Source organism: Cupressus sempervirens, chromosome 10 (assembly GCF_028749045.1).
Source record: "Cupressus sempervirens isolate cs-2001-9-10 chromosome 10, ASM2874904v1, whole genome shotgun sequence".
NCBI lineage: Eukaryota > Viridiplantae > Streptophyta > Pinopsida > Cupressales > Cupressaceae > Cupressus > Cupressus sempervirens.
This window is the reverse complement of record NC_143127.1, coordinates 444979607-445123785: the sequence shown is the minus strand read 5'-3', so window position 1 is coordinate 445123785 and position 144179 is coordinate 444979607. Positions and strand designations below refer to the sequence as shown.

Genomic DNA, 144179 nt, shown 5'->3' with positions numbered 1-144179 from the left:
CGTCCACCAAACAGCAAGTTTGATCTTATTACAATCCAGTGATTACAACTTGATTACAATCTGTAATTCGTTACAGCTCAATACCGTCGCAAGAACCAATTTCGCATCACAACATCATGAAAAAATACCCAACCCTAAACCCTTTTATACAAGTATTAAACCACTTTAGGGTTATAACATGTCGGCCATATGCCGGCCATAATATGTCAGCTACCATGTCGGCCATGGCCCAAAAAAATTTTCCAGGGCGATGCCCCGAACCCCACTATTTATGAAGTATGTATAGTACTTTCCTGATCAGTCACCATAATCTAACAACTTTGTTGCTATAGTAGTGGAGATTTGTGGGTGTCATCCCCACCCCTATTTTACCTTCTCATCGGAGGCTTTCTATGTAACCAAATATCTTGTGTCATACATGTGTTGAATGTTATTTGCTTTCATGCTAGGGATGAATATGTTTACCTAGCTATTTTAGTTTAGATGCAAATTGTGAGATGAATGTGTGGTGAATTAATTTATGGTTAAAATTTTTAATGACTGATTCACCCCCACCCCCCCCCCCCCACAACCCCCCTCGGAGTTCACTTTCCCTACTACATTTCCAACACTTTAGCATGTACTTCATCCACATGATCTAATTAAAATTGTTTGTTGTTACTACATACTTTTCTTTTGCTATGATTTGTCAAATATAATCCACTTTCTCATGTAGCCAAGAAACCAATATTCCTCCAAGGAAAAATACTTCACCATTAGTGCTCTTTCTATCATCCATACTGCCTACCCAATCTACATCAATACATGCACATAAAGTGAAAATAACTTGATCTTAATACCATTATCCATAATCAAGTGTACCCTTTAGATATATGAATATCCTCTTTATTGTTGTATGTGAGATTCCCTAGGACCATCTTGAAATCATATGCATTTTCTATATCTAATCTAGTGCGAGTCAAATATAACAAACCTTGGATCATAGAACTATACTTCTTCTACTCAAATGTAGGTGTCTTATCTTTTCTAGATAACTTGTGACCATTTATCATAGTATTGGCCAAACAAATTGGTATTGACTGGGCAAGGTGATAGTGATCAATTCATTGAATGAAAAAAAGCATGAACACAACTTGTGAAGGTCAAGATAGTTGGTATGCAGTTACATGAGCATAAAAAGATTAATTACAAACCTAAATGAATAGATTAAAGGTATATATATTGAATATTGGTATTCATTTTTAAAAAAAATTTACCAAGAAATTTTCAATGCATAAGTGATTAAGGTGATTTCAATGATATAGCAAGTGAATCATAGGATGTCATTGGAAAAACTAGAAGATCATAGTAAGTAAAGCTTTTAGTGCCAAGCTCAATTATTTTCATTACATTGTTGAAGTATATTTGCTCAAAACCCTAGTTTGGAAATGACACCATTTGCATGTGCTAAGGAAATGTTGCAGAAGAGAAATGCATAAATTGTGAGGAATGACCACTGTCCTCCATTGAATTTAAAGGAATATTCTAATATTGCATTGACTAGTGATGAATTTAGAACCCTGTCATTATTTCCACCAAGGTTATTGATGATTCATGATGTATGATTGTGTTATATGTGTAAAATGGGAGAAATTAAAGATTATGAACTTTGTGTAGCATATGAAAAATAGTATGATAATGGATTATTGAAGGATGAGTACAAAATTATTATCGAGAAAGGGATAACCCATGCCCTATCCTTTCAAAAGGTTTTTAAGGTTGAGTGGATAAATATTATGTTGCGATGAGTACATGACATGAAGATATGGTTAGAGGGTGGACCAATCAAGATTAACAAGGCTATCAAACACTGAGTTACTGATTATCCTACTTTGGAAAACCCAAAGATGAGAATTGCTATGAGGGATGTTGTCAAGAAATAAATGAAGGAAAAGTGGAACAATTATGGAATGTCAATTAATGGGATTGAAGACCCATTCATTGAATTTGTAGTACATGTGACTGTACAAAAACTCTATTAGTTGAGCTGACTAAATAGTGTAACTTGCATTCTAGTAGACCTTAGATACAAAATTGTGAAGAAAGATCATAGTTATGATCTTTTTGACCTGCAACTACAACAACTATCAAAGTATCTTGGAGTAATAAGGAAAGATAAGAATACTTCATGAAAGTTTAGTTCCTTAATTGTGTGTATATTTTTCTATATACATAATTCATTCCCTACTATCAACACCATAGCATGGGATAGAAGTAGATAATAAATTGAATAGATAAGTCATTTGATCAGACAATTGATAGAAAAATTTGAAGCTATAATGCATAACTACTTTGAAGAATTCAAGAAAAATATGATGACTAGAATGATTATACCCAAGTCAGTTGTAGATGAGTAGTTTGATGATAGATTCTTTATGGTAGATATAGATTTTATCCATGCATAGGCAATATTATGGAGGGTTACATGTATAAGGATGATGTAATATGAAGTAAATATTGATGAAGTTACAAAAAAAGTAATTACAATATTTATGAAGAGATTGACATGAATTTCAATCCATTCAGTACTTATGACACAACCAAGATCAAAATGATGATGGAAACAAAAGTGCCCAAGATAGATAGGAAAAGAAAGAAAATGATTAAAGATCTTAAGGTAAAACTTGGTGAAGGTCAACTTTAGTTAACTAAAGATAAAGGAGAGGAAGAGGAACCCAATGAGGAAGTTGAAGCTAAATCATCAAAGGGTAGAGAGCTAGTTATTACCAAGCCTAGGGCAACAAAACAAAACAAAATAGTTTTTGTTGATCCAAAAGTGAAAGAGGATCTAAAGAAAGGTGTAAAGAAGGTTTTTACACCACCTAAGCCAAAGTTGAAGTGAACAATTATTACAAGATCAAAGGTAGCTCAATCCCCACCTACAAAAGAGAAAGAAATCCCAAAAGATGAAGACACCAAAAATACCAAACAAAAATATACCTAAGAGACCAAGGAGAAAACTGGTCATGACACATGAGGAGGAGGAAGAAGATGAATAAATAGAGTCTAACAATTTGAGAAAACCTTATATTTTACCCAGACTACCTCTAATGACAATGGACCATGTAAATAGATTATATATTCAACAATTTTTGTAGGATTTAAGAATATTAATTTTGATTCTTCAAATAAAGATGATCAAGAGAGGATTGAAAAAGCTATGATAGATATGATGATAAAGTTTAGGTATACACTTATAGACTTAAGTGAAGGCTTTCTTGAGAATTTATATAATAAATTTGATGCTAAGTGGAAGTGGGTATTATCTATTGAAAGACAAATCAAGGAGATCTCATTAGCACAAACAATACTAGATTTGGGGAAGACACATATGTCTATAGCCCTAAAATATTTTGTAAAGAAATTATTACCTAAGGAGAGGGCTTATAAAATTTTGAAGAATAAAGCTCATGAAGTATAAAAAATAAAGAATTCTTATATGGAAGGAAGTGTTTGGTTGCATGTTGCATCAACTAAAGAAGAAGAAGAAAAGGATGGAGGTAGAGATACCATAGAATTAGAAGAGCAGGATGATGAGGAAGAAGATGTTAAGTTACAATTTAAGAGATAAGGAAATTGGTAGAAGGGAGTGACCAACAAGATATTGTCACTTAGAGGACATTACTGATTCATCTCTACAATATTAGAATGTATTAACTAAGGAAGATATGAAAATTGTGACATCAGACACCTCTCTACTAAGCACCAATCTAGTTTTGTTAAAAATATAGGATTATCGAAGGATTTAGAGTGCAAAAGCTGATGATTTTCATGTCACATCATTAATAGTGGTTTCTTACATGAGTTCCAAGCAACATTGAAAGGCAATAATCATGTTTCCACAATTTACCCATGTCACAAATGATAAAATAGATGAGAGAAAGGCAAAAGAAGAGAAAGAGATGAAAAAGACAGAGAAACCCAAAGAATAATAGGCTTTTCAATCTCTTATACAACTGTTGAGTTCCATACCAATAAAAACCTTAACTGTTACACCTATCCAATAGGTTAAATCAACCCAACAAGAGAAGACACCTAGATCAAGTGCAAAGGGAAAATAATTGCATGTGGCTATGTACAAGATTATGGTCAACCAAACTATGCCCTTAAGTGGCAACAAAAAATCAACAAATCAGGGTTATGTCAACTTAACATCCAATTTTCAACTTGTTATGAACTTTCTATCAAATAGTTGAGAGAAAAGAATCTCTATGAAATTGAATTTAGTTTTTAAACTAGTGCACCTTATTTGAAAATTAATTAATTAATTGGTCAAAAAAAATTAATTTTAATGCAAGAGTACAAAAATTTCAAGACAAAAATAAGAAGTAGATGTATGTCTAACTACCTTAATCAAAATCAAATGAATATATTTTAATAAGATTCAAGATATAATAATTAGACTCATGCCCATATGTGACACATATTTTTGGGTTATTTTATTATAAATAAATAATTAATTATGAGTTGTATACTCTTGTATTTTTGGAATAAAAAAAATCTCATGTCTGACCACCTTAACTAATTTAAAACTTGCAATTTTTTTCTCTTATATTAGAAGAAGTATAGAATGTGATGCATCTTTTGGATTTCAAAAATGTGGTATCATTTAAAAGTTATCATTATTTTTCAATCAGTGTGTTAATCATCATTATATATGTAACTCCATTAGAAAATAATTAATTAATTACTTAGTGAACCGTAATTTGACAAAAAATACATTCATGGAAAGCTAAGAATGTTCTTAACAAAACCTTTTTGTTTCATCAAATTTGGGTGAAAAAAAGTTGTTAGATACATGTTTGAAGTAAAAGCCACACAAGAATAGGCCAAAAACATGTTTTCAAGACATTTTTTAAGTTGACCATGTAGGGTCGGTATCCAATGATATACTAGGCCTTATAAAGGTATTAATTTTTTGGTTTGGTATTAGAACGGGTTGGAAAAAAATTGGAATAGATTTTGAAATGCTTTGAGGTATTTCAAAACTACATATTTTTTAGATCGCCACTTTTTGGCACACCATGATCTTGCACATATCTAGGTATCACTATGTAGTGATAACACCCCTTGATCACGGATGGTGACACATAAAGATGATACAAAAGAGGAGATAGTGAACTTAAATAAGGTAATTGTATTTCCTATGTATGACTTGAACAACATGACATTGGAACAAATGCATTAATTGCAAACCTTGCTAAGTTGCAAGAAAAAGAAAGAACAATTAAGAAGAGAACACAAAAAGAAAAGAGTATTTTAGAATATAAAGTATAATTTGTTTGATGTATTTGAGATTTTTGATGTTAATGAGAAATGCAAAATTTTGGATCAGTTAGTGTATATAGTTTATAACATTCAGTTTGAATATATTGAGATGAGTGATACATTTATGTGATGGTTTAAAAAGAAATTTGAGCACAAAGTTTTGTAGAAAGTCTCAATAGAACTTCAATCAAGCTAATTGAGATTTCTAACCTTACCAGTTAGCTAGAAGTAATTTTGAAAGTCTTTATATATGAAACTTTGTGATGTTGAGTTCTTCACATTGGAGAATCAATTCTCTTCACATTGGAGAATCAATGCTCTATTGATTTGATACAAGCAAATATGAAGGCATGTACAATTTCATTGAGCAAGAATGCAAGTTCACTTAGCTCACCTTCATATAATAAGTTGACATTTGATTACAAAATATTAGCCAAGTTAATGGATAGAGATAGTGACATAAGGAATAAACTAATTTCTATTCAATTCATGCTACTACCCCATTTGGAGATAATTTAGAGGGAATTATCTATGGCTCAAAATTTAACAAGAAAAGATCCACATCTTTCAATAGAAGAGAGCCTAATTTATCTAGCTTCTTAGTTAGAGATTCACATCCAAGTCATGAAATCAACAAGTGAGAGATGGAATAAATGACTTGAATAAATTTTGGCTAGTCATCTTTTTTTTGGATAAATACAAGCTAACCCCTACAAACCCCAAAGTATAAGTGACAAAAACAAGGGGGAAATATTTTCATGATATACATTAAAAGGGGAAATAATTTAACAAGGGGGAAATCCAATCGTGCTAGACACAAAGGGGGAGACAAAAATTAGAAACAACAATATCAAATCAATTAGCATCAAAGTCTATAGATATGTATATACAGTATAGAAGAGATTAAATTTTGAAGACTGAGTTATAGTCTTAGGGGGAGCATTATTTTTGCATGAATAGCTTAGTCATGACAAAAAAAATTTGCCACTATTGTCAAAGGGCAAGATTGTTGATCTCTAAGTCTAAGTTGTCTATTAGTGTCTAACACTTAGTTATTTGCAAGGTAGCATTGTATATTCATCACTACAACCAAGCCATCAAGAGAATGTAGAGTTACATAGAGCTTATTTATATTTCTTCATATGCCAAGAAATTCAAAGGTTGCCAAGAATCCCAGTAGAGAACGAGCCAGCATACATGTCGAGTAAAATAGAAGAGACCAAGAATATGTAAAGTTATTTAATGCTGAGAGAATCAATATATGTTGAGCATATAGAAGTCAAGTGACAACATGAATATTAGTTATGACTAAGTGTCAAAACATTTAAGTGTTGCTCACAAACTAGTTTTGGAATATGACTTTGTAATTGTACAAACATTTATGTAAATCATTTTAGCTGACTTGTACATGATATTTAAAGATTGTAGAGATAGTTACAGAGAAGATTATGCATTTTGGTAGATGAAATTAATCCCAAGGAAAGAAAATTAATGAATTAGAAAATTAGAAGGGTAAAACAACAAAAGGATAAATTATGGATTGTTGATTAAGATCTAGAACTTTCTATGATTATTTATTCAAGGAAGGGTTCTAACCCTAAATCCTAATGTATGATGTATGGTAAAGCAAAGGAGTGAAAAATAAGAGAACAAAGAAAGGAAGGATAAGTCTGAAAGGATGTTAGACAGAGCAACCTAGTAGTAAAGGAAACAATAGAGCATATCAGATAAGGAAATCAGTTTGAGATAATGAAGAGAGAAGATTTGTAAACAACTTTCAGAGAAAATTGAAAGATTAGGTACTGAATCAATTTTGACAAATTGAATCAGGGAAAATCTCTTAACAAAGTTATTTTAATAGAGCTTATTTAAATATCCTAATAAAGTCCTTACTTTATTTTAAGTGTAAAATCCTTTAAGGTAAGATATAACAATATTAAAATCTTTAAAAAGAGAAGACCCCTCATAGGGTAGATCCAGAAGTGATCAAATTGTAGCCCTAACTAGAAAACTTTATTGTTGCAACAGTAAAGATTTGTGGGTTTCATTGCCACCCTAGTTTTACCTTCATCCTGAAGTATTTCCAAGTTACCAAAAAAATGTATTATGATTTTATGTTTTCATGGATGTTATTCTTAGATAGATTTCATTTAAGCATTACAATTTTATGTTTATATATGGTACGAGATCTGAGATATGAGATGAATTAGGTGTGAATAAAGTTAATTCTTTTCATAGCAAAAATTTTTATAGATACTAATTCACTCCCCCCCCCCCATCTCAATATCTTTTTTCCCATTGAGACTTCCAATGGAAGTGGTGGATTGAAAAAAAAATGATCTCTAGAGCTCTTGAAACTATAAAAAATGAGGAATTAGATAGAATATTTGACATAGCTTCTCTAGATAGATCTATCCTCAAAAAAATTTCCATATCTCAAGTGAATGTAAATCCCACTCCAAGATTTATATTCATATAACTCTTACTCTATACATATAATTGATCCAAAAAGTATTGTGCGTATTTAGTTCTTAAAAATTAGTGTTTTGTGAGTGCCACTTATACCCATTGAAACTTCTCCTTAAATAAGAGAGTGGATTCCATTACACCAATATTTCTATATGTATGTATGTATTTATATACATGTGTGTGTGTGTGTGTGTGTGTGTGTGTGTGTGTGTGTGTGTGTGTGTGTGTGTGTGTGTGTGTGTGTGTGTGTGTGTGTGTGTGTGTGTGTGTGTGTGTGTGTGTGTGTGTGTGTGTGTGTGTGTGTGTAACATACACACACGCATGCACACACACACATACACACATATCTAGATCTTATTTATCCATATAATAACATAATGAGACACAATTTGAAAATATTTTTTATTGTTAAAGTTTAGAGATATAAACATTATTGCTGAACACACACATATTAAGAATGCATTGTCCTTTTTTTATTGCACATATATTCTCTATATTACTCATACATACTCTCTCTTATTCATAGATACCATGTCATTCAGAAAGAATAAATCCCCCCCACATACATCCATACACATGTATACTTCTAGTTTCAAAATTTGGTGTATATATTTTTTAATCAAAGTTTTAATAAGAGGTTACAAATGGGGAACTCATTCACAACATCAACACTCAACAATAATATTTAAATAAATATATAGAGTCCAATAACAATAATTATAATACAATGTTTTAATTAAAACATTATATAATTACAAACATTCCCTCCACAAACATTATCACTAGAATAATAATCAATTCAGAAAGATTGATCTCTAAGATCAATACAAATCTATTTATTTTTACACAAAAACTAATCCAAAAAGGATATAGTGTGTATTTCTTTCATAATATTGTATAATAAGTTTCACTTTATACTCATTAACAGTCCACTTAAAATCATAGAGAAAAGTCCATATATATTCATCCAATTCTAATTCTTATTTATGCACAAATGTATCTATATAGTATTATATTGAGAAGCAAACTAAAAAGATGTAGTGTCAAAGTTAAAAGATATAAATATGATTTTTAAGCCCATCTTATTTAGAATTTACTACTTGTCATCTATATCACACATATACTCTATATATTTAGAGAGCTAATCCATTCAAAAAGACAACTCATATATATACATAATTTTTTTAATAAAGTGTTCATAAAATTTGGGGCAAATGACTTTAATTAGAGCTATAAATGAATGAAGTAGCAAATAATAACCTCATATCTAATATGAATATTCAACAATCATATTATTTCAATAGCAAGAATGATAAAACTATGATTTAACCATTACACTATCGTTATAGATATTATATTCACACAATTTATCATTAAAATAATGATCATTTTTTTCAAAGTACTTCTAAGATTGATAGACAAAATCACACCCATTAACCTCTATCGTAAATTAGAAACAATTTAGAATTATTTATTGTTAAACACTGAGAATATAAACATAAATTATTGAAAGCTATCTTATTCAAAATGCATTTTCCATATACATATATCATTCTTGTTTTGTTGATAATGATTTTTGAAATTTGGGGTAAATTTTTCAATGGGAGTTGTGAACTAGCAAAGTGATGGATGGAAGCCTCATCTACAACATGAACAATTAGTAATAATATTTTAGAAAAAATATGTACACATTGTTTATGTAGTGTATGAAATATATCGTTGGTTTGATGTTAATTATGGTGTTACTTATATTCCACATTAGAATCTTGGAAAATGGTTTGAAATTTATTTTAGGTGGATAAGTTATTTTCATAGTAGGATAATCCACATAAATAGGTGCCAAGGGTTAAAAATCCCTTGAGGCCATAAAAAGGATTTCTAATTAGTGTTGTGAATTTTTTTTTTGGTCAATAGTTCTTTTATAGTTATTTTTAATAAAAGAGATATGTTTGTCACGTGTAAGACATACTTTAGTTATACATTCTGAGGAAAAGTAGTGTTACAGAAAATTTTGTTGATATCATCTAGATGAAATATTTTGTTTTTGATAGGCGCTCAATGCTAAAATTCCTACAATAGTTTAGTTCCCTCAAGTTAAGCACACCCTAGGAGATAGAGCTAGGTAGGTTAGGCAGTATAGGTGTGTCAGTAGAAAGAACTAATTGATTGATCGCTTCCCACCATAACATAGGGCATTCATTCAACCCTTCCTAATGCCTAGCGATGACTGAGCGGGGGGCTCTAAGCACGGTGTAGAATATAAACTCCTACATAATTTGGTTTATAATAGCAAAGATGATAAACAAACAAAATAAACAAGCCTTCAATAATGAAGAAATAGAGTACACTCTATTTTTAGCAGAATCAAGCAAAAAAATTTATTATTATACTGAACACCTTCTAATACAGCATACTAACTCATATATCAGATTACATTGATTTTAAAAAGTATTGCTAACACATGCTTGCCCTAAAACCTAACGTGAATAGACATGGAGTTAAAAAAATATTAACATAAAGAATGACAACCTAAACTATAGGGAACAATAGTTCTTATTTAATGAAAAAAAAATTCTGAGTTGCATGATCACATGGCATAACAAAGACTAGAGACTATAATATCCTACCATAAATCATGCACGTCAACATCTATTTCCCTATTCAAAGCAAATAAAAAATAAAACTGAAAAAATCTATCAACTGTGATAAGAGACAGTGGAATCCAGGAGCTAGTTGTTTAAACAACGAATCTGGAGCAAATCTTGGCATCAATCTTCACACTTCCCCTTGATACTAAGAGGACTCACAATCTGGTCTCTGAGTGTGAGAAATTGATCCTTTGCAACTGCCTTTGTGAAGATGTCCACAATTTGCTCCTTTGTGTTGATGTACTTCAACACAACTGGTTTATTTTGTACCAAATCTCTAATGAAATGTTGTTTCAGATCAAAGTGTTTGGTCTTGCTATGATGAACCAAATTCTTGGCCAATTTAATGGCACTTATGTTGTCACAAAAAATTATAGTAGGGTGAACCTGTATCTCTCCAATTTCTTCAACAAGCTTTCTAAGCCATAAAGCTTGTGTGCCAACTGAAGTGACCGAAACATATTCCGCTTCTGTAGAAGAGAGAGCAACCATACTTTGCTTCTTTGAACTCCATGTGATTAAACCAGAACCCAAAAAAAAAAATTACCAGATGTAGATTTCTGGTCATCCAAACTACCTCCCCAATCTAAATCACTGAAGCCAACAAGCTCAAACTTATTAGAAGAATAGTGAACGCCAAAATCTACTGTGCTTTTCACATACGTCAAAATTCTCTTGGCTACCTTCATATGTTCCTATGATGGATTTGTCATATACCTTGAAACCAATGAAATTGAATAAACAATACCAGGCCTTGTGTGAGTTAAAAACATCAAACTCCCCACAATGCTCCTATATAATGTCTCATCAACAATTTCAGCACCATCATCTCTACATAATGTAACTCCATGAGCAATTGGAGTGGAGAGAGGTTTACAATCAGCCATATCAAATTTTTTCAACATATCTTTTGCATACTTTTCTTGACAAATAAAAATTTCATCTTTACCTTGATAAACCTCCATGCCAAGAAAATACTTCATGAGACCTAAATCTTTCATCTCAAACTCATTCATCATAGAAACTTTAAATTCATCTTTCATCTTTGAACTACTACCCATATATAACAAATCATCAACATACAAACTCACAATGAGAATATCATTACCTTCTTGTTTGTAGTAAAGGGTAGGTTCACTCTTACTTCTTTGAAAGCCATTCTATTGAAAATATCCATCAATTCTTGCATACCATGCACGTGGTGCTTGCTTGAGGCCATACAAAGCCTTCTTCAACTTGTAGACATGATCTTCTTTGCCTTGAATCTCAAAACCTTTTAGCTGTCCCACATATACCTCTTCTTCTAAGTATCCATTCAAGAGGGCACTTTTCACATCCATGTGATGAATACTCCATTTCTTTTGAGCTGCAAGAGAGATTAGCATCCTAATAGTTTCTTGTCTTGCTACTAATGCAAAAGTTTCTTCATAATCAATGTCATACCTTTGATTGAAACCTTTAGCAACCAATCTTGCCTTGTGTCTTTCAACACTCCCATCACTATTATACTTGGTCTTATAGACCCATTTTGTACCAATCTTCTTCTTCTCATGTGGAAGATCTACGAGCTCCCATGTCTCATTCCTATGAATGGAATCCACCTCTTCATTCATTGCTTGCATCCAAACCTCATTAGCACACGCGTCTTCAAAACATGATGGCTCAAAATCAACTTTAGCAAGTAATGCAAAATTTATTGTCTCACCTATTGGATCTTCTTCATGTGCTTGATTTTGACACCTCTCATAGATATCACTCAATCTTCTTACCTTTCTTGGAGGACTTGCTCTTGGGATTGGTGAGGTGTTTCTTGGTGGGCTTGGTGATCTTGAAATAGAACCATTAGTTAGCTGCTCATTATCATTATCAGTAATATCATCATCATCCAAAACTGATTTTGACTTTTCAACATGTTGTTTTTGATGACCATAAACTCCCCCTTCATCAAAAATCACATCTCTTGAAACAACAATCTTATTAGTAATAGGATTGAATAATCTATAAGCTTTTCTTTCCTCACTATAGCCCACAAAAGTACATGATTCACTTTTAGCATCTAGCTTTTGCCTATTCTGATCAGGGATGCGAACATAAGCCAAACAATCAAAAACTTTAAAATGATTTACATTAGGCTTTTTCTCATACCATGCTTCATATGGAGTCATCTTGTCTAGGGCACTCGTAGGACTTTTGTTGAGAATATATACAGTTGTAGCAACTGAATCAGCCTAATAAGAATTGTTCAAACCCTTGGTTTGTAACATGTTCCTTGCCATTTCTACCATAGTACAATTCTTCCTTTCAGCCACTCCATTCTATTGGGGTATGTATGCAATTGTGATTTTTTTTTTGATGCCATTCATCTCACAAAAATTCTGAAAATCTTTTGAGCAAAACTCTCCTCCTCGATCTGTTCTCAAACATTTGAGTGTGTTCCCTTTCTAATTCTCTACACGAGCTTTAAACCTCTTGAATGTATCAAAGGCTTCATCCTTAGTCTTCAAAAAATATAACCAACACATGTATGAGTAATCATCAATAAAAGTAATGAAATATGATGACTTGCCCAGGCTTTGTGTTTGCATTGGACCACAAATATCTGACTGAATAAGCTGAAGTGGGTATTGGGCCCTCCATGCACTGCCTTTTGAAAATGATTCCCTTGCATGTTTCCCTTTTGCACACCCTTCACAAATCTGTTTATGCTCTTCAACCTTAAGCAATCCAAGAACCAATGCATTTGATGTTAGATTCTTCAAACTATTGAAATTCAAATGGCCATACCTGAGATGCCACAACCAACTTTTATCCTCATAAGCCATATTGACAAGCTGATTGTCATTTTGACCAAACTTCAAAGGAAACATCCTATTATTTGTCATAGGAACAACTATAATCACTTTATTTTTCTGATTCTTATCATAGATAGTACATTGCATGTTCTCAAATACCACTCTATAATTCTTCTCACATAGGTGCCCAACACTCAATAAATTATGCTTCAACTTGGGAGTATAATAAATATCTTGAACATTTTTCATACCTTCCTTTGTCTGAACATCCATGGCTCCTTTGGCTGCAACATCCACTGTATTGTTATTACCAAGGGTAATATTGGATCTATAACTATCGTCAAGCTTTGAAAATATTTTTTTGTTACTAGACATATGGTTAGAGCATCTAGAATCCAAATACCAAACATCATTCACATTACTCTCACCTTTCCCATAACACAAAAATAAATTACTTAAGGAAGGATCCTCATTTTGTTGGGCATAATTTGCATTATTGTTGCCTGATTTCAGTCTACACTCTCTCTCAAAATGTCCATACTTATTGCAATGATTCCATTGGATGTTCCTTTTATCAAATCTACCTCTACCTCTTCCTCCTTGAGCACCTCCTCATCCTCTAGATCCTCTTGAAAAATTCTGATTTTGACCCTGTCTTGAGCCTTTGTTGTTGTTACTGTTGCTGCTAGCACTATCATTCTTTGAAATTTGTAATTGGGAAGCAAAAGCCTTCTCATTAACACTAGTAGATGTGTCCCTTATTCTATCCTCATGTGATATGAGAGATCCAACCAATTCATCATACTCCATGGGAGCTAAATTTTTTGCTTTCTTCCATGATAATTGCTATAGTATTCCATCTTGGGGTTAGAGATCTTAATACCTTCTGTATTACATGCTCTTGAGACATAGATTCACCCAAAGTGGCCATTTTATGAGTCACATCTTTCACTCTCACACAGAAATCGCCCACACTCTCTGTCTCCTTCATCTTCAAGTTTTTGTATTCTCTTTTCAAGGTTTGTAGCTTCACAACCTTGATCTGATCATTGCCATGGTAAGTGTATATAGAGTCTTCTAGGCCTCTTTTGTTTTCTTTGCATCAGCAATTCGAGGAAACAAGCTCTTATCAAGAGCCATCTGAATGTGAAACAATGTCATTGCATTCTTCTTCTCAGCTTCTTTCTTCAATCTCCTATCATTAGGTTGGAGAGTATTTTAGTCTGTAAGCTCTTCATATCCAGATTCAACGATCTCCCAAAAATCTTTCCCAATCAAATATGTCTTCATCTTGATTGACCAATATTGGTAATCAGCTCCATCAAACTTTGGGATTTGCAAGTTGTTTGCCATATTGTTGTCTTCCAAACACCTTCAACTCTAATACCAAATGTAGAATATAAACTCCTCCATAATTTGATCTATAAAATCAAAGATGATAAACAAACAAAATAAACAAGCCTTCAATAATGAAAAAATAGAGTACGCTCTATTTTTAGCAAAATCAAGCAAAAAAATTTATTATTATACTGAGCACTTTCTAATACAGCATACTAACTCATATATCAAATTACATTGATTTTAAAAAGTATTGCTAACACCTACTTGCCCTAAAACCTAATGTGAATAAACATGGAGTTAAGAAATATTAACCTAAAGAATGACAACCTAAACTATAGGGAACAACAGTTCTTATTAAATGAAAACAAATACTAAGCTGCATGATTGCATGGCATAATAAAGACTAGAGACTATAATATCCTACCATAAATCATGCACCTCAACATCTATTTCCCTATTCAAGCAAATAAAACCTAAAACTGGAAAAATCTATCCACTGTGATAAGAGACGGTGGAATCCAGGAGCTGGTTGTTTAAACAGTGAGTCTGGAGCAAATCTCGACATCAATATTCAAACGGTTCATTGATTGGCCTGGCTAGGCGAGCAGAGTGCCCTTTCCTTCGTATTTCACCATTGTCCAGGATTATTTGTGAAGCGAGAACGCTTATATATGGGTTTATGATAGGGTGTGCAAGAAGAGACGTCAGGCCACTATTAAATAATTTTACTTCCCAAAGATAAAGGCTTATCCATGGAATATTTAATTGATGAGTGTGTGGATTAGAGGGTTAACTTTAGATTATGATGTATAATTTTGAAAAAATTGCACTATTTTTATTTTTTTAGAAACTTGTTTGTGTGGAAACTGCAATAATATATTTATTGAGACTTTTTCTAAACCTTGATCATTTTTATTTTTATCGAAATGTACATTATCAAAAAAATTATTAAGGAATAAAGGAAATGAAAACCTTTTAAAATGAGATTTTTTTTGGCTCCCTTAAATATAACAATACAAGCTTCATTGAGAAAAGAAGAGCCCATAAAAACTATAGGACGCATCTACATGACAGTCTATGATGAGAAATTTTTTTTTTGTCTTTGAGTTGATTCCTTTTTCTTAACAAAGAATATCACTTTGCCTAAATACCCTTTCTCTAAAGCCTTGTTTTCAACATTCATGTTGTCTATCTATCCATTGGATTTTTGAACACTTATTTTATCTATCTATACATTTACTCTCATTAAAACCTCTAATGAATTTATTTTTTACAATCATTTGTTTATATTACATGTGTGTCTGATTTTTATTTCCTTAATACTTCTTTTCTCTTATTGAACACATTATCAATTTCTTTCCCTCAAGAAATATATAGTGGCATTTCAATGATCCAATGATCTCTTTGGAAGGGAAAACATGATCCTTTTATCCACAAATATACCCTTCCCTAAAACTATTCATATTCTTCAATATACTCAAGTTATTCTTACAAATCTATCAATATATGAGTGGTTGTCACAACTAAACTTTGTACCAAACATGGATACCTACTTTACACCTACCTTTGAAATTATATTGTGATAGAAAATTCTATGATACATTTGAGGCAACAACTCAAAGAAAATTAATTATGAATCCATATGTATGGATGAGAGGTGAAGAAGAAAAAACATATTAAAAATATTTTAGTGCTAGGTCATTATCTCCATGAGAAAACACCTATTAAGTACCAAGTTTATTAGTGGGATTAATGAGAAAAGCCAAATTTTCTTGACTTGTTGCCTCGAAGGTACCATGCAATGTTTTTTAACCATTAGAGAATGTAACTCCAAGATAGTATCAAACTCCTTAGATCAAAATATTCAACCATTAAAGACTTAGTGGAAAAATATCATGTCAAACTACTCCCCGATAAACCACTAATTACATATATTATATTAACTATTGATGAAGAATTCTCTTATAAGTCCACTATGTAACCATCTCATCAATGCCTTGTTACAACAATATTTTGAAGTCTTAAAAGAAATAAAATAATTATATAAGTCCTCACACTCACATGGGAATCTTTTTTCCTCAATAGGTGAATGTTGAAGATGCATACATTACTAACCTTTTTTATGAATAATTTAGTTACATTTGAAACTTCTTAGCTCCTTTTAGTCTCCATTTTATCTAAATCATACAAGTGACCCCTTCATATCCTTCCAATCCTTTGGTGCTCTTGCATTATAGAGAAGCAAGTTGTCTATGTTTTTCAATTTGATGTCACTATGGGCCTAACAACCATTTTTTCCATTAGTCTTTAATTTGTATAGAAGTAATGCAAGAAATATTTTTTCCATTACATCAATTCAAGTAATATGGCTTTTGTTTCTATCAAATTAGAGTGACTGTAGTATTTTTGTTTGCCATATTATACTAAAACATCATTTCATAACTAATATCTCAACTTTAATATAACTAGTCTAAGAAAACTCCTATACTTGCGAAATCATTTTATGTAGTTTATGAAGGTTATAAACTGAAGTTTCTATAGCCCAATTTTGTTTCTTGTGAAGACAAACCATGTTAGATAATATCAGCAAAGAATAAAATAAGAAGACAATTTCTAGATTGTGGTCTAACTTGAAAAGAATTGGTGATGATCAATGTTACTATCCTTGTGAAAATTGTAAGGGCTCAAAGACTAGAAGAATTCTAATCAAAATAACTAAGAAATGTTGTATAGAGCATTGAAACATTAAAGGGGGGCATGTTTATCATCCATTTGTATGTTGTTTGTTATATCATTTTAACAATTTATATACATATTAAATGACTTGATGATAAGATCATGATCATGGTTTATTCATGTTGATCATTTTTGAATAGGTCAAGCAACCTATGTAACATGATGTGGACCATCACAACCTAGAGAATGTGGTTTTCAAAGCCAATAAATATGGAGGTGTGAATATTGAAGTTGAGTGTACAGATCCCATGAAAGATGATTATACACCAAAAACATGATTAAAGATAATAATACAAATATATTAATATATGACATATTTATTACTAACATAGTTGACTATGATAATCAAGATGACCCTAATGTTATTCATGATATACCTTTACTTGAAAAGGCATAGGAGGCCCTATTTAAAGGATCCCAAACAATTGTTCTCTCCATTATAATTTTGTTGGTGAAACTAAAGGTTATAAATGGTTTATCCAACATTATAATGTCATTTATGTTTTAGATCAAGGTAAAAATAGATTTTACAAGGACCCAAAACCCAAAAAGTATCAATGTACAAAATGCATGTAGCTATGTCCAAAAGGACTATCTGAGAAATATAAAATAAACTTGCATGAAATTCAATAAAAAAAGAACTAGCACAAAAAGAACAAAAAAACAAAAAACACGAAGTAGAAAGAAGATAGAGAAACCCAAACCTAAGGCAAATTTTAAGAACTTTAGCACCCTAAATCTCCCTTATGTCTAGATCATCTTTAGGATTCTTTGGAGCCATAATCATTATCTTTCTATTGATTCCACCGATCGATCATTTCCCTAGGCCTTCTAAAACATTCTATTTGTCTTTGTGTTTTCTAAATATGTAAACTTTGAGCTCAATGCCCTCTATATCATTTTCCCTTTACTATTCATAATTTTCATTCGAAGACTAGATCCTATTATGATTTTATTTTGAGTTTTTTTTTCCTAAAACTCTACCCTCCATATCCTTCAATTGATCCATGATTCCATTACATATTCATTTTAGCCTTTTCCTTACCTCCACTTCAATCTGCAAACGTTTTTCCAAGGCATCCACCTTCTCTCTAAGGAAATTGACTCCTTTATAAATCTAGCTATCAAAGACCTAAGATAACTCAACTTTATCCTTAGTTGTGCTGAGAAAATCCAAGGAATTTGAATTATTTTTAGCGTCATGATCATATAAAATCTTCACATCTTTCAAAAATTGGACATCCTTTGAGTAAGAAACAACATAAATGGCTAAATCCTCCCTCTTGTTATCATTTTTATTACATTTATATCCTTTTTTTTTTCCTTTTTATGAAATTTTCGTGGATGGAGAGGTCTTCTACAACTTAGGATTAGAAGACTCATCATATCCCTCCTCGGTTTCTATTTTATCCACATTTCCCTCCCAAGGATATGTTGAGTCCTTATCATCTTGGGTATCAATTGACATGGTAACCTCTTTATCCCATGTATTCATCCTAGTGTATTGACTATCCACTTTTTTAATATTTTATGGACTAAGGGTTTTTCCTCTTACTCCCAAAACCCCCCCTCATGTTTAATTTTCAGACTAGATTCAAGAATTCTAGCCTTGTGGTACTACACAAAGAGGAGAATAAGCTCTTTATGGATAATTGGTCAAGATGATTTTTTCTTGTGTTTGACCACACTAGAATTTAGAGATTTCAAAATATAATAAAGGAAAGAGATTTTATGTCCATACTAAAAATGACTAGAAAAAATGAAATTAAAGCAATAGACCCTTTTCTTCCTGCCATATAAAGTGAAATAATCCCTAACAAAATTTAACACATGCCTCCAAATGGGCTTATTATGATTAATTTTTAGAGAATTAGTTACCCACCTTGACCAATGCCTTCCTTTCTTCAACATCCTTTGGAAATTTCTCTAATGCCTTATTTGTGACTTTTATTTCCTTGAAGATGTTTAGAGCTTCACAGGCAACCCAACAATTTCTCTATTAAGAGGAAAGGAGACCCCACTCATTGAAACATTGAACTCCATCCATCATTTAGAGAACTCCTTTGTAGATTCTAAATCAAATCCAAGAAGCCTTTCAAGGTATTTGGTCACTCTTCTATACTCAAGTTGTTTCAAAACCTTTGACATGTTTCTCCATTCCTTTCAAGAACTTGGCTCTTGTTTTCTTGGTTTGTCTCCCACGTTCTTTCACTTAGTAAATAATCCTTTCACATCTAATGTGAAAACAAAAAACTAAATGTTATAAAATAAAATGCATAAGAGGGCCACAATCATTCAGAAGCTATGCCACTCGTTAATGGTTTTGATGTCATCACCCCTCTACACCATCTTGTAATGATCATAGTACTTTATTGATATAATCATCATATTTGTTTGTGTTTCCAACATGGAAATGCATCCTATCCTCATTTATTATCTCTTTTAAATATATTTTTTGCAATATTTTCTTGCTAAGTCATGATCTTCTCTGATCTCATGCCTAGGTTGGCAATATAGTTACTAAATGAGTTCACCTCTCAATAAATATGGGAGCTTTTTCAAAGTATTCAAAAATTTCTTGCCTCATTTATAATAGTTCCCACTATCCACATTAGTGGAACTTTCTTGTTTAAATAATTGATGAGTCTTTTTGAATCCACATCCACCCAAAAATATTTGAAATTGATAGTTTTAGCTAACTTAATATAAAGGAGGGAACACTATCTTCAACATAATGGCTAGTTTAGATGCCAAGTGGTGAATCCACTGTGTTGATATAATTAGTGTTCATATCCCTAATTATGCCACCACACCTAGTATTCCCTAGTCTAAATTTGGTCACCCCATTCCAAGTTGGCCTTGATCCAATCATCAAGAAGACAAAGAAAAATTGCTTCTCCTATGTATTTGTGTGTAACATTCTTTATATTGATGTCATAGAAAATGGAAGCCTCTTGGGAGAAGTCATCATTGCCAAGACTGGTATTTTTCTTGATAATAAGAAAGTTTTCCTTAATGTCTTTTATATTTTTACTAGTAGTCACCCAATCCAGAGTCTCTTCATCCCTAAAGACTTGATGATTTGTTTGTTTCTAGATATTCTTACATAAATGAGGAGGGGTGATGTTAGACATAGTCTTAACATTATCACTCACTATCAAGCATATACATTGTGTAACAAAGTCTTCAACATTTCTAGAGAATATCCTATTAAGGTTCCAACGAAAAAGGAATGAGAAACCTTAGGGATTATTATTTCATTATATACTAATAACTCTTTGGTGTTTCAAAATAAGTTTTATATTTAAAATTAAATATATTTCTAAAAATGTATTTATTTAGTTCTTTAAGCTCTTATAAACCAAACATCACCATTTGAAAAAAAACTCAATGTAATTTATATATCTCTAAAAAACTTTTAAAAATACATTTTGTAATTTTCAAGCATTGCTTCCAAGAAATGTATAAAGAAAAACATTATAAGAAATATCTTCGTGTATGAAGACATATCCATGGGTCTAAAACAAGTACAGCAAGGGTGAGGATATAAGCTCCAAACTAATTCTACTTGAGTTTCTATAATCAAATAAAAAAACTAATTTTTATTGCATAATGACGAGTCTCATTCATCTCAATATGGGGAGAGCCTTTAATGAGAGGAAGAGAACTAAAAACGATCCCTAAAATTATAGAAAATTAATCCACTTTTAAAATTATTTTTCATTCCCAACAATAAACTTGATGAGGATTATTTTCATAAAATTACTCGTTAAACTAGAAGTACTTATAATATGTTAGTGTGACTAAATACTTAGCTTGCTAAAATATGAAAATTTATAAAAATGGCATCTATTTAAATTTGAATGAAACTACATCTCAACAATGTACCTAAATAATGAGATTGTAAAAAGCAAAGTAATGAAATCACCAAGGAGGATGGTATCTAAGCAAATGTATTAATCATATTATCTAAACCAAACAAGGAATAAAATTTATATGATGATGATGTGCAAAATCTTTGGAATATTAAGAGAAGAGCCTCGAGAACATAATAGTTTTTATAAGTATAAAGGAATATATTGATTTTATTCATTTGAATTCTTTTTAGAAAATGGTACACCTTTCTTATTGATGGTTAGATATTAATGTATTTATTTCAATTTTAAAATTGAAGTATAAGGTCACTATTTTTTTTTACAATGAGGGAATCTATTAGGATCAAAACCAAAATTGAAGTATAATTAATAGATTTGAAAAAAGGATTCAGTTTAAAAAGAGAAAAAAAGACACCCAAACATAGGAATTCTAAAAGTAATCTACAACATTGAATTTTTATCATCCCTTATCTTTGTGCATATAAAAAAGGTTGCAATAGAGGCTCCAAATAAATTATAAAACTCTTTCAAGGGAGACTAAGAAATTATTTGTATGCTAATAAAGAATTTCCTAAATATGTCTACAATTCTTTCAAGATTGACTAATAAAATCATGCATAAATTGACGACAAACTTCTTCCGTAATAAGAAAAGTGTGCATCAATGGTTATTACAATCCATCCCCACTTCCAACTGTCTCTTTCATTTTCCTCTATACTTAACAAACTATCTACAATTTGATTTGATATTTTATTTTCCATTTAGGAAATTATAAGAAATATTTAAAAAGTTAATCTTGTCTTTCTTTTTCCTACAAACCTGATCTATTGAAACCTAAATATCCATAAAATATTTGGAATATTGAAAGTCTACAATCTTTGTCTTCCTCAACAATTCACTTTACGGAGAAAGTTGAATTAGAACCTTTGACTCGACCATCCTTATTCATAAAACACATCTTATTGGGCTAGTTAATATAATATTTACTATGCAAAGATAAGGGGAAGGTCCACTCACCTATACAATTTCTAGGTCCCCATGAACCATGTTTACTTTCAAGTTAAAAGATTCTTAGCCCACTTATAGGAAATGCAAGAAACAAAAATGCATTTCCATGGGAAATCTAGTATTTTGTGTCCCAATTTGATTATGATGGAAGCTCTTCAAAGCTTACAAAAGAGTCTATGAACTCTTAAGAACAAAATATTTATTGTAAAGAATATAGATTTGAAATTATTAGTCATAACATAAGCTCTCAAAATCTGCTTTAAAAGCATCTTACCCCTTATCAAATCTAACAAACTCCTAGTTTTTCAATCAAATGCCTAGGCAAAACAAAATTTCCCATAATCAAATGGGAGATGATAAAGATGATCACACAGTGAAACCTCGTAATGATAGTTGTCGCATGATTTTATGTGTGTGTGTGTGTACACATACATACATACATATATATATATATATATATATATATATATATATATATATATATATATATATATATATATATATATATATATATATATATATATATATATATATATATATATATATATATATACATACATACATACGTATACATATATGAATATGTATATATATATATATGTACATATATACATATACATATATGTATATGTATATGTATATGTATATGTATATGTATATGTATATATATCTACATACATGTATATATACATATATGTACATATACATATACATATATGTACATGTATATATGTACATATATATATATATATGTATGTATATTACATATATATATGTATATATATACATATATATATATATATATATATATATGTATATACATATATACATATGTGTATATATAAATATATATACATATATATGTGTGTATATATACATATATATTCACATATATATGTATATACATATATGTATATATATACATATATTACATATATATGTATATATACATATATGTGTAATATATACATATATATACATATATGTGTATATGTATACATATATTACATATGTATGTATATACATATATATACATATATGTGTATATGTATACATATATTACATATGTATGTATATACACATATATGTGTAATATATACATATATGTGTATATATATACATATGTGTGTGTGTGTGTGTATAAAATAGTTTTCTACCTACTCAAAACGAATCCCAGCCTACTAGAAAAACAATGGTTTCTTGGTGTTCCTTGCATCTTGTTAATATAAAAAATAGGCCTCGTTGTATCACCCAAATTCAAAATCATCAACAATATGAAACTGAACAAACTTCATCTATCCAAATTTAAAAATAAAGGCACCAAAATTTCCTTCCATACTTTCTTCATACATTGAACAAAATCATTAGCAATTTTTTTCAGTGAATACATCTACAAAAGAGCTTATTTAGTTATATTCTTTGTAATTACATCTATGTGTACATCATATTGTTGAATGTCTAGAACCTCATTTGAAAAATAGATGCAATATCCCCCAAGGATAAGAAAACCAAGTTTTGTTCGACCACTTTAAAAGGATTTAAGTTCTCTAAACCTTAAATCCTAGAAGTTTTATCCTTAAAAAATCAATCTTGTTGATTGCCCATGCTTAGATTCAAACCAAGTTAGTGGAAGAATTAACTTTCACTCAAACAAGGAAGACATCTTGGAGCATTAAGGATTTGTTGTTTATAATATCATCACATAGAATAATCATTCAAAAGAATTTCGGTGTCACAAAAAAATTTGGGCATCAATCAGAAATTTCCTCTTACACATTCTACAGATGACATTTGAGGAAGCCAAAAACCCAATGTACTTGGTAGATGGCATAGCAATAGACTTGAAGCCTCCTCTATCACTAGAAATAGTTGACAGAACCTACCTCTATATCTTCATCTCTTGTTGTTGCTTTGCTTTGTGGCCTAGCCCGTCATCATTTCTATTTGTGTTGAATGTGAAGTCTAATTGTTTATTTCATCTTCCTCGACTATTTGTTTCATCTTTCTTTTGTTTGTCTTTGTCATATTTTGAAGAAAAATCTATATATATGAAGGAATGATATTTTGTATGTAAGTTGTAATGTGTAATAAAGATTCAAGCCCTAGTGGATGTAGCCAAATTGGAGAACCACATCAAAACTTGTGTTTCTATGTGTATTCTTGTATCCTTTTTTTTTTTGAGAATTGGCATTAGAGTCCAACCTGGAATTTTATATGCTACACTAGGTAGAATCTATGATCATTGGGATTCTATCAAAAGTTAGGTTAAGCAACATTCACACAAAGTAGTGGGGAAGCATTTTTAAAAAAATGGACATGGAGATGGGGAGCCTCCAAATTGGCATGTTCTCACCAAAATCGATATGTTATTGGTAACTAACTCCACAATCACTTTTTTTGAGAAAAATGATGTTAACAATGTAGCAGCGGCTTAGATGGCATGTCTTGTGAATAATCTTTGGTATGTGGAAGATAATTCTTTCCAAAGCTCTCATTAGATGGTCTAGGGTTGTTCGTATGACCTCCAGTACAATAGAGTATGGTGTGTTCCATTATTGCTAACATGGAGTGGGAGTTTTCAACAATTATATTGAGTACATCGATCTTTGGGTTAAAGTTGTAAAATTGTGCATTGTTGTTTTTGAAACTCAACATGGATTGATAATAATAGTTTGGGTAAGATTGGAGTTCTCTTGGGACAAGCAAACATTTGTTGATGGTTTATGTTGTTTTTGCAGAGAACCACTGATTTGGTGTATTCTAGAGGAGTGTGTTCATTCCCCGCTATATGTTTACTCGGTAGATTTATCTTCTAGTAGGAGATGTTGATTGCATTGGATCCTTGTAGATTTATGTTGTTTTTGCAGAGAACCACTGACTTGGTGTATTGTAGAGGAGTGTGTTCATTCCCCGCTATATGTTTACTCAGTAGATTTATCTTCTAGTAGGAGATGTTGATTGCATTGGATCCTTGTTTTAGAACATTTGGAGTTTGAACTTCCTTGGTGAGAGAGGCCTACATCCATGTTGGTTGGGTGTTGTTCATTTGGGAAGTAAAGGAGATCATACTTGGTAACTTAGCATTTGGTGATGTCAGAGGATGTGATATTTTTGCATGAGTCCCTTAATCTTCAATGAAGTTTGTGATTATTGTTACATACTATATTGTTTTTTACTAAGGAAAATAGGTTTTGAAGGGGGCCTAAAACCCTTTACAAATCAAATAATTTTCAATGAAGCCCAAACAAAAATTACAATAATCTAAAGGTGAAACAAGTTGCCCACCAAAAAACAAGGTGACTAGAGTGACCTCACAGATAACACAGTGAATTACTACCACCTTAACAGGTTTTGAACAAGATCCTGTAACCCCAAGGTTCCAAGTCCTAAACCCTAACAAACTACTAAAAAACAAGTAGCCAAAAAGGCTAGGAGAGCAAAACAAAAAGGAACAACCTCAAACAGATCAGGTGAACAACATTCAAGATTTATATTTATGTCTCGTCTTTTGAGAGCGTAAATACATATCAAACGATGGGTTGGAGGGCTTGACTTTTTTTCTTATAATTGTTGCCCATCCATCCTCCACCAAACTAGCGGCCTTCTGCCACACAAAGCCATCCACACCACAAACCGCCCCCAAAACCCTCGCTACAGGAGAAGAAATTCCACCACTACTCAAAATCTGAACCACAGCAAAAGAAGGGACAACTCCGACCTGAGACAATACCATAATCAGGGCAACAAACGAATCAACAATTGCAACATCCAAGGGAGGGACAATTGTATTGTTCCTCGTCGTAGGGGTAACATTTAAATCATCAAAAGCAGCAATAGAATCCTCCACCAAAGAAACCCGAGAAGAATCACCCAACCCCTCCCCATCAAAGGGAGCTTTCTGAATAGTGTAGTGATCATCTGAAACCCTGTCCTCCAAGTAGGTGACTTTTTCAATCTAATCTTTCCAAAGGAGCAGCACATAGCGAGGTGGCCTATCTCATGGCATTTCCTACATCTGAAGGGGATTCCCTCATAATCAAGAAGCTGAAAAGAGCCATTTGGAGAGGCCAGCACAATCATTTCTAGGAGCCCCTTGGAGACATCGATCTCCACAAGGATACGAGCATATGTCGTCTGAAACGCATTGGAAGTGTTGGACCAACCGCCAAACTTCCCCTTCGGGATTCATGACATGGTTTAACCACCTTTTATGTTCATAAGTCTAGTGGTTGTATCAGGCATTAATAAGTCGATCTTTTAGTGCAACAGCAACTCTAGCTTGTAACAAATGGTATCAGAGCTTGGTCACAGGTTTGAATCTCCTCAAGTAACACTGAGGGGGGAATTGTTGGACTAACCGCTAGCCTTCCCCTTCGAGATTCATGACATGGTTTAACCACCTCCTATGTTCTATAAGTCTAATGGTTGTATCGAGCATTAATGAGTCGATCTTTTGGTGCAACGGCAACCTCTAGCTCGTAATAGGAAGACACGATACCGACCAGCAAATGATCCCCAAGGGCCTCCAAGACAAAATCCAGCCATAAGTGAAAGGTAAGATTAGGCAACCTTACCCACAAAGGAATCTTGTTAAAGGATTTAATCGACGGATCAAAATCCATATACCAAGGTTTGGCCATCAACGGGAACCTCTCCTCCCAAGAGAAACCATGCCTAAGGATGGCATTTTGATCATCATTAGTAGCAAATTTGATAATGAAAAAGCCCCTTGCCACAGGGAAAATCTGAACTAAAAATGAAATGATATGCTCCCAAAAAATTTAAAATCCAAGCATGCACATCCGAATAGAAGGCCAAAAACCCCTAAAACAACAAATGGTAGTTGTAGAGGAGAAGTCCTTCACATAAGTAGAGATCTCATCAACAATATCAAACTCTAGATTGATCACAATGGGGTTACTTACAACAACAGGCACAGCACCATGGGCCCCCAGACACATAGACTAACCACCATGCCCAGCCTCATAGGCTACCACATCAGCATAAGAAATGGCAAAACCAACCACAACGCTTAGGGAACGGATAGCCTCACCAATAGGACCGACTGAAGAAGCCCCAGCCGCTGCAGAGGGGCTGCCCCCCTCGCCCCGCCCCCGCCAAAGGCACAAGGCAAAAACCTACCCCAAAGAAATGAAGTATTTGATCATTTAATGAGGATTTGGAAGAAATGAAGTGAGATCAAATGTGAAATGATTGAATAGCGTGCTAATTGCAATTTGTATATCCTTACAATTTCATTATTAGCACACCTTTTATATAAGTGTTGATTGGTAGACTAGAGTTGTTTCCATTGTCTTCACTCATGTAATATGTATGATTGTCCATTAGGCTACAAGGGTCTTCAATATTTTCGCACATCATTTTTTTGACATTTTTATTATCTTAGAAGGTGTTTTTTAGCAGGTCACTGGATTAGCATAGTTGGTACCAAAGTTTTATGTGTTGGATATATTGGCATGAATTTGCTAATGGACAATAAAAGTGAATAGCAACTAACTTATTTTAATTATGTTGATTGATTTGACATATGTATTACTATGAGAGTGTTTGAGACAAAGGCCATGGAAAGCAAAATGTGTTTTTATGGGATTGTGATTGTGTGATTGCATAAGGTTATTCATTTGTAAGTTGCAACATGATATTGAATTCAAGTGGTTGATTGTTGCATGTGAAACCCGACTACTTATTTCAACTTCCTTGGTTGTTTGTTTTTATCCTCCTCTTTTTGTCTCTTCAATCTCCCTTTCAAAACTCTTGTATATGTACATAATAAGTTTCTATATGTGAGCTACAATGTGTAATAAAGAATATTGGTGAACCAACTTAAATCTTGTGTATCCTTGTGTATTCCTGGAGTTCTCATTTTGCTCTTCTTTGTCTAACACTTTTCACAATTCAAATTCAAATCTTTTAGGTTTGTTTATTTGAATTTACATTGTTTCTTGTGTGCAAACTTTATTTATAGATGAAATATATATTTTCAAAAATAGCAATTAGAATTTACTCTAGTAACAAAATACCCATCCATTTTGAATGAAACCTTGGAAATATTTTTTTTAAGGTAGAGAACCAACATTAACTTTTGGTTTTCAAAATATAGGGCATCAATCAACCGTTAGCGGTTGCAAACATTTAAAAGGACTATCAATAGCGCAGTTTTTTCTATGATACTTGTTTCCCGCACCCTTTACACACAATGAAATATCCAATTGAGGACCAGCACTAACTATTTGCTAGTTACCAATTTACCTCTTATATCATTGCTAACGCTTGGAAGGATGGTGCCATAATATCAATTCAACTAAGGAAGTTACGTGTATATATGTTGAAACTTATCACTCTAATGATTGTTTTGCAAGCATTTCATTACAGGAAAATAAAAAGCACATTCCATGACAATCACTTCGACTTTAGGAATGACCAATGCCAGCGATGGAATATAGGTAAAACACCATATCCAGCATTTCCAAAACTAGTAATATTAAATTTGAAAAACAATAATGTAGTGTGTAATTTGTTTAGTTGTAATTGGAAACATTCTTTGTGCTTCCCCAAATATCGTATCGAACTGTACAATTGTAAATCCTGTTCAACTCCGCTCCCTAACATTTCTGACAAACATCCAAGGTCAAACAAAGAAGAACCAGAAAGCTTAAAGCTTTCAGCTGAAGTTACTTTCAAAGTCCCCAGATAGAAGCACGTTAATTCATCATATTTTTGTACTTTGATGGAAGGCTCTTCAGTTTGTAAGTTTCATACACATTTCCTCAGCCATCTATCCTCTTCCCTTGTGCAAATTCCATCGGCTTGCAATTGCAGATTTTCAACAGTACTGCTATGCTCCATGACAATTATAATAATGAAATATCAATCAATTATAATAATGAAATATCAATCTTTTGACATCAGAGTCGTATTATGTTCTAACATTACCATATTTGCAAATCAAAAAGGAAATCAATCTAATTCCATTGATGTTTTAGTTTCCATGCTTTCTATATCTTCTTGTGTTAACAACGTCTTTTTCACTCCACTGCCTGCCTTGTCATATGGTTGAGCCATCTTCCGCAAAAACTGATTTTGTTTCATCAAAAGAAACTCGTGTTAGATTATACTTGTAAACCGATTTGCAAAATTAAAATATCATTTACTGTACCCACACTGAAATATCATAATTAGTAAAAGAATCATTCACAACTGCGTAATTTGTTTGACCACCAAATTATCCCTTTTGAAGGAATTTTGGGGATAAAGGACATGTTTCCAGTACGGATTCAGTTCAGAGCCAACTTTTAGGGGAGGACAAGGGACAGTTATTGAAAAATATAGGGGAATTTATAAATTCAGAGAGAATTCAAATATGAATATCATAACATTGATAAACCATTTAACATAGACATTTTAGAAGCTCAATACATAGCAAATTAGCGAATTAACAAATATTCAAATACTTTCTTTGTAAAAATATGACATAGATATAGCAAAAATGCCAAAAGGCTCCAAGTTTCATACATCATGATGAAATGACAAAGATAAGTCCACCTAAACACTATACAGTAAACAATAACATAGAAATTCAACTCCATAATCAGATGTCCATAATAATCAAAATCAATGAAGTATCTCTTAAAATAAATATGCAAAACATATGACTGTCCTCAATGAATCTAAATTTAAATCAGAGTCATCATCTGAGTCACTGGTAGCGATAGGAAGAGGGTCCTCCAGATTACCCCTCTTAAGTCAAACTTCAGATCAGCTCTCTCACAAGAACCAAACTAGCCAAGTGAAGAAGAGCTTCAAAGTTTTGTTCATGGCACCACTACCAGGTGATTGCAAGAAATTACTAATACTGGTACAAGGGGCAGGGACATGCACCAGTATGCCATTCCCGAAACATTGATGTGACAGAATCAAGATGGCAAAAAGAAAAAGAAAATAAGGAAAAAGACTTGTATTCAATTCCAATTTGGAGGGGAAAAATGATAGTGTATTGTATCTTTAAAGAATGTATGAAACTAAAATGTTTATAACATTTACATCAATTCTTTATAATAAAATAAAATTTTAAACAATAATCAGCTGGAAATGGGAGATATGCTGAAAGGGAAATGTCCAAATTTTAAAAAATTATAATATGGTGCCCATAGAAGGCTTGAATTTTTAATAATCCTTGTATGCTTATAGCCTTATCATTTACTCTCTCTATACTACACCTCCATGTTTATTATTATTTTTCATTATAAAAAACAAAACATTCTGCTGAAAACATGTAATTTTTAAATTTTAAAGTGAAAAATAGAATATTACACATCTATTAGTCTCCTTATTTATTTATTTTAGCTTTTAATGACCACATATGTTCACTCTAGGAAAAGCCAATGTGATTTATATGACATATCCGAGATATCTCTAATTTTTAAATAAACGCTTCTAGAAGATGTATAGAGAGATAAAGAAATTTCATTTAACATTAAAACATTAAGATATTTTAGGGGATGTTTGTCTACTCGTCCATTATGATGGACCATCCTTCACTCAACCATGTTTGTCTCATATCCCCCATCAAAATGCTCACTTTTGAATACTATTTATCAAGAACAGTGATGCATAGTTTTGTCTTTCCATGTGGTACAAATGAGGGACCAGCAGCATATAGATATCTTTGCAAAGTTTTTTATAGTATGAGGAACGTGACACCTAGAATGGAAGACCATGAGCAAAAAGTAACCTGCCAATAGAAACTTCAATTTTCATTTTTGCTGGCAAATTAAATATATCAACATTGGTTTCTCTTTTACTCTTCTACACTATGAGAAAGTTCTTTCCCCTTCCATTGTAGGTGGAAGTAGGTGCGGCACTTTTTTCCCTGGTGAAGGTTGACTCAAAGCTTGCAAACTAGCTTACACATTATCTATTCAAGTCCCAGATTTTAATTTCTCCCCCACTATGTGTACTCTAGTTGACTCAAGTTTTTCTACTTGTGTTTTACCTTTGCAACCTTTGACCCATTGACCAACTATCCACAAAAGATGGCAATAAACTCTAGTATAGCTCCCAAAATAATGTTTATTGCACAAATGGCAGTCCCATTCTCTACTACCCCCAAAACAAAACAAAAAATCTCATCTTTGCCTTCTATTGTGGCAAATTGGAGAGGTTTCTTTGGGTTGAATGGTCTTTTGCATACTTTTTGAGGGCTCCAAAGGGCAATCAAATGCGGTAGGGCCCTGCTACATTCACACTAGCTGAAGACCCCCCCATGGCTTCCCTAGTACTATGCGTTTTTTTCTTTTAGGTTGAGTTTGTTGAATTTCTCTATCAATGCTATCACTATTACCACCTTCCTCACTCTCACTGCTGTTGTTCATTATTATGAAATATATAGCACTGCTGAAAGTAAAATAAATGAAAATAAATGGCCATAAACAAATGGAAGATGAAAAACATACCTGGAATGAAAAGGATTTTATGTCAAACCATCAAACCATCTTGCAACTCAAAAATGAAAACTTTCTTGCCCCTCGTCTTTCTTTTTCTTCTTGCCAAGAATGATTGAAAAACTCTTCTTGTCACTTTTCAAAAAACAGTGGATGTTTTTCATGGCTGAGAAAAAGGAGAGAGCCTTATGTATCAAGGATGGTCAGAGGACGACTACACTGTCCCCAAGTTTCCTAACTCACCGAAAACAGCATTTCTAGAACGTATCTTTTTTTCGCAAAAGAGAAAACGGGTTTGGAGATGGGTATTGTCCTCTGTAGGAGAGTGGGGGAAATTCCTTAGGGGCCATGTGCCCGTGAAAAACAACATATGGATCTTTGAGATGGTGACATATTTTTAATACAAGAGACAAGAATACTCACAATGAACTCTGCAAACATGATTAGGGCTTGGACTTGAACTTAGTGAAAACAAATGGTAAAAGCTTAGTAAGTGAAAAGCCCCAGAAATTCAAACATGTGGAAAGATGTGGTAAGGATTTAAAATTTGTTTCACACACCCACCCTTTATTAAATAAACTTTACAAGCACAATATCATCATCATATAGAAGCTAATTTGATCACATACACCAGTATGCATCGATCACATAAGTATAAATGCAAATTGTAGCTAAAGGAAATAGCACACATACATATAAATATTGTCAAATGCATACAAAATTCAGGGAATATGAAATCCATGAATCAAAAAGTTCCAAACAGAAAATCAAAACAACAACTAGAAGTCCATGGCTGAAAGAGGGTCTACATCCTTCCTATGAAGGCATCTAAGGTAGTCCTAGATGATGGAGCGGCCATAATATTATTTAACAATGAATATGCAAAGATTTCCCACAAGGTAAATGTAGTATGTATATTTGTACGATCATGGTTTAATGTTGGCCTACCGCTTGTTTATAGTTTTGTGGAGGTTTGTGGACAGCACTAGAACAGATCCTACCTTCGCATGTTGATCATACCAAACACTACATTTATGACAAAATGTGGAGTATAATTTAGATTCTCATAGAAAAGGTCATAATATGCAGATTCTATTACTTACAAAAACTGCAGATCCACAAACCTAGAACATTTCTTACCTTCAAGGCCAAGCATTTGTCATCAAGAAAGTGAAAGAAGAGTTCTCAATAGATTGAGAAAAGTTTAAGGCCGCTTAACAAGAGTGGTTGAACTCTCTTGCACTTTGAGCTCAACTAAACCAGCAAGGGTATGCCTAGAAGTATCTTTAACAGATTATTGTACCAATTGAAATGTAACATAATTGTTGTAATCAACAATAATACCTAAATGTACATTTGGCCCTATATTTGTAATTCAATCCATACAAAGTAGCTGCAAGAAACTTCTACTATAGCTGATTACACCTCGCATATGCACCAGTTAGTCGAAAGAGTACTTTGATCCCTTGAGATAAAAAATATATATAACTGCATATAGGGAAGCAAGGTGCAGATATACTATACATGATTCATTAGTGATTTAACAGTCGGGTTGCTTAATATTTGTTCCCTGATTTATAAAATTGAGTCACAAACAGCATGTATTTTTTTATCTACTCCTGCTAACAGGGAAGAAGGTGATTTAAATGAAGAATTGGTTGACCTTTGCCGATGTGGACTAGCATTTCCTCCATTGTGCAACTAATTCATGAACAACAAAGAGTAAAGAGATGCTATCAAGTGAAGAATTAACAGAGTAAGATTTAATTTATATGCAAATCAACTATGTCATTTCATGTAGACATCCTTCACAATCTATCTTTGAACTACAATAACCCATATCTAAGAGAGAACTCAGAAAACCATTACAAAGCATTTATGATACATTAAAAGCTATCACCCTTCACCTAATCAGTCTTCCAATAACTGCAGCAAATTTGATAACAAAATATGCATAGCTAAAACCATACATTCTTAGAGATATAATAGTACATGTGATTGTGCATCTGCAGGCCCTTCCTACTTTAGTAAACTGCATTCTTTCATTTGCAACTCAAACTGGCACAATTTGACAGCCTTCAATCAACTGCAAAGTTTTCCTGCCTAGAGAGTCGCCTCAAAGACCAACCCTTTTAATGTAAAATGAAATGGTATTTACAGTTTCTTTTCTTAAATTCAGGAATTTAATTGCATGTGAGGACTGTGGGAAATTCAATGGAACCTCCGAAATGAGCAGAAGAATCGACTCAGGTCTAATTGGGTGATTGGATCTTCAATAACCACAATGATGGCAGTACGGTCAGGCATGCATTATCCAGTTTGATCTTTACATGGAATTAAGTCATTAGTTTTAACAATGAGACTTCAGGAGATATTCGCGGCCTAATGGTTGCAAGGAAAAGTTCTCTGTTAATGGAATGATCGGCAAGCTGTGGATGTACGTGGCAAAGGGTTATTGAGGGGTTTCTAGGTGTGAAACAGGCAAACAATAAGTTTAAAGGTCTATGAGGGATTCTAGAACAAGGTCTAAGAGTACAGGCAATGCAGACTAATCTGATGGAAGAAACAAGAACTGACAAGAGCTTAAAAGAAAAAGGGTACTGGGACCAGAACTAAGCATGGAGGTGCAAATTTCATCTAAAGGCTCAAGGTCCAAAAATAAAGAAGAAGGGTCAAGCAAGGATTGAATCGCAGGCACATATGAGAAATGCAGACCAAGATTGGGAGGAAAAAAAAATGAGACTGAGAAGATTGACAAAAAACTGAAGTGGGAATCAAATTTCAAGAAGAAAGAGGATCATCGAACAATGACAAGCCAAGGCAAATTTGTAAGATGGGACATAAACTTGAGGCTATGTACCACACTTTCAGGTCTGAATGGACATTACAACCAAATGGAATGACTATCGTAGAAGGGGCAAGACAAAAATCGAGAAAGAAAACAAAACAAAAAATGAGAATTGATTAAGGACAAGGGTGCAAGGGAAGCCGGGAACTTGGAACTATACATTCCAAGGTCTTATTTCCTTCCACAGGTTCACACCTAATGGAGAAAACACATAGGAAGCTAGTGTAATATCCCCTACCAAGATATTTTAATCAAACTTGCAACTGTAATGACCTGATCCAATTTATGAATATAAAATACCCTAACTTCCACAAACATTACATTGACATTTGGTCAAATGGTTTATATGTAATCCATATGAAGAATTTATGCCTGCAATTGTTCATGACAATTTATCTAATTGATTTGGATCATTTATTTACATTACTAATTCAAGTTCGACATTCATACAAAGTTCAAGGCATTATATCATATGATTATTGTTCATTTCAAAAATTCAATGTGACTGAAAATAACAATGCCACGCATTACATCTTGCTGCTCCAAAATATAGAGATGTAGATATTTATTAATTTGTTTCCTGTGTTTGGAAAAGAATTGGTAGTAGTCTTTGTTAAGATTATTAACCAGATAACCTACAGGTCTGATAGTACAGACCGTACTTGCTCGTCTTATTATATATATATCTCTAAACTGGCATTATATTAAATATAACTCTTCCTATAGGAGCCGGCGACTTCTCATGAAGCAACATTATAATGCTTATTTAAACTAATACATAGCTAAGTGTTATTATATTTGTTTTTCCCAGATCGCCGACTTAAGGGGAGTTTAGTTAGTGCTAGTTTAGGAAGGGATATGTCCCTTTGAGGGACATACCCTTTAGTAAGGATATATAGGAGGGTTACTGGTGCAGTTAGTGAACACACAGAAACAATTAAGTCTGCTCTTCTAAGCACCAATACCCTGCAATCAAAGTTCAGAAGATACTCTCAGTCACAAGGTTAATTATTACTTATTATATCAGCATAAGAGAAGTTCGGTGTTCCCCATATATTACACCATTAAGGTTATTTTCTCAGCAACAAATTACACTGATCTATTTGCAGATATATAATTCTCAGATCAGAATTATAAGTGTAAACTTCATCATATTCAGAATGTAGAAGATCATTGTCAGCAATCAAAGAAGGAAATAAAAGTCTGATTCAAAGAATTTTCAGAATCTTTACATGGTATCAGAGCTCTGGCAGTCGAACCTAGGCTCTGCAAAATTCAATTATCAGACTCTATATATATATATATATCTAGCAACTGTCTTCTATCTTCAATGGCATAAACAATCAGACCCGAGGACAGGTTTGATAGGAAAGAGCACTTTGTTGCCTAGAAATTCAGAATTATGATGATTCTTGAAGAGAACAATGTAAAACAATTCGTTGATGGAGCATTCAAACAACCCCCAGTTGAACCTCACAAATCTATTTGAAGCACAGGAAATAGAAAAGCTATTCAAATCATCTTGGATGGAGTAAAAATGATATCGTACCTATGCTTACAAAACATCAAACTGCCTTTGATATGATAAATGCATTATGAAATGCATATGAAGTAAATAATGCAACTAGGGTTCTTGCACTAAAAAGTCAACTGAATCACATTCAAATAAAAAAAGGAGAATCGATAAATTCTTACTTCCTAAGAGTTGCTGGCATTAGAGATGAATTATCAAGTAGAGGAACCACCATTAGTGACACATAATTAACACTTATGGCTATAGATGGATTGTCAGATTCATGGGAGAAATTTGCACAAGGAATAAATGCCAAAGATAATCTTTCGGACTTTAACAGACTCAAAAACGATTATTCCTTCAAGAGGAATCCAAAAAACTAAAAAAAGGAGGGAAACCGAAAGTAGAAGATGAAGAACTTCACCTTCTTAATACAAACTCCTATAAGGGCAAGAAGAAGCATTTCAAGAAGAAAAAGGGAAATCAAAGGAATGGAAAACCCAAGAAAGACCTATCTAAAATAAAGTGTTTCAAATGTGAAAAATTTGGACACTACAAATCTAATTGTCCTAAAAATTCCAAACAACAAGCAAACTGTACAAATGTTATTAGAGAAGAAGATACTTATGATCTTGAAAACCGTGTTTTGTATTCCTCTCTATCAAATGAAATTTCAAATAAAGCATGGGTAATTGATAGTGGATCTTCTAGACATATAACGGGACACAAAGAAACTCTAGACTCTTTATCAAAGAAGGTTAGCGGTGAAGTTACAATTGGTGATAATTCAGCGAGGAATTGGAAATCGTACTTTGAAACTAAAATCAAGAAATACTCTTCTTCTTAAAGGTGTACTCTATGTACCAGGAATTAAAAGAAACCTAATATCAATTACAGCACTTGAAGATGATGGGCACAATGTTGCATTCTTGGATGGCAAAGTATTAACTTGGGCAAAGAACTCCTCCATCAAGAAAGCAAAGTTAATTGGTCAATTAAAAGGATATTTGTATGAATTGAATACAGAATCTAGTCAATCTATTCAAGCCCTAGTTCATGAAGCTGTAGATATAAATGAAATATGGCACAGAAGATTAGGGCATCTAAACTTTAAAACTTTATCAACTATGGAGAAGATGGCTAATGGATTACCTAAACTAAATAAAGACCACCCAAGTATTTGCAAAGGGTGTGCTCTGGGTAAGAACACCAGAAGTCCCTTTCATGATAGTATTAGGAAAACAAATAATGTACAAAAAATAATTCATTCAGAGTTATGTGGACCTATGTTTGTTCCTTCTCTTGGAGGATTTTGGTATTACATCTTGTTCATAGATGACTTCTCTAGGAAAACATGGATTTACCTTTTAAAATGCAAGGAATCAAAAAAAATCCTACAAAGATTTAAAGAATTCAAAGCATTAACTGAAAATTTTTCAGGACATAAAATTAAAACCCTTAGAACTGATAACGGAGGAGAATATACCTCAGACTTGTTTAAAAAAATTTGTAAAGAATCAAGGATTAAAATGGAGTACACTGTTCCTTATAATCCAAAACAAAATGGGGTAGCAGAAAGAAAAAATAGGACAATTATAGGAGCTGCTAGAGCTATGATCTTTGACCAAAATCTAGAATATTATCTTTGGGCAGAAGCCTCTTGTATTGATGTATATATTCAAAAAAAAAGCCCTCACTCCTGTCTTAAAGATTAAACCCCTGAAGAAGTATTTACTAAAGTAAAACCCAATATAAGTCATCTTAAAAAATTTGGGTGTCCTGTATATATCCATGTTCCAAAAGAAAAGAGAACCAAGTTAGAACCCTTTGGAAGAAAAGGTGTTTTTGTAGGGTATAGTGAAACATCTAAGGTATATAGGATTTTCATACCTGCACAGAAAAGCATTGAACTTAGTAGGGATGTAATCTTTGAAGAAGATCTTGCATTCAAAAGAGCCATAAGTTCTGATGAACCTTCTCCTTTATCTAATTCTGAAAGAAATAGTGAATCTAGGTCCCAGAGGGAGAACTTAGAAGAAATCGAAGATGAAATTCATAATATGAACCTTGAAGAAAAGACCACTTTGGGCTATTAAAACAGTTGAAGCAGCTCAAGACTTTGCTGCACCTTCCGGAACAATTAGAGAAAGCAAAAGACCTAAAGAATTCTCTGGTTATACACCAAACATGAGTGATTTATCCAAAACAGAACCAACCAATCCTTCTAATGCTATTAAACATACAGCTTGGAAAGAAGCTATGACAGAAGAATACCAATCTATCATGAAAAATGATGTTTGGGAAATTGTTCCAAGACCTAAAGGAAAATCTGTTGTTTCTTCCAAGTGGATATTTAAAATAAAGCATGTTGTTGACAATAGTATTGAGAAGTATAAAGCTAGATTTGTAGCCAGAGGATTTTCTCAGAAAGAAGGGATTGATTATGAAGAAACCTTTGCTCCTATTTCTAGATATACCTTCGTAAGAGCAGTCTTAGCAATTGCCGCATCAAAGGGATGGAAGGTATATCAGATGGATGTAAAAACAGTATTCCTAAATGGAAAGATTTCAGAAGAAGTATATCTGGAGCAACCTGAAGGATTTGAAACTCATGATCCTAACGCTTTTGTTTGCAGGCTCAAGAAAGCTCTCTATGGGCTTAAACAGGCTCCCAGGGCCTAGTATGAAAGAATTAAGTATCTCACCAGCTTAGGATTCTCCAAGAATGAAGTTGATCCAAATTTATATTACAAAAGAGATAAAGATGATATGGTAATTTTGATACTGTATGTCGATGATTTACTAATAACAAGTGATAATCATCTAATAGATCAGTGCAAGAAAGATCTAACTAAAAAAATTGAAATGAAAGATTTCGGACTCCCTTCATTACTTCCTAGGACTGGAAGTACGGCAGAATTTTGACAGTATCATACTTAATCAAGGAAAGTATACATTAGATATTTTGAAGAGATTTAGAATGTGGAATTGCAAACCTATGTCATCTCCAATGGAGTCTAATCTACATAAACTTAAGAGAGCAGCAACAGAATCACCTTTCATAGATTCTACTCTCTACAGAGAGATGATTGGGTCCCTTATGTACTTAGTAAATACAAGACCAAGTATTTGCTATGCAATTAATGCCTTAAGTCAGTTTATGTGTGAACCAAAGGAAATTCACCTAGTTGCAATTAAACACATTATGAGATACAAGGCACTCTTAATTTTAGACTCAAATGCGAAAAAGTTGCTTTAGAGTTACATGGATTCACTGATTCAAATTGGGGAAGAAGTGTTAAAGATAGGAAAAATACTTCAGGATGTTGTTTCAGTTTAGGATCAGCAATGATATCTTGGATATGCAAAAAGCAATCTTCAGTAGCATAGAGTTCCACAGAAGCCGAATCATTGCAGCAGCAATGGCCTCTCGAGAAGCACTCTAGTTGAGGAAGTTACCTGTGGGATTATTTGGACAAGCTATGAATCCCACAATTATTCATTGTGATAATCAGAGTTCCATCAAGCTCTCAGTGAATCCAGTTTTCCATGAAAGGTCCAAACATATTGAAATTTCTTACCATTATGTAAGAGGTATGGTAGACAGAAATTCTATAAAATTGTAATAAATTTGCATTGCAGATCAGACAGCAGACATACTCACCAAACCTCTATCTAGAGTGAAGATAGAACATTTCAGGAGGAGACTTGGTATGGTTGAGTTGTAATCCATTTGTACTCTTTTGATTATTAATAAAATAATTTTGTTTTGTCAAGCTATTGACTGTTATGGGCTCCACCATGTGTATTCATTATTTAAAGAGGTGACGATCACTAAAATATTGAAAACTTGTATAAAAGACATTATGAGAGGTACCGATCTCTTAGATAATGAACTAAACAATAGATGTTACTATAAGATCTAGATAATTTTTAGATCATATTGTGATGTTGACATTGCTATGTTCATAAATCACAAATTGGATAAAGGAAGAATCTTAGTATTCTCTAGGTTTATCCTGTATTCTGGTAGATCTTAAACTCAAGATCTTGTTGTGATATAGAAATACCAGTCTCTATGAAATCATAACTTGGATAAATGAAGGGATTACTCTTCAGATTTATCCTGTATAATATCACTAGTAGCAATGATTTGTCATATCTCAGGTGTAGTAATATGACTTTCTATCATGTGTTCTATGATACCACATACTAAGAAGAATCAAATAGATATAAAGTATTAATTCTTGCTTATTCATCTGTATTGGTGTTGCTAGATATAATATCTCTCTGTAAGATTATTAAGTTAAGAGGGAGTGTTAAGAATATTAACCAGATAATCTACAGGTCCGATAGTACAGACCATACTTCCTCTTCTTATTAGATATATATCTCTAAACTGGCATTATATTAAATATAACTCTTCCTATAGGAGCCGGCAACTTCTCATGAAGCAACATTATAATGCTTAAACTAATACATAGTTAGTTAAGTGTTATTATATTTGTTTTTCCCAAATCGCCAACTTAAGGGGAGTTTAGTTAGTGCTAGTTTAGGAAGGGATATGTCCCTTTGAGGGAGATACCCTTTAGTAAGGATATATAGGAGGGTTATTGGTGTAGTTAGAGAACACACAGAAACAATTAAGTCTGCTCTTCTAAGCACCAATACCCTGCAATCAAAGTTCAGAAGATACTCTCAGTCACAAGGTTAATTATTACTTATTATGTCAGCATAAGAGAAGTTCGGTGTTCCCCATATATTACACCATTAAGGTTATTTTCTCAGCAATAAATTACACTGATCTATTTGCAGATATATAATTCTCAGATCAGAATTATAAGTGTAAACTTCATCATATTCACAACGTAGAAGATCATTGTCGGCAATCAAAGAAGGAAATAAAAGTCCAATTCAAAGAATTTTCAGAATCTTTACAGTCTTATGTCATTAAGGAATGATAAAACATTTTATAAGCATTTACAAAGATTAAGTCTCTAAAATAAACTATTGACTGCTGAAGTTCGGAATAAAAACTTCCCAACTAAACTAAACTGCTATGTTTTTAAAAGAAACTATCAACTACTGAAGTTCAGAACAGAAACTTCCCAACTAAACTAAACTACCAAAATCTAAAGTAATAGTGACCATAAGATATGCAGATATTATTCTAACACTCTCACTCAATGGTCAATCTGTCAACTACTTCAAGTTGCCCACTGAATTTTACAAACTTATCCAGGCTCAGAGACTTGGTGAGAATGTCTCATCATCCAACTGATGTATAGAAGATTAAGTTCCATGTCTCGAACATAGTATACATGGAGAAATATTAAATTACTCCCTCCAGAGTGAATCTGCAGCTCTCATCTTCCAAAGATCAATAAAGTAGAAAATGGTTCACATTTTGTGAACCCATCCTTTTTATGAGCAAAATGCCACAAAGCCTCTGAAGCTATTACCAAGCAAAGGATTTCACCAGATCTGTACTCCTTTTAAGTTTTGGCCATAAAGGCATAGAAAGCAGATTCTTTCTCATTAGAGAGCACAACAGCATTTGCTTTGGGTTGAGACCCTCCCTACTTCTTTGGCTCAAAAACTAACCGAAGCTGACAGATGACCCTACTTGCTTCTTTTGCTCAAAAGCTAACCAAAGCTAACAGTCGACCTTCATGAGCCTTCCCTTTGTTCTTAGCAGAAGATTTTGCAGAGAATGCTTTATTTATGGAGGCTGAACTAATACTACTCACAAACTGTTGTCTCCGACAATCCTGCTGTAATACCAGTTCAGACTCCATAGAACAAGCATTTACAGAGAACACTTGCTCTATGGACAAATTATTATTTTTTGCCCTAGCCAGAGCTTGAGGTAGCAGAGAAAAACCAGTAACTGGAAAAACATAGGAATCACAAAAGAAAGAGGTTGCAATCTGTAAAAAAACAGTTGCCAAACACAAAGAAGAACAATCATGGATTATGTAATGTCCATCCTCCATGTTCACGACCAATAAACGAACTGAGAACATTAGGAGAAAGACAAATGTTAAGCAGACTCTCGTCACGTGCACTATTCACATGGAAAAAAATAGATTGAAAATGTAGGTGTTGAAGGTTGTAAAAACCAACCCAAAAATTGACGAATTTTTTTGTTGAATGCAGAAAATGACTCCAAAATGCAGAGGCAAGCCTTCCAAATGCAGAAGAAACTAGAGAGGCAGCAACAATGGCCCACAAACAAGAGGAAAGAATCACAAACCCTTGATCGCAGTCCCAGAGAAAAAAACATGCAAGTTCTAAAACAAGCTTCATAAATCCTGGTTTGAAACAAGAATCGCGAATTTCTCCAAGAGAGCAAACAGACATGATTCAAAATGAGAAATCAGTTCCTGCAATTTTCCAAACCCTAAAAATTTGAAAAATATTTAGAGGGGATCAAATATTTTCCTACTCTAATACCATGATCGACAAGTACTGGTAGTTGCATTATATTATTAAGTGATAAACATTTTATAAGCAATTACAATGATTGAGTTTCTAAAAGAAACTATTGACTACTAGAGTGAAGAATAGAAACTTCCTAACTAAATTGAGCCACTAGAATCTAAATTAGGATTGAACATCTTTTGCACTCATCTTGAACTTTCCTAGCAATCTATCGGCCTCTTCCAACACTATATCCTCAAAATGTGTTGCCTCTTCTTTGGCTTCGACCCGTTCCATGTGCTTGCCACTGCTACTCTATATTTCTTTCTTTCCTGTAGGTTGTAGCACCAATGCAATAGGTTGAGCCATTCCGATTCCCTCGGGAGTGTTGAGCCTGATAGTGTGTGGGGCATTCTTATGCAGCCGAAGATCTACTACCTTAGTCTTATGCAATCATTCTAGTAGAACCAAATTTGCCACAGCTAGATTTGCCACTACTAGAAATGAAATCCTTTTAGCTCCCCATTCTGGAATTGTTTTTTCTGTCTCTGCCACATAGCTGCCCTCTTTTGTATCTCCCGCTAATGAAGTACCACTGTCTTCTCCTGGCCCTGTACAGAGACCTTGTTTACGTGCAGATGTGATGTTAGTTTCTTGCTCCGTACAGAAATCTTCTGGTCATATGGTCACACTCTCTTCTTCCTGTCATATGGACTTGTCCGTCTTTGTCCTCCTATGCACCTGTACGATCTTCCTCTCTGGTTTCCTCCGTATGGTCATTGGCTGTGTGGTACATACATTTTCCTTGTGTACGGACATTTCCCCATATATCCTTCATACAGCCATCCTGGGTATGGCATGCCGCATCTGTACCTGCCTCTGTGTGGATTTTTGCCTGCTGGGATATAGCTCTCAGCAATGGTCCTATTGGCAGGAATGCAACATCTGCAGGTGTGCCTTTGATTTTGCTTAACCAAAATTCATCTTCGTCAGAGTCTGAGGAGGATGATGATGTTGTATGTGCCCCCTTCTTCTCCATTTGAGCTCTCATCATCTTCGCCCACTTCTGCTTCTATTACTTTGAGTTTGAATGGAGGCCTCCTTTGCCACTTCCTTTATTAATTTTTTCCTCCGTGATTCTCCTCCGCTGCTCACTCCATAAGTATCAAGATGGAAGTATTGTCATTGATGTCAAAAGATTTCATAAATATGGACAAACTCTAGGTGTAAACATCATCAATGTCAAAGATAAGAAATAAAGATAATTAATATCACAAACAACATAGAGCATTGCAAACAAGAATGAAGGCATCTATTATGATTGATCTTGAAGGGGAGATTGATTAACTGGAGACTGCAATGAAAAGAATTACTTGAGTGCAAATAAAAACAATTATTTGCCTAATGGAAGCTACAAAAATTAGGGTGTTGATGAGCTTATTGTTGAAGATACTATCAAGACTCTATCAGCAATAACTGAATATTGTAGAGCTAAACATATGATGAAGAGTTTCCTGAGTATCCTTGTTTCATACTAAAGAACATGTACAGGATTATTATGAGCAGTCATATTAAGTCATTTAGCAGCATACAGAAATTGCATCTGTCATTGAATATGAAAGACTAAAGACCATGACAACCATTATACGCCTCAGCACTTTGAAAAGGATGGTATTTAACAACAGGTTAATATTTATTAAAGGCTTGAATGTGTTACCAGTGATGGATGCTTAACAGTGATCATGTATATCTATTCATGACAATTTTAAAAGACACGAGCATGCATGACAAGCCACAATATGGTAGCGACAAAGACAAAATACATCACCTGATTTAAGGACAAAAAAAAGTTTGCAGAGGATAGAAAAGCTAATGCTATAAATAGAATGATATAAGCAGCGAAGATACATAGTGTTGACTGAGAGTATGAAAGTATCAGTATTTTAGAGCTCTATGGCATATTGTTGTGGGCTTCCAATCAGTGTTGAGTCTTCGAGGGAAACATCAAAATCAACATTTTAATACACACACATGGAACATATCCATATGACAATATTAAGGATGCTGGGAAAGTTGCAATAAAGAAAATAATATTAAATATCAGTGACATAACAATAATATGAACATCTGTCTGTGTCAGGAAAACGAGCACTGCCTAGCAAATTCAGTGCGCAGAAAATAAAGGCAGTGATAAAAGAAATCAATAACTAAACCTTATAAGATGACAAAATGATTTAATATTTCAGACTTGAGAAAGGGGCATCCCACGTCACATATGGAGTATGCAAATTAAATGGCATGAGACTTTGGTTTGAGAAAAACTCAAAAGCAGCGAATGGCCAAGACATGGCACTTGTCAGTATGAGATATACACTTATGTTGCACCCAAAAGTCCTCAAAGTCGAAAAACCAATAGTTCCTGAAATTATCAATGCCAAATCATGAGAAAGGAGGCAATGGATTTAACTTTCTGGAAGTTCGAATTTATAAGACAAATAAAATTAAAAAGGGTGTAAAAATGTATTCAAGGCAAAAATTGTGTAAAGAGTTTCCATGTCAGCAATAAAACATGAGTATACAAGACAATAGATCATATCAAGAAAAGAGATGCATCAGACCAAAATATGCCATGGTGATTCACAATACAAGTTATTATTTAAAGATTAATATTTGAAATAGACCGTATGCCATCATCGTTTTTATCAAACATTGTCAGGATGCTAAATTATCAAAAGAAAATATCGATCTAGTATGAAAGGTTAATTACAAACTTTTAGTTTGTTTGAAAGGGACGTGACTCCTAGTCCTGAAAGGTAACATCTCTTTTTAAAATAAAATATAAATGAAGGATAGATTACTGGCAAAGAAATGATGAGAAAGTTGAAAAAAAAGGTGAAAATGAAGAATTAGATTGAGAAGTTTGAAATCAGCAGTGGATAATAAGGAAATGTAGAAAAGATATTCATGATATAAAAATCAGATTTTATTTTATATATATATATATAATCAGATTTTATGTGATATATATATAGAGAGAGAGAGAGATGAATGAAGCCAGTCAGGTGTGGTGAATAAAGTGTAAGCAAGAGTAAGAGCAAGAGTATGGAGAGCAGTAAATAAAGAATCAACAGTTGAAAAGTTATAATAGAAGAATAAGAAATATATATTCAGATTTGTATAACAGACATAATTTAAGCTTTCAAAAGAAAAATATATAATCTGACTCATATATATAGCAGTGCAAAGGGTGAATAAAGTATTATTAAAATCAGACTTTTATCTGATATATAAATATATACTTTTAAATAGAGTGACCGGCTGACTCCAAGAAGAAAGTAAAGTGTATATATTCATACAGTGAGAAGAAGAGAAGAAGTGTAATAGAAGTGTCCATCATCAGTTGAAGCAAGCCACATCATCAAGGTGGAGAAGTCTTTGTAGTGGGTTGGTGCTCACAATGACAGAAGCGGGAGTTGGTGCTTCCAGGTCAGTGCCTGCGAAGTGTGGGAGTTGGAGCTTCTAGTGAGTAGGTGCTCATAAACATAGAGGTCGTAGCCTCTAGTAGGTTGGAGCCTACAAACCATTTTGTAAAACAAGTTTATATATAAAGCAATTATTTGCAGTGGTTTTCTCCCTCATTGGGTTTCCACGTAAAAATTGTGTTATTTGTGTTCATGTGCATAATTGTTCATTTCAGCATTTGAAGTTAATTGTTTAAATAGAAGTTTTAAATTGGCAAAGTTGTTATTATACTGATTCACCCCCCTCTCAGTATAAGCGTGTGCTCTTCAGTTGATATGAGAGTTGGTTCCTTCTATAAAGCCTAACCGCTTGAAGGTAGAACTAAAAGAGCACAATGGGTGAAATAACACCAATGTGTGATGGAAGCATAAAAATGGAAACCTAACTTACTGCTATTGGATTCGATGTTTGGCAATCAGTGCTAGACGGTTACATACCCCCGCAAAACCCACCAACTGATACAACTGGAAAGCGAAAATGTGAAAATAATGCTAAAGCAAAACATGCAATTCTATGCAATCTTGCTGAATCAGAATTTGCAAAAGTTATCCACTATAAATCTGCCAAGGACATTTGGGACAAGTTGAAACATGTTTAAGAAGGAGCTGATAATGTAAAGAAAGAAAAACTACAAACCCATCAAAGTGTATTTGAAAGCCTCAAAATGGAGGAGGACGAAAATGTTGCCGCTTTTCTTGATCGTACAGATGATGATGTCAACTCAATGAAAGACATTGGTGAAGAAGTAAAGGAACAACTTGTCGTAGAAAAGATTTTAAGATCATTAACTATGAAATTTAATTCTAGGGTATCTGCAATCAAAGAAAGGACAGATTTAGACACATTGACAAAAGATGAATTACATAGGATCTGTCATGTCCCCAATTTCTGCCCTTCCTTAGTGACAACATTTCTAGCAAGGTTGGTCTATTATCTGGTTCCCATAGGCCAGCAGAGCATAGAGGGAACCAACCCAAGGGCTTTGAGAGTCATGCATGAGCTTCCCAAGTAGTTTGGAGCAGTAGACAACAGTTCCCTACAATTTAGGAGGGATTCCTAATTTGTAGGGATTGACTAGGAGTGGTCTAGGAGGCATTTGGAGACCTCGACGAACGTTTTGGAGACTTAGAGTGCATCTCCTATTTTTTAGGAGGAACTCCCAGTTCAGTGACAGTTCTCTCAGAGGTGCACACAGTAGGGGAGTCATTGGGACTCAATTTTGGTTGATTGGGGTTGTCTCCTACTTTTTAGGAGCATCCCTAGACTGCTAGTTGACCCATCTTGTCCGGCATCAGTCACAGACAGGTGACAAGGTCAGATTCATGTTTGATTGGTCATTTTGGGCCTTTTGGGACCATTTGGGAAATATTTTAATATATTTAAATATTTCCTAAGTTGGTGATTAAATAAATTAAAATAAGCTTAATAATATAACCATTTTGGAGTAATAAGGGGATTTTGGCTTCAGTTGATCAGGTACACCTATGTGTTATAGCTCGTTGGAAAGGTCTCAAATTATTATACATGATTTTTACTATCTGTAGACTTTTTGGTGCCTTCAGCTACGGAATTTTAATAAAGTAATGTTTTTCCTATAGCATGGACAACTTTAATTGGGAAAATGTTATTTTATTATATTTTATTTAAAGGGCAAAGTGTAATTTCCCTTTAGGGTTCAATTTACAATTGGAAGGGGATATAAGGAGATGGAGACCTAATTTCTTATTATCTTTTGTCTATTGAAAAACTTGTTTTTGTGAATTGGCTCTGAGAGAGCAATTCTTCATCTGGGACGCAAACCCCAGGTTCTGGATTGGCTGGGACGTAGCCCTCGGCAGTTATTGGCATTGGATTCTTCAAAAAGTGTGTTGCTATCAGGGATAGAGTACGCCATTCTTTATTGTGGATTCAAGTTGCAGATTTATGGTTTCAGCGTTGCAAATTGATTCTTTCAGCTGGGATGTGATTCCTTGCAGTCTTAGGGCCGCCATTTGCAGTAGTTTGGCATCATTGTTGGATGTAAGCTCCTTGGAACTGCATTGGATTTATTATTTGGCTTTATAAATCAGAAATCTGCCTGGTACGATTTATAGCAATTCTGATTTGGTTCTATGTTCTTATTTATTTTCAGTCTCCTCTCATGTTTATTGTTCATTATTCATTACTATTGTGAAAACTATCAAAAAACACAAAACAAAAAGAAAACCTTCTGCAATTTCTATCTATTCTCAAAGACCATCAAAGAAATCACAAGAAAATATAGTTTATTAATTTAAAAACTACAGCAGATCAGCAAGGGCATCCATTAGGGATCTTTTAGGATCCTTACTACTTATGAAATGTGAGTTGGAGGAAATGAATCAAAGGAAATAGCATTCTAGGTGTCTAAAAAGGGTAAAAGCAAAAAGAAAATTTCAAGTAAAAGCTCAAATAGTGAATCAGATGCTTCTTTCAAAAAGAAAACTGAAAAAGAGTAATGGAAAGAACAAAGGAAAATTCAGATGTTTCAATTTTGGAAGACCGAGACATTATGCATCCAAATGCCCTCTAAATAGTGTTAAGGAATATGAGATTAGAGGTAGAAGTTTACCTTATAATTCATTTCCAGATAATGACAGATTTGACTGCTTCAATTCGGATATCGATCACAGCTGAGATATAGATTGAATGCTTTATATGATTTCTGATATCTTACTTGTCTTTGATTCTTTCAAGGAATAATACTGATGCTTTCTTAGTATTTGCAGGTGAACATATATATGTGCAGATCACAAGTCATAACATGTATTATGTGATATGTTTCCAAACGATCATGGCACCCAATATATATAAGCATTGGAATGGTCAGGTCTCATGTAGAGACAAGACTCTACATGCCCTTTGGGCCCGTAGGGTCATGTCTCTATATGAGATGACCTTAATCAAATATTAGTTATGATTAATCACAACAAGTGATTATGTCCTCCAAATAAACTTGATCATGATCGGCGTCTGATGTCTCATAATACCCAATCTCAGTTGATGATTTAGAATAATGATAAAATGATAAAGTAACTCACAATAATGGAAAATAGTGAGTAACAGAATCATATCCATGATTAACATAGATAGCATGATCGTTGCATTTTGACAAAGACTGAAACAGATCAAATCATTTTGCATAGTCAATTATAATACTCTCTCTATATATATATATAAATATGTGTGTATATATAAATATATATATATGTGTGTGTGTGTGTGTGTGTCTGTGTGTGTGTGTGTATATCTCATGTTCATTTTGAGCAATAATCAAAGATTGGATATGCGACAGATGCTACAAATTCAACACTCCGCTCTTAGTGAGAGAGGATATGACTATATCACATAAAAAAAAAAAAATCAATTATGATACTCTCTCTCTACATATATATATAAATATATGTGCATATATAAATATGTATATATGTGTGTGTGTGTGTGTGTATCTATCTCATGTTCATTTTGAGCAATAATCAAACATTGGATATCTGATAGATGCTACAAATTCAACACTCCCTCTTAGCGAGGGAGGATATGACTATATCACAAAAAAAATTATCTAGATTACATCAATCTAAGATTCAAATGCTCATTAACACAATTATTTGATATCCGGCACATTCCAGGACAATAATTGGGTATAGTCTATCAGATGTTTATCTTGATCTTAAGGTGATATAAAATCATGATCTTTGGCTCATTCAGAACTAAGGTAGTCTATCGTGATTCTTTTCATTGTCATGAATTCTGGCACAGTATAGGACAACAAGTCCTGATAGTCTTATTATGACAATGGATCAAGAACTCAATGAAAACAAATACAACACAAGTAGTACCATGACTTCCAGCTTATCTCGGGACAACAATAGAAGTCAATCATGATACTTTTGTTATCATACTATTTGGCATATCCTGGGACAACAATTTAATGAAGTCTATAATAACAGGTCAATCTATTGTTAAGGTCATCACTTTACATAGAGATCTAACATCTCATAAAATGAAAGATCGTCACCTTTCATAAACAACCACATGTGCACAATAGTGACTCTTTAAAATAAAATAGAATATATATATATATATATATATATATAACATAAAACTGAGAGTTTATCTCAAGAGTTACGATTATAGTTTTGTCATACCAAGTTTTCCTCTGAACTAATCCACTTTCAACTTTGCAAGAGGTTTGGTGAATGTGTCGGTAGAATGCTCTTCAGTGCTGATGCATTCAAACTTGATGACACCTCTATCAACCATATCTCTGATGTAGTGGACGGGTATATCTATATGCTTTGATATGTTATGAAAGACTAGATCCACTGAGAATTTGATACAACTTTGATTATCACAATGTATAACTGGAGGTTTTGAAAGCTTTCCAAGTAGTCCAACCAATAATTTCCTTAACTTACAACTTCTCGACTTCCCACAAATGCAACTATGTACCCTGCTTCAATGGAACTTGGAGCAATAGAAGATTGCTTCTTACTAAACCAAAATGTCATTTCAGGTCCAAGACTAAAACAAAATCTTGTAGTGCTCTTCCGATCAATAGAACATCCGGCCCAATCAGAATTTGAATATCCATGAAGCTGTAACTCAACTTTGTCATATTTCAGACCAAGTCCAATAGTGTCTTGCAAGTACCTCAAAATGTGCTTTGCTGCCATGAGGATAAACTGACTTAGTGCATTTGTAGCATAACAAATATTCAGGACAAGTGTTCACAACGTACATTAAGGATCCAATTCTCTGTCGATAATATGAAGGATCAATGGCCTCAGACGCATGTGCCTTAGTTTTGAGCTTATGAAGATTTATCTTCATAGGTGTGGATAATAGTTTGCAGTCCATCATGCCAAATCTATTCAATATGTCAGTGGTATACTTCCCTCGGTTTAGGAAAATGTATTCTTCATTTTGTTTTACTTCTAATCCTAAGTAGTATAGAGGACCTAAATCTTTCATTTCGAATTCAGATGTGAGGTCTTGCTTACATTTGACAATAAGATGGTCTTCACCTCTTATCAAAAGATCATCAATATAGAGAACTAGTATTAACATATCTCCCTCTAATTTCTTGAAGTATATACCCTAATTTTATAAGGTAGTTATCTATTCTCTCATACCATGCCCTGGGGACTTGTAAAAGACCATAGAGAGCTTTCTTCAGTTTGCACACATGTGATCTCTTGTCAACGGTAACAACCCTTTTCGTTGTTCCAAGTATACTTCTTCATTAATGACTCCATTGAAGAATGCCATCTTTAAATCCATCTAATGTACCTTCCAACCTTTAGATGCAGCTACTACAATTATGGTTCTGATAGAGTGTTGATGTGGGTTTTTGTATCACTACATAACATATTAGTAATTGAATAACTGATACGGAGTATCAAACACACAATTCCTCTCTTGAAAAGTTAATGCTCTTGGGACATGAGAATAGCTCCAATGTTCCTTACACTTGTCGATACTCAATTTTATCAATGTGATTTGTTGGTAATCACGTCGGTGGCCTTACGTTTTTCGTTCGAAGATAACTTGGGTTTTTGGTGAGATGGTGATGATTTTGTATGAGTGCCAGGTGATGTTGATGGTGACAATGATGGTGGAGGATGTAGCGCTAGATAATGTTGATTGCACGAGGAGGCGATAATGGTTCTAATGACTTCTACCTTCCTAACTTTCTTAGAGTGAAATTCAACTACCCAACTACTCGCTATTCTACTCCTACTCCTTCAACTACTCGCTATTCTACTCCTACTCCTATGAATGGAAAGGTTAGCAAATGGACGAGGATCAAATCTAATGAAAGCTTACCAGCGGCTCCACCTCCATAGATGTAGTGATTCAAAAGAAAAGAGAACTAGTTTACCACACAAGGCTCCCTAACCAACGGCTAAGATGCTAGTGGCCTAGTTGTAAATCCCTATCAAACATTCACTAACATCACCATACAATTAGCCATCTACTTCTACTCTAACAACATGAAATGAAATCCTACATTAATTTGAGAGATGAGAAGAACCATGCAATACACCAAAATGATCATGTATATCCACCATGCAAGTCACAACAATGAATAGAGAACAATTTTGATAGTATTTTGGCAACAATTCTCCAACATAACTCTCCCACAAATGAGAGCGAAATGGCCTTATATAGAGGCCGAAATTACAATCGATAGTAGAGATCAAAAGCAAAATCAATGATCCAGATTGGATCCTAGAAATCCTAATTAGGGTTGCCACCCCATCGGCCAATGAGAAGAGGCCACCTCGTCAATGGACCAATAAAAAAAGTGGAAAAGTGGCAACCAATAAGAAGGCACCAAAATGGTGGCCAATCAGAATTATACACTTGTCCTATCCTAGAAGAAAGAGAAATTGCCACTTGGGCTTACATTAAATGATCTAATACAAATCTCCCTTTTTCTTTCATTCTTCTAGCTAAAGCAACGAACTTAGCTAGCCTTTCGTTGACTTCTTCCATGGGAGGACAAGGTGTATACATCATCTTGAATTCAAATGATTTCATCACGCTGCTTGCTGCTTGTAGTGTCTTCTCGTGATCCTTCTCATAATCTTTTACAAATCCAATGAAAGCGCTTAGGGAGGAAAGGGTGTTCAAATGTTTCTTCTTGATAACAACCTTTCCTAGCTCATCCAATCTCAATCCAAGTCTTGTCTCATTGATATCCTCTTCTCTGATGTCTTCAAAATCAAATGCCATCCCAATGTCACTCATCATAGTTGATATGGAGGTGTTGACACTTGGGCTGTGTTTTGCAACTGCCTTTTGTATCTCTTCAAGTGGTCTGAATCTGGTAGTCAAGGTGACAAACCAAGATTCGACTGTACTCAATCCTTTCTCATCTACCAACTTGGCCCTCTCCAAATATGCTTCTGGTAGCCCAATGAATGCCTGTAGCCTAGGAATAGCCAAATCTTTGACGGGAAGGAAATCCTTCCACTCTTCTTCAAATAATCTGAACTTGTCTCTAACAATCATTAATGACCGGAATGTCAAGATGAAGGCAAGAAATTTCGCCCATCTTGGATTGTATCATGGATCCAACCCTTGACTTCATGTAGCTGAGCTGATATCTCTTCCATATTGCTCCCATTGTCTTGAAGAAGGGCTATCTAGTGTAACTGTTGCATAGGTTGGCAATCTCTCCAATATTTGTTCTTGGCCTCCAACTTCATAATCCTTTCATTGGCCTTCCTCAATCTTTCCCTGATCGAAGCTATGCCTTCCTAGATCTCCTAGATCTCTTCACATTCCATATCATCTGTGTTTCTTCCCAAGTCATGTTCCACTATCTCGTATTCTTGGGCCACAATCGCATCCAATGCCTTATTGACTGTTGGTATAGCAATCTGAACCTTTCCGTGACCATCATTGTTGCTCCTGATTACCTTTTCCATCGTCCTTGCCTTTTGTTTCTGGTTCTCGCTATCACCCTTTTCTATTAATCCTTGGATGTCTTTTGTCCTTCGGGCAGTTACTACCTCGCCTCTTGGCATAAGCATTTGCCTTAACCATAGTGGTGCAATGCATCTCCCCAAATCTGGATTTGGTTCGACTAACAAAGCATCACCAATGGCCTCGTGTGCTTGACTTATTGCCTCAATGTCAATCGGCCAATCGTCTTGTCCACTAGTTACTACCATATCATCTCCTTGTTGGTTTTTTGAGAGAGTGAAGTACTCGGTGCTCTCACTGTAACCACTTGATTCTGAATCAGAGCTCACCTCTACCACGGCCTCTTTATCACTTGAATTGACCTCTAGGCTTCTAGTCTCAACTATGCTTTCTCTTGATGGAACTATATGTTGTCTCTTGGCTGGAGCTTCCCGATGTCCCTTGTCCTTCTCAACCTTCAAATCTCTTTTCCCGCTTCTAACTATTTCCCGTTGCCGGCTACTTCCTTCACCCTTCTGCCTGACTGATTATGTTGGACCTTCTTTTGGCTTCATCTTCTCATAAGTAAATGGAATCCTTTGTCTTTGTAGCTTCCTTAACCTTTCATTATACCATGACTCAGTATGCAAATCAACTGCCCTGGTGACTGCCTCCAAGGAAGGATCTTGATGGTCATCCCAATCTACTGGATTCAACTCTGTTCCTTATACTGTATCATAATCTCCTCTCAACACATTTCCATCATGTTCCAGTTGATTGGAATATCAAGGCCTCTCCATTTGATATCTCTCATCATGTTCATTGACAATCTTGAGAAAGCTAGCTTTCTCACATGAAAGTCAACTTTGGCATTGGCCCAAAAGTCCTCTATAGTGGGAACATGCTTAAATGCATTTCCATGAGATACCTTGATAAGACCATTAGAATCGAATCCTTGCCTTGCTCCATACCACCCTAGATGATACCATTCCAATTCTTTCTCCGCAACTGCAAAGGCAGCCCAATTGGGGCAACTATCATTGCCAATTCCGATTGAGAAGGTAATCCCTGCCTTGCCCTCGTTTCTCATTATTCCATCATAGTGCTCAAGTTGCCTAGCCAATTCCATCAAAACTACCTTGTCGGGTGGGTATCTTGGAAGCCTCTTGGGACAAATTGTGCTCCCTGCTACTCTAATGTAGGCGAATTGTGGAAATTGGATGAACCAACTTCCAAACTTCTTTATCTTTGCCTCTGCTTCTGATGAAAGTCTCTTAGCAGGTGTCCCTTGCAATACCCTTAATGTCTTCATGGCAAAGGTGTCACAAAATATCTTGTAATCCTTGTTGTTGTGCAAATGAAGCTGTGGATAGCATTGATGCACCAAATATTGCCCCGGCCCATTGCCAACTTCTGCTAAGGCCTTAAGTCTCAGACTCTTATACAATCTAGCAATTAGGTAAAATAGATAAGATCCCATGTAGAATTGCTTTTGGTTGTGCACGGTTCTAAATTGCAATTCTAGGTTCTCACTTATGATCCTAGCCCAATCAAATCTTCTTTTCCCCTTTTCAATTTCATCAATGAAGAAGTACATCCAGTTTTCAAATTGCATACTTTGAGCTAGGCCCATGATCCGACTGAGAAGCACAATGAGATCACCGTATTTTGATTTGAAATCCGCTATTGTAAGCTTTGATGACTTAGTTACGCCTTTCTTTCCCTCATGTAGCCAATCCTACGTTAGATGTGTGAAATAGGCCTCTTGGTTATCCTGAAATGATTTGGCTACTTGATCCATCATCACTACTGTCATGCTCTTGTACTGGGGAATGTTAAATGCTTCGTCGATCGCTTGTCCGCCAATATTAGCCAACACCCTCTTCCCTTCTCCAAAATGATGGATTTACTAATTAGATCAAACCTGGATGCGCATTCCATAACCAATTTCGAATAGGGCAATGTGGAAGGAAAAGTTGTTGCGTGTACAATTCCACTTCTATATATCCTCTTTGCCAAAGGGGATTGACCTTCCTTTAGTATATCCTTTACTTGGATCAGGTTTACTATACCGACATTGGTATTGGTTATTCGCTTCATTTTCAAGAAGAAAGTTGTTTTGGGCATCATATCCTCTTTGTCTTTCTTAGTATTCGTTCCCTTAGGATTCTTGCTTGCACTGCCATCCTCCATCTCATCGCCCTATTACGAGATGGTAAAGTGGTGGACAATGAATGCAAGAAGAACCAAGGGAGACAATATCTAGACAAGAACTTTTGCCTGAAGGTGTCCAAGGCATAAAAATCTCAAAAAAAATCAAATCAAAATTGTTGAACAATCCAAAAATTTGCCAAGGTGATTAAAAAAAGGGGGTCCCCAAAATTTTGGGGCGATGGTGTGAGAACCTCACAACACAGAGGTGTAACGGGCAACAGGAGCAAATGTTTCTTCATAATCAATTCCTTCCTTCTATGAGAATCCTTTGGCCACAAATATGATTGTGTTTTTCAATACTGCCATCAGAGGCCTATTTGATTTTAAATAACCATCTTGAGGAGACAACTGATTTGTCTTTGGGTCTTGGCACAATATCCCAAACATTATTTTTCAATATAGATTGATATTCCTCAATAATGGCATCTTTCCAGGCTTGGGATTTTAGAGCTTCTTCAACATTAGAAGGTTTTGAATTAGTGGACTCATTTAAGTGACTAACATAACATGAATGGTTTCTTGTCTTCTTGGTTTCTCTAAGCATTTAATCAAGAGCCACATTGTTTTCTTCAAACATTTTTCTTTCCCATAAGGGCCTTTTCTTATTGAATGGGTTTGGATTATCCTTAGGATTAGGTGTAGTGCATCCATTATCTTCTGTACCACTCTCCCTCTCATTCATAGAACTTTCATCATTCTCAGGAATGGAATCATCATTAGGTTCTTCTATATCTTCAGAAGCCTTGTATGCAATATCTTCATCAAACTTGACATCTCTACTGATTTCAATTGTCCTTGATCCTAGCACATATACTCTACAGGCTTTGGAAGAATCAGCATAGCTAACGAATATGCCTTTCTTTCCTGAGGGCTCTAGTTTAGTTCTTTTCTCCTTAGGAATATGGATATATGCAAGACAACCGAAGATTCGTAAATGACTTAAATCAGGTTTGTTTCCTGAGAAGACATCTTCAGGTGTTATGTTTTCTAGAATTGCATGAGGGCATCTGTTTTGAATGTATAGCAGTATTAGATGCTTCAACCCAGAATGTTGTATGCATATTTTGATCATGAATCATTGCCTTAGCTGCTTCAATGATAGTTTTGCTTTTGCTTTCTGCTACTCCATTCTGTTGAGGATTATATCGTACAGTATATTCCCTCTCAATCCCAACAAATATACAGAATTCTTTAAAATTCTCGGAGATATATTCTCCTCCTTTATCAAATCTTAGAATTTTGATCTTCTTCCCACTTTGATTTTCAACTAAGGCTTTGAATTCTTTAAATTTGGATAGAACTTCATTTGACTCTTTCAATTTGAGGAAATATATCTAGGTTTTCCTAGAACAATCATCCACAAAGATGATGTAGTCTGAGTATCCTCCTAATGAAGGTACTGACATGGGTCCACATAGATCAATATGAATGAGTTCAAGAATGCTCTTAGACTTAAGTTCACTAGGATGAAAGGGAGTTTTAAGGTTCTTTCCTAATGCACACCCTTTACATATTCCTTCATGTTCAGGTTTCAGGTTAGGTAAACCTTTTACAATTTTCTCTATAGAAGGTAAAGCTCGAAAATTTAGATGCCCTGGTCTCATATGTCAAATCTCATTTGTCTTCTCAGTTTCATGGTATAGGGATAGATTTGTGGAATTACAGAGCTTGTATAGGCTACCTGCTCTAAATCCAAAAGCAATTGCATTTTTAATGTTTGAATTTTTAGGCCAACATAGAACTCTATTTTCTTGAAAGGCAACCCGATACCTTTGATCTGCTAGACTAGATATAGACATAAGATGTCTCTTGATTCCAAGAACAAATAGGACATCTTTTTTAAGTAGACATAAGATGTCTCTTGATTCCAAGAACAAATAGGACATCTTTTTTAAGTGTAAGTTAACTACGGTAGTTAGTTGCACTGAACAAGTCTCAATTCCTTTCAAATGGTAAGTAGAGTTGCTGCCCATTGTCACTTCTTCAATTGAATATTCTTCAAGAGTCTCAATTTTTTCTCTAAATCCGGTTATATGTCTAGAGGCTCCACTGTCAACTATCCAGGTGTTTTTATTGGTGTTTAACTCACTTGATAAGGCAAGGTAGTATAGTGAATATTTGTCTTTTGCTTCCTTGACTTCAGCCATGTTAACAGGATTTTTCTTTCTTTCTAGACAATACATGTGAGTATGTCCAAATTTGTCACATTTATAACATTGGACTTTTGATAGATCTCTTTTCTCATAGTTTTTCTTTCCTCTCTTCATTTTGCATTTTCCCTTCTTATTGCTCGATTTTGCTTGTAATGTTTGAATCTCTTCCTCCTTGTTAGAGATGATACCTCTTGAGATTAGTCAAGACTCTTCTTGACTGCAATCATTTTTTACTTGATCAAATTTGGGTATAGAGGGACAACTAATGCATTGAATAAATGACTCCCATGATGTTGGTAGTCCTCTAAGGGCTATTAGAGATAATTCCACATCTTCTACATTATTTCCAATGGTAGAGAGTTGATCTCTTAATTCGGAGATTCTTGAGAAGTAGGATGAGACTGTATCTCCTTTGTCAATCTTGATGTTTAGGAGGAGTTGTTTTAATGTAAGCAATCTGCTTGCATTGTTTATCTCAAATGTATCTTGAATAGTTTTGAACACATCATCAGCAGTTGTTAGCTTTGCTATTGATGGAAGAATATGATCTCTAACTCCATCAATGATTATTTTCTTAGAGTTATTATTCCATCTTTTCCATGTTATCATGATTCATCTTTAGGTATTTCCTTGTTTTCCTCTATAAATCACTCCAATTCAAGTTCTTGAAGTATTGTTGTGATTCAAATTTTTCATGAAAAAAAGTTATAAGTGCCTTCCAGTCTACCCTCAACTCTGATATTGTTTACCATGGTTGATATGGTGAATAAAGAAAATTTCAATGATCTTGAATCAACAGTCACAGTCGGTTTAATGCTTGTTCTACCAGCCAAGCTCTGATACCATGTTAAGGAATATGAGATCAGAGGTAGAAGTTTACCTTATAATTAATTTCCAGAAAATGACAGCTCTGACTGCTTCAATTCTGATATTGATCACAGTAGAGATATAGATTGAATGCTTTATATGACTTCTGATATCTTAATTGTCTTTGATTCTTTTAAGGAATAATACTGATGCTTTCTTAGTACTTGCAGGTGAACACATATATGTGCAGATCTCAGGTAATAACATGTATTGTGCGATATGTTTCCAAACGATCGTCGCACCCAATATATATAAGCATTGGAATAGTTGGGTCTCATGTAGAGACAAGACTCTACGTGCCCTTTGGGCCCATAGGGTCATGTCTCTACATGAGATGACCTTAATCAAATATTAGTTATGATTAATCACAACCAATGATTATGTGCTCCCAGTAAACTTGATCGTGATTGGCGTCTAATGTCTCATAATGTAAATTTTTCTGCAAATTCTGATATAATGCCTTTACCCTTACTGAAGATGGTCTTTATCAATACCAAGTGTGCTATTGAGTGTTCTTGCTATGATGTATAGTTCTGTAATATAATATTTATTTCTGCTATAAATCATATGAGGTTGTAGATGCTAAAGGAGTAGACTTGTGTTTCAATGTGTGTCCTTTATCCACATTTACACCCTACATAAATATAACAACCAAGAGGCATGTCTCTCTCTAGGTTAGCCTTAATTCCATTTCAAGAAATCGGCGGCTATTAATGGATGACAATTAGTTAGTAACTAAACTAATCTAGTTTATCAATTTAGTCATTAACAATATTGCCTCAAAGAGACATCAATCGTTGTCAAAGGAAATAACAATTATATAGGCCTGTTTTACCTAAGGAATTTCATGCATAGACTGATCTGTTTGATCTACAGATTCAGTTCAGAATGATATCAGAGTTACATGATATAAAATTAACACATAATACCTGATCTCATTCGATGATATAGAATAATGATAACATGATAGAGTAACTCATGGTAATGGAAAATAGTGAGTAACAGAATCATATCCATGATTAACACAGATAGCATGATTGTTGCATTTTGACAGAGACTAGAACAGATCGAATCATTTTGCATAGTCAATTATGATACTCTCTCTCTATATGTATACATATGTGTATATATAAATATGCATATGAGTATCTCATGTTCTTTCTAAGCAATAACCAGATATTGGATATCTGACCGATGCTACAAATTCAACAAACAGCAGTAACTCTAGTAACAATGAAGAAGAAAACTTGACAAAGAAAAAAGGAAAGAAGCATGCTAAGCACAATCATAAGAAGTTTCACAAAACACTAGAAGAGTCTATACTCGAAGAAATAAAGCAGCTCATCAGAAGAAAGCAGTGACGATACCAAAGATGAGATATGCTTTTTGGCCATGACTAGTGAGCAAGACGAGGATAATGCAGCAAAGATGAATGTGTTGACAAGGCAAGTAGTGAAGAAGAAAAAAATAATGAATCATCTAGCAAGGAAGAAAACGTTGATGTCAAGGAAGAGTTACACTATGCATACAAGCAGAATAAGAAATTAAAGAATTAAAGACTCACCTAGAAGAATCCAAACAAGCTGAGAATTATGTGAAAAGAAATCTAAATGCAAAAGAAAAGTGTATCAAGCTGAGTCTAGAAATTGAAAACCTGAAAAAGGACCTAGAGAAAAGCAATATCAAATTGAATGTGTTCACAAGGCAAGTAGTGAAGAAGAAAAAAATGATGAATCATCTAGTGAGGAAGAAGATGTCGATGTCATGGAAGAGTTACACTACGCATACAAGCAGAATAAGAAATAAAGAACTAAAGACTCACCTAGAAGAATCCAAACAAGCTGAGAATTATGTGAAAAGAAATCTAAATGCAAAAGAAGAGTGTATCAAGCTGAGTCTAGAAATTGAAAACCTGAAAAAGGACCTAGAGGAAAGCAATATCAAATTGAATGGGTTGACAAGGCAAGTAGTGAAGAAGAAAAAAATGATGAATCATCTAGCAGAAAGCAATATCAAATTGAATGAAATTCTATCTGATATCATTGATAGTCAAGGATGAATGTGTGAACAAAGCAAGTAGTTAAGAACAAAAAAATTTATATTTTGGCCATCACTAGTGAGCAAGAAGGGGATAATGCAGACGAGGTATGCAGCAAGGATGAATTTGTTGACAAGTCAAGCTGTGTAGAAGCAAAAAATGATGAATAATCTAGCGAGGAAGAAGATGTCAATGTCATGGAAGAGTCACACTATGCATACAAGCAGAATAAAAAACTGAAAGAGAAAGTCACCAAGTACAAAATGCATATGAAAGAATTAAAGACTCGACTAGAAGGATCCAAACAAGCTGAGAATGATGTGAAAAGCAACCTAAATGCAAAAGAAGAGTGTATCAAACTGAGTCTAGAAATTGAAAAACTGAAAAAGGACCTAGAGGAAAGCAATATCAAATTGAATAATAGTCTAGAATATTAAAAGAGCTCTGAAATTCTACCTAATATCATTGATAGTCAAAAACCATCCACAAGCAAGAGGGGAGTAGGCTATTAAGGACACTCAAATAATAAAGATCATGCTTTCAAAGGATTTGTCAAGGAAAAAGTAATGATGAACTGAACTTAAAAAGGATTACAAAAAGCAAGGATATAAACCTAGCTTCTATGGATAACTACTTTGGTCACAAGGCGAGAGAATGGACAGCACGAATAAGAAATCCTCATGAATGGAGAAGCAAAAACTATAATCCATACTTGAACCATAAAATTATATGTTATGAATGCAATAACTATGGGCATGTGGCAAAATATTACAGACTTGATGATAGAGAGACTCATATAGATGATAAAAAATGGGATGCAAAAGATAATCACAAAAGAACAACTATAAAAATTTGGAGAAAGAAGATAACTAATGTAGAAGCAAAAACTAGTGCATGTGCAACTTGCAGTTCATACACCTCCAAACTGAAAGGAAAAACATGGTTTCAAGGGGAGATACAAATGAGATTTCATTCAAACCCTTGGAGTAAAGAGAGCGTTGGTAAATTCTTCTCAGGGGGAGTACGAGATACCTTTCCCATGTTGTATGTCATACTTTATGCTTCTTCATTGTATACCATACGAAATTTTTGGCACTTTCTTCTCCTATCATACAGCGTACAGACTTTCTCACAACCTCCTTTGTTGTGTGTTGTATGGCCTTTTCCCTTGCCTTAGTTCCCTGTCAAACCAGAATCTCTTCCTCCTGTCGTGTATGTCATACGAGCTCCTCCTTGTGTATGGATTCTTTATGTTTCAAGCTTCCTCTTCCGTACTCCTTCGTGAGGGATTTATAACCATCATTTTTCTTTTTCAAGTCTTTTATTATTATTTTTTCCTACTTTTGTATGTCCCTTTATTGTTTCTCCCTTTATTTTATTTTATTGATTTATCTCTACTTTTATTTCTCCCTTTATTTTATATGTGATTTCTCTCTTCCTTTATTTCTATGGAATATATATGAAAAGTCTCTTTCCTCTCTTCATAAAGTTTCAACTTGGACCCATTAAACAAAGTGTTTTAAAGGAGTGCTGTCCAAGGTGGATAACTTTATTGCTCCATTTGTCCCCACTTCTGTTATTTTTTATGGTCCCAACCATCATACTTTGAACTTGTCAAGCTTTATTTCATTCTTGCCATTGAACTTAAGTACTAGCTGCCCTGGTTGATAATTTGTTCTTTTCAAATGTTTGTAGTGCCAAAACTTTCTTCTATTTTGTGCTATATCGGTAGCCCATTGCACTATCATTCTTCTTTCATCAAGTTTCATTAAGGCATTAAGCCTCTCTTGTAGGCTCTACATATCCCCCATTTTGTGCTCAACTACCACTCTCAAACTTGCTACTGTATATTCTACAGGCATTATGGCCTCCTAACATTAAGTGGAAGGGGGTTTGCCTCATGGTGGCCTGTAGGTAGTTAAGTACGGCAACAATACTACTAGAAGCCTCTCTTCTCAATCGTCATTTTCAACTCCAAATGTCTTGTACAATATAGTCACCAATACTTTGTTTGTAGCTTTGACTTGTCCATTAGACCTAGGATAATATGTACTGGACAAATTTTGGAATCTCTTTAACTCACATGTCACTGTCTTGATCACCTAATTCACAAAGTGTACTCCTTTGTCACTTGTTATCTATAGAGGAATGTCAAACTGAGTCACTATTAGTTCATAGAGAAATTTGGTTGTACTTAGCGTTGTGTTGTTAGGAAGTGTCCTTGCCTCCACCCATTTTGTGAGGTACTTCATTGCCACCACTATATATCTACATATGTGAGTGTTGCTAGTAGGTAGAGGTTTCACAAAATCCAACCCCCAATGTTCAAATAGCTCATATGGTTGTGAGGGAAAATGTGGCATGAAATCTCTTTTGAGGAGTTTGCCTGCCCTTTAACAAGTATCACAACTAAGAACCCATTCTTGAGCATTTCTGTAAAGTGTAGGCCACTAGAGTCCTGCTAGTAATACCTTCTACATTATCGCATCTGACCCCATACGGCCACCTGCCAAACCTTCATGAGACTCCCTCGACACTCTTGGGATATTCTTCATCACACATCTCCTTAGTACCTCATCCGACCCCTTTTTATACAAAAGTCCATAGATAAGATGAAATGTCTTACTTTTCAATTCGATTTTTCTCCTTTCTGTAACTAGCATCTCTTCGGGAAAAGTAGAAGTTGATAAGTACTGGCTAATACATTCATACCAATGCAGTAGTACGGTGATTCTAAATAGATGTGCGTCTAGGAAATCCTTCTTCACTCAATTTCCAACAAGATCTCCTAACTTTATCCTGGACAATTGGTCTGAAATCACATGGCCCTTTACTAGACAAACTAAGATTTTAAAAGTAAACTCTTGAAGGAGGATTAGCCACCTACTTACCGTTCCTTGTATAATAGGCTTGTTAAACAAGTACATGAGAGTCTAATGATCAACAAAAACCATGAAAGGAGTGGCTAATAAATAATGTTTAAATTTTCGAACAGCATAGACCATACCTAGTGCTTCTCTCTTTGTGGTGTTGTAGTTTTGTTTAGCTTTTGAAACTACCTGACTTGCGTCCCATCCCTCCTATCCAGTCTATGTCAATGTGGCTCCTATTGCATTACTAAAAACATCCATATGGACATAGAACTCCTTGTTCCAGTCTGGATATATGAGAATTAGCGCTCCCACTAATCTCCTCTTTAGTTCCTGAAAGGCCTCCTACTCGTTTCCCTCGACAAATTGTTTTCTTTCCTCGTTAATTTCTCCAAGGGTAGGGATACTTTTGCACATCCTTTTATAAACCTCCTATAGAATCCTACATGCCCTAAGATTAATTTGACGCCAGTTACATCTAAGGGAGCCTCCATATTAAATATAACTCTGATCTTGTTGGGAACTATCTTCAACCCTTCTTTGCATACTATATGGCCTAAGTCTGCCTTGAGGAACCATAAATCTGCATTGCTTTGGATTCAATGTCAATCTTTCCCTCCGACATCATTCCATGCATTCTCCAATGGCTTTCAGATGGTGCTCCTTCCCACTGTAGATTGACCAACCGTCGAGAAAAGCTTTTAAATTCCCTATTGACATTTCATCAAAGATGTGGAGTACGATTCTCTAGAATGTGGCAGGTGCATTGCATAGCCCAATTGGCATCCTATTGTATGCGTACACCCCATCTTCCACTATGAATGTGGTTTTCAGCTTGTCCTCTTCTACAATGTTGGTTTGGTTATAACCTGAAAACCCGTCCATGAAGGAGTACATCTCATGACCGGCTACTTCTAAATTGTTGTTAGTAAATGGAATTGGAAAGGGATATTTTATTGTTACAACATTTAGACATCTATAGTCTACACAAATTTGGATTTGGCTCTCATCTTTTTTCAAGGATATAACTATGGGCAACACCCACGCACTGGTTTGCGCTTTGAATATTATGCTTGCATCAAGCATCTTAATGATCTCCTCATGTTCTTTGGCCACATAGTTTTTGTTCATTTGATGGGGTCTCTTACGCACTAGTCTTGCTCTAGGTACTAGAGGTATTCGATGAAAGTTTTGGTAGCTCCCCCTTTAAGTCCTTGTACATCCATGTGAACATGTCCTTATATTTGAGGAAAGATTCTAAAGGATGTTGCCTTCAACATCAGGTTCCAGTCCTCTCCTATTAGAATCTCCTTAGGATGGTCTTCGTCCCCTAGATTCATCTTTGCCAACTTAGCCTCTTCATATTCTATGTCTCTGCCCTTTTCGAATTTGTTTGTTGGGGTGTCATCCAAGGTGGTTGTACCCTCCTTGTACTTCTTATAGCACCCTGGGTATTCCTCCTGAGAATCCATCTCCTCCTCAATCTGCAACAATTTACATTCTAGTTAAAACACTTCATAGTCCCCCATTTGCCAGTGGAACAGACCATTGAGGGAACTTGTTTCATCTTCTAGGCATCCTCCTAGCTGTAATATGCCTTCTTCATCAAACTCGATTCCTTTGCCATCTCTCTCGGCTTCTAAATCAAATGTGATTTCCTAATTTCAGTTTGGTTCTTCAAGTCAACTATATACTTTTGTCCATCTACTTCAATGGAAAGGGTATTTTTCTTCCAATTGCAATTGGCCTTCACTGTGACCAGCCATCCTCTCCCTAATAATACGTCATACCCCTTCTTTTCTAGAGTAATCACCACGAAATCTCCAAAGAACTATTGTGTACCAATGACTTCTTTTTGTCCCATCAGTGTCCCTATAGGTTTAATTCCATGTGCTCCAACCAACTGAAATGTGGGTAGCCAAAGAGTTGTTTTCCCGAAGACCTTCCACGCCTCCTCAAGGAAGACATTAACACTTGAGCCTCCATCCGCAAAAATGTTGCCAAATTGCATCCCATTATCTCCATTTCTACCACAAAAAGTGTCCTCCCCAGCCCTATGGTAAGTAAAGTGTTATTTTCCTTCCGTTCTTTTGCTTCCTCCCTTTTATCCTCCTTGGGATGTTCTTCCTTATTGCTTCCTCCTTGTGTCATTGCCACCCTTAGCTGAGGTAATGTTTCCAATAGATCAGCAATCTTCACTAATACAGTGGCCTCTAGTACTTGTTGTATAATGTTAGGTTTCAGTACAGACCTCGTGGAGGGGGTTTTTAAAGTACTTACTTTTCCTTCCTTTGTCGTGGTATCTTGGATATCCCTCCTAGCTTCCTCAAATCTCTCTTTCTTCATGTCTCCATCAAGATATGTGAGTGTCTTGGCATGCATTCCTATGATGGCTAATACTTCCCTCCCTAGGTCTGCAATCTCTAACATGTTCACGCCTTTTTGTCTGAGTAGTTGCCATCCTCATGGTTACCAGGTCCACACCACTTGCAAAGCATTCCTTCGTTTTGCACTCAACTCTGTTAGTCCCGAGCAAAATGTCCCAATTCATTGCACCTCCAGCATTGTATCATGGGACATCCCCTCGAATCATACTAGATTTGGCTCCTTGGCGTATTATTATTGCTATTATTATTACTTCCCATCTTGTTGTTTCGGTATCCTTCGGGTGATGCCTCCATGTTTGTGTTCCATGAGGCAGTGGAAGGTGGTGTGGATTGTTCTCCTTATACAAAAAATAACTGAGCATTCTATGCCTTCAAATCAAAGTAACAAGAATCGGAATCGGATCGAAATCGGCAAGGCCGAATCAAATCGTGAATCGGCCATGAATCGGAATCGAATCGGCCATGAATCGGAAAATTTAAAAAACCCTTGAAATTTAGTGAGTAACTTATTTCATTAACCCTTTATCGCTGATTCGATTCACCGATTCACAAAAAATCATTTGGCTTGAATCGAATCACCGAATCGCGTGAATCGCATGAATCGCCGTGATTCTTGGAACTATGCTTCAAATTATAGGGGCAGTCCTTAATTGAATGTCCCAACACCTAACATATGTCACAAATGGCCTTTCTAGGGCAACTATTTTTTGTGTGCCCTTCCTTTTCATAGTGAACGCACCATAATTCTTTCCCTTCTTTCTTCTCCCACTTGCTTGCTGCCATTTCTTTCATCATATCTTGCCTCAATGCCTGGATTTTTTTAGACACATCCCCATTCTCTTCGAAACTCTCACTTTCACTTCCATGCCTCCTCCCTTTTCGGGTTTTGCTTTCTCTTTCTATATCCATAGCATGGGTACAAGCGTCCGGAAAAGATGACAATGGTATTACTTTCATTTTTCTACATAGGGGCAGAGCAAGCCCCTCAAGAAATCTCTTCTTTAATCCATCTGTTGGTTTATTTTCCAGTTTCCCAATCGGTTATTTCATTCAGCTACTATAGGCTCTTACTGATTTCATTTTTTCCTTGTCTTGTATTGTATATTTATGTTACTATCTCGTCATCATCCCATAAGAGTCTAAATTATTACTCAAAGGCTGTACAAAGGTCCTTGTATATTGCTTTTTTCCCTACCTCCAGATCTGTGTACTAGTCAATGGAGATGCCCCTTCGGGTAGCACGAAATGCCTTTAGCCACTCATTTGCATCATTCTCTCCATTAGCCTTCCATATGGTTATGTACGTTTTACAATGTCGTGTTGGACCATCTAATCCTTCTCCTGTGAATCTAGGAAGCTTTTACTTGTTTGTGGCCATCCTGGTTCTCCTACTCTTCCCTTAGGTTTCCTCCTAGCAGGATGATGTTTTCTCTTGAAGTGATAGTGTTCCCTCCTAACGAGATAGTGTTTCCTCCTAGCGAGATGGTGTCTCCTCATAACAAGATAGTGTTCCCTCCTGAGAGGACTATTTCTTGACTACTAGTTCAGTTGGGATATTGTTCCCTCCTGACAGGAGTACTCCTTGGGTTATTCTCCTTCCCTCTTAAGTCCACCCTCCTGACTAGAGCTTTGTTCCTGTGTTAGAAATACTTTCCTTGTATTGGGGGTTCTGGATCCATCCACCACTCCTTCCTTCCCTATCTTTTGAAAAGTGCCAAATTGGTTATTCCCCTATAGTGCTTTAAATCAGATTTTCTTTTGTTTGGTCTGGCACTTGTGTTTGATTTATAGCCCCTCTCAAACAGCGGCACCTTTCTTCTTGCTCCCTATTATGTAGGATCCGTTGTAGGGCTATTTCCCCTTCAATTTCTTCTCCTGGTACTTGCCTCGAGTCCTTATTTGGGATTGGAGCACGAAATGTTTTATTGCCTCATTGTCCTCCTAGTATTTTCCCGTTCTTGGAATTCACATGTACTTTCGGGAAACAGTTCGAGTACTTGTTGCCTTCTCCGCTCTCTTTGTACTTCGAATATTTCTTCCTCCACTTGTACCAAGTTTCTTGCTAGTAACCAACGTATTTGTCCAAGGAGTTTGTACACTACTAGTGGAACCTAAGTTACCAGTTTAAGTGCAGTTCCAAGTTTGAAGTTCGAAAACCAATTCGCAAGTTTGTCAAAATTTTGGAAAGGGATATGAGTTCGTTTGAGTTCTAACATGTAAAATATATATATACATATTTATGAAGCATGAGTTAAAATTAGAATGTAACATAGTAGCATAAACACATTTAAACAACAAAAACACCATAAACGTGTAATCATAGTGATCATACCATCATTTAGTTCAAGTAACAAGTTCAAAATCAAAGATTCAAAACATTATAAATAAATCATAGCATCATGTTCAACTATCATTGTTTTGTGTTCATTGTTCAACTAATGGAATAAAAATCTATTAATATTCTAAGTTCTTCAATCTTCATCTTCTTTTTTCATATTCATCTTCTTCATTTTCGTCTTCTAAATTTTCTTCTCTGGCATTAGTTGACTCAGCAATACAGCTAAGGCCAATGAGATCAGCAGTAGCAACAATCGTATCGGCATCAAATTCTTCAAAATCATCTAGTTTAAGCTGGCCATGAAAATTTATTAAATTTTGTGAAAAAAACACTTTTAGTTTTATGTCATCCATGAGGCCCAAAATTCGCACAGTTCGAACTTGGTTGGCTAGTTTTCAGCATGGTCAACCAAGGTTCGACCTGGGTTGCAAACAATTCGAACGAATAGGGAAAAAAATCAAACCCTGCCCGGACCACCCAACGAACCGGCCCTGAACCACAGAGCAATTTGAACCTGAGCTACTTTAGGGGATCCATGGGCCAACCCTAGCAACTTAGGGTGGAACCGCAAGTTCGTCTCTACTGCACTCTCTGGACCAATGTCTCTCTCGGGCTTCCCTCTGCACATAATGGTCAACAAAAGCTTCCCAAGCTGCCACTAGGTCTCGTGTCACTTGATCTTCCCTTGTTTTTTCTTCCTCTTTCTTGTCACTATTTGTGACTTGTACTTGTGGTAGATATGTTCTATCTATTACTCCATCCCATTTGTCATATGACCTCCAGGCTCAAATTTAGGCAATGGCGGCAAAATGTAGAATGGATACAATACACTCAAAATGATTCAATGTTACAAGTACCAACATAAGAAGCCATTATCAATGATACACATACCAAATTATTGCAAGGGAAAACAATATTCTTTGATTACCAAAAAAATAACAAGTACATCATTCATGTTCCAATGTTCTTAAATAGTGCTTGGTTGGTGAGGGAAACCAACTGACACATCCCCTCACTACCTAACTACACAAATTTATTACTAGATGTCTCTAATTACATTATTGTTTTATTACGCCCTACACTATTATTCTAACATCCTCACCTTAACTTGTCTACAGTAGCTTTACAAGAAAAAATTCTACAAATTAAGGCATCATGAGATTGTAGCCTTGGCTACAAAAAATAAAATTGCGCCCCCAATTGAAATAATCTTTAGCTGCAATGGTGGAGAAAATGAGTCGAAACAAGCATCAGTTACCTTTCAATTTGCAATATATATCCATGCATATGCCCAATGACCAGTTTGGAGGACTCCACACTAACCTAATACCTCTCCTTTAACTCTGACAAGGCTCACATCTATAATATTCAACATCCCCTTAGCATCCAATCAACACAATCACTTCCATTTTTAAAATTGTGTAGCTTTCAACTATTTAGATCAGCATCCTCGTGGAGTAGTATGATGCCCTTATTTTGAGTATGGTGACTCACAAACAATAGGACTTCCTATTAAAATGTTGCAGCAGTTTATAGGAAATACCTATGCAAAGGCACAATATTGTGACAAGGCAATTAAGCCTCTAATGATCAACCTGGCCCGTTTTGCAATTTATATGAATATGGACAACAGATTTCACTTATTTAGAGTTCCTCAACGTTCTACTTTAGCCTATATAGTTCCACAAAAGTGCTTCAAACCTTTCTTATGGGTTGCAGCTAGTATTGTCCAAGGCTTTTATGCCTTCCCCTTCAAGCTTTGACTCCTTAAAGGAGCTGACAAGGTGTTGGATCCCCTTAAGAGCTGGACACAAATAGTACAGCTCCTAAAAATTGGCAATAGTATATTTCATCCGTTTGTCTTTGCTTCCAATTGCTAACTAGCGAACTCCAATTATATAAAATAATCAAATATATACCTTCATCCTGCACATTCAAAAAATGATCTGAAGCTCCAAAATTTCTGAAAATTAATTTGCTCCAAATCTTAACTTCGAACGATCCCACCTCTTTAACTGGTTAGGAAGGAATCTTGAACCTCCAGACTCAATCTTTTGTCTGAGCATTTTTTCCCTACAGCAGTAAAAATATGTGCAGTTCCACAATTGCGATTTCAACCAAAATATTAAATGCTCAAAATGAGCAATGAATCTCGTCATTCTCTTTTTTATATTCTCCTTTACGACTTTCTGAGATAACATAACTAGAAGTCTCTACTAAAGCATAATAAATAATTGTTTCCTTCCACAAAATGACTTTATATGATTTTCACTTTGGTGCCTCAACTAAAGTCATTATAATATTCACAATAAGAACTAATTGAATGCAAATTGCTTAAAAAATGTCAATTTTTGGACAACTTCATTTAATTAATGAAATCATATCCTTTCCACACACTGAGGCCGTAAAAGGGACATTACAGATTTTCCATCTCAAAGATTGCTTGTCCTAAAGCAATCTCCACTCCATCACCAACCAACCTTGAATGTAAATCTTTGAGATTATAGGATCCAAGATAAACCTGAGATTTCCCTTTTTGTTTGTTATTTTCTTGATTGTTTTATCTATCTGCATCTTCCTATTATCACAGTATCTCCTTGCTCCATAATACACTATTCCACACTTTGTAATGTTCTCAATATCACTATTTCCTCCTTTTGCACTTCCTCTTTGTAATGTCCCCTTTCTAAGTCATATTGGTGCAAAGAGACCATTAGCCTATTCATGCAATTCCTATAGGCTGAGTGGGTTAGGGAACCGTAAAGGTTGTTGATTTGTGATATTTGAAATTTCTCCATTTTCAGCTAGTCTTGATGGGGATAGCCATTTTTGAGGATGAAAATCTTTAGAAATTTGTGGGATGGATGAGAACCTAACTCCACCTTCGGAGAGCAATCTATCCAGAGTTTCTTAATCAGCATATTTTTAAAGATTTGTGTTGGAGCGCCTAAGGTGAGGGTTTATTTATTGCAGATTTTTACAGTCCATTGTTAGCTAGGGTTTTGAGTGTTGATACAAATTGAAGATAATTGCAGATCAGATCTTGGAAAATCTGTCATCAATTTGGCATCATTTCGATGTTGTTTTGACAGATTTATGGACTGAAATAATTTTACATCGCTGGAGCTAGAGTTTCAAAAACCCTATTCTGTTGATCTTTGCAATTTTGAAGGTGAAAACATTTTTTGATATATTTTCCAGCTAGGGTAACTTAATTTGGGTTGATTTGAAAGCCACTGCAGGTTGAATCATATTTTTATATTATTGCTAGATTATTTTATATGAATTTTGGTAGAACGATTTAGAATATTTGTAAGTGTTTGGCATCATTCAGCTAGGGTTTGTGGGTCAGGCATATATATTAAAATTCCAAGGGTCATTTTCTGCCTATACTAGTCAACCACTTCATATTTGGTCACCATTTGATGCATTCATGCTTTCCACTTGATATTGAGATTCTATTTATGTATCTAGGTATGTGCATAATCACTTTGATCAGTTATAACCCTCATTTTTCAAGGAACTAGATTTCTGTTGTAGTTATGTCAAACCTATATCAGATCTGATATCATTGTATTATCCATTGTTATTCAAAGAGAAATCATAAACTTATGGTGTATTCGCTATTTATTTCCCATGTTACTGTTTATCATTTATTTATGTTTGTCTTGTTACATCCCAATTTTTGACCTAGCTTGAAATATAGCCATTGAGATTCGCATGAAGTCGGTAGTTTAATTTGTTATAATCTGACAAAATGGTAAGATAGTTAGTCGTTATGATTTCAAGTGAAGATGACACGTTAGTTGATTGTTAATCACGAATTCATGGAATTTAGATAAAGGTTAACTGTTATAATTATTTATGATTAAATAATTTATAATTTAACTACCGAGAAATTCCTTGTAGGAAGCATGTTGAAGGGGTGGAAGCATTGTCAAAAAAGAATTAGGCAGGCCATCACCATCACTGGGCAAACGGGTAGAGGACGTAGCGATTTGAAACAGGATACATCTGTGGAACCGCATGAGTTATTTAAATAGTTAATTTAATTAAAATAATTAAGTTAAAATATAAAATATCTCTCAAAGGATTTTAATTTATCTTTCATCATATTATTTTAATAATAATTTAAATATGTGCATATAATATAAAATGATTTGGCATCATTATTATTTAATAATAAAGTGATGTTTTTATGTAAATATAAATATAAGATTATAATAATGTTCGAATTATAATAATTGAATTATTATAATTTTCGAATTATAATCTTCCAATTCTATTCTCTTCTTTTTATTATTCTTGCTTTTAACCAATTATTATTTGGCATGTTCAATCAAATTTATGTTTTGAATTCATATAGACTTCTTGGGAATTCAAATGGATTCCTGTAACTACAAGAAGTCGTAAAGTCAAGCACTTCTTTTTATAGAGTCTCATATCGTATTACAACCAAATCTTTTTCCTTTTTATTATTTCCATATAGTCTCCTTGTTATCGGAGGTTCTCAAGACAACTGAGAACAATATCAATTTCTATTACTACTTATTCATCCGTCTCAAATCTCTTTGATATTTCTTGCTGCGGGTTTCAAATTGGAAGTATTTTTCTCAGCAACAGAGCAAGCCGAACTGCAGTAGAGGTGTCACGTAAGACCCTGAAAATACCTTGTGTTATTTCCATATGCCTTGTCTGTAGTAAAACGTGCAGAATACCAATTAGTATCTGCGGATTTCTCCCTTATTTCTTTTCAAATCACTACATCAGTCATTTATCTTTTGTGCCGATAATACATAGGAACCATAGCACTGCTGTATATCTCTATATTCTAGTACGAATTCAAGAAGATAATTAATAGAACTGAATTCGTTAAGTCTGCATAATGAAGTTTTACTCCGCCCTGAAATATTACCAATTCTGTATAACCATTTAGCTCAGAAATAAAATACATTTTCTTTTATTTTTTGTTTACAAGATGATAACAAGAAATTGGAACACCAAATCATTCACCAAGCAATGATGCCATCATAAGTGAAGAAGGTGTAAAACAATGCTGTGAATCAATTTTAAAAACAAAAAATGTTCCATCTCTTCTCTTTTCTGATTTAGTATTCATCCATAGCTAGCGAGGCATAGTAGTTAGTGATTAACATATAATACTAGCTGTTGGTTTTCTGAAGTGCATCAGAAATCATTAATCAAGTAACCTTGAGAATACATCATTTATAAATTCAAATGGCAGTTGTTTAAAAACTTGATTGATTTTATAAATCAACATGCTTCTCTAAACAATCCAGAATAATATTAACACTGAGGAATTCACCAGCAGAGAAGCCATGAAATGGTGAAGAGGTGGAGACAATCTGCAAGAATGTGGAAGAGAATTCAGTTATGATTAAATTAAGTAATTAAGCATTCAATTTTTGAAATCTTTAAAGAACATAATTTATGTAAATACAGAATGTGAAATGGTGGTTGTATGTAATCTTTTTGAATAATTGATAGAGTCGTTTGCTCTGAGAATTCCGAATACCTGGGACTCACCCGACTGTGTAGCCAAGAAAATGGTTGATGAGGTGTGAGAAAGGAATCATCAATAATATGAATCAATATCAATTATGACATTTCAATATTTATCATTTAATATGAATTAATTAATAGCTCAAGCATATACTTGTTATTGTGATCTCCTGTTGCCAAGTCATATGGTGAGTTTATTACTAGGAAGCCCAGTGTATGGCAAGATGACCCCTGTCTATTCCGGGTAGGGAGGGCCTTTCTCGTTAGAAATCGTGTGGGGACAAGTTGTGGTCCGAGGTTAGGTGGTTGAGCCCCTAACAATGTTTCATCTCTCCACACGTTAACGGAGGTGCATCAGACTAAAATAAGTCATACATTCAATTGGTTGTCGGAAACAGGTATTATCACTTTTATGATTAATATGCAAGAAGGTAAGATTAATTGAGTTATTTCATTATTTCATCTAGATGCAAGAGATAGATTTTATGGATTGTTTTTCATTTATATGAATATCAAATATATGTTCTAATTGAATAATTGATAGAGTCGTTTGCTCTGAGAATTCCGAATACCTGGGACTCACCCGGCTGTGTAGCCAAGAAAATGGCTAATGAGGTGTGAGAAAGGAATCATCAATAATATGAATCAATATCAATTATGAAATTTCAATATTTATCATTTAATATGAATTAATTAATAGCTCAAGCATATACTTGTTATTGTGATCTCCTGTTGCCAAGTCATATGGTGAGTTTATTACTAGGAAGCCCAGTGTATGGCAAGATGACCCCTGTCTATTCCGAGTAGGGAGGGCCTTTCTCGTTAGAAATCGTGTGGGGACAAGTTGTGGTCCGAGGTTAGGTGGTTAAGCCCCTAACAATGTTTCATCTCTCCACATGTTACCGGAGGTGCATCAGACTAAAATAAGTCATACATTCAATTGGTTGCCGGAAACAGGTATTATCACTTTTATGATTAATATGCAAGAAGGTAAGATTAATCGTGTGGGGACAAGTTGTGGTCCGAGGTTAGGTGGTTAAGCCCCTAACAATGTTTCATCTCTCCACACGTTACCGGAGGTGCATCAGACTAAAATAAGTCATACATTCAATTGGTTGCCGGAAACAGGTATTATCACTTTTATGATTAATATGCAAGAAGGTAAGAGGGCCTTTCTCGTTAGAAATCGTGTGGGGACAAGTTGTGGTCCGAGGTTAGGTGGTTAAGCCCCTAACAATGTTTCATCTCTCCACACGTTAACGGAGGTGCATCAGACTAAAATAAGTCATACATTCAATTGGTTGTCGGAAACAGGTATTATCACTTTTATGATTAATATGCAAGAAGGTAAGATTAATTGAGTTATTTCATTATTTCATCTAGATGCAAGAGATAGATTTTATGGATTGTTTTTCATTTATATGAATATCAAATATATGTTCTAATTGAATAATTGATAGAGTCGTTTGCTCTGAGAATTCCGAATACCTGGGACTCACCCGGCTGTGTAGCCAAGAAAATGGCTAATGAGGTGTGAGAAAGGAATCATCAATAATATGAATCAATATCAATTATGAAATTTCAATATTTATCATTTAATATGAATTAATTAATAGCTCAAGCATATACTTGTTATTGTGATCTCATGTTGCCAAGTCATATGGTGAGTTTATTACTAGGAAGCCCAGTGTATGGCAAGATGACCCCTGTCTATTCCGGGTAGGGAGGGCCTTTCTCGTTAGAAATCGTGTGGGGACAAGTTGTGGTCCGAGGTTAGGTGGTTAAGCCCCTAACAATGTTTCATCTCTCCACACGTTACCGGAGGTGCATCAGACTAAAATAAGTCATACATTCAATTGGTTGCCGAAAACAGGTATTATCACTTTTATGATTAATATGCAAGAAGGTAAGATTAATTGAGTTATTTCATTATTTCATCTAGATGCAAGAGATAGATTTTATGGATTGTTTTTCATTTATATGAATATCGAATATATGTTCTAATTTTGGGTTACTGTCACCATAGTTGGAAAACTCGCCAAAGGCAAAAACTCGCCAAGCCCCCCAAAAGTTTAATCGGGAAAAACTCGGCGATTTTTTTTTAAAACTCAGGAACCTAAAAAACCACTGAAAATTTAATTAAAAATACATTTATTTTGCAAAATTTAATGAGAATATGCATCTAATAAGTTAATTAAAGACAATACAAAAGAAACAAGCATAGTTTAGATATATATAAATGCATAGTGCATATAAAATTGCATTCTCATGCGGAATACTCATGGTAGGAAGCAAAATAGTAAATAGTTTCAATCTGTCAAACTAGAAGTAAATACTAAAAGTCTAAATACATCAATGATCAATACAATCACATCTTCCTCTTTCCACTTGCACTAGCAGAAAAGTGAGGGGGTCTAGTCCTAGAAGAAGTGCCCCGCACTGGGATAGGGCGTGAGCTGCGTGACTGTGAACTCTGTGGCTGTGCCCCCTCGCTCGACTAGCTCGGGGTCCTGGAAGAGGATGCATCTCCTCCTAATGGTAATGCCTCATCCTCTGAGCCTGAATCATCATCATCCTCGTCCTCATCCTCAATGTCATCCATTGTGAACTGAAAATCAGTTTCAACATCCCCCTCCATGGCCTGCCTCTCCAAATCAGTGATCTCATCCGGTGTAAACAATGGACCTGGCTCCTATGTTGTCCAATCAGAATAAGGATCTATCTCATCTAGAGCAAGTGGACCAGGTAGTTCTGAGATCTGTGCCTTTTTTATGCGCAACTTAAGATTATAGTGCACATAAATAAGGTCATTAAGCTATTTTTGAGTCATTTTGTTTCTTTTCTTTGTGTGGATGGACTCAAATAAGGTCCAATTGCGCTCACAATGGGATGAGCTACAAAGTTGGGATAGGACTCTGCGAGCAAATTTCTTTAAATTGGGGGTATTGCCACCCCAACTTGCCCACCAAGAATCTGCAAAACAAAATATAAAAAGTTATAAAGCAATAAAAAAAGATAATAAGAAGCACAACTTATCAATTAGCAAAAGTTGTAAAGTTTGACGCTTTACCTGGTGCTTGAGTAGATCTTGCTCTCTTTGCTAGCATAGAAGAGAACAAAGGACTCCTCGATTTCACAAAGAGTTGTTGTTCAGTCACAATAAGGTCTCTCTCTGCTTCACTGGATATCATTCTCTCAATGCATTTAGAGAGACCTTCCATGACCTCTCCATTAGGATCTGAGTAGGAATCATCAGCCCTAAAACAAATAGAAAATGATATCAAGTCTTACTACACAACCTTAAAAAGTAGAGTAAAATAAAGTCTTAGTAAAATCCCAACTTCAAGGACAATCATAGTACCTGAATTTGGGGTTGAGGAAGTAGCCTGCTGCATGAATGGGTTGGTGGAGCATATTGTTCCACTTCCTATCAATTATTTCCCAAAAGGGGTCAAATCTGAGACTGTCCCCATGATAGTAACTTCTAACAGCCTCTTTCGCCCTATCCATGGCCTCATAAAGACATCCCAATGGGGATTGTTGCCCATCATATATGCGCAAGACTAGAACCAGGGGCAGAGACATCTACATTTGAAATTGAAAAATACAAATTAGTTAATAGCATAGTAAGTTATAAAATAATAATGAAACTTGAATAAACTAAAAATATAATGTTTTGATTCTTGAAGTTAAAGTTACCTCCACAATCTCCGAAGCCTTTGCAAAAAAACTATCATCAAAGACTATCCGTGCCACAGCCTCTCCTTCGGGCTTCTTTGAATAAGGTGAAGCAACCCAATCAGCACACACAAACATTTGTTTCAAAGCCAATATGTGGTCAAGAATACTTTGCAACATCAAAAAGATCGTTGCAAACCTTGTTATAGCAGGTATCATCAAATCTTTGCCTTTAGTAGCCTTTCTCATCAAACTGAGAACCCATGGGTGATTATAGATATATTTGGTGACCCACCTAGCATCTTCCACAACTGGACTCACCCAATCAAGTTTTCTTATGTCCTCCAAAAGAAGGTCAAGGACATGTGCTGCACAAGGTGACCAAAAAAGTGTGGGATGCCTCTCTTGGAAGATTCTACCTAAAAGATTAGTAAAAAATCAATAATTAGTTACAAACTTTCCATATTTAGTATTTACAAATTACATCAAATCTAAATTGAATAATACCATAGCATTACATTCATGATTCATATTGATTCGAACATAAAAAATTAAATTTACCTGCTGCTGCATTATCTGTGATTATTTGCTCCACATTCTCTATTCCCACCTCCATGACAACATTCTCCAACATTAAAGCCAATGTGGCTGCATTTTTCACTTTGTTGGAGGCATCAACAGATTTCCAAAACACCACATCATCTTTGCAAGCAACCAAGAAATTAATGATGGTTCTACTTCTTCCATCTGTCCACCCATCAGATAAAATGGTGTAGCCATACTTCTTCCACTCTTTTTTTTGGTCTTCTATCAATACGATTGCCCTACCAACTGCTTTGTCAAGCAACCTACAAAATTTAGGCGTAATATTAAATAAACTGTTAGTAAAAAATAGGAAATAAGTTATAACAATTAAGATTTAAAATATAACAATGAACTAAAGTGAATCACAATTATTTACAATAACTAAATAGTAAAATACTAACCTTCCACTCATATCCTTGCGATTAGGTGGCTTGTACACTTTGCCCGATATTGTCATTGCATTCACCACATTGACCCAATAGGGACTATCAGCTACATTCATTGGGATATTGTTGAAAAACCAAAAATCAAATGCTGCAATATCAGTTTGCTCATGCACCTCCTTGAACCATGCAGTGCCCTCTAATGGTAGTTGTGCTCCAGGTGTGTTCCTGGGCACAAAATAACCCCCTATCCCTGATGTGGATGGTGATGAAGAAGTAGGAGATGTAGAAGAAGTGGAACCAGTAAAAGAGATATTTTGTTTGCGGATCTGTGGGCCACGAAGAGATCCTGGTATGTTCTCAAGTGCTTCTTCTTCCTCTTGCATATCAAAAGGAGCTCCTTTAGATTCAACTATGGCTGCCCTCATAGCTAATTTTGTCCTCTCCCTATTCAATTTTTTCTCTTCAGCAGCTGCAAGTAGGGCATTGATGAATCTTTTTTCTTCATCAATTACCTTGAGACAAGGATTTGAATCATGTTTCTTTATGCCTGCAAGGTGGTATTTGAGGCGGTTTATGCCTCCAGAAATAATTCTCGCACATGGAATGCATATCACTTTCCCAACATCATTTGGAGCTTCATAGGCATACCGCCATGTCTTATCTCTTGCATTTTTAGGCCGAGTGCCTACATATCCAAATGGGCATGGTGTTTGTGGCCACTCTTCTTGCCGGTTTGTCATGTTTTCTTAATGCTTGTCCGCTGCCTTACATATAAATAATTAAATTTATAGAAAAATGAATAAACAAAGTTAGAACTTAGAGTTAGAACTTAGAAGCTAGAAGTTAAGAACAACTAGGGTTTCAAATTTCAAATGATTTGAAATCATTTACAAACAACAACAAAAACAATAAAAACTTTGCTTAAAACTATAAAAAGTTTTCGAACAATGATAAGATGAACATACTTGGAAAGAAATTTCTCTTCTAAATCCGGTTAGAATCCTCCAAAATCCACTTCAATCTGCCTTGAATCACTTGCAATCAGCTAAAACCTTCTTTGCTCCACTCAAATGAAAGAAACAATGCATTTTGACCTATTTAGGCATCACCGGCCATGGGTTCTCAGAACTGTGAGTTTTTAAATAAAACTTGGCGAGTTTTTGGACACCAGCCGAGTTTTTGAACAGGCAAGTTTTTGGCCCATTTACTCACCGTCCCAAAATACTCGGCGAGTGTTTAAAACTCGCCGAGTAACCGGCGAGTCTTCCATCTATGACTGCCACGGTTAAGCAATCAGAAGGAAAGGAATCTGAAGCCCTAATTGATTGAGAGATGACTTGAACCCTAAATGATACAGTGGTATAGGAAGCCCTAATTGAATCCATGGTATTGGAAGCCCTATTTGAATCAATGGTATCAAAAGCCCTGATTGAATCCATGGTATTGGAAGCCCTAATTGAATCCATGGTATCAGAAGCCCTATTTGAATCAATGATATCAGAAGCCCTAAAAGATTCCAATGGTAATCGATGCCCTAATGATTACAGTGGTAAGTGATGTCCTAATTTTATAGTGTGGTATTTAATGACAATCGTCATTTGATTTTGGTTTAACAATATTGGATAGAAGTCATTTTGTGGTATTGTTATAGAAGTATTTGTGGACTAACCCGGGTGGTTGCAGAAGCAACCTTAGTTTGATTTCGATATCAGTTTTTCGAAGTATGTAGTTTTCAATTTCTGTAATAATTTCATGGTATTTCAAGTTTTTAAGTTACGAAATTTTGTCTAACTGATTTTAACAGTAAATCTTATTCACATGAACATGAATGATATAATTGTCTTCCTCAAAAATGAAGTAATAACTGTAATCTTTGAGTATGTTAGATGTTAATTTAGACCCGGGGAAACCGGATGTTACATATCTCTGATTTGGCATTGAAAACAAATACCAAACACAATCCCAAAACTCAGAAATTGGATTTCATACAGTTAGCATGCTAAATGTTGGACTAAATGCCAAACACCCAAAATTGAAAAAATTCAAGTCAGAATTGATAAAGGACCTTATAATGGTATCATAGTGCACATCATCCTACCAGCCTATGGAATTTAGTTTAAGTGAGCATCAGATTTTGAGAAATCCACAAAGTTTATCTCAGGAAACCATAGTTGTCAGAAACTTATTCGGCCCTCCTTGGGCGCACATCCCTTTATCTCATTCAAATAGGGATCTGATACAACCCAGAAATGCGTAGAATATTAAAGAAAGCTTAATTTTCCAACTGTGTGGAATGCTTTGGTTATGTTGCTTTTGAATTAATGACTATCCTCTAGTAACTTAGAAAATTGTGTTAAATTTATGTGCACATGTCCTTCATTAATGTTGTATCCAGTCATATCCGTATTGAAGGTCTTTAAAAATAATTGTATCCTTATCCAATACCATGTATGTATTTGTATCCATATTTGGGTCCATGGAACTTTGCAAAAAACAAAATATATCGCAAAAGTTGAACACGAGATTTCTTGACAGTGTTCTCTCTAAGTTGAATGAGTTAGTCTCATACTTATCCAAAGCAGAGCAGTCATATACATATTGAAGGTCTTCAAAAATAGTTGTATCCTTATCCAATACCATGTATGTATTTGTATCCATATTTGGGTCCATGGAACTTTGCAGAAAACAAAATATATCGCAAAAGTTGAACACGAGATTTCTTGGCAGTGTTCTCTCTAAGTTGAATGAGTTAGTCTCATACTTATCCAAAGCAGAGCAGTCAGATAGGAGGCCTCTAATTTGTTCTTTATAACCCCAATGCTCACTTTGGTCTAGCACAAGTTTAGGAACATCCACATGAAGATGCTAGACTCATCGTTGCTTCATGTTTCAATGAGATTAAATGAATAGCAAATCCTATAGCACCCTATAATGACAATGTATTGAAGAAGGTTTTGTAGCTGACTGTGAAATGCTTTCATGGGTTACATGATGTCAAGGGCCTACCTTTCGTAAGAGGGCTAAGAATATAAAAATTACGTCGAGAATTGGATCAATTTCCATTATGAATGATCTCAAATGTAATGATTTGATTCTTCAAATATTTCAATGCTTCTTAAACCAAAATCAGAAAACATCATCCAGACAATGTGAGGGTTCACATGCAAGCTATTGTGTCCCCAATATTAGATGATGACAATGATATCTACAAGAAATTAGAATTGGACTTTTGGTAATTTGGAGATAGGAGCATGCTATATCAACTATTGCTTATAAGTTCTCCTAAAGATTGGTTGAGCATAAATCTGAGAAGTTCAAGGAACTACTGATTGAAGACGAGCCAACATCATTGGGTTTATAGACTTCAAGATCTCAATAAAAGAGCATGAATCAGATGAGAAGAGAGCAGATTTATTTCACATATTAGGAGGCTTACACCATAATTATGTAGTTAATAAGGAGAAAGATCTATTGCAGCCAAGTAGTGATGAGGACAAAGATAAAAATGTGAATCCTGCCTTAACTCATGAAGAGCAAGCTACAACAGAAGTTTTCTATACATCTAAAATTGGGCATGCTAAAAGAAAAAAGAAAAAAAATTGCTTTGAATGAACTAGTATTGATATTATGGAGAATGAATCAATTGTCATAGGTGACCTATAGATTATTTTTGATAAAACTCATGAAGAGGAGCTCCTTTGATGAATCCATGTATGACGATAATGTTGTTCCATTATTTCTACATGAAGAGTGCATGACATCATCTAGAGATACAATTAAGCATGATGGTGTCAATTGATAAGATAACATAAGATAAACTATTAATGTCCAACAAGAGACCACAAACAGGCCAAAGGGACTAAAGATACAACAAGAGCCCAAAAGGCAGCAGACCACCAAACGGTGTCCGAGAAAAAGGAAGCAAACATAACAAGAAGCAAACAAAGAGAAACAAAACCACACAAGGAGACTACAAGACTGTGAAACAACTAGCAGTTTGTAGTCATCAAAAAAAAGCCCAGAACCAAAGGATAACTATTCGTGGGCAAAGAGTTATGACCCTGCTATCGGAGAGACCACTATCAGTGATGGTGTATGTGCATAAGATCTCTGCACGGCCTCATCAATCTGGTGTTGCTAACAATGGACAGGCTCCCAGCTCACTTGGTTCCTATAGAAGAGGTAACCAGAGTGAAGAAGGAAGTGATAAGTTGGTGAAGGGATGCAGACCCAAGGGGGATAGCTCCCGAAGACGGAAGACCTCCTGGAGATAGAGTGCAATACATTGTTAATCATCGTATCTGAAAAAGGAGAGGGGCCTGCATTCTCTGTCTACTTATCTGTCTGTCTGTCTGCTTATCTCCTCCTATGTACCCTTTCAATAAGGGCAACCATGTCTTCCTCTTATTGGGGATCATCTTCTAATCTACCTCCTAATGTATACTATTCCCCCTAGTGACCACCTTGATGTGCTAAACAACTCAACCAAAACTCCCTTTGCTGCAAACTTAACAGCCCCTGTCGTTTTTGTTGCTGTTTTCACATGCACTAATGTATAAGCATCCGCCATAAAAAATTCAAAACTTTACTCTCCATTAACCATAATATGGTTTCAATTAAAGCCATTTTTTCAAAAGAGTCTTATAAATTCCCAACTATTTGTGCTTTTATTTTGCTTAGAGTAAGTCTGAACAGTTGTTTGATGATTGTTAAAAGAATCAGATCTAGAAAGTAGGATACGCATATTGGAAAGAAAGTAAACAACATCTAAACATGTTTAGGTTGCTGTTTAATTCCATTTCACAAAGATGCAGGTTCAAAATATGGAAATTATGGGTGAAGTTAATGAGAGAATATTTCAAGATTCTAGCCAAAGCTCAGTAGCAATTCTGAATCATCAAAAGTAAGTTCAGGACGGCAGTATCGAACTATAATGAAACTAGAAAATGAGAATTAAACTACAAATTCATTAACACACAGATGCCTTCACGAGGAGAATAATGTTATCTCCAATTACAATCATAAGTGTTCAATGAACACTCTGCTGAAGTAGATCCATAACACCAACAGAATAGAGGGAATCATACATACAACAAAAACTCAACTTCTGAAGATCTATCAACAGTAATAGACAGTCACATGGAGTCTATGACTTTGAGGAAAGGGTAAGCATAGCAACAGTGAAGCACTGTGCCCAAATCCATCACCAAGAATGTTGCATACAAACGATTCCTCATAGATAATGGGCCTAAAACAAAACTGAATGAGAACAATGAATTCAAGCTATCAAAAAAGGTTTTCTTGAATACAACTGCCTTTGTCATTGATTTCTTTAGGTTTTTTTATAGTACCTGATGAAGAGACACCTGCACAAATACCAGTGAATCCTGATTTTAAAGATTGCATTCTTAGACTCTCTTCTGACCTAGGATCCATCCCCAAATATTGATCTACGCAGTGTTACCCCAAGTTTCCAGGACAGAGACGGGGTCGGCAGGGGATGGGGTGATGAGTTTGCAGGACAGCAATGTTTTTCCCAAGTTCAGGGACGGCAAGGGCACGTCTATATAGGGAAATTTGCATGTGTCCATTACATTCATATGAAAACATGGATAAACCATGCCGTTTAAACATCATAGAACCTTAACAAAAATATGCATTCATAATTTGGAATTGTTGTCGATGTGCATGTAATATTAAAACAATAACATAAACAATTGAAATAAACCCAAGAACATAATTCAGAATTCACTGTCAATAGCAACAAGAGAAATAACCCACCTTCCAAATTGAAACATATTACTATCATTTAATTCTAAAACTACACCTCCAACTCATTGTAAGTGGACTGATATTAATACAAAAAGGTCTGCTCGAAAGTTCCAATCATGATATAGGTCTGTTATAGTGAGATGGTAGCTTGATGAAACCTTCAATATTCACCATATCTTCCACATAGGACCCAAATCAACCCAAGACCAACCCAACACTGATGTATTGCCACAAATGACATAAAAATGCATGTTCTAGGTCTTCAATGCACTTTTCAGGCTTTCCCAACACCTTGAAAACAGTCTGCTACATGACTCTGAGCGTATAGCATGACTAACAGCATTATTAATTTCACAATTTTTTGATGTAGTGTTGTCAAATAATAATCAACAGACCCCGAATAGCAGGATTAACTACCAAACCATAACAAGCATGTTAGGGCAAACTTGGAAGGAGTGGCCAACTTGGAGATTAAAAAAGAAAAAGAAAATTTATAAAAGAAAACTTTTTTAAGTACTGACGTTGCCTATCTAATCAGGGATGGCCCATGCGTTCCAAGGACTTCCAAGACGTCCCCAGAAACAATTCTGAAGTGCCCAAGTTTCGAGGAGTTTCCCTGTGAATTTTCAGAAGAGGACAGGGTGGGGACATCCCCTAGCCATCCCCAAGTCCCCGAAATATTCCTGGTACGGGGTCGGGTTTTTAAGACTGGGACGCGTCCCCAAGTAATGCTGATCTTAAATACTTTGGCACACATACCAAGTCGAAGAGGCAATGTTTCTGTCAAACAATCTTAGAATCGCATAGTGGTGTTGATGACAGACCACTCAGTTGCATAGCATCCATTATGATAGGTTTAATTGTGTGGTCTCTACCATTATAGTAGCATTACACTTGAAAAGCATGTCCGCCCCAAGTTATCGCAGTCCACAACATTTGTCATTCTCTTTCCCAAGTTTTCAAAAAGTGCTTGTGCTACAAATGTAAGGCAGGTGGAACATTTTCAGTATAGGGTTTAGGGTTCAGGTATTTTAATTTTCTTTGTTTTACTTTTAATAGGTTTCCTTTAGAAGTCATTTTTATTCATCTCAAATTTTTTTTAAATTCATACTCCAATGAAGATTAAGGTAAAAGCATAGGGCTGCACCTAAAATAGTAATCCTATGCTTAATGGTGGAATGACACAGGTTTATGGCCAGGTGATACTTATTACGCAAATTCTTAAAGGTTTAATTAAAAATAAAATACATTTTTATCAAAATCCTATAAATTATTTTATATTAGTATTTGTATAAGATGGCATCTGCCAATAGTGGCATGTTGTGATGGTTAAGTTGTTGAGTTGTTATCCTTCCCATCAAGGTTCAAATCTAATGGGGATGAGGTCCCCCATTTGTGGCCTCACTAGTTCATAGCTCCAGATCAAAGCATTTACCCCTCTTTAATAAAAAAAAAGATGGCATTTGCTTTATTTGTATGCACTACTTTTGACATCAAGAAAGAAACGTTTTTTTGTGCTATTTAAAACTAGTACATTGCTATTTAATTGCCAGGTATTCTCAGTTTAAACCCAAGCACCAGAATTCCATTAATACTTTTACAAATGCCATGTGAATGAAACATTACTATGATACCATCATGTAAGGTATTTTGATTCTTAAAGGATATTTTAGGCACTATCTATCATGTATATTTCTGTCCCATTGGCACACTCCTGTACATCTCAAAATTAAGACATTTTCTTTCCTTCTTCAAACAGAATTTTATCCAACCTGAAAGCTTGTGTTCAACACAGGAAAAATTGTAGGACAAAATCATTTCCAAAATAAGATTTTTGTCTATCTAACTCAAGTACAGCTTTTTTGTGCTGCCACACTGCTTCTGTCAATTTTAGTGCCTTCAGTTGCCCAATATGAACAACATACATCCAAATGTAATAAGGAAATAGAGCATGTTGACTGTATCTGATGTGTTAAAAAACATTTTTAGAAATTCAACTCTACAATTAGCAAACAACAAATGAAATGTCCCCGTTTTTGGCAAGTCAATGCAGTTGATAGTGTCACCTCACCATAGCAACCCTCACGAGCTGAAAAGGTGATTTGGGGTTCCCAGTTCTGGACTTACTATTTTTAGTAAGCCTATTTTTGGCAATTGCTATTTTTAACAATGTAGTGGGTGGCTCTGACAGTTGGTTGTCACCTACAGTGGATATGGTTATTGATTGCAAGAGCTCATATTTATCAATTAATTATTAAAATTGCATTATTATTATAATATTTATTATTATAATAACGATATTAAGAGATAATGATTGAAAGAGTTCTAACGGAAAGTTCATGAGCTGAGTTCATTTGGGAAACTCTCACAGTTTCTGAAGATGAGTTCTTTTGGGAAACTTTTGATTATAAATATGAGTTTATTTCATTGGAAAAAACACGCTTGAATGTTTATTTGCTTTTGTTGCCTTTGTGGCTTCCCTGAGGTTCTGGATTTGGTGCTCTTCCTAAACTTAAATGTTTATGACTGATAAGTGAATTTGACTCCACAACTGAAGTATTGTGGAAGTATGAAATTTGCTCTATCTTCCATGTCTGTATATGTTGTTGCTTTGGAAGAGTTAATTGGTCGAGGGATATTTTTCTCTATTGTTGAGTGTATAATGGAGAACTTTTACAAATTTTGTGTGCTAGGGTACTTGGGGTGAAATTGTGCTACTTGTAAAGGGTTCGATTCAAGCTTAATATTGCAATTGTGTTTTCTATGAATACAATTAACAGAGAAATTGTAAGTCGTGATTTAATCTATCATCATTTGCAACTGTACTAGAGGAATTTGTAACGCCTTTAGAAGCTGGAAAATAGTGCTCTGCGATTGAAGAGAGGTATTCATCTTGCATGTCTGGTTTGAGGAAGGTGGTGTTAATAATTATCGGACGATTAGTCATCACTAGAGGCAACATCATCCATCTGGAAAGAGGTTGCAACCTAGTTTGAGCCCCGCATGAGAAGCCACGAGCCCTACATTTGTTTTTAATGAGCCGCAAGTCCATGATTGTGAAGGTTGTAACTTGGCTGGCCCACATCAAGGTTTGAACAAATGTGCATTTGTCTTTTTCCAGTATCTATGATTTGTCTGGGACCACGATATCACTTATAATGTCTGTCAGCATCCAGTTTGTGAGAGGGTCAATGTGTTGCATTGGCAGCGAGCCAATATATGGGCAGTCATTGTGGGACCTCTTTAACATGTTATACATTGTTGTGTTTTTTTAACAGAAAGTATTTTGTGGCTGCACGTAATAACCCAAATGGATATTTGCCCAATTTTATCTCAAGAACAAATTTCAGAATACAACTTGATTGTTTATACAATAAACCTTCAGATTTAACCAGCAAATATACGATAATTGCTCATATAGTAAACCTCAGAAATTTCTATTGTTTCATAATATTCAGCAATTACAAGAGCAAAAGAAGCAAAGCTCATAAAAACTCTTCAAAATAAGTTATTGCATTATACATCAGCAATACAATAACTAGATATCAAGAATCCAATCTTAAACATAGAGTTACAGTCAGATTGGAAAACTAAGAAAGAACCTATAAGCCCACGTGAGACATCTAATGTGATGTCTCCACGAACAATGGGGTTGCGTCCACTATCTACCGGCACGAGGGTTTCCGTACTCAAGCTGGATGAAAGTTGAAGCTTTCCAAATAGCTCTCCAAGAAAGAAAATTGAAATATGAATCACAAACCAAGCATAAAGAAATGAGCTTCTCCTCCTCCTTTTAAAGACCCAACCTGTGACTCGTCAACTTCTGTATTCTTGTCCCTATCCCTCATGCCAACTCATCTCTTATTCACTCTCCTTTAATTAAAATTGACTTAATAGTTTTGTATTAAGTCCTCGAAGGGCATATATTGGATTGGCCTATCAGTTTTAATGTCCAAAAAAAGGGGACATTATACTCCTCCCCTCTCGAGATTGTTTGCCCTCAAACAACTACAAGCATGTGACCATGATACCTAGGTCCCATATCAACATCATGAATATTGCTCTAACAATCCACTACGCTACTGTGATATGAATGAATGACTGAGAACTGCAAAGCCATTCACCGTCTTCCCATAATAACAATACATCAAGCATGCTAATGCCAAGATCCCAAACCATGTTGTCATGACCATCAGATATGATGAGATAGAAATGTATCAAAGAGCTATGTATATCACAGTAGATGATGACGACCCGACCTAAATTGTTGATGTAAAATCAAGCTACTCAATAGCTGAAATCAACACCATGGGCTCATTAAATACCATATTGTCGTCATCAATCTGGAGAACCCCTAAGTACATAGGTGCTATGAGTAAGAATGAGGTTGAAAAACCATCCCCTATAATCAAAACATAACACTCATCAATCCTCCACCAAAAACTATTCAATGGCTAATGTATGAAATCCATCCAACTCATATATAGGTTGGAATCAGGAACCATATATGGGCTGATCAAAGGATAGGTGACTGTAGTCAATTCACCACACCAATCCTATGACCAAGATTCACCACTAGGAACTGTATCTAGTTCCAATATTCTAAAGTTAAGATCATCCTCTTCATGACAATCAAAAAGAGTTTCCTCATTTTTCTCAAAAAGAGGATTATCGGAAGTCCAATCATCATCTACTCCGAAAAGGGGTTGCCTAAAAGCTAAATGTGATCTGAAATTTTGGTACATGGTCTTTTGGGACAACTATCCAAGCCATAAGTTTGCTAAATGCTATCAAGCTCATTAATTACTTCTTGGAAAAACTCCTGCCTCTCTTTATTCTCATGCTCCCTAGTATGATTTGTGACCTTAACCTGATTTTTTACTTCATGAAGAGCAATCTGTGTATCATCCAATGCCTCATGAGCATACTTAAGGTCCCTATTGAGCTCCATAATCTCATTCTTTCCTTTACTCAATTGATCAACATATATTCCAGCAACCTTAAGAATATAATCCCTGTCGGAAAGCAAACATTAATAATCTGATTTCATAGATTCGAGGGCTGTTTTGACTACCTACAAATCAGCAACAAGCAAATCTCCTTCAAATACCTTTTGAGCCTTCCTAGGGAGATCCTCAATGATCCTGTGAGTGCTATCATAACGTACCAAAGATGCCACAACCATGTCTTCACTAACCTTCAACTACTTTTTTAAGGCATGCATCTCATTATTGTCATGTCGATACAATTCATCGTCTTGTAGTGTCATCTTGGACTGTTCCTCGAAGTCAATATCATGTGTATAAGAAACACGTGGTTCATCACACCTCTCAAAAACATAATCATAGGCCTCAATTTCCTTGTTCCTTTGATTTGCATGCAAAGATATAAGTGTTGCTATGTTATCATTTTCACACAATGGCTCGTCATGCAAAGACTCCAACACGCTATTACTTCGAGTACAAACAACCTCATCAACATGTTTGTCAAGGCTAACCTCCAAATCACCAACATAGAAACTTGTATGTTCCTTATCCACAGTGGAAATCATCTTATCTACATTTTTCCCAGCGCTGACCCGAATTTCTTTAGCGTCCTCTTCGTTATTACGATTCCCACAAACATGATCAAGTGTGCTAGTGTCCTCACATGTCAAGCAAATGTGTTCCTACCTCATAAGGGTTCCTTTAACTTGTAAGCCCACGGAGATCAACTCACTATCCATCATGCGATCTTGAAATCTGTTGATTCTACGCTTAATTACTTCCTCCACGAGCTTGAAGGCTGCAATTGAGATCATCAACTTAAACGAGTCTTTGCAATATCTATGTTCCCTCCTCCAAAAGGCTTAAAAGGCTAACTGCAACCTCTTGCAAATTTCAACATCTACATCAAGAATTGAAGATATAATAGAGTGCATGCGAGTCTTTACACTTGTTGAATGGTAGCTCCTAATTTCGAACAAGAAGCATTCTAACAGCTGAAGAATTAAATCATTGCATTCAAGGTCAATCATAATATAAAATAATCTCATCTTTGCCATAATATCCAAAATCTGAACCCTCTTGTCAAAAGCAGGGTCGTTGTCATCATGTAATCCCTCCAAGTTCTTCACTATCAAATGCAAAACTTTTTTCGACACCACATCATTGTAGGTTGTTGTAGGAGATATTATTCGCATAATCTCATTGAGACAAAAGGCAACTGCAAGCCTCACATCTTTATGCGGATGTTCCATAAACTTGGGTTGGACCAAGGTAACCATTGAAGGTTGTAAAGCCCAATTTGCAAGCCTACAATCTGCCAGCTCTACATTGGTCAAATATGTTTCTATCTCTTCCAATTTGGAGAGAACATCATTTGAGGATTCCATGTGTTCTAGTTGCAACCCAAGTATGTATAACCAACCCAATTGTTTTTCTTTCTGCAAGTTTCTTAGTTGAGGAACATTGAAAGTATTGTTAAATTCCTTTGAAAAAACACTGCCTTTCAAATCTTCCATGGTTTTTAACTGGTTCCGTTATCACCAAATCTAAAGAGCTCAAAACTTCAAAAGATTGTAAGCAACAGTCAAATACCAGTTCAAAGTTCCTAGTGCATAAGACCACTGACCTTTCCGTTCTTGTATCCAACTCTATAAATCCTGAACAACACTCGATATGCAGACTGAAAGGAGTAGATATCCTCTATATCACTTATGGTTTTTCCTTTTTTTTACAAATGAAGGTGCCTGAACCAGTACAAGAAATAACTAATGTCAAAAAATTTAACAAGTTGCAATTTATCAACTCTGCTAGCACATATGCATTTATGAGCATCTTGGGATACAAATTCTATTAGCCCCATCATCACCATAATTTCCAGTCACGATAAATAGGAGATTTTTGAATGTCACCATAGAAAAAACCAGAGACTCTTCTTAGCTCAAGAAGTTGTTATGTCAATCTTCAACCAATATTAGAAAGAGTACCAAATGTTGCCTTCAAATTTCTTCCCACGACTGAAAATTTTGAACTCTGCCTCTTGATCGAGCGCCAATAACAACAGACAAGATGGCTGGAGAGGACTCTGGCACTTCACCATTCTGCAAGACCTTTTGACACCGGCCCCTCGGTAACAGCTAGGTTCGATATACATTCAACACTTTTAATATTCTAGTGTTTATGAGATATATTGCACTATTCAGACATCACATGACAACCTATAGAAGATGAGTGTTACTACCTTCAACTAGACTGAGAAGTGAAATAAACCAATTTTCGTTGCTACCTGTAACTTGATTTTCCTGAGATGATATCGCATAATAGAGATGCTTGACAAAAATGGGGCATTCTATAATAATTTATTGCGCCATATAACTATTCACCTTCTAAAGTATCATGGAGGGTATACCAAATAATTCCTTGTGCATTAACTTCCACCCTAATCTTTGACTATCGAATATAATCTAACTATAGTCATTTTGTCAAAAAAAAAAATTCCAGCAAATCAATTAATAATGCTCAACTTCAATATTTAATTATTTCCCCCGACTATAGTATTTTTTCCCTTTATCCAAAGTGACACGTACCTTCTATACTTGAGTTTTCATTTCATAAATTGCATGACAAAAGCTCCTTGTCAATAATGTGGAAGGCGCATATTAAATTCCTGTACTATAGTTTTGACATCGGATATTTCTATAGTCTACAATTGTATTTCACAAGCTTAAATCTTTAAAAATCATAACACCACCTCAATATTTACAGCAATTACAAATGATTCTTCCAAACACTATTCGTGTCTCCTTGGGCTCTCAACAATATTGCAGCTTAATTGCATATTTCCAACAATGGTGTTTCAACGCTTCAACAAATCTTGCATTAGCAAAAAAATGGCTACCACAAAAACCGTAGTGTCTCCTCTTATGGCTCCTACAACTATTGATACTTCATATTCTGCTCTTCCGACTCAATAGTGTTTGTTGAGCTTGGCAATAGTTCTCTCTCCAAATGCACACAACACTAGCAATTGTTATTGTGAAACACTTTTGTCTCACCCCATCAGTCAGATTTTGCTTAGTTAGGCTGCCCATTTGCTCACACCCAATTTCTGTCTTATTGTCACAGTATTGCATCGCTCGAAAGGAAATGGAAGGGTTGTCAATTTCTTCCTCACGGAACCTTTGTGGAAGGATATCATATAATGAATGCATGATAAGAACTTTGCATTGTGTAATTATTCATCTCACTGAATAATCTTAGCTCACTAGGTTTGATATTAAGGTAGACTTAGTCTTATTTCTTCAACAACCAAAAGAATTTTCACTCCTGCAACAACAATGTTATTTTCCACGGCACCTCTATGTTTCTTCACTTAAGATTTTCGACCATAGTCTCACAACAAGAACTCATCTGTCATTTTCAAATAAACAATATTCAGATATAAAGCAAGGCCCGATAAAAATCTTACACTCTTTAAGAATTCACAACCTCCAGAATAATGAAATTCCCACCATAGACATTATTAAAGACTACTCTCTATTGAATATGGGCTCCAGAATTATGATAAATCACACCCTTACATATCAAACATCCATTACTCCATCCAAAAATAAGCTATGATCGAACCTCTAACTATACCCAACAAGATGGCAAGCTCGATGCTCTAATACCACTGTAATATCCCAAATGGATATTTGCCCAGTTTTATCTCAAGAACAAATTTTAGAATACAACCAGATCAAATATACAATAATTGCTCATATAGTAAACCTCAGAAATTTCTATTGTTTCATAATATTCAGCAATTACAAGAGCAAAAGAAGCAAAGCTCATAAAAACTCTTCAAAATAAGTTATTGCATTATACATCAGCAATACAATAACTAGCTATAAAGAACCCAATCTTAAACATAGAGTTACAATCAAATTGGAAAACTAAGAAAGAACCTGTAAGCTCACGTGAGACACCTAATGTGGCATCTCCACGAACAATGGGGTTGCGTCCACTGTCTACTAGCACGAGGATTTTCGTCCTCAAGCTGGATGAAAGCTGAAGCTTTCCAAATAGCCCTCCAAGAGAGAACTGAAATCTGAATTACAAACCATGCATAGAGAAACGGGCTTCTCCTCCTCCTTTTAAAGACCCAACCTGTGACTCTTCAGCTTCTATATTCTTGTCCCTATCCCTCATGCCAACTCATCTATCATTCACTCTCCTTTAATTAAAATTGACTTAATAATCCTACATTAAGTCCTCAAAGGTCATATATTGGATTGGCCTATCAGTTTTAATGTCCCAGAAGAAGGGGACATTGCACTATGTATATTTCTTTCCTCTGCAGTGATATTGAGAATAAAGGGAAAAGATATTAGAATAATAATATCAGGTGCCATTTTTTATAATTAAATAAATTGGTTAACAGTTGTATAGCTGGCAGAATACAAGGAAATAATATAAGTGTTATTTTACATTGGTTAGATGAATTCTGGTTGGCTTTGAACATTTAACTGTTATAAGAAATAAAAGGAATTTGTATGTTTCAAAGAACCAAGCAAAACTATAAAATTCCAAAAAAATATAGACGAAATTCTTTACACCCGGCTAGTTATCAGACTGAGCCAAGTAGAGCCTTTTACAACAACCCGAATTTCCAAAAAATACAAAAAGTAGTTTCATGAAATAACAAGTATAAAATTGTAAACAAAAACAGTACTTGCCCACACTCACAATAATAGGGAACAAGCTTAAAACAAAAAGAAAATACTTATGACTTACTTCGCGTGCTATGTGCACAGCCATATCGGTACTTAAATTGAGATGTGCATCGCCTAAATGCTTCAAGATCCATCCTGGCAGTTTTGAACGCTTGTCATGCCGACTGTATCTGCAAATAATTAAAAAACAGCATTTGCATCTTAATACACGATTGGCAATTCCTACATACCTATAGAATAATATACAAGTGCAGCAACTGCAAGCAAATAAAGAAGTAACATAGCATTAGCACTAGCTGTAGGGTTGTCCAAGATAAGAAAGACAAAAAAGCTCTCTTGGTAGAAGAGTGACAAGTGAGATCAGTAGCAACAGTTATGGATGAATGGAATATTTGGAAACTCTAAATGGGTGGAGTAAGAAGCTGTAGATGCTCAGAGCGAAGGACGGCATGGAAGTAAGGAAAATGTTATAAATGCTTTGTGTTCCATCCATTCGCATGAGAGATGGAATCTTGTACACACTGCTCATGAAAATTGGGTCAATAAGTTTGACTTGAACTATACAGATGAATCCTAATAGCAATATCACAAATGAATTCTACTTATATGAATATGAAGATTTTCTTTTATTAGCAATACTTTGCGAAGAAAGCTTCATTCACATATTAAAAAATAAGAAAGCTCACATCATCGACTGGTGCTACTTCAATCCATAGCTTGGTTGTAGTTTATACAAACAAGATCACTGCTAAAACTTTGAGTCCTTCAAGTTCAAAATATACCAGGAGGAGGTTGTGCAAGTGCTTTGAATCATTATATAGGTCCTTTATCATCAATGCTTTGGAAATATCCTTTAATTTTAAAAAACTAATTTTTTATTGTTTTTCTTCAATTTTCCACTTTTTTTTGTAAATCTGATTTTTTCCTGATATTTGCTCAATTTTTTCCAAAAAAAACTACTCTTTTATTCCCCAAACGATTGATGCTTCCATGATGTAAATGATGTTATATAGCATCATAATCTCAATACAGAATAAATTGCTAGATCATAAAGGTTAATTATTAAATTTGTTCCATGAAATTCAAGCTTAACTCTAAGGATCTATTTCATCTTCCATATTTGTTCAATCAAAAAGGCAGCTTTCTGAATCAAGATTTGTTGCAGAAATTTATGTCTAAAGTAATTTCATAGCTTCTCACAACGATATAATTAATTCAAAACAGAAAATATATGCTTCTCCAACGATAATCTATTACAACAAAAAGATAGCTGTAAAAAAAATTAACTAAGGACAAAATCCAGTATATTTGAACAAACAATGCCGAACCACTCACCTTTTGTCAGCAAATATCATCATTCCATAATCTGCTTTTGATCGAATTACACGACCAACACATTGTGCTGCTTGTCTCTGACCAAATGAAGACATTAAGTAAATAAATATAAGTACACATAAAACATCATACTAAATGTTTATACCCATAAAGCTCAGGCAGTAGGGCATGGAGGGCAACAAAACAAAGTTAAAGACAAACGATACTCAGAAGAAAAAACACATACCACAGCATCAAAAGTTAGAAAATCTCCTTCTTTTATTTGAAATGTCTCCCTTAAATAGTCCAATCTAGCACGCAGAATCCTGAACAGTAGTATTTTAGAATTTGACGAAAAAATACAATATCTGCAAATATTTTATTAGTATCGCCAACAAATACATAAACCCTTTACATATGCCATCGTACATTTAAGTTGTGCTCATTAATATAAACGTATTCATGAACACTAAATAAGTTATTCTAAATAAAAGAGAATACAACCTGCTCAAAGTATACTGGAAAGGAACTCCAAACATAATCACAAGCCGCCCATAATGCCGATCAAAATCAATTCCTTCTGCCACTTTACCTCTGAGACAAACATTTCCATTCACTTGTTAGTGATTAGGCTATATAGAGAAACACTATGAACCATCAAATATAATCAGGAATCCACTCATATCAAAATAAAACTCATGAGAACATAACATCTAGTTTTTGAATTCTACTGCCTATTTTCCAGTGCAAGCATCTTTCACTAGTGTACTAAAAATAGTTATTCTAAACTAGACTTAAGCACCAAAAGAATATCCCTTTCTTCCTACGAAGTAAAGAAAAACTAAATATAAATCCAACAATTTTCAAACCAAGCACAAAAAACATTTCACAGCAATTGATTAGCACAAGAAGCTTTAATTCATTATTTGCAAAAGACAGACATGATTGTCAATATTAATGCAAATTTAGAACATATTAATTTCCACAAATGACCAAAATACAGCATCTAAGTAGCAGTGTAGAATGATGTTAGTGAACAGATTGTCCTTTGAAGAAATACGTGCAAATTCAACCCTGAATGCCCAAGTGAGATGACAAACTAACACCAACAGTTGGATAGGTTATCATGGATTGATAACCTTCCTCTGAATTTTTATCGGGTACAGCTCCCCGTATAAGATATTCAATGAATCAAATGTGGATGCTTTTAACTAGAAAGCACAAAAGAATATCAAACATCTACCTATAAATACAACGTACATGCAGAAATCTATACTACAGCATGAAAAGAAAGCAAAGAACAGCAGATGACACAAAGTTCATTTACTGAACGTTGCATTACAAAGGACAAAGGTCAAAAGAATAATTTCCATTCTCCTGAGAAAAGACGAATCAAAGCTTCCAGAAGATCCTGATATCGAATGCGTTCAGAAAATAGCACATCTGATGCACTTAAAGAAAACTGAAAGTTACAGCAACATAACCATCAGTGGAAAGAAAACTACATAGACTCAAAGTTCTAATTTGCAGATATCTTTCAAACCTCCCTCCTTTAAGATGTAAAAGACTACACAGATCCTATTACACATGCATCAGAAAATGAAAACCATCTCCCCTACATTACATTTCGAAATCAAATTCCTCTTTAATCACTAACACAAAGTCTAGCAAGTAAAGCTTTGTTCTGCTACAACTCCAAAGTCTGCATTCTTTTCCCTCAGAACTGAAAAATCTCCCCCCTGCTGACAGCACACAGTCTGTAGTTGCCGAAAGAAAAAGTGGAACCCCCGTTCACTTTGATGTTGGCATATTTAACCTACTCTTTCCTATGGCTTTTCAGTTTTCATAACTGATTCTTGAATGTCCAGTCTTTTCACCTTCTCGGGAAGTTTCTCATTCTTCCTTTCTTGGTTTACCTTTTTGAAATAAACCTCATTCCAAGTTTACATTTATCAGTAAATTTTCAAAAGTTGTTTCCACGTGACTCTTCAATCTTATAATGCCATCGTGTGCTAAATGATTTTCAAAGTCTTTTAAATAAGAAGAGGAAGCACCACGATTATCTTGATATCTCCTTTCTTAATGCTTTGACATTTTGGCTTTATACCTTATGCATTAACTTTGGGGCAACTCGAGTTTGAAAGTTTAGTATCAATCTTCATGTTTTGGAATGCTCATACCATGATAGACCCAATGCCTTTGTTGTGTACTAGCTCGTGGCTCCACATGGACAAAGCCAAAGAACTCGGGTCATTCCACTAGTTGGCCAACTTTTCTGTGAAACAAAAAAGACATTTGCCAATCTGAACCGAATTCATTGTGATTTCCTTTAACCTCAAATGATTCTAAGGACAAGCTATAAAGGCGAGCTTAATCTATGTAAGTTCATAGTCACCATAACACCGATGATAATCAATGACCATCCAACAACAAATAAGATCCATGTAAATGAAATGACAGGTAACGTTTCACTAAGGGCCAACATGACCACAACAAGGTTAGTAATGAGAGATGAAACTGTTACACATGTGGATACTACGCTTGCTCTTCCATGTTTTAAGCTGTCTTTTACCTTGAGTGCCACAGTTTTTCTGTTGATAATCCTCCAACAACCGACACATGGCTTGGTATTGGGTTCCTTTTGAATTGAGCTCCTCGATATAAAACTCGCCTCTAGATCTCAGGTGCTTTATTAGACATTCAATGCACAGTTGTGAAAGACTGTAGGAAAACAGTGAGCAGAGTAGGATTGCTATATGATTGTGTGTGGATGACTTACATGCCCGTTTTCCTTCCTCGTACTCGTGGTCTCCAAACTGTTGCTTCTCTTATTCAACTAGTGTTTAACAAAATATGAAGACACATAGGTTTAATTGGGCATAGGTCATGATGAAGATAATATGTCGCATTTCATTTTGGATACTCCCTTAAACCGCTATGGGCCCGCGGGTCTGTAATCCTTTTTCACCCTTTTGTCGGCAGGAAATGGCTCAAATACCATACACCTAATTGCAATTGAAATATGCTTTGGATGTATTCAGGTGAGTACACACGGGATATGCTCCAAACCAAATTGTCATATGGGATGTTGACAGTTTGAATTCTTGAATATTCTTCATACAACTGCTCTTAATCTCCAATTTATCCATGTATATGATGCACACACTCATTGAGAACCTTAGGAAATAGATCACTACATTCTTATTGATTTTTGCTTTAGGAATTCTAACACTTGGATTCGCATGCAATGAATCCACAGCTTTTATTTTCAACTGTCACTATGCACAGGCCGTGGGTGCCTATCTTTTACATTTTCATCATCACTGAGCTTGACCGATTTTAATATAACCATATATGCATTCTGTGTTCAATAGTTTTGAATTTGAAAAGGTATCTTAACTTGCAAACATCAGACTGCTACCCTTTTTGCTTTGATATTATTCTTGCATGGGTTTTGCTCTCGATCCTTCAAGAATTTCAGTATCTCTGCCTGTAATATCTGATACATAGAATACCATCATAATCCTTGTGTAAATGCAAGAGCCTTATGAGCAAACATTTGAAAAACTGACAATGATATATTTACTCATCTTGCATCTGATACCTTTCTTTTATCCATCTATATTTCCTTTGAAACATTATAATCATGATGAAGACATCACCATTTTATGACAATGCAGTCGTCCTCAACTCGGATATCACCAATTTTCATGATATGTAGGCCCCGAACATGATGGATTTAGTTATCCATTGACAACTTATACAAACTTCAATATTATCTTCTTCAATACTTATTTCTCTAGCTCCATTAAACTGATATTTTAATCACAGTCCATATGTATGAATGTCTAAGAGCTTTGAGTCCTTCCCTGTATATGCCACATGTCCAATAATGTTGAACTTCAGGCTTTCTGTCCTGAATTTGAACTGTTTGAAACTACAAATTGAAGTATTGAACTGTATCTCAAACTCAACACTGTAAGCTCCTGAATCTGTTTATGTGATCTTGCAAATGTTGGACTTTCAAATACCAAAAATTAATTCGTATCGGAAGCTAGGATCTGCACTTCAACTTCCATCGATCATGAGCTCGCAAGATGAACATTTCTGAACCACCAAACCACTTTGAACTACTTCGAACTAAAGTTCGAAGTGGTTCAAAAACTCTGAACTTGAAGTTTTGAAACTGTGACCATATCGGGCACTAACAAATGAATTCTGCAATCTCTCTATATATAAGGCTCCTCATAACACTTATCTATTGTCATCCTGACTGCCCAATGCAATTATTTTCTCCAGAACTATCCCCACAGCTGTCACGATTCTCTCTTAGGGACTTGAAAGAATGTGCTACAACGTGATGCAGCCATAAGACACTCTTCAAGAGCCTACTAAGAGGGAGAGTGAATCACTATATCAACAATTTTGCCAATTTAAAACTTTTATCCGGACAATAACTTCAAATGGTGGAATTAACAATTATGCACATGAACACAATGACACAATGTTTTATGTGGAAACCCAATGCAGCAGAAAACCATGGCAAAATAATTGCTTTTATATAAATTTGTCCTTTTACATTGTTTTTTAGGCTCCAACCCCTATGTTTATGAGCACTGACTCACTGGAAGCTCCAACTCCCACATTTTGCAGGCACTAACCTATAGGAAGCACCAACCTCTCACTGTTGTCTTTGAGCACCAACCCACTGCACACAAACTGTTCTTTCCACCTTATCAACATTGCTTGCTCAACTGATGATGGATACTTTTATTTCACATTTTTCTTTTCGTATATCTGTGTGAAGTTATACACTCTTTTTTCCTTGAAGTCAACCTTATACATATATTTTTCTTTAATTACAAATTCACATGTGTGCGTGTGTGTGTGTGTGTGTGTAATTCAGATTTTAATCTGATTATATCTTTCCCTTTTTTGCACCTTTTAGATTTTGCTTACTTCTGACTTCACACTTCACTGCTGAATATATATAATATATATACATCAAATAAAAATCTGATTTTTTATATATATATATATATATATATATATATATATATATATATATATATATATATATATATATATATATATATATACTTTTCTCTTTTTGTTCTTATTAATCTCTAAACTGCTGACCCTTCTATTTGCAAATAATACATCGTCTTTTATATCCTTTCATTCCAAGTGAATGGTGTGTCTTTTGGCAGAGAGAAACATCTCTTATAGGCATCACATATTTTCATTTCTCCTTTTTTAGTTTGATCACACCTTTTCTAAAAAATAAACTCCATTCATTTTAAACCATCAACATATCTTGTCTTTATGAGTGCTTGTTTATTATTTTTTTCTAATATGATAACTTAAATTATCTTTGATGGTTGCTTTTCGTTTTTTATAATATAGGGCCTTCACCAATCTGCCGCCAGTTAAGTATTTTTAAATGATTATCTAAATATGATGGACTTGCCATAAATTTCCACTGTTGACATAATATCCTTGGTCACTGTTCAACAACTCGACATTAACATCTGTAGTGTACATTCGCTTCATATGCAATTTAATGGGTCTTCAGTTTGGACTGTTTAAATATAATCGCAGCTTAATTCTCCTTCCAAATATCATGCAAATCTCTGCAATTATCAGGGCCCGGTCGCTGTATAGGTTATCGAATTCATGTTGCTATTGTATGCTATTTATATATTGCTGCAGTGGTGAATCAAATCTTTCTTTAAAAATGATACTGCTAATCTTACCGTCATGCATCATTACCATCTATCATATTAACACTGACTATCATATTACCATCTATCATATTAACCCATGACATCATTTGTTGAAATAACTGTAGACTCAGTTTCCCTCACTGTTGACAAATATATTAAATATACAGTTTCCGTAAACTCCAAAGCTGAAGACGCTAAGATGCTACCAGGTATCTCGACACCTATACAGCTGATGTGGTTCATGTAGGTGGACTTATTTAATTACTTGAAAAACCCCTGACAGCATCAATTCATTACCAAACTTGATAAATTTAAACCCAAGAAATGTGGCCTTGTTTTTTCATTATTGCACTTGTAAGTACTTATCATTTCTTATTAATAATTCTTCTTATGGTTTTTCTTTACACATATCGCTGTCTTTCCTTACCATGCGATCTTTGAATGTCGTTGAATGTGTTGAGTCTTATCTGTTCAACTCTCTGTATATGTTCACACAAGCTTAGAATGTCCTCATGTGACTCTGAATACTTCTCAGAAGTTTGTCGCTTTCACAATTTACGCATTTTCTGCCTTCTTTGCCTACTCATTCAGACTATCGGGAGCATCTTGATCCATCGTTCCTTGTAGATGTGGATTTATCATTATCGTTATTTGCATTAGTGGCATCTTGTAGCATAATATTCTTCTTTATTTTATCGGGCTTTCTCTTTTATATAAACCATCAATCAAGCTACCTTCAAGTCACTGCCTGTTGTTCTGTATTTCACAACTACTCTTGATCGAGACTTCTTGGCTAATGTTAATTCTCTTTGATTATTTCGATGATTTTCATAAGTGCTTTCGCAGTTTCCAGTTACACATTATTAATGTATTCGCAGTTTCCAGTTAGTTGTTCACCATTGACTTATCAGGATTTTCAAGATTTGTATCTGTACTAGAGTTTTCTTTCTCAATGTCATCAATTGATGCTGATCTTAAGAGTTATCATTGTCTTCTTAATAGGAGTATACAATATATAAATAGGATATCACTCCAGTTACACATTATTAATGTATTCGCAGTTTCCAGTTAGTTGTTCACCATTGACTCATCAGGATTTTCAAGATTTGTATCTGTACTAGAGTTTTCTTTCTCAATGTCATCAATTGATGCTGATCTTAAGAGTTATCATTGTCTTCTTAATAGGAGTATACAATATATAAATAGGATATCATAATCACATATTGTCTTCCTATACATCTCATCTGTCATCTCCTTCATCTACTATAACTTTGACATTGATGAAGGTTATGCTAACAATCTTGGCTTGATTGTAAACCCATTGACATCAATGACAATATTTTCATCAACTTTGGTTGACAGGACTTCAGAAAAGAGCTGGAAATTTTAGACTTTATATATTTTTATATCTCAAAAATTGACATTAAACCCTCCTTTATTCTTTACATTATTTTCTCATGGACTACCTTGACAACATTAAATGCAGCTCTAGCAATGGCAGACTCAGACTTTCTTAGTTGCATCCTGCCACATGTTTTCGTGTAATGCTATATAACTACTCTCTACGGTCCTCATTAAAGCAGCATGAAGATTTTGAGAGACAAAAAAATAAGACACATAAATATGATGTCACCTCAATACAAAGCAAAGGAAGCATTAATCTTCTCTAGCTCTCATGCGCATGCTGCTCCATAAGCTAGAGATCATTCGCTTTGGGTTTTCTTCAACTCCCTTCACAAGTTTATCACCTTCACACTACCTGTAGTTCACCTGGCTGCCATTATGGTCTGCAACAAAGAGCTTCAAAAGGAAAGCTTCCTCAAACAAAAACCTAAACACCAAGTAATCATACTGAAGTTTGAATTAACTAACCTTTACCTCATAAATCGCCCACATTCATGGAGGAAATGGTTATCAATGATTTTGTTTGAACCCAGAAAACTTCCCTCCAAAATCTCCTCGAGCTCTTTGGAGATTTTAAAGGAGGATCTGGCGATGGAACCGTCTTGACCTTGACCATCATAAATGAATGTGCTAGGGCAGAAACAAAACTGAAATTTACAAATTCGTCCCAAGAGAGGCTATGCACCCTGAGTACTAAGGCTGAGCAGCTACGCCCTCAGGCCAACAGATCGTTTTTTTCTTATTCCAAAAACCAAATTGTGTTCCAATATGGAAACATTAACATCCATATATATCAACCTAAGGCCTCTCAAGTCGGCCACCCAGAAAAAGAAAAAAAATTAATTTAATAAAAAACACTTGCTCGGTCGGCCCAACTCAATCGAGGATATTACAATCCCTTCCCTCAGATGGTTGCTTCTCCTCAAGCAATCTTAAACTCGGATGTTTGAAAATTTCAAACCCTTCCCAAGTAGCATCTTCAACTGGGAGGTTCTTCCATTTCACCAAATACTCTGGAATGATCTTGTTCCTCAACCGCTTCTCCCTCACATCAAGCACCGTCTCAAGTTCAAGGATGAGTTTCCCTTCATTGTCAAGTGGCGGCAGCTCCTTGGATGGAGTAATCTGCTGTCCAATCGCTTTTTTTAGGCATGACACATGGAAAATGTTATGAATTCTACTTTCTGGGGGTAACTCGAGCTCATAAGCGACCTCTCCGATTTTGCCGGTGACTTGGAATGGCCCGTAGAACTTAGGCTTTAATATTTCTGCTCCATTCCCTTTAAGCAATGACTGATGGTATGGCTGTAGCCTCACGTAGAACATATCAACAACCTCAAAACTCCTTTCAGTCCTACGCTGATCTGCGTAAAGTTTTTGTTGATTCTGGGCATGCTGCAAGTTCTCCTTCAAGGAGTTCATTATATCCACATTTTCTTGGATCAAATCTTTAGCCCTTGGAACATGGCTATCAGCAAGAATTAAATTCATGAAGGAGATGGCTTCATAACCGTAGAGTGCTTTGAACAGGCTCATTCTGATTGACATATGATGTGTGGTGTTGTAGCGAAATTTCCCCTAGGTGTAACCATTTCACCCAAGCCATTTGTTGCCCTGTCACGTAGTTCCTCAAGTATCCCTCAAACCATTTGTTTACGATCTCTGTTTGCCCATCCGTTTGGGGGTGGTAGTTGGTGCTAGGAGTTAGTTCTGTGTGGGCCAACCGAAAGAGTTCTTGCCAAAACCTGCTGATGAACTGGCTATCCCTATCACTCACAATATTTTTTGGCAGCTTGTAAAGACGAAAAACCTCTTTCATGAATAAGTCTGCAACCTACTGAGCCTTGAAGTCTGATGGAATGGCATAAAAATGTGCATATTTGGTAAGTCGATCTACCACAATGTAAATGCAATCCTTACCTTGCACCTTTGGAAGGCCTGTGATGAAGTCCATGGAAACACTTTCCCATTTCTGGTTAGGAATGGGTAGGGGCTGCAATAACCCAGCTGGGAAGATGTGCTCTGTTTTATTTTGCTGACATGGTGCACATTCCCTCACATGCTGCAAAATATCTTTCTTGAGTCCCTTCCATGCGAAACGCTCTCTCACCTTCTTGAGAGTCTTGAAAAATCTAGGATGGCCTGCAAGAGGAGTGTCATGACATGCTCTAATTATCTTGTTTTTAAATTTGGACTATGGTACCAGGTAAATTCGCTCTTTGTAGAAGATGAGTTCACCGACTACCTTGTATCTATCATCAACAATTTTACCTTCCCAAACATCACTAGCAAATGAATCTTTAGCATATTCAACTGTAATCCCTACTCTCCAATCAGCAGATATATTAGTCATAGCACAAAGGTGAGGTTTTCTAGAAAGAGCATCTACCACAATATTATTTTTGCCTTTCACATAGTCAATATCGAAATCGTAAGCTTGGAATTTGTTAACCCATTTCTGTTGTCAATTGTTCAAATCACGCCGATTGAGGAAATATTTCAAGCTATTATGATCTATCTTCACTACAAATTTCCACATACCAAGTATTGTCTGAACTTTGCAAGGGCGTGCATGATAGCCAACATCTCCTTATCATAGATAGAAAGACCCCTTTCTGGATCAGTGAGCTTCCTACTTTCATAAGCAATGGGGTGCTTATTTTGCATCAGCACCACTCCAGTGCCCTCCCCTAAAGCATCGCATTCTAACATGAAAGGAGATGAAAAGTCTGGAATAGCTAAAACGGGGCATGAACTCACTACCTTCCTGAGTCTGTCGAATGCTTGTTGAGCCATGTCACTCCAAGCAAATGCTCCTTTCTTCGTTAGATAGGTTAATGGTGCTGCTAATTGTGAGAAACCCTTTACAAACCTTCTATAGTAGCTGCATAAGCCCACAAATCCCCGCAACTGTGTTACATTTTTGGGTGCAGCCAATTCCTGAATTACTTTGATCTTTTCTTCATCTACACTAACCCCTTGTGTGCTAATCTTGTGGCCCAAGTATAAGATTTCTGTCATCCCGAATGCGCATTTTGACATCTTGGCATAGAACGAATTCTTCTCGAGAATATCCAATACCACTTCTATATGTCTCAAATGCTCCTCCCAAGTCTTGCTATAGATTAGAATATCATCAAAGGAGACCAACACAAACTTCCTCAACTGTAGATTGAATACCTGATTCGTGCAAGACTGAAATGTGGTGGGAGCATTGGTCAACCCAAATGGTATTACTAAGAATTCGTAATGCCCATAGTGACATCAGAATGTAGTCTTCTGCACATCTTCATTTCTAACTCTAATTTGATGGTACCCAGAACATAGATCAATCTTGGAGAAATAGACTGCCCCATACAATTCGTTTATCAACTCATCGATCTTGGGGATTGGGTAGCGGTTTTTTATCGTCTTCTTGTTGAGGGCTCTATAATCAATGCACATCTGGAATGTCCCATCCTTCTTTTTGACCAGCACAACTGATGATGCAAAGGGGCTTGAACTTGGCCTTATGAGCCCCATTTCCAACAGCCTTGATGGCTTTCTCAATCTCTTCCTTATATATTCATGGGTGTCAATATGGGGTGGTGATAACGGGTTTGGCCCCTTCCTCGAGCTCTATCACATGCTGAAAGCCTCTATCAGGTGGTAACCCTGTAACGGGTTTGTCCAGAATTTGTTGAATGTCGGTAGGGAAAACATCTTCCTCCTTTGTTGAACGTGGATCCATGACCAAGCACTCAACTGCCCAAGCTAACTCCTCTCTATGAAAGAATCTCTCTATTATTTTAACAGAAACCATCATAGGCCCGTTTTGTGAAAGGCCTTTGAGGACCACTTCTTTCCGTCCCATTCAAACTTAAGCTCCATTGTACAGTGATTGATCCTATATTCTCCCAATATTTGGAGCCATTGAACTCCTATGACTACCTCGATATCACCTATGTCCACCACATAGAAGTCATCTCGAATTTTGATACCCCCGAGTGTTGAACTCCATCTGGTTCACTCGAGTGGTGCAGGTAAGGATGCTTCCAGCGGCAGCAACATCAAACCCTTCAAAATGCTTGGTCTCCAAATGCATCCTGAGCACTATCTTAGTGTCAATAAAGTTGTGAGTAGCTCCTGCATCTATCAATACTATCACTCGCTGTCATCGAAGTACTCCTCTAACTCGGAATGACTTGTATCGAGGGGCTATTGAAAGTGTTGCCAAAGTACCTCCTATGTTTTCTCCTTCAACTACAACCTCTTGCTCTTCTTCATTGGTGGTTACTTCATCTTCTTGGGATTCGTCCTCAGTGTGTATTTCTATGTAGTAAACTTGACTCCTTCCTTGACACCTATGATTGTTGTTGAAAGTGTTGCCAAAGTACCTCCTATGTTTTCTCCTTCAACTACAACCTCTTGCTCATCTTCATTGGTGGTTACTTCATCTTCTTGGGATTCGTCCTCAGTGTGTATTTCTATGTAGTAAACTTGACTCCTTCCTTGACACCTATGATTGTTAGTCCACTTATCCTTGCAATAGAAACACAGACCCTTCTTCTGAAGTTCATTTCTTGACATCTCATGAGGCCCTTGAAGAGGAACTTTGGGTGGCTGATTGGCCGGGCTGGTTTTAAAGACAGGCTTGGTTGGCTATATTGCTGGTATGTTCCTGACCCCCATCTTGCCTTTCTTGGTGGAGTCTTCCAAGTTTAATGCTCTTCGGGTAGCTTCTTCTAACATGGCTGGCTCGAAAGCCCTTACAAGTCCTCGTGTTGATTCTGACAAGCCTTCAATGAATAGGAACGTGAATCTTTTTTCTGAAACATCTGTCACCATAACTACAAGCCTCTAGAAGTCTGCCACATAGTCTTCCACAATGCCTATCTACTTGAGCCTAGTGAGCTCCTAGAAGTAGCTTTCAGGATCTTTCCTATTGAACCTTTCTGTCAATTTCTGGGTGAATTCAGCGTATGTAGTTATTTGCCTGAACCCTTGAGTAACCAAGCCGCGATGCCACCATTTGTGAGCTAAACCTTCCAAGTGCAAAATTGCAAACTTGATAGCCTCATCTTCTGCCATGGGGCTGAGAGAAAAGTAGGTGTCTAACTTTTGGATCCATTCTTGTGCTAAACCTTTTTCTGTACCATCAAATGTTGGCAGTATCAACCTAGACATCCTATTCTGCAGATGTTGAAAAAACGGTTCGTTTGACTTCCCGTTGATCCATTCTTTAAGTTGTGAAACTGGATAAATGGGAGTTGTCATATTTCTGGATCAATCTTCATATAAGCCTCCATGCTGGCGTCGAGATCTCCTTCCGCAAGCCTTAGTTCTTCACCTCCATTGCTGAGGACCTGTTTGGGTATGAATGAAGGCTATGTAGGGCATGTGTCTTTGTTCTGTGACTCGGAACCATTGCCTTCCGTCCCATTGTTGGATGCAGATATGCCACCCATGTCTCTCATAGTCTGCAATACTGTTTGCATCAATTGGTTATTCTACTCCTGCTGTTTGGTCATTTGGTCCTGCATTTGACTTATGAAATTGAAAAGTTGTTCATCCTTGTCCATCTTATTACTACTGCCTCCTATCCTTGATAAATTCATTGTTGCCCTCTTTTGTTCTCTTTCAAGAGCGCACTGATCTCTTTGACTCAATCGCATAACATCTCCATAGGCTGGCAAAGAAACTAGGCTCTGATACCACTGAAATGTGCTAGGGCAGAAACAAACAACTGAAAGTTACAAATTCGTCCCAAGAAAGGCTACGCACCCTAAGTACTGACGCTGAGCAGCTACGCCCTCAGGCCAACAGATCGTTTTTTTCTTATTCCAAAAACCAAATTGTGTTCCAATATGGAAACACTAACATCCATATATACCAACCTAAGGCCTCCCAAGTCAGCCACCCAAAGAAAAAAAAAATTAATAAAAAACACTTGCTTGGTCGGCCCAGCTCAATCGCGGATATTACAATTAAAAAGATATACAACACAGAAGTTTATTTATAAAGACCGAAAAGATGTGTAAATAAGGAATTCTTCTCTCACACAAATTTCCAGCATCCACATTAAAAGAGGGGCTTTTACAAACAGAGTGATAAAAGAATAATACACTAATCTAAAACCCATTGTGGACTAAAAGGAAAAAAATCGTGACAGCTATTTAATGGCCTTTGGTATGGGTGCATGATCTGTCATCCAAAGAATGTTAAGAAATACTTCATTACTGCTAAAAAAATCTAATGGTAAATTAAGTGAACTAACAGTCACAAATCTCTCTCGTATATGAGTACTGTTACAGCATTATGTCTTTATCTTATTCTCGTGTCTCTGTTCTCATGGAAGTTACCTCTTCAAATATAAACTTCAAATGTTATCTGATTTTGTGTTCTGATATTAAACAATCATTTATTTATTTTTAATGCTTGAACTTCACACACAAAAACCATCAAATAACCTTTCAAACAATTTTAACTATTAGCATTGAATTAGCCACGTCAAGTAGTGAGGCCATGACAAGTCCAACAAAAAATGGATCATGAAAGTACCACGTAACAATGCATGATGAAAGGATATTGTGTATACATTAATTAATTACTTTCACCCGACTGAAATAAGGAAATAGAGAGAAAGATGTACCTTGCAACAGAAAAGAATACAGCACCTCGTCCACAATCACATGCCCTACGGTAGTTATCCAATGCCAAAGTTGTTTCTACAACATCTTGTGTCTCAATAAAAACTAGCTTATGTTGCATGATATCCTGCATCAAGAAATGCATGGCTTTAGCTTAGTGTAGTATCTTGCTTGCAAGAATGTTAGTGCTTATTTTGTGTTTTTAAGTCAAAACCAATGAATTAAAAAAATAAAATTTGAAATGTTTAAATTGAAGCTCAACACAACCCACAAATGGTCTTCAAACTGATTACCAAGCAACCATTTATTCCATATTTTTAACGGATCCAAAGACAATTGAAATGTAATGTCCCTTTTTTGGGAACATTAGAAAATTACAAGTTCAACCTATAAAATAATTAAAAGTGACTTTGGAGTTAAATTAAAGCTATTTAAAAGGTCTCTTTTAATTAAAAAGGGTAAAAGTTGACAAAAGGGAAATAGGATGGAAGACACAAGGGGGATGTGAAGGGTCACAAGATGGATCCTTAAAAGAAGAAGAGAGAACAAATTATGATTATGCTTGGATATTGATTTGGTTTGAGAAAAAAAGCATTGAAAATCGTGAAATCTTATGCATACAACTATTTCCCTCAGTAGCATTATGACATATAAGGTTAATGCAGAATCCAAGATGAATGATGTCTCAATAAGCATCATCAAGGAAATAATCATCTTTCCAAATAGAGATAGTAACCAGCATCTCCATGAGATTAAGTAATCATTAGTACATGAAGAAGACTCAAGTAGATGACATGACTACATCTGTGCATCCTAATCAACAATCATCATACAAGGTAGAATATGGATTGCAATGGTCTATAAATGTTACACCCTTATGAACCAATCAGCTGTAGACATTAAGTCAATCAATCATTATTACATGAAGAAGACTCAAGTAGATGACATGACTACCATCTGTGCATCCTAATCAACAATCATCATACAAGGTAGAATATGGATTGCAATGGTCTATAAATGTTACACCCTTATGAACCAATCAGCTATAGACATTAAGTCAATCGTCACTATCATCATGCTGGCGAAGATCGACCATCAAGTATTGAGCATTCAACATAAGACAAAAGAAACCAACTGCTTCAGATCAATTGTATATGAAACAATTGTTGAAGATCCATCCAATGAAGGACAACAATATTAATGAAAACTATATCAGTATTATGTAGATCAGTCACATACACCAATGGAGAAAACACGTAACACATCATTGCATCTCAGTCAATGCATATTCATAGATGACAACAGCAGATTGTTGATCAGTAATCGGTCTGACTAAGGTTTATGAAAGAAAGGGATCAATGAAGTATAGAAAGCTCTGATTAATATTAATGAAAAGACAGTGATTTAAGCAGCACCTATTTGAGAGAGAAGATGATTAGATCAATGAGAATCACTATGTCTAACATCAGCAATATAGTTAGCATTAGCTAACGATGAAGATCAATATTAATTCGGAAACAAATTTATATATTTAAACCGATTTAAGGAAAAGACAAAGGATCATTCATTAACCATCACAAATCACTAAGCAAAGGATTCTTATTAAGTGGCAGATATTTGGTAAAATTATAAAAAAGGTAAATGCAAACTATCGAGTATGAAGTAACTGATATTATAGCAACAATGGCAATATGATTAAATAATTTGGATTAACCAATTATCATGGAAGGATGCTATTTTCTTAAGGAGAAACATATGGAGAGACATGTCTGTAGAAAGGCAACCCTTCCATCATATATATGGGGTTGAATTCATTCCACCAATAATCATTGGGCACTTTTATCTCTTACTTTATCCATTCTTGGATGTGCTTAGTTAAGTGATTGTCTTATTGGCATTAACCAACTGCATACATACAAAGTGAGATCAAGGACAGTGCCATTGTTGCAAGGAATAATCAATCATATCAGAAACAGCATCAATATTTGCCACAAGCATATATATATCCATATCTGAAAAAGAAACATATTGCTTCAAGCGATATTGTCATACCTCTACATTGCATATATTGAAGGATTATATCAGAATTAGAAACTCAATCACTATAAGCAATTATAAGACAATATTTAAGCATATCTCCCATTGTCAAATCAAAGAAAGCTATTGCACATCAAGATATAGAAGAAAGCATCACCATGCATACTCAAATCAGTCATATCAGATATAGAAGAGAGCATCTAATAGCACAAAGTGCAATTATATAAGATCAAGTCATCTAGTATACATCAAATTGTCCAATCAAACATAGAAGTCATAATTATACTAACCATATAATAAGAACAACTATCCTACAAGTGATCTAGCATATATATTGCTCTTGAAATCATATTCTCATATATATCTAATCAATTACACAATTTGTATCATAGATTGTAATTCATAGTAAGAATAGAGAATTCAAGGTAATTGTCCCAAATTAATATATTATCTTAAAAAGGGCCATTACACTGATAATTAAGGAAAGATCGGCAAATGCTACTATTAATGATTTGTTTTCGATGGTGTAATGCCTGGAAATTTATTAACGCTAATTAATGTGTCATGACCCTCTTAAATGGGTCCCCATACTTAAAACAGTTAAAACACTGAATGAATATATAACAGTAATTCTGAGTAATATAATGCCTAACTAAGATACAATTTCATAATGTATGATATCATCATTGATCTATCTTATATTAATGACAATTACTAATACCATTCAAATATATTGTTACCCTATCAAAATAATGAAATCATTAAATATTGAATAAATAGTCACATCATCTTCATCATATTACGAGATCGTTATATTTCCAAATAACCAAAAATGAAAGAGTTGATGGTAAATCACCACAACGATCAAATATAAAGAAATTCAAAAAATAATATAAATCCCATATAAAATTCTATTATTATTTATACTAATAATAAAATCTAATCTCTGTTTAAAAGACCATATTAACTGATTGACATTATAAATCAATTACATGATAATACCTTTTGGACAGGCAAGATCAACATGAAAAGACACGTTGGTCCCATTTTGGGCATCTCGGCACATATATATATGAGCCCTCTTAATGTATTCGAATGATATGGAAAGAGAGCAGAAAATAATAAAGGAAGGTAGAAATAAAGTTAGAAAGCTGCAACTTAGCAAGGAAATCGCATGAGGCAACAATAAATTAAAAATGAGGATAAGGAAGAGACTTCAGCCCAAAAATAGAGTGAGGATATAAAAAATAATGAAGTGCACATGGAGACCAAGAAGGAGATAATAGGCACCAATAAAAACAAGCAAACATAATAATAATAATAATAAAACCTGCGATGAAATGAAGAAAAACTCGATAGAGTGAGTAAAACCATTGAAAAGGAAATAATAAGGAAAGTCAAAACGTGGAACATAGAAGATGAAAGACATGACCTATAAAACAACATAGAGGGAGCTGACAAGGAGTGGGCATCTTAGGTACACAACTAATAATGTCCAAAACCTTGAATAGGAAATAGAAACAAAAAAACACCAATACGGGAGGAGAAGACGGTAATAAAAGGGAGGAATTAAGCATCAAAAAGGAAATAATCATACATGGACAAATATTAATGGACTCCGCATCATCTTAAGTGGTAAATAGAATATCGGTGTTATAAAGGAGGATAAAGGGTGAAAGAAATTACGGAGTGTGAAAATAAGGTGATTAAATTAATAAGCAAAAACAAATGATAAAGGATATCTTATTAATATATAAGAAAATGAAAGGAATGTGAATATTAGAGATAGTAAGTAAATTGGGAATAATTTAAATGATATCTTTTAGGTATTTAAGGAATGAATCACTGATTCAAGTGGAAAAAGACTGTTAAAAATTAAGAGGAAGGAAATATATTAAGCTAATGAACTAGGAAACGATTAAAGTCTAATTCCTAACAAGCAATCAAAGTTGGACTAATTGTTCATCATATGAGATGAAGTCCCGAAGGGGACATTACATAATGTTCAGTCAATATGAGATTGAGTCATGATAAATTAATGTTCAATCAATTTCAATGTCTCTAGCTGCAAGGAGTGATAGCTTTGTTTCCCAGCATATCTTGGTCATTTCCAGAAATTCTGCAGAATCAAGGAGGTTTCAGCAGCAGGCTTATTTTGCAGCACATTCTGAAAGAGAATGGAGCAGCCTTCTCTATGCATTCATGACCAGAAGTGGGGGTACCCTTCTATAGATTCGTGACCAGAAGTGGGGTAACCTTCTATAGATTTGTCACCAAAAGACCTGTAGATTATTTTCAATAGAACTGTTAAAACGATGACCATTAAGGGAGGGTATTAAAATATTGTAATGTTTCTTTAATTTTCATCTTAGTTACTCTACGAAATTTCCTATTCTAGCTTTAGTTCACAATTGTTTCACTTAGAACCATCGTGTTTGTAAATCTATTTAAAGAGCATGTCTCCTTTATTTAATTTAACATTAAAAACGTCAATTTAAATAACTACTCAAAACAAACCTGTAAATCTCTGGCTATTTGGGGGTGTTTAGGGGAGTTGTGTAATGTCCCCCTTTTTGGGGACATTATAATTCTGTGTTGCCGGCTCACTTCGCCTAGGTTTCGGGGGCAAAAAAGTTCTTTACGGGGTTCAGTTCAGGGTTTGACCTAGACCTTTCCAATTTCAAACCCATCAGAGCAGTTTTGGCAGATTGTTAGGATACTTACTATTTTTCATTAGTAAACAAAGCTCAATGTTCTTGATATCCCAGTGTTGGTTTGGAAGTGTCTCGCTAAGAGCTTTCTAACGAGCTATTGCGCGTGCTTATCCAAGTTCGTTTGATCAGTTATTTTAATGCCTGATGATTATAGGGCTTACTGACTAAGAGACTATTAAAGTGCATTTAACTTGTCACTTTATTTTTTTTAAAAGGTACTATGTTCACTTAAGTGACTAAAAGACAAAAAAAGTGCTTTATCCCACATTGCTTAAAAGAGCGTGCATCACATTGGGAAAAGTGATAAAGGTACAACAAGCTCCACAAGGGAAGATATGAAGATTATAATATTAAAACAAGTATTAATCTGGGAGCTGGAAACAGTTACTAGTTATCTCTTCAAGGACACAAACCCTTGAAGAAGCTTTGGAAGTTAGATGCAAACCTAGACCTCTTACAGGTTTTATATATAGTGTCAATTTGACTATTATTTCTATTTATAAGATTGGATTTTCTGAATTGTTGTGTGTTATTGTATTGCTGATGTATAATACAATAACCTTATTTGGCAACTATTTGTGTTAATTGTTGGTTTATATATGTACTTCTGAATATTGGAGGAAATAAACACACTTTTATGGGTTTTCTCGTATGCATATCTACTGGTTATAAATCAATTAACGTTTTGGAATTTATATCAAATATCGGTTTACTGTTTGGTTTTAAATTTGTTGGTTTAATATCAAGGGTTTTTAGTAAATATCTGGAAGGGGATATTATAGTGGTATCAGAGCCATGCATCCTACCAGCCTGTGAAATTATATCAACAATTAAATTGTAGAGGGAAAACATAGAAGAATTTTAAAAAGAGAAATATTGCAAGTTCTGGTTGCTTTAATGTGATTGGTCAAAATCTCAAGGACGAAAACCCTTGAGACGTTAGAAGCTGGACGTAGCCCCAATCTTCTTATTGGAGTCTACAACAGATCATTCAAAGGTTATTGGATATCCAAGATTTCCTGTGGGTTATCAAGTTAGCACAAATAAGTTTTGAACATATACAGGTTGGTATGGCATATAGAATTTTTAATAATATTTGCATTTGTTGGAGTTCACATGGGTGATTTTAGTATATAATTTGGGCATGAGAAACACGGTGAGGGGCTACTCTGAGAAAGGACACTATTAACATTACAGATAGTTTGGAGTAAGTAGCGACAGGTTGAAATTTTATATTTCCCAAAGCTCAATCATCTCTACAAATATCCTCACTCCCAACCGTGGCCTTGGTTATCGGTGGTCCTCCCACAGTGGCAAGAGGAGAGTCAGTCACCGTGGCAAGAGAGCAGGTTCAGACGGAGCTCACGACATCAGTTTTCCTGAGCACAACGTGGACGGGTTAGTGGACTCACAGTTTCAGGAGAGGGTTTCAGGAGAGGGTCACAATGCAGTAAGATATCGTTCTTCCTTACCATGCAAATGTAAAGACTGTCGGCGTGACCTCCTATACGGTATTTTGCACGTGGTCATGATACTCATCGGCAGCAATAAAACACTGACCCGTGACAGGTAAAGGCTAACAGTCGAGTAGAGGCTAGCAGCGGCTCTGCTCCAAGTCGGAATGTTAGACTCACATGAATACAGTAGTCACAACTCACATGGCAATATCTTCACACAGCTAGACAAGGTGGACGCATAAGAAGTGGAGTAATACGCATTAGTTCAGGCCCCCGTAGGAAGGAGATTCTTCACCAATATTGACAGCATCCTTCCGCTAGCATACAAGAAGCGGCCTCAAAGGATGGTCGGTCGCTTGGTTAAGACATCAAAACCCACAGAGCTATAGATTCAACTTCAAATACGTTCACGAAGGATATTCTCAGTATCTCAGTTACAGTTTCAGAACTCTATTATAAAATTTAGCCAAGCATAGTACAGTATGCCAACAAGTATATTCCTATCATTGCGAGTGTTAGTAAACATCAACCACCTACATGGCCTTCATATTTTATGGATATAAATGTTCTAGCATTTCTAGTACCCGTTGGCATCATTACATGTTTCCTAACATTGTCTGATGCAAGCTCATTTTTGGTTCTCTACATTGTGACATCAGTATACTTTTATAACGTAACTGCGCGGCTTATGCTAGTCCTGGCTCCTGCAACTTGCATTTCATTTGGAATCGCTCTTTCTAAAGCTTTTACAGTGCTAACACGATCAATCAAATTCCAACATCATAAATGCTTTCTTTGAGTTGGGATTCTTTTCTTCAGAAAGATGCCTTGACAGATGGAACAGAAGCAATCACAGATGAGCTGAAGGAAGGGCCTAAAATTTTTGAAGCTAGAAAAGACAGAGAACCTTTGAGAGAGAAGCCCTCAAAGAGAAGCAGAAAAAAGGTACAGGATTGAAGGGTGTAGTTGACAATCAAGTCTAAGGGAAAGCGCCATATCTTTTCCTACGCAGTGGGGAATGTCATGTAGCAGCGTGAAAGAAGTATATTGTTCCAGTCACAGGTTGTCCTCAGTCCAACCTCAATACGGGTCTGCCTTTATCAATCCACTTCCTTGCAATTTGTTTTTATCTATCATTACTGTGTTATTCTAGTATAACTTCTGGAATACAACGAAGAGTATATTGTTTCCTATTGTCCGCATTAGAATGAATGATTAATGTTATTTCTATCAGATTTTCTTTCAGGGTGGATTTTCAATGTATTTACTGATGGTTAACATTTAGTCCCTAGTCTTAATTCCAAGTAGTGACACAGATTGTTTTCAGAACATTTATACATTGAAGAGAATTAAGATTGCATGACAAGTGTTTGTCAAAATACCCCAGTTCCAAGATCAAAACTCAGTGGTCAAATTTAGTAAAGCTCATTGTAGTGGTATCAAATTTAATAAACAACCATAGTGGAACAGCTAATCTACAGCAGTTTAATGCATGCCAACTGGTCTTGAAATCAGCTACGCTAATCAAAATAGGTGCAGTTTGCAAAAGAAACCCGACAAGTAAGAACATATGAAACAAGATTGGGTCCATCTCAGGCACATGAAAAGCTACATGATAGAGGAAGTGGGACGAGACTTCTAGCTTGATATTAAAACTGAAGTAAGGAGTTTGTACGATGATTATAAAAAATTCCCACTAAAGCTTCAAAAAGAATTTCCTTTCATTGATTATGTGCACCTTTAGCTAGAGTTGCAAAACAAGACAGATACGATAAGGAACAAATGCTATGATTTGGCTCGAGATCTCCTTGCAGAGGACGGTTTCAGAAATCTGCATAAGGAAGATATCAATCAAATTGATAATAGTACAAAAAAAGAAGAGCAACCTTCGCATGATAATATGCAAAATACTAATGATGGAAAAAGTGTACTAATGGGTAATTGGGAGACAGAAGTAACTTATGAAGTTGTTTACACTAGTCCTAATGAGCATATTGATGGCCCAAGTAGAAAAGTTGACCAAACCACCAATGTTGGCAACTACCCATCTTGTTTAGACATGTAAAATACCAGCATCTTATTTGGTGACATGGAAATTAACTTGGATAAATTTTATGGTGATACTAGGCTAGAAATTATGTCAAGTTTTGAGGAGGAGCAAATGGACCGCAATGTTGCCAGGATAGATGACATAGCACGCATTGAGTTAGAGGAAATATCTGAAAATATTATTCCCCTAGGTGATGAAAAATCAAAAAATTCTATGGAGAGTAGCCGACTTATATTCGAAAGAGATGGTTAAAAACCATTATCACTCCTTGACTTATTGGATATGCTTTTGGTCAAAGATGACAAGATTGTCCAAGTGTTGACAAGGATGGATGATTCTTCCAAATTGGTTGAGGATCTCATGCGGAAGATTGTGATAGAAGAGAGACATGGTAATGTATGTGGTGGCACAAGTTCTCTCTTACATACTTTGTTGAAACTTTGAAAATGATAAAATACGATTACTTGCAATTATTAATGGATAGAGATCTAGCCATAAAATTTGGAAAGGACAAGGAGAGTGAGGTAGATGAACTATACCTTCAATTGAGTTTAACACATTACTCCATCCACAAAACTGAAAATCAAACGAGTGGGGCAGCCACTTATGAAGAAGATAACTGTGGTTCAAAGGTACAAGAAATCATGCAAATCATTGAAGAAATTCATAAAGTGGGTAGATGTGAAGGCAAACAATGTAATTCAATCACGTGTTCCTCCTCTGAGACTTTCTATGATGAGAAAAATTCTATGGACCAGCAAGTTGATGAGTTTGAAAATTCTGATTTTTATGACAGCAGTTGTACATCTTCACATGAGCACATGGTTAGTGATAGAACAAGTGAGGATAATTTAGAGATTTCAATTAATGGTGAACCTTCCTTTTACAAAGACTTTGACATAAGCAAGGGTACTTATGGTGGAGTAGGAAGTTCAGATTTATCCTTAGCATGCTCTAAGGGATTCTTTAGCTTGCCCAAAGATATATCACCCAGTTTTTACGAGATGGCCACGTCCTACTTGTTGATTGGTGATTTTTCTTGTTGGTATATTCCAGCTATCAATGACTTGCATGTGGATGTTAGTAGCATATTCGTTGATTCTATTTGGCCTTCAGGGGTCAATGAGTTATTTGCAAATGAGTGGGGAGAACATACACTACCCTACGTTCCACATGAGGTGTCTTCATTTTTTATCTAGCAGCATATTGAAGACAGTGTGAGCATTCATGAAGTTGGCAATTCACCAACCACTCCTTCCTTTATCCAGGATCATGTTGATTGGGTGATCAAGAATCCAGGTGTTAACAGTATTTTACATTTGGTGGATTATGTTGTGTTGTTACATAGTCACAAGATTATGATCTGTGTGTTTCAGCCTTCTGACACATCAGAGTTCCAAAGATTAGGATTACTTTGTTTTCGCTAGGGTGATATAGTGGTGGAGTCAGATGGTTGGATCTATCATTGTCATCAATACAGTTATTGCAGGAGTGGTACAGATATTATAGGAGCTAGTCAGTGGTATCTCAAACAGCACACGAGTTCTCACTTGGGATCCAGGGGGAGCATCCCTTTGTATTGCCTTTTATTGGGGAGCTAGGAGGAGAGTTTGGTCGTTATCATCTTGGGATGGATATTGGTATATTGTTGAGCTACCATCATCACTTGACAGTAGAGACCCGTAGGGTCACTCATGGAGTGAGGCATTTATTTTGACTAAGCATATTGGTACACATGGCAGTAGGTGTCCCTTAATGTTGAGCCTTGGGATCTTGGCATTCAGTTATTTGGCATATCGATTCCTATTGTACTATTTCACCATTCCAAATTTGGGAAGATGCACGCCAGGTTACATCACCTAAGGAGTAGAATCTCATTCTCACAGCGAGTATGGGATCCTGGCATTTAGTTTCTGCAGGTATGAGCGGATTGCTTGAGGGCAAACAATCTTTGAGAAGGGAGGCTTTGTAATGTCCCCTTTTCTGAGACATTATAATTCTGTGTTGTCGGCTCACTACGCCTAGGTTTCAGGGGCAAAAAGGTTCTTTACAAGATTCAGTTTGAGGTTTGACCTAGACATTTCCAGTTTCAGACCCATCAGAGCAGTTTTGGCAGGTTGTTCGGATACTTACTATTTTTAGTAAGTAAACAGAGCTCAGTATTTTTGATATCCTAGTGTTGGTTTGGAAGCATCTCGTTGAGAGCTTTCCAACAAGCTATTGCACGTGCTTATCCGAGTTCGTTTGATCGGTTATTTTAATGCCTAATGATTATATGGTTTACTGACTAAGTGACTATTAAAGTTCATTTAACTTGTCACTTTATTTTTTTTAAAAGGTACTATGTTCACTTACGTGACTAAAGAACAAAAAAAGTGCTTTATCCCACATTGCTTAAAAGAGCGTGCATCACATTAGGAAAAGTGATAAAGGTACAAAAAGCTCCACATGGGAAGATATGAAGATTATAATATTAAAACAAGTATTAATCTAGGAGCTGGAAATAGTTACTAGTTATCTCTTCGAGGACGCAAACCCTTGAAGAAGCTCTGGAGGTTGGACGCAAACCTAGTCTTCTTACAAGTTTTATTTATATTGCCAATCTAGCTGTTATTTCTGTTTATAAAATTGGATTTTCTAGATTGTTGCATGTTATTGTATTGCTGATGGATAATATAATAACGTTATTTGGCAACTATTTGTGTTAATTGCTGGTTTAAATATGTACTTCTGAATATTGGAGGAAATAAACACACTTTTCTGAGTTTTCTCGTATGCATATCTGTTGGTTATAAATCGATTAACGTTCTGGAATTTATATAAAATATTGGTTTACTGTTCGGTTTTAAATTTGCTGGTTTAATAACAAGGGTTTTTGGTAAATATCCGGAAAGGGATATTACAAGTTGTGCATGTATGTGACTGTTCAGTAATCTTTGGGAAGTGTTTGCTAGTTGGAAGAGTTTTGAAGTGTTTATGATGCTGTTATGACCTTCACTCACCTTAAAGTAGAGATGCAACCACGTTTCCTACCATACTAGGCCTACAAGTTGGTATACTCCTTGCCTTTAGGAGACTTTTAGTGAGTGCTGAGTGTGGATGGAGCTTCCGAGAGTTATTGGGAAGTGATGTATGCAAGATTAGTTCGTTGAGGAGTTGACATTGTAGAATTGGACCTGTAACTGCTGGCAGCAGTCCTCTATCCGCTGAAGCACATCATATCATATCTTTCATAGCCCTGTCAATCATATCTGGACTCATTTACCTTTACAACAGATAGTTTGAAGAGTGTTGTTGGTCTTATATTTGACAGGCATCCAGTTTAGTCCTTCTGGAGGTTTGTTATTTTGAGTTTGGAGGCTTGTTGGGTAATGACACTCACTGTTCTGCCTGCCACAGTGTATGTGCTGTCTGTCGCAGACATGCAATATCTTTTGTAATCACTTGTCTAAAGTATTTCCTACTCGAGCATTGGCTTTGTTGTTTATTTTGGTGCTTTGGAAACATTGCGGTAATCTAACAGCAGGATGCTCTTTATCGATTTAATGACAAAAAATATAATTTTATTCTCATGTGTATATTGATGTTTCAGGTGGGCCAAAAAGAAAGAATTTGAGGGTGGCTTTAAATAAAAGAGTCCCATTGAATCAAGGGTGGAATTAATCACAAATGCAATGGCCTCCGTTCACTTCTTCCTTATCCTTGTAACTCAAAAGTAGAACTTCACTCTCTGATCACACCACTTCTCTACTTCACAAAAATATTTGACATTTAACCAACAATTTGAGCAAACTGATGTTTGAGGCAAATTATACCTCCTCTCAGATTAAATTCACAAAAATTGCAAGTCGTTGTGCTCTTAATCGAATCCAGGTCATTCTAACATTGCATAATGCCTTCCACATTGTATAGAAATCAAACAATCGGAAAAAAAAAATAGTAGGGTTTTAAAATAGGAAAAGAAAAAGAAAATTGAATTAAACCAAGCAAATACCTACCAAGTCACACTTCAGCTGTCAAAAAATCTTTTTCATCACCCAAAAGACACTTCATGCACTAGCAATTCAAATTTCTCAAGGCAAAAAATCAACCTTTAGGGGTTTTAGTTCTATTTTTCAGCAGCAGTTTTCTCTATGGAATTCATTGAGACTAAACAGGCTTTTATGTGCAAAATGCTGGATAGCTCACATTTTTATAACAAACTCAGCTTGCAAGTAATCATACATTTTTAAAACACTGGGTCTCCCACAAGGGGAGGTAGATTTAAGGTAACCTAATTAGATTAGGAATATTATTTGTTTGCAATTCATCACCCTACATATGCACAATGTTAGCCATGAGGACCAGAAACTGTCTTCTTTGAAACTAGCAATATTATTATTAGTCATGTTTAACCAAAGTTTAAGCTTAGTTACAAACATCATTAATTTTCAGTCAGTGTTGGTTGTTCAGCAATTTGAAATGGTTATCTCAACTGCCACATCAGTCGCCCTCTACTGTATCAATGACAAAGTGTAAATCTTAACCTGCAAAACAAGGCCTCCAAGTCAAAAAAATCCACGAAACAAAAACCCATGCAATTTGAACAGATTAAATGCATATATCATTCAGTTTTGGATTGATTTGTATTCTATGCTTGTGACATTTTATAATGTAAGCTGGTCAAGATGATCATTGAAAAAATTGACACCAAATATCTCAAGAAAGCATGAACACATTAAGTTCAAAAGGTTAGCTTTACCTTTAGAATACCCATTTCATTCCAACTATTAATTATCCCATCCATGTATGAGTAACTGACAAAGAAGCAAACAATGCCATCAGGCACAGTAGCTACCATCTCTAACAGAAGACGTCCGTAATTCCTCACAACACCGGGATCGCTACGCATATCAAATTTAGTACTCAAGGGCAAGTGATCACTGAATTCAAAAAGTAAGATTTTACATCAGAATTAATATCATCTCATATCTATTACAAAATCCTATAGAAAATAAATTGAAGATAAAAATAGTGTTATACATCAATGCAAAAAAAAATGTCTCTGAAGCAAATCATATCCCAATTTCCTAAGAGAAAGCATTGAATGACAATTTAGTTTCACAATAAAAATTCAAATACTTAACACTTCTGATTAAAAATTTTAATACTTAACACTTCTGATTAAAAATTTTGTCCAAGTTCCATGAAGAAAAGCCTAAGTTGCCGAATCGGAAATGGGAACCAGTACAGGTATGGCCCATGGGTACGAAATGCTGGTACATCAGATTTTATTTGAGGTGTTGAGTACGTTTTTTATTCGTTCAACTTCATACATATACGCACACATACAGATACATATGCATATACATATACAGGTATATGTACACACACACACACACACACACCAAGCTTTCCTTCATTAATATTGTGTAAAAGATATGAACTATCATGATACATCCAAATATATCAACCATATGATAGGATGTAATGTCCCCTTCTCCACACTAGACCTAATGGCACCTTGTTGGTCTATCTTTCCATCCAGATAGGCTAACGGCATTTGTTTTGAGGATGCCAGCCAGTCACAGGGATCTATTTGGTTTTGTTGGGGGAGATATTTAAGTGGGAACTCCTAAGGCTAAGTCACTTTATTTTATAAAGTCGATTTATAAAGTACTTTATCATTTAAAGTCACTTTATGACAGAAATGACTTAGGTGACTAAAAGACAAAAGAGGCTTTTATCCCACATTGCTTAGATATTCGCATCTTCCCTCGCTTCAAGGTTATAAAAGCAAGCATCTGCTTTGGGATTATCACCATGAAATATGTTATTTTCTCAAATCCTAAAAGTCGCTTAAATGTGACTGGTTACTAAGGAGGAATTCCTTAAGGAAAATAGTGAGGGCCGCACGCAAACCCAGTATCTCACCCTTTTATACACAGAACTGAAGTTGGAAGTAGCACAGTGGGAGCTATCTGAAAACTGGAACTCAAACAGCTGGTAGCAGGAACAGACATCTGAAAGGCAGTTCAGGATAATACTGATGTACAGATCTCAAGCAGGAAGACAAACAAGTCGGCAGACAGGATAGACAGTTCCAGCCCGAGACTGCAGACGTAATTCCTTGCATTAAGTATATTTTGCATCAGTACTGGTTAATCACAGCCGTGGTCCCTCCTAGTCCGGAATAGGCAGTGGAGTTAATACAGGTGTTGGGAGCAACAGGTCGGCCCTATGCATGAAGCACACGGCAGATGCCGCACCGAAGTTTCTACAGACCCGTCAACCAGAGATCAGTAACACAGGTATAGTGTCAGACATAATCACCATTCCGCAAGCAGCATCCATCCAGCATATGCGTACACAGCAGCGAGTTCTGAAGATTACATGAGTGAGTGTAACTACAGCTGGGCTGAGCAGACTACAGGCAACGTATGGCATAGAAGAATAGGTGTCTAGATGTTGGATGTTGAGCAAGCACACACAATACAGCCAGACCTCCACTGCAGCATCCTCCATTGCTAAAATGGGTCTGTACTACATTTACCTAAACCGCATACCAGTTGCTGTTATGTTTATGTTAATCTTTACATGAATTTGGAGTTCTGTCAATGGTGCCTTGTATAACAGATCTTGGTTTAGTGTTACTGTTATAAATCGATATTACAAATTGATGTTCTCGTGCCAATATTAATGTACGTTCCTGAAATCACTATTTCATTGTTAACATAGCTATTCCATGACATTCATGCTGATAATTAGTGAAGTGATATCACAGTAGTACCTTTGCTTAAGATCCTTAATTGCATATCAACTGTTTGACAAAATTCCGCTAGTCCAAGTTTAAATTATCTGATCAAACCAAGCAGGGATTCTTACATAGAACATAGCCCCAATCTTGTAAGTGTGAATCTACCTCTTGGCTCACCATTTGGTTTAACTGTTGCCTAAAGAATTCGAATGGAGGAAATTGATCAGTCCCAAGTATTCTGATCCATGGCAAAGACACCCAATATCATAGAGATGGTCTGTGTTTTCTAACAGACCGAGTTTGATTGTTAGTGGTTTGAAGGCCAGCTACATTATTGGATTCCCCCTGGAATGAACTCATCCGCTCATAGTACTTTATGCTTTCCTATCCTGGACAGTTGGGTATCATCTATGTTCATTTAGTACAGTGTTATATGAGCTAGCCAAACAAACATCAGTTCAGATTTAATATGAGTTTAAGGATTATCAGAGAATTCTATTCAATACACTGAGTACTTTCACTCTGAAAAGTTCTTTCAGAATATACCTGAGAGTAGGCTGAGACAATATTTTTTCAGCTGGAAAAAAAAGAAAATATCCAGAAAGCCTGATCAGGGATATTACAAAGGATGATGTAAGGTTCATAAATATGCAAGCACTGTTTTGTGCTTGCATATTTAGATGGTGTATTTGACAGCACAAAAATAGTGCTTGCATTTTATAAACCTTGGCCAAGGTGGCACAATGCAAAAAGCATGTGACCATCCATCACATAAACCAGGAATGCATGTCTAGTCGGGAAGGTCATACTTAGAATGGGTGAAGCCTAGAGAATGTGACTGACTAAGATTGACTAAAAACAGAGACTTGGATGGCAATCGGACCTAGCCCAGTTTTTGCACCTCTCGTGCAGGTTCCGGCTACATCCAAAAAGAAGTTGTGCAGGAAACCAATTGTCCATGGATGAGAGGAAAAGCACCTGATGATGCTTTCCCTCTCTCAGGAAGACATTAATGATACAGAACTTTGAGAATGGATCAAAGCACAATTATCCTCTTCCCTCTCAAAGTTCTTGTATCGCATGAATGAAAGTACTTATTTCCAATATACAGTCATTTTCCATTTCATAAGGAGCACTTTTAAACTATTAGTTATTTATGTTCATGTGAAGGCTGTTATTTACTCATGGTTTTCTTTTTGTGCACTTTATGGTACCTAATTCACTTGTAGAAGATATTTCACATTCATATGAAAAGACACAATTTATTTTGAAGAGATAGATAGGTGAAATTTTTAATTTAATGGAAATTGTTGGAAAATGTTTAGAATTTTCTCTTGTTAAATTTAGCATGTTACAGAACATATTAATGAGAAAAGAAAATGATAAAATTTGTTTCAACAATATAATTGGTTATGGAGCTTTGGGATTTATATCCTAAATGCAAGGCTGTTCTGTTTACTGCTTTCCAAAATGCTTTTATTAGTACCCTTTATTTTCGTGGAACCACCAGATAACACATATGATCATGATGTAAAGGGCAGCATATCATGAAAAGTGCAGAACAATATGATTTTAGCCTGAATCATATCTTACATTTTAGAAGCAAACATTTTAAGGGCCACCAATTAGGAAAAATCAAAATACAAATTATATTTCTCTCAGATGCAGTTACATTGAAACATGAGGAAATAACACACAATGTATCAGTTATTGCAAAAAGATGAATAGTTTTGTTACAAACCTGCCACGTGTAAGAACCATTGGGCATAAGCAATCTCTTGTCAAAGACATTGTAAAGGCCTGAGAAATAACTGGATTGAAATTGAGAAGACGAGGGTAGAGATCAATAGGACTGAGAGTCCCCGATGTTATTATCACAGATTGAAACCGTTGAAACACTGGTTTTATTGCAAGTGAAGCATCAAGGCAACTAAGCTGCATTACCAAAAGAACATCAAAGACAATGCTTCAACCATATAAGATTATACTGAATTCAAATTCACCCAAAAAAACAAGTATGGATTTATAGTGATGGCAATAGAATATAATCTATATTCAGTATGTCAAGTTTGTGTAAGAATACCTGCAAAATAGGATCAGGAACTTCTGGCATTCGCTCATCAAAAGGTTCAATAATAATAGAAAACCCACGACTATATGTCCCTACTAATGTGGCAAAGTCACACACAGTTTGAATTGGCAGAAATTCATCTGTGTCAGTTACTTCCAGGGTTACCATAAGAGAATGTAAACGATCATAGCAGAATTTCAACATTTTTTGGTCTATGCCAGCTTGTGTCGTAACATTAGCAACAAATTGAGGTGTTCCTTCAGTTTCTACATCCTCAGTTCTTAGCCGGATCTTTAGGTATTGAACTAGCCTTTTCAAAACTGATAAAAAATGTTCGGCCCGTCTGATATTCCCTGGCACAGCTTCCCTTACAATATCATCTGGCAGAATAGGATTTGAAATCCATGTGTCTGAGACTGCACAGCAAATAAGTTCAACAAATTAATACAAAATAATGCCAGAAAGCAAAAATGTACTCCTAGAGGTCTATTTTAATAAGGAGAGAAACGTCATATTTGTAGCACAAAGTAAGAAATGTCCAATGATCCAGCCTATTTACACTAAGAACACTTCTAAATGTCAAAGTTTACACTCAAATTCAATATACTTTTTTCTCACTTGGAGCAAGATTTATATAATTTTGAAAACACCAAGAAGGATTTTGAATATGTAATCACAAAAAGATATAAGCATAGATAAACCCGAAATGGGCATTCCCATTTGTGTGAATGGTTCAAATATCCAAGTTAGACATCAGTCCATTATCAGGCCATTACGAAAGCAATTCTCCAACAAGATCTCCTACATCATAATTTTATCCCATTAATTCAGTAAAAAATATCTTTTACAGTCCAAGAATCATTAGAATGTCAAAGTAGTTTTGAGATTTAAAGTTCATATATCTCAAGTTATTATTTAGAGTAAATGTTGTACGTACTAGGCAAATCATCTCTTTGTGCTAATCCTTCCACAAGCCTGTTATATTCTCTCCGCAATCTATCTGCATCTGAGGCCTTGAACCTTCCTAATCAATTACAGCAAGTAAGATGAAGCATACAAAAGAAGAAATGTCTTAAAAAGGCTAAACTTCTTAACATATATGACAGCAGGCAATAATATAGCATCAGTGATATGCCATGTAACAATAACATTAAACATGATAGAGAGCAGAAATGAGAAAACCTATCTATGCTCCTTTCTGCAATTCTATAACAAGCGCAAATCACCACAAGGTACTTTTTGCTACTTTCCAAGCCCTCAAATTCTGTTATGACAACCTATTTCCTTTCCCAGTTGAAGATACTAAATAAATTTCTAACATCAACTTTAAGTCCGTCTAAAACAAATGCTTATCTTTTTCTGTCCAATTGACATTACTCTGCTGGGTAAACTAAAGGAAGACAAACGGGAACATCAGATTGTTTATTTAAAAACGGCTTTTTCTTGTATTTAAAAAATGAACTTCTACTAGAGGCTAAGTCAAAGGTTGAAGCCCTTTTCTATTTGGTCTGGCCAATTAACCATCCTTGATTTGAGTGGCCTTAAAAACTTAAGGGAGAAAAAAAGAAATGAAATGCTTTTCCTGGATTTAAAATTTAACATTGAATAAAAATAACTTAAAACATAATAAGGCCCTGTAAATTGAGAAACTTGTAGAGAAACGACATACCTATCAACAATCTCGGCCATCTTATTAACATTCCTTGTAGCTCCAGTGAGAGTTTGCTCCCTGATATTCACGCTGAGTGCCTCAATACAAACATTATCAATATTGTGTGCCTCATCAAACACCACAATACACTCTTTCTGCATTTCCCTTGAAATAATCCCAGATACCTTAGGATCAAGCAGATATTGATAATTATAAACAACAATATTTGCAAACTGGATCATATGGCGAGCCAAAAAATACGGGCACCAGCCTTTCGCTCTACCAAAGTTTCTTAGGTCATGAAGTGTGTAAACCCCAGGGGGCAAAATTGCTTCAGTCCCTTGCTTGTCATAATTTTCATAAAATTGACACGTTTCAATATTAGGGTTTTCTACCGCTAGAGCTCTAACCCAAGAAGCTGTAAGTTTTCTGCAACCTGAAGCACAAAATATTAAAATTTAGAAACCTTCCCTGATCTTCTTCGGCCCTGGAATCTCAATCCCTTATGTTGAATTATAATCCAAACATGTTCCTTCAAAATCTTACATCTTTTGCATTAACACTTAACATTTTTTTAGATACTAGAATTATTAAAACTAGGACAAAAGTTTCTACCCAGTTAATCCATAAGAGTTTTGTCAAATATGTACCTCTGCAAACTGCAAAACCTGAAAAGGAATATTACGGGCATTTCCTCATTTTCAAATGTCCAATAAATACACTATCTTTTAAGATCTGTTTGTTTCCCATGAAAAGCTTCTAACATATAAAATATCCTTGCCCAGTCCCTACTGAAGAAACTCTGTAGAAACTTTTGTCCTTACTCGTTGACAGAATCTTGTAAGTAATAGAGGAAAGAGCATTTGATAAATTACGTTGCTACAGATATTTAGTATCTGTGATTTATTATTGTGTTGAATTTTAGGCGAATGTTAACTATCGAATTCGAAGAATCAATCAAAATAAGTGTTCTAGTGGTTGCCTTAAAAAACAGAAATTTTGGTAGTTGAACCATCTCCGACTCACCCGCGTCAACGCTTTCCCTGGAACTCGCGCTCTGGACCATTTCATTAATGCAGAGGTTTTTCCTGGAACTGAGGCCGAGGGCCAGAGTTTTGGCTGCGCTTCCAATTTCTTTTTGCTGGTAATCATTCAATAAGCGTAGTTCCGCAAGAACTTTCTCCATTTCGTGGACTGTGCGTGTACAGTAAATGAGTTTCCCAACAGAGGGGTCGGATAACTGATAGCTGGTGATAAGAGAGAGGAGTGTTATAGTTTTGCCTGTACCAGTCGGCATTTCCAAGAGGCAGTGGCCTTTCGCGTCCAGCGCTCGTTTCAGTTCCACCATGTACTGGTGTTGCTCTGGGTATATGTGCTCGTAAGGGAAGTAGACAGTAAGATTTTCGATTTTGAACTTCATTGCGGAGGTCTTCGGCTTCAATTTTCCAATTTGCAGCGCCTGCAGGTTGCGAAAGCTCCCTCGCCAGCCGGTAGGCTATTTTATGTGAGAAACAGGCAGTACCCGCGTGTAATGTGAGGGCAGGTCTTGCGCCGTAAAGGCTATACGGAAGCCAAGATGTATCTCATTGGACAATTTGTTTATACATAAAATAACTAGCACTTGCACCAGGAGGACAAGGGGTACACGGATAGTGACAAAATCTGGATGCTTATATAAGATAGTTTCACATATAAAATATGGAAGGATTATTTTTGTTATAATATTAAAGGAAATTTAAAAGAATAAACATATTTGAAAAATAATAATAAATAGTGGGTCGCATACATACTTTGTTCTTAAATTCATTTGCCATTTTTATTTATACCACTAGTTTGTCATAGAAAAGAATTTCTCTATCTCTTCTTCGTCGAAAATTGTGACCTTTCATGCAAGAATATAGACGTGGTATGCATGTTATTAATAATATTATTTGTGTGTTATTTTTTTTACTTTTAAGGATATATGGAATGCCACATAAAAATAATTATTGAAATTAAGGCCATTTAGTATCCACGACATAAAGGTGAAGAATAAAGTAAGGGATTCTAGTTAGTTAATCATATTTTAAATCTCACCACAATATTTTCTCTAGTATGCTCGAGTTCCCCACAAAGAAGATCCAAAATGCATCTATTCTCCAGCCAATTGAATTTTGGGAAATTGTTGTATGTGGATGTGAAGGTTTTCATGGTGGTTGGGATACGATCATTTAGATTTTTCTTAACAAACACATAGAAATCATCAAAGAAACCTTAAAAATTAAAAATTAGCATGACACCCCTTCTCACTCACCATAATTTGACACATCTCCAATAAATGAATATAACATTGAGGGTCTTCAAGACATGGCTTTTCCCAAAGTCTTCTCGAACAGTTTTGCATTACACTTGCAACCTTGATGTAAACAAGTTGAGATATATGAATATGTTTTGTACTTGATGAGATTTCATGATAATAGATTGGGAAGTTGTTCAAGGTTCAAATATTTTGATTTGAATCTTATTCTAGGACATCATAACCAAGGACTTGCTTCTATTTCCTATGTAGAAAAGTATAGAGGTTACATGCCCACACCCCTTGATAATCTTCACCTCCACTAACAACGATTTACCTACAAATGATTAGATGAAGATACTTGGAGTAAGCAATTTATTTTCCAAATCTCATCTATTGCCCAAATTTTTGTTCGCCTTATCGTTTGCAGCAAACATAGCTTTTACAAAAAATGGGTTAGAGAATGATTATGAAATCAAGATGAACCATGTGAGCATTTGGATTCAAGCAAGTAGTTAGAGAAACAAAAAATGGTGTTGAAGGTGAAGTCAAAATTCTACTTTGAAGATGAATTGTCAATCTACGTCAAGATTGTATTTTAAAATTATATGCATAAGAAAAAAACTACATTTTCAGTAAGATACTAAAATTAAATTAATATATTTTTATTTTCATATAAAATGTTACACTCTTTTAACATATTAACTTATATAATAGATGTATTCTAAAAGGATTAATCATTCAACATCCTACACATCAAACCTTATTTTGAGATCTTGTCATTAAATGTCCAAATCTAACAACATAACTCAAAACCTTAAAGACACTACAATTGTTGTTCTTTTGTTGGCGTGATTTCTTCACTCAAATCATATTTTATTTAATATGTTCTTTTGAATCTTGATGTCCAAGGCAATGGAGGAGATCCAGTAGCAGGAGACTTCTCTCTAGCATCCACCTACATTTCACAATTTTGTTACCATAGCCTAGCTCTATAGGGATGTTTTCCTCTCACCAAGAGAGATCATAATATTAATACCCAAGCTCTATGCAAGCAAAGATTTCACTACAATAAACTTGTCAAGGCAACAAAACATTTTCTGAAATTAACATTTTGCTATCAAATATCTTCAACCCAGGACAATGTGCTTGAGCAATGATTGTGGAAAACAAGACATTTAAACCAATATTCTTATTAGTATAAACAAAAATTATGTGCATAATAATTAAACCCATTAAAATCTAGGTACATTAAGACGTAGTGGTAATAATGTTTAAGTAGGAATATATGTAAAGAGATCTTCCTATAAAATAAACAAATATTCATGCTGGAATTTAATGAAATTATATACATGTTTGCATAGGTTCAAACTTGAAATGTGCTAGGGATGATACTTTTCTTTTTTGTGGGGAAAGTGGATGAAATATTGGAATTTTGTATGGTTGTTGTACAATATTTAATGAATGAAATGTTAAAATTCTATTCTATGTGGTTGTCATGCAATCAGATGAGGAAATACTATGTGGTTGTGCAATCAGATGAAGTCACAAAATTGATGCTTTTCTTTTTTTTAGTGAAAGTGAATGAAATATCATATTTATGTGTGGTTGTCGTGCAACATACCAAATCATAAAATACTTACTTCATTTGTTTAAAAATATATATATTTTTATTTTATATGAGAAATGAAAGTCAAATATTTTACTCATTACTTTCTATACAGTCATCCACTTTTTATTCAATTACATCATATTCATAGATTAAACGGTTGTCCATCCATCAAACTAAAATTGAACCATTTAATGATTTGTTTTCCTTTCCTATGACTCACCCTCCCTCTCTTTTTGGAGTTAAAATTCTCACTGAACAATGAATTTAAAGATATTTATATTGATAAAATAGAAATTGCATCCCATGAACATTTTCCTTCATTCTCAATCCACTTTAATCAATCTATCTATCCTTAGAGCAATGGCTAACGTAGAAGTGACATGATCTAGGATGAGAACCGAGAAGAAACCCGATTCATACCAATTTCTAGCTGCACTGTTTGATTATCTGTGCAAGAATCAAAAAATATTGGGAGATATTTGGAGATACTTGGATGTTCTAAGGTTCCCTTAGTCTTCAAAACCTCATCACTACATTGCACATACCCTCAACCATAGGCAAGTCAAAACACAAAGTAAATACCATCCAAATTTATAAGTTTTAAAGTATTTCAACAATAATGCACTTACCTGATGTAAAAGAAGTTACTTAAATTTCATAAAAAATAACATCAAGATGTGGTCAAGCCAATGATGCAAGCCATGACCATGCAAAAAAACTATAGTTGAAAACCAGGTAGGACATTCTGATATTTTTCATCACCACAATCCTGTCACCAAATTGGGGAGAAGTGCCCATCTTGTTATATCTTGAGGATTTTTTAAGCATGCAGAAGAATTGGATGTGTTTAATCAAATAATACTGTAATGATTGATATTTAATCCATGGTACATTGTCTCTGCTCAAAAGAAATACCACCAAGAAATTTAGCTTCATAGATAGGGATGCTATGGTCTAAAATATTAACTGTTACCATATAAATTGACAACTGGAAATTCAAAATTATACAAGATCCAAACATGATAAGAAAATGAAGCGTATTTGTTTTATTTAAATGCAGAGAATCGGTAAGATACATCAAATTGTAGAAACATTTCAAAAGTTCAATATATTTTTGGATTATACAAAACATTCTTATTCCTTTCGATATATGGAAGAAGCTCAAAAATGGCTCCAGCAGCTTCCAAGGAAATGTTGTTGGTAGTACAAAATTCCAAATTTTCTAGCATTTTATGAGATTTCAGGAGTGGTGCAAAATATTTGATGCCCTTCTCTCCCAATTCCCCCAAATTAAGAGTCAAGGATCTCAGCATGCACCCTTCTAAAACAAAGGAAAATACTAACATAACCTGAAGTACCTCATTCTCAGATCTTTTGTACACAAGTCTTGTAAGACACACATCTTTTAAAGTTGTGTGAACATTTAATAGGGCTCTTTTTACAACAAGGGTTGCCTCCACTCCAAAGTTGTGGTTGCATAACCATATCCTAGTGCAAAAGTTTTTGAGCTCTTCCATTAATGGCCTCTAGAGCTCTATGGCTAAAGCTTCGTCAACAAATCCTCCCAATTCACCTTCCCCTCTTGATATGTCAAATTTAGTTTCCCTTTGGATAGTGCTCATGAGATTTATCTCAAGAAAAATGCTCTGTTTTTGTGATCTGTATCTAAACAACTCAAACACGGGTTTTGAAGATTAATACCTTGAATGCAATCATACTAGATTTAATCAATACAGATCTTCGAACAATAATCCACTCCACTCCATTCCATAGCCATCACTCCATCCACTCTCTTTCATCAATTGCATGAAAAAAGATCAAGGTAAAAGTTTCATATTTTTCCCTAAAGATTCCATCTTTCGGATTGAGATGAACATGAAAGAGAGTGTGGAGCACACTAATGCTCTCTTTCATGTTCATCTCGATGATGGATCATAGTGTGATCCAAAATGTTGATGTGTATGTTTTATTTCATATTCATCTTGATGATGGATCATTGAGTGTGATCCATAGTGTTGATGCAAAAACTCTTACGCAATCAAATCAAGAAACAAGTAGTTGCAAACCTACAAATACTAGGACTACATTTGATTGATCTGGACAAAGAATATCTCAGAAACTCTATTGAGCAAATGAGGATTGTTGAGAAAATATAACAAATAAATTGCATGATAGTTTCCTTACCGAGGATTGTAGTAATCCCACATCACAAGCCATACTCATATTTGCATTGAATAACCCAAAATTACATTCTGAGGTCAGTCCACCCTTCAGATCCTCACTGAAAAGAGCCAAGATAAATGTAATGGTTTTATTAGGCTTCAGCAGGGTCCCTACCATGGAGGTTACCTCTCTTCACACCCACCTTCACTCCCATGAAAAATGCCTCCCATGCACCACAAATAGATGGTTGCAGGGACTCATATTTTTGAGATCCACCCCTCATTATCTGCGAATATATATAGCATAGATTACATGTAGTCAAGCCATTTTCTTATGTAGCACATTTCAAGATTAGGCATTTATCTTTGAGGATTTGAAATGGGTGAACTCTGTCACTTTCCATATACGCATGGTCCTCATCACTACTTCCCCTGTAAAAAGGATAATATATTCATAGATACTTATTTTTCATCTTCTTCCAGAGGAAAATAGCTAATTTTAAGAGTGTCTGTGTAGTCTTTCCTTGATAATATCTAATGTAACTTTTAATAAGCTTTGTTAGTGCCCAACACATGTCCGCCCATCACTTGAAACAAAAGAGGTAAACCTCCATAGGCTTCAACAAAGTTGTCTACCAAATTTTGAAATCTACTTTTGCAATATTTTTCATGAAACGCATGACAACAAAACAAAGGAAAGTGCAGGTAGTGCACGTAATGTTTACTCCATTTAAGCAGAGGACATATATAAAGGGTAGAGGAAATTGGAAATCCACTTAGCTAGCCACAAATTAATTCATTGGAAATTTCTGCCCAAAAATAATCTAAGTGCAGATTTCATGAATCGTATAGTTGAGATTTCAGAAATCATGCAAAGATTCATTGAGATATTAATAAGATTGCAAAAATCTCAAAAAACAAATTTGTGGAGATTGCAAAAGATTTTCATTTATTGTTGATTGAGCAGTTTTGAACAAAGATTAAAACAATTGATGGTATGAACAGATAGGTTTTGTGTGAAGTCTCCACCTACAATAGTCTATCAGCTAAAAATCACAATCTATTATTTGTAGTAAATTGAAATGATCAATAATAAATTGAAATGTACTCACGATTTGATCAGATGTTAATAAGTAGGAGATATTTTTCTCTGTTACTGAAATTGTGATATTGTTATCAGGACTCAATTGTGTAGTTCTTTTGAGTTAAGCTTATTGACTCATGTTTCATGAGCAGCGGTTCACACTAACCCATCACTAATGAGAATGAATGAGAATGAATGGAACACTAGCACTTATTAGATCTAGGTGACACACACAAAGGTGAAGCATTGGGACTTCTCAAGAGGTCATGCATCCTGTGCTACTCTAGCTCGAATGCACTTAACTACGAAGTTTCCTCAATGATAATAGATGTATTTTGACTTTGGGTAAATATTGTTGTTTTAAGTTTGAGAGGAGATTTTTTTGTACTTATGAATTATCTAGCAATGTAGTGAGTTGCTTTATATAAAAACATTTATTTGCCTTATCCACATTTGAATTTTTTTTAGCGTGGAAGATTTATAAAGCTAATAGAACTAAATCTAACATAGATCATTATTTTGTAGATTTTATAAGGAAAATTTTATTAGCCTCTTTTTAGCAGGAAAGATTTGTGAAGATGAGAGAATTAAATCTAATATAGATAAATATTATGTAGATTTCATTATGATAAATTTAACTTTAAATTGAATTAAATATTTATTATTATAAATTAATAACATAATATAATTAAATTATATATATGAATAATATAATATTGTGTAAGTTTTTAACATAGTAAATATACATTCAATTGAGGATGATCTTGTAGTGTAATGGTAAAGGTTAACATTCTAAGTTGTGTTGATATGGTGATGAGCAATTGAATCTCGCTCGTGTATGCAAGAACAAAGAGGCAGATATACATTCTCATACAATGTGGAGTTTAATAGATGGCTTTGATGAGGATGAATTGGAGTTTGGATCATGCATGTGCAATTATACCTAAATCAATTAGCTTTTCATCAAGTTTAGTCAAGGATCTTATTGAAACCAATAAATCAAAACATTTATCAACACTAAGGGCATGTTAGTTCTCTTTGATCAAGTTGGAACTATCATGCATTTGACTTCATCACAACATATCAAGTTCATTATATCTATTTCTAAGTTCAATCAATCTAATAGATGATCAATTTCATCACACCGAATCAAATTGGTTACTATGTTTATCAAACATCATTGCTTTTGATATCTTCTGACATTGATCAATTTTATTGCTTTGAATCAAACTGGATATTTTGGTTAGCTCTTATTGACCTTTGTCTCATCAATTTCAGAGTCAGTATGGTTGGTTCTCATTCCATCAAGTTTGGAATCAGTGGCTTAAAAACTTTTTAAACTAATTTGGTAAGTTCTCATCAGCCCAAGTTGGCATGATTGGTTCTCATTCCATAAAGTTTAGAACCAATGGCTTAAAACTTTCAATCGATTGAATTTAATGTGATCAAGATTGGAATTCTCAATATGCAAATTGGGAATAGTTTCATCGCTTTTTATCAAATTATTTTGTAAGTTAACATCGTCATTTCTTTGAAACATCAATTCAAAGAGGGGAAAATGAAATCACCCTAAATTGGGCTAGTGAAGTAGAAGCCCTATTTGCTCTAATTAGGAACTACCTCTCAATTATGCTAGTATGATTATCCAATCATCAATATAATTCATCAAAAACAATGAAATCCCTAATCAAACAATTAATCATCATTAATTGATCATAAACACTCATCAATTATTGTGATTTATTTAATTAAATCAAAATACATTAAATACACTTCACTAAAGTAATTAATTAAAAAGAATTAATAAATCCCCTAAAATGTAACTCATCACAAAGGAGACAAGGTGGTTATGAATGAACTGATGAGAGTTGACACGCATGGATCACTCAAGGATGAATCCTAATCACTCCAAAACCTTGAATTTATAACACTCATTTCCTCTACAATTCTATGAAAGGAATGAATTTGAAGCTCAAATGGCTCATTCATTTGCATCATAGTGTTATGTTGTAGAATTCATATAGCTTAATTGTTCAATTGTGTCTAGTTAATTAGCACACACTTTGTTTCATAAAGGAAACTAATAATTTAGTTTTAATTATTTCATGTTAGATGCATTAGAATTGCATTGTTTATTGAAATAAATCTCTCATTCTAAGCTTGGAATGTCACTGATCAGGATCTAAATTGAAGGACAATTTAGATATTTTGGTCATAATCTTCTTAGATAGAGATCAATATGATGCTTTTGTTAGCTTCATCTTGCTCATCTTTGCTTGATGAGATGTACATATGAACTAAAAAGCTAATATGTTATTGTTGTGTTATTTGTAGTATACTAATTTACACATGCATATATGGTGCCCATCTTAGAGCCTAGCCCTTTTTCTTTATTTTTTAGTTTGATTTCATATGTAACTATCAATTTTTAGGTGCAAAGACATTTCTATAGATTCTAGGTCATTTTTGGAGATTGCCAAAAATCTTAAGTCATTTTTGTGAATCTTGAGTTGCTTCTAGTAATCATGGCTCATTTGTAGGAGGAAAGGTTGTCTTTGGGAAAGATGGTTTTTGGAAAAAGTTGTCTTTAGGATCTTGTCCCACCTTTAGGGTCCTATCTTGCATTTAGGTGATTATTTTCTCATTTTTGAGAACCCATAATCTTCATTAGTCATTTTTGGTTGCTTAATTGACATATTTTGAGTTTTGGCTAGCCTAATGGTTGTTCAGACATGTTTTGAATGAATTTCACAACCTAACTTGTGTTTGTAAAATAATTGACAAAGATTTCTTATCAAATATACTTTTAAAACAACATGACTAATAATGTTTGGCTTGCAAGTTGCCTTTGAAGAGAATTTTAAATATTTTTCTTGCTTAATGCTCTAGTTGTAATCTAGTAATTAGCATTGTTATAACTGAATGTCTTGATTTGTAGGGGAGTATGCTCTTCTCTCTTGGAATTTATCTTGAGTGAATAAGAAACCTAGACCAAGCTATGATAGAGAAGTTCCTAGAGGCAATAAGAGCATCATTGTGAGAGATCTTGTTAGAAGTGAGGGAATTATGCTCTTCTCTCTTTGAGAGAATCTAAACATATAAGCTTTTAACATTTTCATGATCATGATAGCTATAGTAATTGTGTTGGAAATATAAGGTAGGCTAGGTTACTGAGAGGGGAGGGGTGAATTAGGAACCAATGTAACTTTATCTTATTTCACCAATTAATACTTCATATAATATTCTGATCTAATTGATTGCATGAAAGAATGAAAGCAATAAAACATTCAGAACACTTTGACACAAGATATGGTAACCCAAAAACCTTCCAAATAGAAAGTAAAACTAGGGTGGGGATGATACCCACAAGCTTTAGTACTACAGTATAAAGTTAACCTATTAAGGCTTACAATTGATCACTTTTGGTGATCTACCTTGTTAGGAGCAATAAGGACTGTAAGGTCCACCTTGTTAAAGGATTTACAAAGATACAATGAAATATGTGTTGAAAACAATTGATTAATTGTGTATTGTCTTTGATGTTATACAAAATGTCATATCATTACTAGTCAGTGTATGTCGAGCTCACTCAAGTCATGAAGACAGTTTCCTGTGTTTGTCAAGCATTTCAGAGTTTGTCTAGTTTAAAAGATATTGTCCATCGAATTCACTCAGTCGTCAAAGGGAAGTTTGCAGAAGTTGAGTGTTAACCGAGCTCACTCAATTAATAAATAAAATTTTGGATGGAACCAATGTCAACCAAGCTCACTTGGTTACCAAAGGAACTTTGAGAATATCTAGTGTTAACCAAGTTCACTTGGTTAACACAGGAAAATCATTTCTGAGTTAGTGTCTACTGAGCATGGTCAGCTAACGAAGGATTTTCTTATTTTGGCATATTGAGTTCAATTGATTTAGTTATTAATTATAGTCAATTGAGGAGATGAATATTAAGTATTCTATGTTGTATTCAAGCTGACTTGACAATGTGTAAGATATTAATATAAGGTCAAGTTGAGGATTGAATGTGTGGAAGTGAATAGAAGATTTGATGATGCTTAGAGGAAGCAAATTAGAAGGATAAGCATAATATCCTTGTTGAGTTGCAAAAATAAATTCAATCAAGAAGGATCAAGTATACAAGCTAGAATTGAGATATATAATCAACAATTCAATTGCATCAGAAATCAAACCATCTCATTGTTACTCTCTAACCATTATAGTAGTGATCTAAATCTATTAACCAAGTTGTCTTAACAACTATATGTAAATTCTCTAACAATGTGGCATTTCTATTTGAAGTGTCTAAAGACCTCTAACAAGACCACTCCTAACACGGTGATTAAATCCTCTAATAGGGTCACACCTAACAGTGTGTTTTGTAACCTTTAACAAGGTTGGCTCTTAACAAGGCTCACTTCAGAAGAGTAAAAATCACTAACTAGTTACAATTGGTGGTTTTTCCCAAATTGGGTTTTCACATTAAATCTTGGTGTCACGTGTGTTCATGCTATTTCTTTTATGTGTTTGCAACTAAGTTAATCTTGAGGCTAATCACAGAAAACATCTTATGGTTTACATTTGCCGAGTTATTATTGTCAAGTTACAGTATTTGCTAGAGTAAGCTGAGTGCATGTGTGTTTATTGAGTTACAATAGAATACAATTTAATCAGAGTATTGATTTGTATTGACATCTAAGGGATCTGTGATTTATTTTTGTAGTAACTGATTCACCCCTCCCCTCTTAGTTACTTCTCTTATATTTCTAAAAATTGGTATCAGAGCTTTTGGTGCTTGCAGAAAAGGTTTCAAAGACCTAAGCTAAAGATTGGGATGTCTTATAGAAGGGAGATTCCAAAGTTGAACAAAGATAACTTCAAGGCATGGAAAAAACTCACGAGGCTATACTTGGCAACTATTGGAGATATAGGGCTAAAGAATCTAGACACCAAATACAAGGCTCCTACTGGAACTATGACCATTGAATAAATTGCAAAGAAGAAGAGTCGTAATATCATGATGATTTATATTGCTTCATCTCGCAACCATGTTGAATTTGATGAAGTCAAAGATTGTGGAACTACTCATGAAATGTGGACCAAACTAAAGGATATCTATGGAGGTGATGACAATGTAAGGAGAGCCAAAGCTGAAAGACTGAAAGGACATTTTGATCAAATGAAAATGAGAGAGGATGAAAATATTGCAAAATATGTTGATAGAATCAAAGCTAATGTCAATGCTATCAAAGCCTCTGAAGGAACAATTGATGATGTAACAGTGGTAAGAAAGGTACCCAAAACCCTTCTTCCTATTAATGCAATCAAAGTGTCTGCTATTCAAGAGATGAGATGTAATCCAAATCATACTATAACTTTGGATGCTCTAGTTGGAAGATTGACAAAATTTGAACTAAACAAGTATGATAATTATACTCCTAGTTTTAGTAATCTTGAGTCTGCATTTGAAGTTAAGGTATCGTTCAAGAAGAAAGCTAAAAAGTTAAAATCAAACAATCTAAAGATGACGATGAAGACAATTCTGTCAGTGATCTTGAAGTCATTGAAGGATTGCTTGCAAGAAGGTATCCCAAAGGAAAAGGAAAGTATAAAAGGTAAGATTCCTCTAATATGTTTCTCTTGTGAAGAAGTTGGACACATTGCTACAAGGTGCCCAAATAGAGAAGACAAAGATGAAAATAAGCACAGTAAGTTCAAAGGCAAGAAGGGTTTTAAGAACTTGAAAGACTACAAGGAAAAAGGTAAGAAATATTATTTTATTGCTAAAGATTCCGATAGTAGTGAAGATGATGAAATGGTTTACATTGTTGTAAAAGATGAATCTGATGATGAAGGAGATAAAATGGCATTTATCTCTCATGTTAGCAAAAATGATACATGGATTATTTATAGTAGTTGCTCACATCATATGAATGGTGATAAAAATAAATTTGAACACATGGAACATTATGATGGTAGTAGCGTGAGATTTGGAAACAATGAACCTTGTTGCATAAAGGGAAAAGGTTGTATTTCACTAACCAATGAACTTAGATGTGACAATGCTTATTGGGTTGAAGGACTAAAGCATAATCTATTGAGTGTGACACAATTGACTAACATTGGATTCGAGATAGAGTTCATGAATGGGAAGTCCAAACTATTGGATGGAAAAGGAAATCTAGTTGGGTCTAGCAAACAAACAAAAGATAACCTATTCCACCTAGATCTTAGTAAAAGTTCATGTTTTATTGCTCAAGTAGAAGAAAGTTGGTTATGACATAAAAAGCTGGTGTCATGTGAACTTCGATAATCTTGTCAAGATAAGCAAAAATAGAGGAGTAAGAGGTATTCCTAGTTTGAGGAAACCCGATATGGGTCTATTCAAAAATTGTCAAATTGGTAAGATGGGCAAGACAAGTTTCAAAAGCAAAGATTATCATTCAGAAGAAGTCTTGGAGTTAGTACATACAGACTTATGTGGACCTATTGGAATAGAGAGCTATAATGGAGATAAGTATTTTGTTTTGTTTTTTGATGATTATTCTAGAAGGATGACTGTAATGTATCTAAAAGAAAAATATGAAGTTTTTCAAAAGTTTAAGTAGTATCTGAAAAGTATAGAGAAAGAAACTGGAAAGAAGTTAAAATGTTTGAGATCAGACAAAGGTGGTGAATTCATTTCTAATGAGTTCAATGAATTTTGCATTGAAAAAGGAATTAAGAGACAAGTATCAGCCTCTAGTACACCTCACAAGAATGGAATAGCTAAAAGAACAAACATATCCATCATGGATTGTGCAAGAACCTTGATGATAGAACATAGTGTTGCAATTAGACACTGGAAGGAAACAATCAGTACTATAGTGCATACCTTGAACAGAGTACAATTAAAGAAAGACTCAAATCAAACTCCTTATGAAATATGGTATGGCTATAAAACCTAATGTAGGTTACTTGAAAGTATTTGGTAGCAAATGTTATATCTTGAAAGAATCTAGGAAAGGTAAATTTGATGTCAAAGATGATGTAAGCATATTCCTAGGGTACTCTTGCAAAAGTAAAGCATATACGTGTTTGAATCTAACTACTCATAAGATCATAGAAAGTGCACGTGTAAAGATTGATGAATTTGCAGAAAAGAGTGAAGAGGAAAGCAACAAAGAACCTGAAGATTACAAAAAGTGTATTTATTATGAACTTGATACCGTACCAAATCTATTTGGAAGCCCGGAGGCATCACCTCCCGAGTCCCCAAAATCTCTAAAAGCTACTGTATTGCAACCAGTGCAACCCGAGTCACAGTCTGAAGGATCCAAGTCGCAGTCAGACGCTACCGAGCTAGTGCCTGAGCAAACTGAGTCAGTTGGACCAGAGTCACAGACAGTGGGACCCAAGCTTAACATAGAAGATCATGAAGAGGTTAATGGAACATGTTCTAAATCCAAAGTACCTATGTCAGGAAGCACCATGTACCTAATCAGATCATTGGAGACAAGTCGGATGGAACAATGACAAGAAACAAATTGAAAGGTACATGTTTGCTTGTTGAATTCAAACCTAGAAATGTTAAAGATGCTTTGGATAATGAAAGCTAGATTGAAGCTATGAATCAATAAATAGATCAAATAGAGAAGAATAAGACTTGGACTCTTGTTCCTAGACCCAAGGATAAAAATGTAATTGGTACAAAGTGGGTATTCAAAAATAGGCTAAATAAAGATAGAAAAGTTTCAAGAAACAAAGCAAGGTTAGTTTATAAAGATTATTCTCAAGAAGAAGGTATCGATTATGGTGAAACTTTTTCTCCTGTTGCAAGATTAGAAGGCGTTAGAACTTTACTAGCATATGCAGCATACAAAGGTTTTTAAGTTTAACAAATGGATGTAAAATCTGCATTCTTGAATGAAATTCTTGATGAAGAAGTCTACATAGAACAACTTGAAGGTTTTGTAGATCCTAGCAAAAGAGATATGATTTGTGAATTACACAAAGTTTTGTATTGTCTCAAGCAAGCTCCTAGACCTTGGTATGAAAGACTTCATAACTACTTGATAAAGATTGGTTTTCAAAGAACAAATGATAACAACATTTGTATATCAAAGAAGGACTAGACAAAAAGATTGTGTTGGTAGAAATATTTGTGGATGACACTTTATTTATAGGAAATAATGACTTATGTAAGAAATTTTTAGTAGAGATGAGTAAAGAGTTCGAGATGTCTATGTTTGGAGAGATAAAACTCTTTGTTGGATTGCAGATTCAACTGAAAAAAGATGGTATCTATATTACTCAATCCAAATATATCAAGGAGATATTGAAGAAGTTTGGGATGGAAGATTCAAAACCTATTAGAACACCTATGTCTACTGAACATAAGCTTTTCAAAAATGATGATTCCAAAGAGGTAGACCAAACCACACATAGATCAATGATTGGAAAATTGCAGTATGTAGTGCACACAAGGCTTGATATTGCATTAGCAGTTGGTATGGTGGCAAGATTCTCAACAAATCCTAAAGAAAATCACATGATGGCAATCAAGAGAATTATGAGATATTTTAAAGGTATTGAAGACTATGGATTATGGATTTAAAAGCATTCATAGATGTTAATTGGGTAGGAAGTGTTGATGATAGAAAAAATACAAGTGGAGGAGCATTCTTTCTTGGTAAAAGACAAGTATCTTGGACAAGCAAGAAGTAGAATTGTATTTCTTAGTCCACAGTAGAGGCAAAATATGTGGCAGCAACAGCTAATTGTTCTACTATTGTTTGGTTCAAGCAATTGTTGGTAGATATGGAGATAAAGATCAAGGATCTAGTGGTTATCTTCTGTGACAACATTAGTGCAATCAATATATCCAAGAATCCTTTGATGCATACCTAAACCAAATACATTTCTATAAAATGTAATTTTTTGAGAGAATTAGTACAAGATAAAGAGGTAAGATTGGAATATGTGAATACTAAAGAGCAAATTACAGATATATTCACTAAGTCATTACCTAAGGATGCATTTTTGTATCTAAGAGGTAAGTTAGGGTTCATTCCCCTATCTGAAGCTCACTAAATGTAGTTTAATGATGCATCAAATAGAGCATGTTGAAGATCAGAAAATTGATGCAATATTGACAAGGCACATTAGAAATGAATCAATACATGAGGTACACTGATATTCACTGAGCATTGTCTTTGGCATGAGATGTCAAAGAGGGAGAAGTTTGTTGTCATATCTCACATAAATTTTATTACTTCAGAGATGTCAAATAAGGAGAACTTAGCCTGATATCAAAGAAGGAAGTTTGCTATCAGAAAAAGATGTTGAAGATAGAGTTTTGCTAACAGAGGGAGAAACTGAAGGTAGAGAGAA

At 35.0% G+C, this 144179-nt stretch overlaps 1 protein-coding gene across 6 annotated transcripts; it reads right to left on the bottom strand.

Annotated features, from left to right (window-relative positions):
* Positions 1–28637: 28637 nt before the first annotated feature.
* On the bottom strand, positions 28638–129266 carry UVH6 (RAD3-like DNA-binding helicase protein). 6 transcript variants are annotated; one of them, XM_089807396.1, is made up of 13 exons: positions 128701–129266; positions 127693–128110; positions 126961–127043; positions 126036–126439; positions 125694–125887; positions 121958–122138; positions 108961–109085; positions 95704–95793; positions 95447–95525; positions 95221–95297; positions 93947–94055; positions 29131–29271; positions 28638–29032 (listed from the first exon to the last, which is right to left on the bottom strand). In XM_089807396.1, exons 1-12 carry the CDS (start codon positions 129092–129094, stop codon positions 29155–29157), a joined length of 2271 nt encoding a protein of 756 aa, XP_089663522.1. In that variant the 5' UTR covers positions 129095–129266; the 3' UTR covers positions 28638–29032; positions 29131–29154. The 6 variants fall into 6 exon arrangements, with proteins under 6 accessions (XP_089663522.1, XP_089663521.1, XP_089663520.1 ...); XM_089807395.1 differs by having other exon boundaries at positions 28638–29029; XM_089807394.1 differs by having other exon boundaries at positions 28638–29271.
* Between the last annotated feature and the right edge of the window lie 14913 nt (positions 129267–144179).

What these genes read in the sequence shown, in the direction of transcription:
- UVH6 (XM_089807394.1), bottom strand. Translation starts at nt 129,094, where the DNA reads ATGAAGTTCAAAATCGAAAATCTTACTGTCTACTTCCCTTACGAGCAC. An exon ending in ATGGTTCTTACACGTGGCAG is followed by an intron (nt 122,139 to 125,693) that starts GTTTGTAACAAA and finishes TTTTGAATTCAG; the next exon opens with TGATCACTTGCCCTTGAGTA. An exon ending in TTCTAACTTTTGATGCTGTG is followed by an intron (nt 95,298 to 95,446) that starts GTATGTGTTTTT and finishes TCATTTGGTCAG; the next exon opens with AGACAAGCAGCACAATGTGT.